This window comes from Camelus dromedarius, chromosome 15 (assembly GCF_036321535.1).
Source record: "Camelus dromedarius isolate mCamDro1 chromosome 15, mCamDro1.pat, whole genome shotgun sequence".
NCBI lineage: Eukaryota > Metazoa > Chordata > Mammalia > Artiodactyla > Camelidae > Camelus > Camelus dromedarius.
The window spans coordinates 60018378-60162556 of NC_087450.1; the positions used below are offsets into that span (position 1 = coordinate 60018378).

The window sequence follows — 144179 nt, forward strand, 5'->3', positions numbered from 1 at the left end:
GCTGGAAAGGCATGAAGTGAATTAACAGTTACCCCTGGGTGATACAATTACGAGTGATTTTTCTTCTCTTCATTTTGTTTTACTCTGTTTTTCATATATTTCCAAATGCATATTCCTTCTGGAATCATGGGGAAAAGTGTGGTTAAACTTCTTCTGATCTTTCAAATCCATCTCAGTGGCATCCGAATTGGACTTGCTATGTGGGTTTTCTGTGTAATTTCCCCTTCTTTTGCCCTGACTGGTAGGGCACGTACCGGCAGGGGCATGGCACTGGGGTGTGCAGCCCAAATGTGCTGGCTCTCCGCGGGCCGGCCACCGTGATCGCGGACCTGTGCTGCCCCTTGAGTCTCTCTCACTGTCTTCAAGCCCCTGGATCTGCCTCCTGCCCTGAGGGCTGGAGCCCAGCATTGGGCTTATCCAGGATGGGGAAAGGCAGTGAGCCCATATCCTTCCTGTAGAAGTGAGTACTTGTAACCAGAGGTCAAGTGCAAGGATGTGCCAGGGAGAAGGCTGCCTGTCCCGGGAAGACCAATCTGAGTCTGGAGGGCGTGAGGCGGTCACTGGAGCCAGGGATGCAGAGCCCTTGGCTCCGGGAGCCAGGAGAGGGATGATGGGGAAGAAGAGAGGCTGACGGTGGAAGCAGATGCCGGGCTGGCCTGGTGCATCCAGGGTGTCAAGGACTGAGTGGGTGACTCAGAACTGGGGCTCTTGGGCTGAGACACCCGCTGTTTGGATTGCTGATTGGGTCACACTGAGAACGGTGGTTCTAGGCCCTCCTGCTGCTGTCTGCAGCAACTCACTCCTTCTGAAGGAGCCGGGTTTGGGGCACTGGGTCCCCAGGATGCTGGCTTTCACTTTAGAACACAAGGAGTACTTTCCCCAGTGGCTCATCTCTGCCCCATCTTGCCGAGAAGGCTGTCTGAAATGTGTGTATTAATTATTGATAACCTTGTTGATTTTTAAAGTATACTTGCCTTGAGCAATGGTGGTTTGTAAAAGCATGCAATTACCTTAAACACACGCCGAGGAGAGACTTCACTACACTGACCCACTGAGAATGAAGGTAATCTACAAAAAATACTTTAATATGTTACAACACCTTACAATACAAGAGACCAACAGTCAACAGCATCACATACGGAGAAAAAATATATATATATATTTCCTTAAAACTGAGGCCTATAAACACTCAAGACAAAGCTTTAAAATCTTACAGTGAATTAAACAGTCCTTTCAACAGAGGGCAATGAATTATTGCCTAAAAGAGTCTCACTGAGAATTTGTCCGCTTGTTTCAGGACCATGATTCTCTCTATTAACCCAACAACCAGACTCCAAACTCCAGACAGTCACAGACTAGGAGCCTCCACTTCTGATGAGTCAGCCACACGATCTCACTCATCTTCCAACTTAAAACAGGCGACTTTCATGTCATTTACCACTAAATAACAGAGGCGAGTCTTACTTTTTAAACCATATGCTATCACTAATGTCTGATCTCTGTTAGGTTTCGTAAGACAAGATTTCATTCATATTATTACAGCCTAAACTAAGCAAGACTTGTTACTAAGTTGACCTTAACACTTAAGTCGATATACCTCGGTTAAATTGCCCTTTGTTTTTCTAATGAAACACAATCTATCTCATGAAGCTGACACTCATATTTAAAAACCAGGAAGAAAAAAAAAAAATAGCACAAAATGTTATGTAATCCGAACTTGAATTTTACTCTAATGCTAAAAGTTCCTATTTCAGCCCCTTCGGAAAAAATGAACATTGGAATATTTGAAACATTAAGGCTATGAAAATCCTGACAGTGCATAAGGAAGGGGGCAGTGGTGTAAAAACACCTGGAAAATGTATTTAAATAGCTTATTTTTCAAGTGCAGTTTATTATTTATATTCCCATTTGAGGAAAGAGAAACGCAATTTCCCTCAGATCGAGTGAAACTGACTTCAGCTCAGGGGATCTGGGCTTCAGATCCAGGCTTTGTTTCAGATCATAATGATTGGACACCTACTGTATGCCAGACAGCATCTCTGTGCTTTCCCATACGTGCCCTTTCTCTGTTGAAAAACTTTGCCGATCAGCAAAGTACACTCATTCTAAGTTAAAAAAAAGGAACCGCTTTATGTTTATACTGATTATATTAAGGTCATCATTACTTAGATATGCTCAAGAACCCGCAAGGGAAAAATGTATTCCAATTCTTTTTCTTTTCTTTCTTAAAAACATAAAATAAAATGAAAAATACATGGCAATCATTCTTTTGCAGACAGGACACAATTCAGCTGAATTAATGTGACTTAAAATTTGAAGTAGGAATATCTTTTCTGAGGGAAAAAAAGAGGGAAAAACCAAACTTTCAAAGTCACCACGTCTCAAAAATAGATTTTGAAGCAGAATTTCTGCTGGGGGCTCAGCGGAATCAGGCAACATTCAAACGCCACCTAGTGACCAATGCTGGAATGGCAGCGGGATTAAAAATTCTCGAGTGAAAAATCATCCATGATTTTGCTTTTTTAAAACCAGGACAGAGAATTATTATTTTTCTAAGCAATGGGATGCTATCTAGGTTACATAAATAAGCTTCAAGTGATATTTCCACAAGGGAAGGATTTTGTTCCTTGACCCAGTTCAAGGGGCATTTTCCGTCCAGCTTTATCTTCCTGCGAGAACAGGCAGGCACTGGATCCTCCCACACTGGCCGCGATTACAGGCGTGTCTCAGGCGATTCAGAGTTAGCTGAGGAATGCTATAGTGTGCCACGGCTTCATTTACAGAAAAATCCAGGCACATTCTACACTTTTCATCACGCTCTTTCCTCCACGTGTACCCCGTGCTTTTACAAAACAGCTCATGCCAACCCAGTAAGCTGCCCCTTTTCGGGGGCAGGGGGACAACCACCTATGTGAATAAGCTCGCAAGTTGTTGCTGGACAGATTCAGCAGACTCGCAGCACAGTCCAAGCCCTGACCCCGTGGCCGCTTCATCATGAAACCTTGTTTTCGCTAAGAATCTCGGAAGAGAAAGGGGGCAGTAGAGATCACTCACATTCCTGGAGAAACCTGCAAGGGCCGGGGCCCTGCAGAGCACGGGCAGGCGGGCTGTCTCCTCCTGGGTGCTTACTGAAGACGGGTAAGATTATCATCTCTCATTCCTTGAAACATCCATGGACTATTTCTAAACTTCTGGGTAAAAAGTCCAAGATTGCAGCCATGTAAAGGCAGCTCCCAACAAGCAGAAGTCATTGGGGGAGAAAATTTGCACTTTTTCCAGATGTGCAAATAACTGACTATCAGAAGAGACTGGGCAAATGACTTCAAAATGGAAATACAGTAGTCCCAGTAAACACGACTCAAATGTTAAGCTCTGAATAAGCTGATTAACGAAGTCAGTGGGCTTGCACGACCTCGGATTTCAATCATCCAAGTTATTTACGGGTTCAGTCACCACAGGCAACCAGATTCCACGTGCAACTGAAAATTGGATTTGGGGTCCCTGAGCAACGTTGGTGGGAGTGTGGGGTCCCAGGGGGTCCCCACAGAAGAGCTGGGCTTCACCAGTCCAGCTTCAGGTCCGCCTTGCTCCACACGTATTTCCCGCCTCGCTTCAGAAACATCTTCTCATCAAAGCCACTGAATTTGATGGCTTCTTCTACGCCAACATCCAGGATGGACTTGGAAGGATCCTTCCGCCCGTTTCTACAGTTCAGGAAGCGCATCTAGGAATTCATGACAGAAGGTGTGATATTTCTGTGTAATTTATCCTGTAAAACTCAGTTTTGGGGACTAACACAAAATGATTTTTTTTTTTTAGTAGAGGTGCTGGGGATTGAACCCAGGACCTCATACATCTTAAGCATGCACCCTGACACTGAGCTGTACCCTCCCTGCTCAGAATGAGTTTTGATATTCCAGTCATTTCAGCAAATGTTTCCCGTGACCTGTGCACCATCTCTAGTGAGGATGCTGAATTCTGTGGACGTTCTCTCTGTACTCATCCAGCTGCCGTCACCGACATAAACACATCAGGCCAGGGAAGTGCATGACAAACACAATTATTCACTCATCACAGGACGTGAATGTCCCTCCACTGGGGGCCGGGGGTGGGTAATCAGGTGAGGCTTTGGAACAATGTTGACATTCGAATTATATTCTGAAATTTTCAGCTGGAGAGAAGGGTATTGTAAAAGCCCAGAAGCATGTAATACCATGGTGTGTCTGGGCGACTGCAGGCAGACGATAATGCTGGGGTGAAAACTGTGTGCACGAATATGTAAGTGCAAATATTAATGAAAGCTTCTTTTAAGAAAGAGAGTGATAAGAAAAGAGCTACAGAGGCAGAGAGGCTCCCCATCACGAAGCGTCCCACATGCCCTGCTAAGGGCCTTGGTTTTTATCCTAAATTATGCATCTTACAGGTGGGAACCAGGTGCCCACACTCCCTATGCCCTACCATGGCACAGAACATTCTGTAGTCATACCTCTTGACTCAAAATGTTCTTAAATTGCCAAAAGTAAATTTTCTTCCCACTGTACTTACTCCAGCTGTACAGAGACCAGAGCGTTTGTGGAGGGACAGTGGTCAAAACCCCCAACCAGTCATGATGCTCCAAAAATGAATTCCCTTTGACTCTTCCTCTCTACCTTGCACCCACAAACTGAACATTCGTGTTATCACCTTTTCCCACATACTCCCTAAAGAAAGTTCATATTGGAAAAAATAAAATAAAATGATGGTGAAGCATCACTGATTAACTTGAAAATAGTAAAATAGCAAAAGTCACAATAAGCATTTCTTGAAACACCAAATCTTGTGTAAATACGGAGAAGCCAATGTTCTCGTTGGAGCTCGTTTCTTAAAAACAGGTCTTTGAATGGAATTATTTGTCCTGTGCTAGAAATATTGGCAAAGATTTATGAATTTGGACCAAAAAAAAGAAAAAGAAGAAAAAGTGACAGGGCAAAGGAGAAGTGATTGTGTTTCAGTTTTGAGAATGGCTGATTATCTTTGCCTTTGGAAGGCAGTGAGACAGAGACATATCAGTGGCTTTTGGAGAGGAACTGTAACCTCTTCTCTGCAAAGCCAAGAGTTATCTGTCAGAGGACCAGCTGGCAGCATCTGAGGTGTTAAAGGCAGTAATGTGAAGTGTGGCATGCCCTTGCCGCAGAGAGCCCTGGACGCCCCGTGACCAGAGAACCCAGCCAAAGATGGCAGAACAGAGGAGTCTGCCTTGCGTGATGTCGCCTCCATGTGACATCCATGCATCCATAGCCACATGGGAGACACCATCAAGTGTGTGTGCGTGTTGAGGGGGCAGTGCAAACACAGGACCGAGTCCAAGCCAATACCAGCCCAAACACTTAGCTCAGAGCTTGACACGGTAAAGTCCCCATGATATTAATGCTGCTCAGTGACAATACAAATATGAAATGCCGGCTCGGAAGAACGAGTCCGGGCTGAATGGTTATGCTCATTAGAACTCAACACTGGCATTGCTGCTTGGTCATTTTTTAAGGGACCATTTTATAATTCATGAGAAATACTCACATATTCATCCAGGATAAGGTAGGAATCTCTCATCTGCAAAGGAGAAATTATACACAAATTTAGCATCAGGCGTAATTTTCAGGGTGTATGCTCAGCAGCCTGTCTGACAACGTTTGGGTTTGATTACTTCTGGATTCAACGCTTCTCCTCCTGAGTGTCCCTGGGTGTGTCCCTTACAAGCTGAGCCACCTGCCAGCGCCCCATCCCTGCCTCACACACATCTCCAGGCGATCTGTTTGTGTCTATTCAGATTCTCACAGATCCGAGCAGGCTGGATTCTGCCCCATGCTGGACGGGGGACTCCAGAAGCATCTCTGACAATGAAATCCTCCGGCTGATTTCCCCATTTCCTCCAGCCCGGTCCCTCACTGTTCAATATCCCCAGTGTCCGCCTCACCTCCGATGCCCACCTTGTTCAATGCACAAAGCAGAACTCCTTTAATGCTGCTACCTCAGAGCTTGCCTGAGGATTTTAATATTGTGTTACCTGTAACTAATTATGCCTTTTACAGAGGGCGTACCTACACATCTATAGGAGGATATTCCTTCACTGCCTAACCCTATTCTGCCAAAGTTTTTCTGTAAAGGACCACATGGTAAATATTTTCAGCCTTGCTGTCCCTGTGGTCTCCATAGCAACGAACAGCCCCTGCAGGCGTCGCCACTGCAGACAGCACTTGGAGAGCGGGTGTGGCTGTGTTCCACTGACACTTTCCTGATGGGCCTTGAAAATTGCATTTTGTATAATTTTCATTGGTCACAAATGCCACTCTTGTTTTGATTTTCTTTCCCCAATCATTCTTGGCTTGCATTCTGGATTTGTCCCACTGTCTGGAGTTTGCTAACTCTTGTGCACGGCTAGGTCGGGACTTTGCTTTCGAACATCTGAAGGTGGCCCGGTGGCATCAGCGTCACCTGGCAGCTTGTTAAAATGTTGAATAATGGGTCCACCTCAGACCTGCTGGTTGGTTTGCAAACTCAGGAGTTCCCTGGGTGAAATCTGAAACCAGCCTCTCATACGTGGAGGGCAAGGAGAGACAGATAAAGAGGCAGCCACTCCACATGGGCAGGTGGTGGGGTTAACAAGCCAGGGAACTTCCAGACAGGGCTTGTCTTCGGTGGCCTGCAAGACAAGGGGATCTCAGCCCCCTGCCAGAGTCTTAAAAGCTTACAGAGAAGCCTTAAATGGGTTCAGTTACATGTACCGTCCAGGTGGCCTCAACCACACACGCTCTCAAGGGTGCATCTCTGGAACAGCTCCCAGTGTGGGAGCGGGGCAGGAGGTACGTGCCAAGGACAGTGGAGGAGCGAGGAGCCTCCAGTCGCCTGGGTTCAACTCTGGTCCATCCTCATCAGATAATTTCTCCTCCCACTGTGCCGAGTCAAAATCTGCATTTTAACAAGCGTCCTGGGGGTTTGTCTGTACAACGAAGTTGGAAATGAACTGACTAGTATGTTTCCCAAGCTTTGGGGTCATCCAGATCCTCGTTTGCCCCCTGCTGGGCTCTAAGTGGGGTCACTGACCCTGCCTCTGATGGGGATGAGGTCAGCTCACTTGCCTCTGGTTGGTGAGGTCAGCTAACACTACGGCTCAGCCTCAGTCTTTCTAAAATGGGGGTAATGACGTCTGGCTCAACAAGTAGCAACACTTATTATGATTTCTATTTTCTTTGATTTCACATTAATTATATAATTGAGACAAATTTTAAGAAGTCAAATTTGATAGTGCATCGATACAAGAATTCTCCTCTGTCCTTTCTCCTCTTTTCCAGAGCTGCCCTGCCTCCGATTCAGAGATGCTCTGGTCAACATTACTCAGAAGTTCTAAAGTATAAAGAATGAATCTTTGTTCTGCAGTTCCTACTAGGATGTGAGCATGTGAGGGAGAGATTTTGCTGCACGTGGGTTCTTTGGCGGAAGATGGGAAAAGCTTTTGATTTTTAAATGCTTTAAAAAATGATAATACAATTTATCTTAGAAAAATGTAAAGTCCAAACAGTTATCAAGGTAAACAGAAATTACCGGTTCTCCCAGTACCCCAGGATGACCCTGGGATGTGTACTTACTTGCACACTAGGAGTAAAGGTCATGACCAGAAAGCGGCACATTGTAACCGACTACTGTACTTCAATTTAAAAAAAAAGGTTAAATGAATTCTGCCTACTGTTCTTCATTTGCGCCTAATAGATCATGGGGATTTAGCCTTCTCCCTAACAGCCTTTGGAATATGCTGTTTGGTCAGGATGACATTCCGTGCTGTGAACACGAGTTTACCTGTTCTCTGGACGATAAATACCAGGAGACTTTTTACTACCATCCTTAACACTGCAGGAAGGAAGCTTTGAACAAGAAATTCTTTTTTTTTTTCCTTAGCTTCTCAGAACACACCAATTATTTACCCTGCCTCTGGAAACACCTGGAAGCTCCCCAGTGTAGACATGCTCTGGTGAACATCGTTTGATCTACGTAATATATACATTTGGACCAGCAGGACTGACCCAACTCTTCACATTAGAAACCTAAAGATCCCTGAAACGTTGCTTCTGCCTCCGCCCTGAGGCTCCCCCCAGCTCTCCAGAGCCCTCTGAAGTAAGTTCCCTCTTTGGAAACAATCTACTTTGTGATGGGGAACAACGCAACTTTGTTTCATACAACCTTCCGGTTAGACTCGGGCACCAGGCAGGGCACGTCTTTGTGGCGCTCCAGGAACCCTTCAAACTGTTCGTCGCTGATGACAAACCGCTCGGCTTCTCTCAGGGCGTCTTCTCCAGAATTCTCACCCTCAATCAGGAGGCACTGGAAGACCTGGAACACAAGTGTAGTGTTGGCTTCGTGAAGCACTTTCCATCAGTTTTTGCCCCAAATTTCACTTCCCCCGAACCAGGCTTCATCTTTCCAGAGCAAAAAAGATTCTCCCCTTTAAGGAACATGCTAGAAAGACGTTCCTCCAGGGAAACGAGATCGTGCCCCGAAATTTAGAGATATGATACTAGAAGCCCAAACATTCCTAAAATACACGTTTTTAAAAACTGGTCTAGATGGTGTTGATCCAGTCTGCGGAGCTATTTTTTCAGACTGCAAAACAATTGAAGGAAATATGAGCTATAAAAAGGCATCAAGAAAATAAATCAGTTTTCAGCCCTAAACCGAGAAATGAGTGTTTTCAAAATGTTGTGTCTACTGATTTTTGACACAAGCTTATTAAGGCTGTTAGAACATGTTTGTTTTTCAGGGAATAGGAAAGACAGCTTTCCAAAGCCATTAATAGCCTTTTCCAACACCCTTTTAAGTAAATCAGTTCATGTGTGTGTAAGACGCATTATTCCACCACAAGGGACACCCGCACCTGAACAGGACTCAGCCCCAGGCACTTGTCCAAGGTGACAGTAGGTGGCGCTGTTGAAGGTCAGAGCCGCACAGAGCCCAGGTAACGGTTTCCGTGCACGGAAGCATTTAATGCACACTGTGGTCGGCTTAGAAGTAATTTTAAGTGCCCCCTAAATATCGCCTTCTTTGCTCATTCTCTCCCCCACTCACCCCTTCTCTGCCCCCACCCCCTTTGTTGGCTCTGGCCACGTGGTAGTTTTCCCATTTGCTTTCGTGGCTGTCTTCCTCAGCAGGCTGTCTTGGGAGGGTACACCACTCATTTTGTACCCAAAGCACCCGTCCCCAGTCCAGGCAGAGGGGGAGGAGAGAAGCCTGGCAGGGGTGGGACTTCCGCGTGGGTCAGAATCCCACGCTCACTCCAGTGTCAGGCGGGGAAGACACACGTGGGCATCTTCCCTGGGGAGGGGTCCAGGATCCACCTGCTGGAACGGAGGGGCCTCTCGCGAAAAAACCCACGTCACCGGAGCGGGAAGGGGAGTAGGCGGGGCGGAGGGGTGTGGTGAGCGGGAGCGGCTGGGCGCAGCAAGCCTGAGTTGGTTGCTGCCCGCTTGCTGACGAATCCCGGCCTGCCGGGCGCTGGGGCACTGCTGACTGTGGACGCAGCCTGCAAGCCCGGAGCCTCCCGCAGCGGGGGCTGCCTCGCTGGGACCAGGTCCTGAAGCACGTGGGTGATGGCGCACCTGATCCAGCTTTACAGCAGCTTGCAGCCCACAGACCTCAGTGGTCGGAGGAGAACACTGTTCTCCAAACAGACAGCAGCTAATCCTCTCCCTCCTTTGTGTCTGGACAGGACTCTCTTCCCTACCTGTGGAAATTTTGTCCACCCGCCAGAGCACAGCCAAACGCCACCTCCTATGTGAAGTCTTCTTGGCGCTTTGGCAGAATTAAACCTGGCCTGTTTTGCCCTCCCACGGTATCCGAGCACACATAGCTTTATCTTACATGAGTTTTGCTTGCCTCTTTCCCTTGCTGGAATTGAAGTCTACATCTTCTCCTTACTTGCCTCTACTCTGGGGTTCAGGCACAGACTTTGCAGAGCCACGTAACGATCGCTGGGGCAGCTTGTTAAGACCCCATATTCACCCAAGCCTTCGCTCTAATCTGTTTCAGGACAGTGGGTGGGATGAAGCCTAAGGAGCTGTTTTTAAATAGTTCCCTGAATTGATTCTGAAGGACAGTCGAGGTGGAAGCCTTTAGTTTATAATTGTTTGCTAGAGGCTGCACATTGTAGATGCTGCAAAAACACCCTGGATTGGCTTACGTGTATTTGAACTCTGGACTTTTCAGTAGCTGATAAAGGGGCCAGTCCTAAAGCATGCATCTGGGTGAATGCATTTTGCTACAATTCGGAGATGTCCTTGCTCACAGTATCTTCTAGTGATTCAATGAAAAAAAAAAGAACTAACAATTTATGAAGAACATATATCCATTTATAAATAAGCCAAGATTTTTTGAGATGAAATCAGTCTTAGTATTTTAATGAGCATATCTGAGTTAGGCTTCCTATGAACATAACCTTCAGAGCATCTCCAAACACTTGGCGTATTTTTTTTTTTAATATTTACTTTCACAGTGTTCCAGAAGGGAATCAGTTCCAGTTTGCACAAGGGGTAGTTGAGGCAGAGAGAGTGTAAGTGGTTAAAATTTAGCAGAGCTGAAAGACTGACCAAGTGAGGCAGGAAGCCCCATAAAAAGACCAGCAGGACCCCCAAGCAGGGGTCCTGCTACTACTCTTCTGCCAGCACCATCCAGTTCCCTGGCCCAGAGGCTCTGTCTCACTTTTTGCCTCTGAAACAGCTTACTTAAACATAAAATTCTATTGATTCCCTGAGCTCACTCCTGATTGGTTCATTTCCTCCACTCCTGATTGGTTCATTTCCCTAACTTCTGATTGGTCCATTTGTAGTACTTCATTTGCATGGAGCTCACTCCTGATTGATTATTTCTGTCACTCCTGATTGGTCCACTTCCCTCACTCCTGATTGGTTGTTTCTCTCCCTCCTGATTGGTCCATTACTACAAAGCTTGTTCTTAATTAGTCAATTTTCCTTATACCTCATTTACATCTGATGTTGCAAAGTGTAAACTGGCAGCCTATAAAAGCCAGTGTAAACCGACAGACGGGGTCCAGAGGTTGGAGAGTTAACTCCTCTGGGCCTGCTGTTGCAATAAACCTGAGTTCTCCAACTCTCCATGTGCTGTTTGGTCTCTAGCCCAGATCCAGGTTGCTGTCACAACTGAGCTGTAACATTTTTCTGCAACACAAGGACCCACTTTCTTGACTGGCTCACTGTGTCCAGAGCTCTCTGTACCTTTAGTTTCACTCAAGCCAGTCTCTACTGAATGTTCTCTTAACTACAATCAGAAAAGAGACATGGTGCTTACCTTCCAGCGGACAGGGTTCAGTTCTCTAATTTGTTCCCTCATATCCTCGTCTACGTTGAATCTATTGATGACAGAATTTATCTTGAAGGCCACTCTGTAATCCCTACACCAGGTCCTCAATTTTTGGAGATTTTCCACGTGGTTCTTCTTTCCTTGACCACGGCCAATAAGGACATTGACTTGCTCGTCAAAGCTGTCACAGGAGATGGCGAGAATGTCCAAATATTCACCTGAGGGAAAACGACCACTTTAGGCTTTTCCGTCCTAGGATCCAGACATCAGGTCTTTAGGCCAGAGGATTAGGGACCACATAGGGACACATCATCATGTTTCTTCCTCGTGACATCTAACAGTATTTCAGAATGTTTGCAAATGTTCTTATTTGGGAGATTTAACATAGACTGTAGAGCTATGATGCGTCTTTAATAACTGGAGCATATGGCAACGCCAACCCTGAACTCCACTGTAGTGTGAAAATCGGTGGAAACTCACACCTGGCTGTCCACGTGTCGGCTCTGAGTAGACCTCCCACTTCCGGATTGTCTCCCCACCACTAACGCTGGTTTTCCCTACACACTTCCAAATTTGCTAACATGCACCACCTCTCCCATACAAGCATCTGAGCTTTTGACCCTCAGATACAGCAGTCCTCTGGCCCCCAGTCTTCACACCACACTGACAAGCGTGTGGACCCCATCTTGGAAGGAGAGTGGCGCCTGGGGACACAGCTGGCAAACCCAACTGATTATTCTCTGCTCACATTTCTCCCTGACCTCTCTTCTCTCTCTGAATATGGTTCCAAAGCTTCCTTTTAAACTTCTGAACCCCTCTTTGACTGAGTGACTCCCTTCCCAGATGGTTTGATGTTAACTAACTGCCTTCTGGTCTTCCTGTGAACCTTCATCCAATAGGATATGCTACCCACATCCACACCTGCCCTCTCTATCTTCCCACCTCCATTTCTTCACCATCTTCACCAGCAGAGATTTTCTGTGAACTTCCTCAACAGATCATAAATGCAACTCCCCTTTGAGTGATTTCAAGGCTCAAACAGCTCATACAAAGCAAGAACAGAACATTTTACTCTAAGAGTGAAGTAAGAAGTGTTTCCTAAAACAAGAGCAGTAATAATAGCTAACATTTTTCAAATACTTCCTAAATTCCAGGTACTGCTCTCAGGATATCAGCATTGACTATGTAAAACTTAGCTGTGAGTGCCCTCTGCAACCTTAGGATCAGTGGTTCATAACCTGGCTGTGCAGTGGAATCCCTTGGAGGACCCCACATTGGTCTGTCTACATGCCACGAGGTTCTGATGTAATTAGCCTGGGGTTCAGACCCAACACAGATATTTTATTTAAAGTTTCTCAGCCGTCAAATATGCAGCCAAAGACAAGAACAACTGTTTTAGTCCAAGCAATTAATTTATACACGAGACTACCAAATACACTTATTTCCATAAATATTTTAAAAATTCAACATGAGTAGCAAACAAACAATAAGGTTGGGGCTTGCAAAACTGTAAATTGTGTTCATCCGCCCCACTCGTGGTTCCACTAAACACTTGCTCCATTGATAGCGGACATACTTGTTTACCCAGAGCCCTACAGAACGAAACCAACCAAAACACCGTGCACAGCTTGCAAAGAGAAGAGAATAAGCACATTTGTCTTTCTGTCCCTCCTGATCCCCAGCAGGCCTGGCTGAAGGCCCAGGATGGAAGGAAAGAATGCACTGGACCACGGTAGCGGCCACAGTCCAGTGTCACACGAAGAGCTCACCGTAGTTCCTGAACCACCTCTCCCGGATCAGGCTCCCGTTGCTCACGATGCTCACACTGGGCAGCTGCAGCTCCTCTTTGCAGAATCTCACCAGCTTGCCGAGATACTCGCCCCGGTCGTGGATAAAGGGCTCTCCGCCCGAGAAGTTGATCTTCTCCATACCTGGGGCAGAAAGCACATGGATTTTCCTTCTCTTTTTCCACTTGGCCAACTTCCATTATTACTTTAAAGGCAACAGAGAATGAGACTAGGGAAAAATGGGGCTGGGAGGTGTCCCTGAGCTCCAAAGCCCTTGGTCTTTTGAGGTCTCGTCACCCTCTATCCTAGTTTCCCAGGGACGGTCCTGCTGTCCTGAGAACCACATCTCACCAGGCAGTCATCTCTAGCACCCTCTTTTACTCTCAGATGTTTCTACAGTGGGACGGTGATACATTACATCACCTCACTATTCATAAGCTAACCTGCGAGGAGGCAGCTTGTGTGACGATCATTATTATCAAATAAAAGCAGTGTCCCCTAAAAGTGTGCTTAAACAGGGGCAGGTAACTGAAGAAGGTGAAACAGTGTATCGGACAGTGGTGTAGCCAGTGATGAATCTGAGGGGCAGGTTTAGAGGGGATGGAAGAATGAGAGAATGGAAGGAACAGGATGTAGAGACATAGTTAAGAGCTTAGAAGGGTCAAATCGTTTGCAGATATCTTCTCCCATCCATCAGCTGTCTTTTCATTTTGTTGGTGGTTCCCTTTACTGTGCGAAAGCTTTTACACTTTTTAAAAGTGTCCACCAACAGGTGAATGGATAAAGAAGACACGGTATATATATAAATATATATTACAGAATACTATTCATTTATAAAAAATAATGAAATTTTGCCATTTGCAGCAACATGGATGGATTTGGAAGGTATTATGCTAAGTGAAATAAGTCAGACAGAGAAAGACAGATACTGTGTGTTATCACTTATGTATGGAATCTAAAAAAATACCACAAACTAGTGAATAAGCAAAAAAGAAGCAGACTCCCGCCACTTACAAACCAGAGGTTACCAGTGGGGGGAGGGAAGGGGGAAGGTGGGGGGAAAAGGTTTATAATGGGATTCTATGAAATCACATAGGTGAAACTTTTGAAAATTGAAAAGCATTAAAGAATTTAAAGAGTCTTTCATTCAATTAAAAAAAAACCTGCTATAATATGCATTTGTAACAAGTGTCATGTGATCACAAATGACACAGAGAGGGATTCATCCTGCATGAAAAGGACCAGGAATAATTCTAAAGAGCTTGGGAAGTTCACCAGTGGAGACTGGGGTGATGGGCATCCCAGGAGGAGAGAACAGTGCTGTTACAGGCTTGATGGCTCAGGTTTTGGGGGGTAACGGGCGTGACATGACGTGCCCACAGCATAGGACCCTTAAGTCACTGGGGCAGAGCGTGGCCGCACTGAGCCTGATGGCTGTGCTAATGAGTTTGGGCTTGGAAACCATGTGAGAGAATTAAGTGGGGGAGTTAAGGCTTCAAAAGCATATTTTAGTAAGGTAACGTGCTTTCAGTGGGGACACAGACAGTGAGATGAATGCAGCAGACCTGGTGAGACCCTGAGCTAGACCCCTGGCAACGGCGAGACGGATCAGTCCTTGGCTGAGCTCTTGTGGGTGACTGAGCAGACATAAGGGGGAGCAAAATAAGTCAGATCCAATCAAGGGCAAACATGCGATTTCATTGTAGGAAGTACAAGACGGGGCCAAACAAGTCTGCGTGTTAGAAGACAAGTGAGTGGTTCCCCGGGGAGGAAGGGCAGGGCCGGAAGTGAGCAGGCGCTCTGGGCACCCTGATGTTTTTTGTCTAGATCTCTGTGCTGTGCACCTGGGTGTGGTCCCTCTGTGAGATTCAGGATGTCTACAGGTCTCTCTCTGTGTGTTCTCTATCTTTTAAAAAGTTAAGCAAGTTGAGAAAAATCGGGCGATGTTGCTAGTTTAGGAGGGGCCCTAGGAAAGACAAGGGGAGAAGGAGGGACAGATGTGGAGTGGAAGATGCCACCTTAGAACTGAGGGTGCCCAGCTCTCTCTGAGACACCTGCGAGTTACTGATGAGGCGACATTCAGTGAGCAGGTCTTGCGAGCAAAGTCTTTCCCTTGTTTGAGTTGTGAATAGTTTGAGTGTCATAGTAAAAGCACGTAAATAATCCAAAATAAAAGACTCAAACATTGCGTTTCTTAAGCCAAAGCATTTGTATTTGTTTAAAACTTTCCTCATTAACTGTTGCTGGAAAATCCCAGCCCCTTAAAGCTTTGGACAGACCCAGCGCAACAGAACTTCCCCCGACCTGGCTCGTTCCACACGCAGGGCGGACAGACGCCCAGCAGGTGCAGGAGGATGGTTTTGCCCCACGGACCCGCCAGCCAGCCGGCTCTGCGGTTTAGGACGGTCCAGGCGCCCGTCCCCAAGCTCACCCTCCCGCCCTCCGGCAGGACAGCATCCTCACTGTGCCCGGGGAACGGCTGACGTTGCGGGGAAGCTCTCCAGCTGCGCGAGCCCCCGGCCCCTCCCCGCAGCCCGGCGCGCGGCGGCCCGGGGCGCTGGGGACTCACCCGCCTCCTTCAGCAGCAGCAGCCCGCGCTTGGCCTCCTCCAGGGGCAGCACGAAGGACGTCTTGGCCGTGTGGAAGCAGAAGCCGCACTTGTAGTTGCACTGCCGGGTGAAGTGGTAGTTGACGCTGGTGGGGGTGGCGGGCGGCTCGCCGTCCGCCTCGCCTCGCCCGCGGGCCTTCCCGGGCTCCCTCCGGGGCAGCGGCCGGGCGCCCCCGCCCCCCGCGCGCCGCAGCGCCGCCCGGAGCCAGAGCAGCAGGGGCCCCAGGCCGCTGCACAGGGAGCCCAGGGGCTGCACGAAGGCGCTCAGCGCTTTCAGGGCAAACGCGACGGGCGCGAGCGTCCACATGGTGGCCGGCGCCCTGAGGCTGCCGTGCGCCTCCCGCCTGCCTTTATAGGTGTCCCGGCGACCTGTCCCGGACGACGGGGACGACGGACACGCCTCCTGTGACTCACTCTCAGCTGAGTACAGTTTCGATTTTTCTCTTCTTAGAAATGAAAGTGGGAACAGGACCAAGGCTGAGGTTCAGCAGTGGGGCCGTCGGTCGTCGGCTTTCCTCTGCCTGCCGGCGCAGGCCGCAGCCATGCAGGTGGAGGGACTGCGCCTCATCCAGACCTCCACCGCAGGAAGCCCTGGGCCTGGCCGCGGCACAGCCACCTCTGAGCTGCTGTTACTCGCGCATCATATCCGTGATGCGGCTGCTACCTCGAGCCCTGAACACGGGGCCCTCGGGGGGAGTTTGTTAGGAAAGCGTGACTGACCCCGTGCAGGACCCCCGTTCCGACCACAGTCAGAGTGCACAGGATGTTTATACTTCAATAAAAAAAAATATGTAATATACAAAAAATGCATCGACGCATAATGACAGGATGCCTGCATCTTTCTTTAGTTATCCTTGTCTTAATTTATGCACTGGCAGTGTTAAAATTTAGGCATTTATATTTTCCTGCAGGTCTATGGATTTCTGTATCATTTTTAATAGACAAGAGGGAAAATCAGATACTTTTCTAAGATGATGCTTTTTTTTTTAAATTGCAGTAGGGTTGATTTACAATGCTGTGTTAGTTTCAGACACACAGCACAGCGATTCAGTTGTATGTATTTACATATCTGTTCTTTTTCAGATTCTTCTCCGTGATAGGTTATTACAAGACACTGAATATAGTTCCCTGTGTTATAGATTAGGACCTTGTTTGTGTACTGCATAAATGGTGGTTTGTATCTGCTGATCCCAAACTCTTAACTTACCCCACTCTTTCCCCTCTTTGGTAATCGTAAGTCTGTTTTCTAGGTCTGTGAGTCTATTTCTGTTTTGTAAATAAGTTTATTTTTATCTTTTTTATTTTTTATTTTTTATTGAAGTACAGTCAGTTACAATGTGTCAGTCTCTGGTGTACAGCATAAATGTCCCAGTCATGCATATGCATACATATATTCGTTTTCATATTTTTTTCATTAAAGGTTATTACAAGATATTGAACATAGTTCCCTATACTATACAGAAGAAACTTTTTAAAAATCATTTTTATATAGAGTGGCTAACATTTGTAAATCTCACACTCCCAAATTTATCCCTTCCTATTCCCTTTCCCTGACAATCTTAAGATTGTTTACTAAGTCTGCAAGTCTGTTTCTGTTTTGTAGATAAGTTCACAGTGTTCTTTTTTTTTCATTTTTATCCTTTTTTTAGATTCCACATATAAGTAGTATCATATATTCATCTTTCTCTGTCTGACTTTCTTCACTTAGTTGAATAATCTCTAGGTCCATCCATGTTGCTGCAAATGGCATTATTTCATTCTTTTGTATGGCTATATGTATATAATACCACATCTATCTATCTATATATAATACCACATCTTCTTTAGCCAGTCATCCATCAATGGACATTTAGGTTACTTCTATGTCTTGGCTGTTGTAAATAGTACTGCTGTGAACATTGGGGTGCGTGTGTCTTTTTGAATTGGAGTTTTCTCTGGATGTGTGCCCAGTCATAGGATTGCTGAATTGTATGGTAAGTCTATTTTAGTTTTTTAAGGAACCTCCATACTGTTCTCCATAGTGGCTGCACCAATTTACATCCCCACCAACAGTGTAGGAGGGTTCCCTTTTCTTCACACCCTCTGCAGCATTTATTGTTTGTTGACTTTTTGATGGTGGCCGTTCTGACTCACGTGAGGTGAAACCTCATTGTAGTTTTGATATGTATTTCTCTAATAACTCAAGTGCTTCCTCAGTGGTAAGAATTACTGTGGCTTTTTATTTATTTATTTTTAGAGTTTTCCTAGAAAGTGTTGCTGCATTCCATACTGAAATGCCCTCTCTCTTAGTCTCTTTAATCCGAATCGTGTTCGGTCTCGTGTGTCGTCTTAGGCTTCTGTGAGACTTGCAGGAAGTTGGAATAGCCCTAGTGGTTAACCTTATGGAACCACAGCTTAGCTCGTCACTTGCTAGCTGGGTGGCTGGGTAGGTTACTTCATTTCTCTGGATCTTCAATGCCTCATCTGTAAGTCCAAGTATCCCAGGGGATATTTGTGAAGACTGAAATTCTAATTAATGTGAAGCACTTAGAAACAGCGCCTGGAAAATCACTCCGGTGGGGTTAGCGGTTGTTATTGTACTGCTGTTATATTTTGAATGGAAACCAAGATAACTTTCATTTCACTAAGAAGGAAACTGAAAGCAAATTCAGCAAAACAGCAAGTGTCTGCTTAATGATTACCGGTTCTGCAATGATGGAGATGGTCCAAGTCCTTGACATCTTAGCCTAAAGCATTATTACAAACTGACCTCTGTCTGCCTCGATTAGGAAATACTTTTTGTGTGCTCGATCACATGTGAATGAAGAAATGAAGACCAAATCAGTTTCCATTTCAAAGAAAGTATCAGGTATGGCAGAGAGGGTGACCCTGCAGGCTTTTGAATCCAAACATTTTAAGAGTCTTGGCTGAATTGCCAATATTGTTTAATTTTGGGTAAATTTCTTTCCTGCCTGATTTTTTTTTTTTGCCTGTATTATTTATTTATTTATTATGTATGTATGTATGTATGTATGTATGTATTTAACCTGCTTGATCTTGTTATCACATCTCGGATATACAGGTATTAATGTCTAACTCACCCAGAGCATTTTAAGGATTAAACAACATGACATATATTCAGCACTGGAAGTAGTATGAGAAATATCTAGCAAATGTGCAGCATCGTGTGACAGGGACCGTGCTGTACTTTGCAGGCGTTAACTCATTTCACAGCTGGGGAAACATGTCACGTCACACAGGGAGTGAGGGTTTGAACTGGGACTTAAACACCTGCAATACTGCTCAGTAATTGATAATTGCTAATAATTATTTTATTGTTACATCCTCAGTCTGTTCTATCCAGGTCAGTTCTCATACTCATTCATTTGTTCATCCAACCATTTTACTCCTTCATTCATGCAGGGATTCTTTTTTTCCTTCCTTTCTTCTTTCCTTCAACAAAGATTTATTGAGAATGCCCCATGTATCAGATAAAATATGAATAAATATGAATCCAATTGAAATAAATAAGGCCAAGTCCCTTCTGGCAAAGATCTCACAAAAGTCAACAGTCACTTTGGTATCCTTTGAAAATGTGCGTATTCCTTCAAAACTTATTTTTCTCCACTCATCTAAGAATAAGGTTCAGCTGTGGTAGACTTTCTTCTTCAAAGTCCTGGCTGGCAAAGGTCAGGGAGGGATTTCTTCTTCCAACTGCTCAAGATCAGGGTAGGCTGGAGGGAGGTCAAGGCCACCTCCTTATAGGTTTCTGCTCCTTGGGAGCTGGCTGTCTCTAAAGGTATCCAGACACAACTGGGTGGCAGCCAAATGTCACCACCATTTTTATTTAGCCAGGGACTTTTTTGTCTGCCTGACTCACTTCATTTACTAGGATAATCTCTAGGTCCATCCACGTTGTTGTAATGCCATTATTTCATCCTTTTTATGGCTGAGTAATATTCCACTGTGTCTGTGTGTGTGTGTGTGTGTGTGTGTGTGTGTGTGTGTGTGTGTACACCATGTGGGCTGCAGCCCCCAAACCACTTGTTTGTTCTGTGTATCTGGGAATCTGCTTCTTTTCTGCTTTATTCACTAGTTTGTTGTATTTTTTAGATTCCACATATAAGTAATATTATAGTCTTTGTCATTCTCTGATCAGAGATTTCCTGTGAGCTTCCTCAACAGATCATAAATGCAACTCCCCTTTGAGTGATTTCAAGGCTCAAAAAGCTCGGACAAAGCAAGAACAGAACATTTTACGCTAAGAGTGAAGTTAGAAGTGTTTCCTAAAACAAGAGCAGTAATAATAGCTAACATTTTTCAGGTGCTTCCTAAATTCCATGTACTGCTCTCAGGATATTAGGATCGACTATGTAAAACTTAGCTGTGAGTGCCCTCCACAACCTTAGGATCAGTGGTTCATGACCTGGCTGCTCAGTGGAACCCCCTGGAGGACCCCACATTGGTCTGTCCACATGCCATGATGTAATTAGCCTGGGGTTCAGACCCAAAACAGAGATTTTATTTAAAGTTTCTCAGCAGCCAAATATGTAGCCAGAGACAAGAATGACTGTTTTAGTCCAAGCAATTAATTTACACATGAGGCTACCAAAATACACTTATTTCTGAAAAGTTTTAAAAACTCAACATGAATAGCAAATAGACAATAAGGTTGGGGCTTGCAAAACTGTAAACTGTGTTCATCTGCCCCACGCGTGGCTCCGCTAAGTACTCGCTCCATTGATAATGGGCAGAAGAACCTTGGCGTTAACGTGCTCTGTTATCCGCCTGGCCATACTTGTTTACCAGCGCCCTGCAGAACGAAACCCACCAAAACTCATGGTTTTGAAAGAGATTAAGATAAGCACACTTGTTTTTTCCTTCCTTCAGATCCCCAGCAGGTCTGGCCAAAGGCCCAGGATGGAAGGAAACAGCACAATAGACAGTGGTAGCGGCCACCGTCCGGTGTCACGCTAGGAGCTCCCCATGGTTCCTGGACCACCTCCCCTGGGTCAGGTTGCTCCTGTTTTCTAAAACCACCCTCTAGGTTTGTCCGCTTTTGAAGTCCCTATGGATGGAATCCCATGGTATCTGCTTTATTCTGTATAGCTGCTTTCACGCGATATGTGTAGATTTCTTTCCATTTTGTTGTGTTTAGCAGTACTTTCCATTTTCATAGCCATCTGGGAGTCCATTGGTTGAATATACCACAGTCCATTTGATCATCCTATTATGACGAGCATTTGGAGTATTTTGCTGTTCTGCTGTACCTTTTCTCGTCCATGCCTTTTGGTCAACATAAGTATGCATCTGCATGGGGTGTACACCCAGGAGTGGGATCAGTGGTCCATACAGTATACATATGTCCCCCTTTAATACTTCCAAAGAGTTGTCCAGAGTGCCAGACCAAGTTCCACTCCAGCCAGAACAATGTCAGCATTCCAATTGCTCCACGTGTTCTTCCTCACTCGGGATTGTCCCTGAAAGACTTTTGTTTTGTCTGGTTTAATTTTAGTCATCTCAGTGGGTGTGGAGTTGGTCTCTCTGTGGTTTTACTATCCAGTTTCCTGATGACTAATGATGTTAAGCACATTTTTTATATGTTTAATTAATAGCTATTTTGATTATCTCTTGGTGAAGTGCCTGTTTGAATCCCTTGCCCTCTTTTTTTTTTTACTGGATTTTCTGCATTTTTATTATCGATCTGTAGGAATTTATTGCATAGAGTGTACTTCCTTGGTTATATGAATCACAAATACCTTCTTTAACTTTTTGTCTGTCCTGTTCACTCATTTACTGGTTGTAACTTAATTCATTTCATGTGTGTAATTTCACTAAATTTACTAATTTATAAAGAGCTGTCACTGTGCGCATGTGTATTTAAATAAATAAAATGGAAGATCAAAGTACTTCTTAATAAGAGTTCCTTGAACATTTTATTTAATTTCCATGTGTGTATGTGTGTGTGTGTATTGGGTTGTGTTTCAGGAGTCTCGGCACCACCCACAAGGACTTGTAAGACTTGGGAGCAGTTTACGCTCACAGCCAGGGTTTGTTCCAGGGAGAGGATGCAGAGCAAGGACATCAGGGAAAAGAGGAACATCAAAGGAGTTTGGAGAGGTGGGCACAGACCTTTGACTCCGTCCCCATCTGGGGTTGCACTCTCTCTTTAGCAGTGCCCCCACCCCAGGACAGGTGTGAGATAGCTGGTCAGGGAAGCCTGCTTGCATCCCAGGCCTGCTGTTCTGTGGTGAGCTGGACACGTAGGCACATCCTGCTGTGACCAGTCACGGTCATTTAATCCCAGGACACCACCTGTCAATGCGGTGCCCATCATCAGTCATGATACCTGAGCAAAGCAATCCTGACAAGCTGGTGTGGCGTGTCCGATGCTCCAGGTGTATACATAGAACCACAGAAAGAAGGTTTTAAGGGCATATTTCTAGGATTTGGCCAGGTTCGGTTGTGACTCCAGGCTCCCGAGAGAGACGCCCGGATTGTAAGCACCTGCACCTGCTGTGTTAACTCTTCTCAAGGATCTACATAAACTATATCTCGTAGTGAGATCAGCTCCACAATACAATAGCAACCCCTTCAAATCACAAACCCACAAACGTGCCCAAAAGAGCTTTTATAAATGAGAAATAGAAGGCTTATATAGTAGAATGTTTATCTATTCCTTGATAAAACAGTTACTTATAAAACTTGTCCAGTACTTTTCAGACCCTTCATCAACTACCGCCCTGAAACTTGGATTATAGAATCTATAACTCTTTCCTGGGTTTATTTTATTAAGTCTTATTTTCCAAGTTCATTATTTATTTTGTGATGTTTGGATTTATTGATGTAGAATTGTATGTAATACTCTCTCCTTTAACTGTCCATTTTACTCTGTGGTTCTTTCCTCTCTTGCATTACTATTATGCTGATTTTATTTCCTTTTTTTTTAATCCAGTTTTACCTACTCTGAAGCACATCTACTTAAGCAAGTTTTCAAAAACCAATCTTTTCCAAAATAAATACTATTTTCTCATTTTATTGTTTATTAATAATTACGTTTATATTAGTTAATTCTCCCTTTCTGCTTTTTTTTTCCCTATGAGCAGAATGGCTAGAATATTTCATATTTCCCTATTTTTTACAGTATAGTTTTTTATTGTAGTGTAGTCAGTTTACAATGTGTCAATTTCTGGTGGACAGCATAATGTTTCAGTCATACATTATATATATACATGTATTCATTTTCAGGTTCTTTTTCAGTATAGGTTACTACTTATTTTTTCCTGTTTGAGGCTGTAAATTGAATTCTGACTGAAGAACCTGGCTTTTTATGTGAATAAAGCTGTGTTGTTCTTTCATTGAAAGACCTCTTTGGAATGTCTTTCCAGCTCCCAGCTTCTCTCCTCCACACCCACAAGCGCAGGTTACTACAGGCAAGTTTATTCAGTCTAAACATCGACCCCAGCTGGGACCACCAGAGTCTCTGTTTTAGGAAATTATAATTGGAACTAAAAACATGACAGACTTTTTTTTCCTTTATGAATGAAAATATTTTATCTTCAGTCTTCAACATAGTTAGGACTGACTGAGCCTCGATCTTGCACTGCCATGAATTTCACAGTCTCCTTGTAGTAAGGAAGGGAGTGAAAACAGAGAGGGAAACTTAAAGTAAAAGCAGCCGTAATGAGGGGGGGGGGGGCCATGGGAGAAAAGGTCAAGAAAGGCTCACGGGAGGATACAATACTGTCCCAAAGGACAAAAAGGAGCTTGCTTTTCTCCTATTATCTTTCGTGCCACACAGGTGACACCTCTGCTCCCTAGAAGGTCCAAATGTCAAATTGCTCATAAGGAATAAAAACGACCCTCTTCCCAATAAGCTTAAAAGATCTTAATCTCAGAATTACCCTTTCCCTGTTAACCCATACTTCAACCACATAGCTGTCACAGTTCATGGGTTTTCTTTAAGAATTAAAGCTAATCTCACACTCAATACACACTGATTAAATCATAAAGTTTATTTTCTTGCAGGGCATCTAATGTTTTCCATCTTCGTCTCAATTCTAAATTTTTTGGGTCTGCTTGACAATCATTTTCAAACATATCAATCAATGAGTAAAAACAAAATAAAACATCCAAATAATGTTGTAACTGCTGCTTGTACTCCTCGAAGGCGGCGATCCGTGTGACGCCCGCTGCTGAAAGCGGCGCTGTCAGGCCGTCCAGCTGCTGTCTCCTTGGACCTGCAGGCACCGCTTTTATTTGGCGTTTGTAAGGCAAAGGAGAGGTGCCAGTCTGGTGACACTTACCAGTTTGAGAGTCATTAAAAGGTGTGTGTGCGCGGTGGGGTGGGGTGGGGGGTAATCCCAAAAGAGGGAAAAGCACGTGCAAAGCCGAGTGAAAGCGATACAGCAGCTCCTGGGACTCGAGTCCGGGCGAGGGCGCAGCGCTGAGGTCGGGGAACGGCCGCCGGCTCTGCGGGACCCGCAAGTCAAGCCCAGGTGAGACGTCAGCGGTGCGCGAGGGCGATGGGGAGCCGGTGAGGGTGGTGGCGCAGGGGACACTCCGGTCTAGAAGGCAAAGGTCTCACGTACCGCCTCTGAGACACGCACACCATACACTGGACTTAAGCAACACCAAGGGAATTATTCAAACCGTGGCCCGGGGCCACCTGCCCGCTCCCCATCGCAGCGCGGGCCCAGGTCCCCATCCGAGCCACTCTGCCGCCGGGCGCCCGCGGGCGTCCCCTCCCGGCGGCGCGACCTCGCCGCGAGGAGGAGGCGGAGGCCGAGATCGGGCAGGGCGCCCGGGTCTGGAGCCCCGCCCACCGCCGTCGCTTCACTTTCGGTTCCCCGCGGCGCCGCCCACCGATCCCGGGGTTTCGTTTCCCGGCGCGCGGGGCGGGACCGGGAGGCGCCCATGGCCTTTGGCTGCCGCCCGCGCGCCCCGCTGCTGCTCGCGCGTCTCCTGGGACTGCGGCGCGGGGCCTGCGCTCGGGCCATGGCGCCGCCGCCGCGCTGCTTGGCGCTGGAGCTGCCCGGCTGCATCCTGGCTCACTTCGCCGTCGGCGTCGAGGCCCCGGGCGCGCGCCCCGACCCCCGTGTGGCCGCGCTCCTGGGCCCCCGGGGCCGCAGCTTCTCGCTGAGCGTGCCGGTGGCTCCGGGCGGGGACTGCGCGGCCCGGGTGCGCGCGGCCCGGCTGCACCAGCGCCTGCTGCACCAGCTGCGCCGCGGCCCCTTCCAGCTGTGCCAGCTGCTCAGGCTGCTGTGCTACCGCCCGGGCGGCGAGGCGGGCGACCTGCAGCACGGCTTCCTGCTCCACGACCCGCGCGACAGCCCCGACACCCGGCGCGCGCTGCTGGCGCTGCTGGACTCCTACCCCGAGGCCCCGCGCCCGCGCCTGGCCGAGTTCGTGGGCGACCCGCTCAGCCAAGTGTGGCGGCGCCCGTGGGAGCTGCGGGACGGCCAGGGGTGGCGGCAGGTGGGCCGCGAGCGCGTCGTGCCCGCGCCAGAGCCCGAGCTGCACCCGGTGGTGCCCGACCTGTCCAGCTCCGGGGTCTTCCCCCACCGGGAGGCCGCCCGCGCCGTTTTGGAGGCGGTAAGAGTCGTCCCCTTCCCAGCGCTCAGCATGGACCGCTCCCCCCACACCCAGATCAGAGAAGTGGGTACAGTGTGCTCTCGGGGGTTCTACCTGTCCTGACCTCTCTTGTCCCGTAGTTGCTTCACTCCCGTCCGCAAATCCGGCAGTGAGGGCGGCCGGAGTGCCAGCCGCTGGTTAGACACCGTGGCTCTTTCGGGATTCTTGCCCGCCAGGAACCCCCAGCCTGATGTGCGAAACCGACGTGCCAACAGGAGCAGTGGGGGGCCGGAGGTCCTGGCGGAGGGAGGGGGCCGCTGGGTGTGGGGGAAGACAGTGCCCTCTCTCGGAAGGAATGACCCCACCTGGGGAGGTCGGGATGTAGAGAGAAGAGCCTGAGTTTGGGGGTTTAAGAAACTTGAACTTAAGCAGTGCCTGCTACTTACTGTCTGTGACCCAGCCACTTAGCTGCTCTGCCTTTGTTTTGCTTCCTTTCTTCTGGAAAATACCTGTCCTGCAGCGTTAGGACCAGGAAACGTGACACACAGCAGGTGCTCAGTGAAGAACAGCTAAGATTCTTTCTGCCCGCAGCCCAGGCTGGTCCTGAGGCTGGGTTGTGGCTCTTGGATGAATTGTGTGGGATAGGATTTCTGAGTGGTTAAGATTACAAGACCTGGCTTTGAATCCAAACTCTGACATTTATTACCTGCGTCAAGTTCAGTAAGTTTCTTAAACATTCTTTGCCTCGGTTTCCTGAACCTATAGGTGGGGAAGATAGCTGCATGACTCTCACGGTGATCGTGAGCAGTGGCCAAGTTAATACTCTGAAAGCGCTTAGAACATTGCCTTGCGCAGCGCAAGCAAGTAAGAAAATCAATGCCGGGCCTCTCTGTAGAGATGCTGTGAGAGCACAGTGATGTCACACACGGTTAAGAACTTTGAATCCTCAGGAGCCCCTGCCCTGCTCACGTGGTAATGATGGGCAGTGCTTGGTGATGGCCAGTGCTTGGTGCTCTTCTGAGCCCCGAGTGCTTAGGAAAAGACAGGATGCGGACTGCCCTCTTTGGAGCCTGTGGTGTGGCTGATTTCCCACATTTGTGACACATGGCACCGGGCAGGTCCTGTGGCTCCACTGTCGCTGTGTGACACTGCTCCACATTTATGCATCTTTCCTGTCCTTCCTCATCTGGGGGAAGCTGGTCAGTGAAAGTTGAAGACTGGGTGATTCCGACAGTTACTGCCTTTTTGAGCCTCAGCTATGCAGTATATCATAAGGCGATTCAGCCCTTGTCAGGTTCAAAATACTATGTGTTCTGGCACGGTGCCAAACATAACACACCTGTTAGCATTGTGCAGTCTTGCTCCCAGCAATTAGACGTGGCTTCTGCCAAGGTCCCCGTTGCTTCACTGCTGATGCCTGGATGTTGTGTTACAGTGTACATCCTTCATTCCTGAAGCCCAAGCGGTGCTTGATCTGGTTGACCAGTGCCCAGAGCAGGTCCAGAAGGGAAGGTTCCCCATTATTGTCATTGAAGGACTGGATGCCACAGGTAAGAGAAGTGTACCTTTTAGTTATAGGCAATGCAGTTAACCAACCAGCTGCATGAATAGTAGACAGGTCTTGACAAACAAAACTGTATACAGGATTCAATCCATAAGCCTCCTATGAATCTCTAGTGTGTGCCAGGCGTGGAGGGAGGCTGGCCAGGAAGATGGATAATTTCTGTGTAAGGCCATGGAGAGATGGGGGAGCTCAGGTGCCCTGGGAACACAGGAAGGCACAGAGTGCATCCTCGGTGTGAGAGACGAGGGGACGGAGGCACCGCGGGGAGAGCTTGAAAGGGTGGGCACCTGGATTGTGTTTTCAGCAGATAGGAGCTGCTCAAGAGAGGAAGGCAGGAGAGACGCTCCAAAAGAAGAAACAGCAGGGTGAAGTTGGAGATTGGAACCACCTGGTGTGTCCAGGAACTACAGGCAATGCAGAGGCCCCTTGTGGAAGCAAAATGTGGAAGAACTAGGGAGAGGTGGGCAGGAGCCTTTGGAACTGCCAAACAAGCATCAAAATCCAGTGGACGTGCCCACATTTAGCCCAGAACACAACAGCAGGAGAAGGGTGGCTCTGAGGGCAGCAGGGAATACCCAAGGACAGGGCGGATCTTGGACAACAACAGTGTCATGTGTGTCAACGGAGGAGTGAGAATCTGGGGGCCAATACAAAGTCTCTCATTAGTTTGTAAACGAGATGACTGTTTTGTTTTTTCTCCCGAGCTTGCTAACACCCAACGGGGGAATCCTGAGTTCCTAAGGGTTGGCATCATTTTTTAAAGAGTCATATTTAATCTGCTCCTTCGGTTGACAGGTGGAAAGTATGTCTTTGCTCTTTCTGAGTGAATAGTAACTTTGGGGAGTGTTGTGTTGGCCATGGCTAAGATGTGCTCTACTTTGTATATGACCTGCAGGTAAAACCACGGTGACCCAGTCAGTTTCAGATTCACTCAAGGCTGTTCTCTTAAAGTCACCACCCTCTTGTATCAGCCAGTGGAGGAAAATTTTTGATGATGAACCAAATATCATTAGAAGAGCCTTTTACTCTTTGGGCAATTATATCGTGGCTTCTGAAATAGCTGAAGAATCTACCACATCGCCTGTGATTGTGGACAGGTGGGTATAAAGGTGCCTTCAATTTGGCATTTTCTTCCTAACATATGAGTATGATTGTATGTGTGTGCGTGTGTGTGTGTGCATATATATGTAAGGACACAGTGGTGTTTAAGTCAAACTGTATTATAATAGTAGGAATAATGTCTATGATTTGGCATTTGGCTAAGAGCATTACACATACTATACTAACATCTGGAACAATTATTGCTATGTGGACACTAAATTTACTGATGAGAATGTAGGTCTTAGAAAAGTCAAGTAACTTGTCACAATGGCAGAGCTGGACATAGCGTATTGGGGAGATTAATAAAAGTCTCTGCTTTGTAAGTCGAACTTTGAGTGCTTCGTTGGTTTAGTGGCTAATCCAGCAAACATTTATTGGGCATCTAACATTTGCCAAGGACTGCTCTCAATTTAGGGAATTTGACAGTAAATTCCCAGGGCTGGACAGTGCCCTGCTTTCATGGAGCAGACATTCTACTGAAGCAGAAGGGCATAATCAAAAACGTGGACACATAAGATGATATCAGAGGAAGACAAATACTGTGAGGAGGGGAGATCAAGGTCATGTGGCTGAGGATGGCTAACCCCACACTAGATAGGGTTTAGGAAGACCTGAGTGAGGAGGTACCGTTGGCCTGAGCTCTGAATGACCACAGAGAGACACACGTGAAGATTCTGGAGTAACAGCAATATGGGAGGGGGATCAGCAGGAGCAAAGCCTAGACATGGGAAGAAGTGAACATATTCCAGGACCTGATGTCAAAAGGCAACTGGTCACTTGCTCATGCCCAGTTGGAGGGTTGCTGGTCCCAGCTAGTCCTAACCCACTGGAGCTCCAACTGGACAACAGCTGACTCCAAGTTCCTGCAAAACAACCTGGGCAAACATCTTAAGACTCCTACATTGGAGTTATTTCCTATCTAGAGGTGGTGATGGGGTCTTGTCACTTCTTGTTTAGGCTATGTGATGCTTATAGAATACGCAAGTTTTTGTAAAAACAATTAAAGTGAGCTTGATGAGTGAGGCAGCTAAAGTCCATTATTTATTAAGCAAGTTACAGTTTAATGGATCGAACTGCCGACTACCCGTGGGTTCGTGTGTGGACTCCTGGGAGTGGGACTGCAGGGCGTCGGGCCCACGAGTGCTCACCCTGAGTGGGTGCTACAAAGAGTTTTCTAAAGTGGTCGAGACTGTTCCCAGCGCCCTCCCCGCGCAGCGGTGTTTGGGCGTCCCCTTCCACCCACATCCTCATCAACGTTTAGCTCCGCCAATTTTTCACTTCAACTCGTCTTGCTTTTCCTCTGTTCCCTGTGGGAAGGTCGGTCAGTTAAAAGCTAGTTGCTACACCTGGAAACAGAACTTCTAGCCCTGTCTTGAAATATCTTTCTGAAATATCCCATAGAGAGATACTCAGAGTGTTTGTCGGGAATAAAGTGTGTGGTGGTGAAAGGGATGGGGGGTGGAAGGAGCAAGAAGAAAATAGTAAACATTAGTTAGAAGGCCTGTGCTGTCATCTCAGCTTTAATGCTGGGGGCACTTTTAACTTTGGGGATGGCAAGGCAGTCATTTCAAAGCTGGCAAGTGGTACAGAATCTTAGAGGAAGGGGAGACACTGCCTTCCCTTGTGGGACTTCTTTACCTGTGGGATGTTTTCACCCTGCATTTGCCATATTGATATCTTTTTTTTGATACAGTCCCCTTTATTTCAAGGAAGAAAACCTAAACTTGTCCTGATAAAGTGTGACTTCATCAGGCACATTCCTTTTTTTTAAAATTTTTATTGACATATAGTTGATTTACAATGTTAGTTTCAGGTGTACAGCAAAGTGATTCAGTTATGCACATACAGACATATGTATATTTTCTCTTCAAATTCTTTTATTGTATGTTATCACAAGATATTGAATATTGTTCCCTGTGCTATCCAGTAGGTCCTTGTTGTTTATCTATTTTATAGACAGTCATGTGTATCTGTTAATCCCCAGCCCCTAATTTATCCGTCCCCGCCTTTTCCCCTTTGGTAACCATAGTTTGCTTTCTGTGTCCATGAGATTTTTTTTTTTCTAAAATGTCCAGAACCCCTGGAGCGGCACTGGCTTCTGCATGTAGGTGGACACTTAGCCTCTCCGTCCCCGTCCTGGTCTGTTAAATGGGGGGAGTCCTCATCCCTTCCCTGCTGCCCATCAAGACTTGTGATGAATGGCCCATTAGTTGGTGCAGGTGGGACTACTTTGAAAACAGCAAATGGCTATTAAAATATAAAGCCTTATTATTATGTAAGCTATGTATAATGTGTCAGCAAATTGCATTTGATTTGAACTAATGTGGTTTCCCTGATGGCAAGGAATGGAGACTTCAAAATAGTGAAGAGCCTGAAATTGATGGCCAGGGGGTATGATTATTTAAAATGAGCCCCGGTGTTGTCAGCGAGAGAACTCTGGCTTTGCAGAACAGGGCCCCCATTCTGCCCCGATTTTCCTTCTTTGTGCCTGTGAATTGCTTGCAATTTTGTTCTTTAAAGAGATAATACTGCATCACCTTGTCAGAACAGAAGAAAAGAGCGGTTATTTGTTGTCTGAGTGGGTTTTGCTCACGTTTAAAGATTTTAACGAAATCCATTTTAGACAACACCATCGTCTAGCTGAAAACATAAAGGAGACAGAGTAATTTTCGATGGTGACTGTGGTTAAGGCTGGCAACTTAATCTCACTCATTACCTTTCAAAGTCTATTCTTGCTGACGGTTCTTCTACGATAAAGGAGCCTTTTTACATTTAGATGATCACAGCCTCCGTATTCAGAGCTGAGCATTTAATTCAGTGAACATGTAGCGTGTGTAAAATTGCAGTTCTGTTGCCAAGAAAGAGATAGCCTGGACCCTGCAAGGATGTGCCCACCTGACAGAGAAGATGGAAGTACAAGTTTGTAAGTGGTTAGGAGTCCGGTAAGTGACCCACATGTGTGGCCCGAGGCGGAATTCAGGGAGCTCGCAGGTCCCGCGACCTGAGGATCTCAGAGCACGTTTGTGGGATGGAAAGGGGCTTTGAAGGATGAACAATGTTAGAATTGGTCGCCTCCCAGATTCACATGCGTTCTTTTCAGACCTGTTTGTACTTTGTTATCATAATTTTAGTTATAACCTGTGTCCAGTAAGAATTAAATTTTGTCTCATAATGACAGTGTGACACTTTTTTTTTTAAAACGCACTTGCTATTTTGCAACAATTATGGAAGGAAAACAAAGCTTTCAGGATTTTCATTTTCCAGATGAGGAATTTGAACCTAACCTTTGTCCACAAAGCAAGTAGGTGGCAGAAGGAAAAACAATACACGGCTTGGGTCACACTGTGGATTTATTTTGTAGATAAAGGACCAGTACGTCCTCTTCACTGTGGAAAGAAATTCAAATCTTAAAGGATTAAGAATTTAGGATTTTAAAATAGTGCAGACAGTAAATTGAAAACACAGATGTGGATGGAGCTTTGCGTATCTGTCTATATTGGGGTATTTATAATTGTTTTATAAATATTTGTTGTAGGTGATAGACCCTTAATACTGGATTGGAGTTTTGCATTTAGTCACTTAGAATTGGAATATGAGATGAACAGGGCAAAAGTATAATCAATTATGCCAAGTTATAAAATAATTCTGTCATTCATTCATATACCCAGAGAACATTATTTATTGTGCACTTATTATGTACCAGAAGCTAGTTTCAGGTTTTGGGATACAGAGATGACTCAAAAAGGAATTACCTAGTGGAGGAGACAAAGGAGAGGAACTTGTAAACAGGTAGCTCCAACTTACAGTGAATCCTTGCACAGAGCTGCTTGAGCATGAAGAGCACTGAGGCTTTTGGGGGCTTCATCTGAGGGGGGGGCGGGAAGGAAGAGGAGGCACTTTGCTGCCTGAGTCCCTCACTCCAGCTGCAGGAGAATGTGGAGACAGACCCCCCCCTGGAGGAGGGTGCCCGGGTCCACTCTGGGAAGATGTTCTGTTCTTAGACGCAGGCTGAACGTTTTCTGGCAGGTGGCCAAAAGCCCTCAGGCTTTTTGAGAAAGAGGGTAGATTTGACCTTCCTTGAGGGCTGTGATTTTCTTTCCTCTCCCTGAAATATCTTTAAGAACAGCCAGTTGAGCATGACCAGCTTTGCTCAGGAAGGACGTCCACAGATTCTCATAGATCGTGTGTGGGTTTATTTCCCTTCCTGATCGATACGGATGCAGTTAGATAGATGACTGGGGAGCCGGGAAGGACAGAGGCCTCCTAGCCAGGGTTCCCAGAACGTGGATTTCGTCAGCTAAGTCAGTGTTAAAACCAGGCAGGAACTGAATGCACCTGCAGATTTTCATCGGACCAAGACACGGTGCTAAATGCAAACGGACTACCGAACAAAGCTACCACCCCTGCCGTCCTGCTGACCTGAAACGAAACACCCTACAAGGCCAGGGCAGCACAGGAGCCTCCCCATACACGTGGTTCCCGCAGAATACGTGATGCTCTGGGAAGTGCCCACTGCATTCTTATTGTGGTTGCTTTTAACACTTTTAGATTTTATAAATGTTTTTAAAGATGTGATTTAGTTTTCTCTCTTTACTGTATACAGTTCTAGGCCAAGTGCAGCAGAGCCATCCCCAGTTTCCACCTCCTCAGCAGCTGATTTTCAGGTGTTCCCTTGACTTCCTCTGCAGACGGGGAGCTCACTACTCCTTTTTCCCACAGGTACTGGCACAGCACGGCCACCTATGCCATAGCCACCGAGGTGAGCGGGGGCCTCCAGCACCTGCCCCCCGCCCATCACCCGATATACCAGTGGCCCAGGGACTTGCTCAAGCCCGACCTGGTGCTGCTGCTCACGGTGAGCCCCGAGGAGAGGATGCAGAGGCTCGAGGGCCGGGGCATGGAGCGGACCAGAGAGGAGGCGGAACTGGAGACCAACAACGTATTTCGTCAAAAGTAGGTGTCCTGACACGCGATGTGGGGGGGCGGGTCCCCGGCCCTGGCGGTGACCCGGGATCCGCACTGACTTGAGTGGAGGAAATGGTGTGGTTCCCACTTTCCAAACCCCAGAGGCTGGATCCCCCAAGTTAGTCCCGCTCCGTCCGGCGGGACTGTTGCCTGGCACTGCAGCCTGCTTGTTCTACAGCCACGGGGCGCCTGACCAGGGATCAGACCACCGTCCAGCGCTGGCTGTGCCAGGAGCAGCGAGAACAGAGTGGGACCACGTGCCTTTCTGGGGCTTGGCTTCCCCGGTCATGGTAGAATGATCACAGGGACCGTCTGATGAGCTCACGGTGACCCTCACTCATTAGGGCTTCCTGTGTGGCAGGCCTTTGGCTTCCGATGCTCTGTAATCCTTGTCAGGACAATATTAACCATATTTTACAGTTTACAAAACGGAGGCTCAGAGGATGGAGGGACTTGTCTACGCTTGCATAGCTCCCGAGCAGTAACACTGGGATTAAAATCAAGAGCTTTCTGATTTTGAGGCAGTCCTTTCATTTTCCTTAGAAAACCACAAACACAGTAGCAGGAACGTCTGGGCTGCGTTACTGCTTCATGGCTGAGGATGAACCAGTTCTGTACGACTGGTTCAAAGAGGCAGAACAGAGTCGTTTATATAAATAAACAATGATTGCGCTTTATCATGACTTAATTCTGTTGTGACATAAATAAAAAGCAACTCAGCTGTGTGCAAAGAAACCATGTCAAGGAGTTTGCTGGTACTAATTCAATTAAACCGCACAGCAAGGAAGGCATTATTTCCGTCCCCTCACTTCACAGACGAGGAAACTGAGGCACAGAGGGGCTGGGAAAGAAATGCGTCAGGTTCTCGTAGCTGGGAAGTGGTCCAGCAGTGCTGTGGACCCAGACCATCGACTCCAGTCTCTTGTTTTAAGAGAATTACAGAAACTTCCAGTGCTTTGGTTATATGCTCAGCCCAGTCATCCCACACGCACCGAGGCTCCCTCACCCTGGAAGGAGGTGTAAAATTCCGGGAAAGTTTTAGATGACTCCTAAACAAAAATATCGTATGTGCTAAGGGCCTCTGGCTGGTCTGAAATCCCTCAGGGCACAGGCTCTGCGGAGATTCCTTAATCTCCTTGAGCCTCTGCTGTCTTCTCTGCCAAATGGGGACGGATGGTAGTGGTTCCCCTTGTAAGGTTACTCTGACCATGAAACGAAAATGTGCAGAACACTAACCCTTGGCAGACAGTAGGTGTTCAATAAAAGCTGGCTACTGCCCATTATGTTTAATTTATCATTTATTAACTAAATGTACCAGATGTCTCGCATGGGCAGAGCGAGTTGCGAAAGGGGCAGGGAGGTAAACCAGATGGGGACCTCGCTTCAAGCAGTTTCTGTGATGGAGGAAAACTACCTTTGCATGAAGAGCTGTGTTTGCAAACAGGCCAACTCTGTGCTCTCTGCCTGTCTGCAGGGTCGAGGTGTCCTACCAGCGGATGGAGAACCCTGGCTGCCACGTGGTTGACGCCAGCGCCTCAAGAGAGGAGGTCCTCCAGATGGTTTTACGCATAATCCGTAATCATTGTAGTGCGTTGTAGTTACGCCAGGCCGGGCGCCACATTTGACTAGACGGGGTGCTGTTTGATCCACCCACAACAGGTTCTGAAATTTTCCCAGGATTCAATTGCATAAGCGTGTTGTGTGGCAGAATATTGGAGACTAGACATTCCAATTTTACCTAAAACATTGTACTTGCTTCTGACCGATGGACCCGTTAAGACTGAGACTGGGCACCTTCCAGTGAGAGATGGTGACTGCTTTCTGCCAAGTACAACAAACGTTTTCTTGGAACATATTTTTAGCCACATCCCCATAAAACCCCTGCAGGGTTTATCTCCTCTAGAAAGTGTGAGGGAGACAGAAGCAACCAAGAAGACCCTCCAAGTCAGTGGAAGAGTGACCAGCCTCTCCCATGCCTGCGCCCGCTCACTGATGACACCTTGATGTGCCCGCAGTTGACTTCCTGCCAGTTTTGCCTCACTCGGTCTTTGTGAGCTCGGTCCCGCACCTTAGAGCCCAGTGCTCCCAAAGATTGCGTCTGCGTGTCCCAGCTGCTGGAAGACCCTCCCACTGGCCCATCTCATGGGGAGGGGGCACTTACCAAGAAGGCATCTGACTCGTGTTTGAGACCAGCAGTCCCTGAGAGGGTCCTCTTGGTCAGCGCTTCAAAGTCAAACACAGAGGAGGCCAACTCAGGGTGTTCCAATCACAGACACACCCACAGTCCTTGAATTCCGTTCTGATTATTTATACTTCTCTTCTTTCCTCTGAAAACATGGGTTTGGACAGAGCAAGTGTTTTGCACTAAAGGAGCTGCATGAATCGCAGCCAGTCCAGCAGTGTGCTTTTATTGATGTTTACATCTTGTTTGTCCTCAGTGTAGGGGCTGGGCTTCACCAATCAAAACTGAAGCCAAGAAGCTGACTGCAACGCTTGTTACCATGTTTTCACTGGACGGATTTCATTTCTCCGGCTAAGTAAGTGCACTGGTTCCCGGAAGGGGATTTCTTAGCGTCTTGCCATTGAAAGGCTTCTCATTACACGTGAAATCAGCACTGAGAGCTGCTGGGCTAGAAATAAAATAGCTGAGAAAAGAGAAAACTTAGTAGTTATTTGACCCTGGGTGAGTCACTTAACATTAATAGCCCATGTAACTTGATCTAAAAATTGATAATAATTCTTTGTCTTAAGGAGTTGGCTGAATCAGGTGATTACCTAAAATTCCTTCCAGTTCTAAGATAGATGAATCTGTAAATTATTTTAGGGGAATGTCTCGAGGAGACATTTCCCCCAGATAGTTAAATTTAAGGTGTTATCAGGTTTATCACATGGAATCTTACAATAAAGCTTAGTACTAACTAGATCATACTGTTTTTCAAAAGAACTATAGGTAATGCATACATAATATATCTATGCGTATAAATATGTCATTTGTCTCAGTTCAAAATATTTTTTAAATCTGATAAATCACGTTCAGTTTCTTTAAGATGTGATATCTAATTATGCTATTGGAGTTACTTACTTTGAACATTCTGGAAAGTTTATGCTGGCAGCCTAGAGACACAGACATTTAAGTCATGACCCTTGCAAATGAATAAACTAACTGTGATTTTCTAATCTACGCTACTGTCACAGTGTGTTGATTTCTCTGAAGAGGCTCCCCCTGTGTGGCTCTTGTATAGGAAATTATTTGTGGTTAAGGAAGTGAGAATGGTTGAATTTGCGGTCAAAGTGCTTTCAGAGAAGCAGGAGGGCATTTTTGTTTTGTTTTAAACATCATTTCAAGAAAGTGAAATCCCTTCCTCATTGCAGACATGAAAGAGAATTTTTTTTCTAATCCAGTAAGAAATCAGCCTTCATTCCCCTGGGCTCTTCCTACACTGACAGGTATAGAAGATGAGTGACTATGCGATAAGACAAGACCTGCCCAGAAACGGATGGCGCAGGATCGTGTGCTTGGCTTTGATTCATTCACAGTCCAGGACCACTTCTGTTCCTGTGATGGACCTTCAGTGTCCCTGGCGGTGGTTCTTCCTCTCCTCCACAGTAACAGAGCTTTGAGCTCAACCAGGGCTGCCGGGAATGACATTTCCAAGGCTCTCTTGTAGCTGGAGGGACCCAGTGGCCACTTACAGGCTCTTCAGGTTGTGTGTGAGCAGGAGTGATGTCAGGAGCGTCAGGGGGGAAGGGCGTCCCCCTCCCCCTTTAACCCTTCACGCTGCTTGGTGTTCAGTGGTGGTGGTGAGGCATTTTGGGACCAAGAGACTAGGGTGACACTGTGTAGGTGGAGAAGCAGCAGGATGAATGGAGACGACCTTCGCTTACGAAAGATAAGGACTAGGAATGAAAATGTCAGTGTTCCACTGGAGGACGTGTCCACCTGGGGAAACTGCCGTGACGCAGGCACAGCTGACACTCACAGCCTCAATTTCTTCCTTCCCCGTTTTCTTCTCCTCTTGGTGGCAGGTGTCTGGGTTTGTTTGTTTGTTTGTTTGTTTGTTTTCTACACCAATCTCCTTTTTCACTAACTCTTCTCTCCATTAAACTTCTCTCTTCTAGCAGCAATTGTAAAGCATCTTAAAGATGTTTCCACCCTGAGCTCTTTTTGGAATATATACCAAGGAAATGATCAGAGATACACATAGAAGTGTTTTATCATATCCGCATAGTGTACTTCGAGTAATTGGAATATATTTATATGCAGGCAGACCTTGCTGTGTTACCCTTCAGAGATACCATGTGTGTCTACAAACTGGAAGTTTGTGGCAACCCTACATTGAGCACGTGTGTTGGCGCCATTTTTCCAACATTTTCTCACTTCATGTCTCTGTGTCACATTTTGGTAAATCTCTCAATATTTCAAGCTTTTTCGTTGTTATGCTATTTGTTCTAATGTTCTGTGCTCAGTGACCTTTTGTGTTACCACTGTAACTGTTTCGGAGTGCCATGAGCCACACCCACGTAAGACAGTGAACTTAATCAGCTGATGTCCTGTGTGTTCTGACTGCTCCACCAACTAGCTGTTCCCCGTTTCTCTCCATCACCTTGGGCCTCCTGATTCCCGGAGACACCAGAATATTGAAATTAGGCTGATTAATAGCCCTACAGTGGCCTCTAAGTGTTCAAATTAAAGGAAGAGTCACATTATCTTCATTTTAAATCAAAAGCTAGACATGATTAAGCTTGGTGAGGAAGGCATGCCAAAAGGCTAGATGGGTTGAAAACTAGGCCTTTTGCACCAAACAGCCAAGTTATGAATGCAAAAACAAAGTTCTTGAAGGAGGTTAAAACTGCTGCTCCAGTGAACACACAAGTGATAAGAGAGTTAAACAGTCTTATTGCTGATGTGGAGGAAGTTTGGGCGGTTTGGATAGAAGATCAAAGCAGCCACCACATTTCTTTAAACCAAGGTGTCATCCAGAGCAAAGCCCCAGCTCTCTTCAATTCTGTGAAGGCTGAGAGAGGTGGGGAACCTGGAGAAGAAAAATGTGAAGCCGGCAGAGGTTGGGTCCCGAGGTTGAAGGAAGGAAGCCGTCTCCATGACATAAAAGTGCAGGTGAAGCATCAAGTGCTGATGCAGAAGCGGGGGCAAGTTCTCCAGATGATGCAGCTCAGATCATCCATGAAGGTGGCGACACTGAACAGCAGATTTTCAACGTAGATGAAACAGCCCTTTATTGGTAGAAGATGCCATCTAGGGCTGTCATATCATAGCTGGAGAGGAGACGTCAATGCCTGGCTCCAAAGCTTCACAGGACAGGCTGACTCTCTTGTTAGGAGCTAATGCATCTGATGACTTGAAGTCAAAGCCAATGCTCATTTACCATCTGAAAATCCTAGGGCCCTTTAGAAGGATGCTAAATCTATTCTGCTTGTGTTCTAGAAATGGGACGACAAAGCCTAGATGACAGAGAACCTGTGTACTGGGCATTTTAAGCCCACTGTTGAGACCTATTGCTCAGGAAGAAAATTCTTTCAAAATATTACTGCTCACTGGCAATAAACCTGATCATCCAAGATCTCTGATGTAGATGGACAATGAGATGAATGCTGTTGTCATGCCTGCTGCCACAGCTTCCACATACATACATATACACATATATACATACACATATATATATTCCTTTTCATATTCAGCAGTCCATGGATCAAGAAGTAATTTTGACTTCTAAGTCTTATTATTTAAGAAATATATTTTATAAGGTTATACTGCCATAGACAGTGATTCCTTTGATGGCTGTGGGCAAAGTCAACTGAAAACCTTGTGGAAAGACCTCACCATTCTCGATGCCGTTAAGAACGTTATTGAGTAAAGGGAAGTGGCAACATACCCACATTCACAGAAGTTTGGAAGCAGCTGATCTCAACCCTCATGGGTGACTTTGAGGGGGTTCAAGACTTCAGTGGAGGAAGTAACTGCACGTGTGGTGGAAACAGCAAGAAAACTAGAATTACAAGTGGAGCCTGAAGATGGGACTGAATTGCTGCATCTCACGGTGCAGCTTGAATGGATGAGGAGTTGCTTCTGATGGATGAGCCAAGAAAGTGCTGTTCTGAGATGTAGTCTCCTCCTGGCGAAGATGCTGTGAAGAGGGTTGAAATGATAAAGCGTTTGGAATGTGACATAAACTTAGCTGATACAGCAGCAGCAGCGTTTGAGAGGATGGACTCCCATTTTGAACGAAGTTCTGCTGTGAGTGTAACACTGTCAAACAGCGCTGCCTGCTGCAGAGATGTCCTCTGTGAAAGGAAGACTCAATCCCTGCAGCAGACTTCATTCTTGTCTCATTTTAAGAAACTTGCACTGCCTCCCAGCCTCCAGCAGCTACCACCCTGATCAGTCAGCAGCCATCAACAGACCCTCCACCAGCAAAAAGATTAGACTCACGGAAGGCCCAGGTGAGGGTGAGTGTTTCTATTTTTTAGCAATGAACTTCTTTTAAATTAAGGTCTGTATATTGTTTTTTCAGATATAATGCACACTCAAGAAACGACAATATAGCGTAAGCACACTTTTTATACCACTGGGAAACCGCAGACTTCACGTAACTGGCTTTATGGTGATATCTACTTCATTGAGGTGTTCTGGAACCGAACCCACAATATCTCTAAGGTGTGCCTGTGTGTATAACGTGTGCTTGTGTAGAACATGTCCTGATTAAACACATTAGGGTCAATCCTTTTAATGAAACGCTAAGCAGAATGCACCTAGGAAGGTGTAAATTACCAGAATCGCTTTTCTCTCAGCGATGGCCAGTGACTTAAATTTCAGCAAAAATGAAGACAAAGCAAAATGCACCCCCCCACTTTTAAATTGAAGTACAGTCAGTCTACAACGTTGTGTCAGTTTCCGGTGCACAGCACAGTGCTTCAGCCCCCTTGAACCACACACAAGGTTGGCGGACTGAGAACGCAAACTCCCCTTAGAACTGCAGGGCGGCTTTGGATGCTCAGACAGTCCAGAATGGTTTATGCCTTTGGTGGTCTTCATTTTCAAGCTGTTTTTCTTTAAATTCTGAACCCCGGAGCCAGACACTAAGCAATGCTTCATGTTGGCGTATATAACCACTAGCAAATTTATTTAATCTTCAGACTTCTGTAAATACAGCTTTGTTCATATACTGAATTTTCTTAGTATGAACAGGAAGAGGAGAAATGGGTGCCGGCCTTTTTTTTCTTCCCCCTTCACTTTAAAAGTGCGGCCATTTCATGAAATGCATTCAGCCTACAGCTGTAATGTTGTCCCTTTGTGTTGTTTATAAATAATCTGGTCTTTCTCATGAGCAGCATAACTGGTTAGTAGACATAAAAATATTCAGTCCTACCCGATTTAAAACTTAGTATAATTTGATCTTTTAACAGGCCCTTAAGGCAATGCATGCTCTTTTTTTAGAGAGAAGCTCAGGGTTTCAGATTCCTCAGCCTTCAAAGGTCCACGCTGGCTGGCCTCTCCCCAGGATGCCATCCGGGTGCCTGGGGCCAAAAGTGTCATTTAAGCATCCCTGGTGAGGAGGGGAGGAGGGTCTGCGGTCACATTGTCCTCTCTGGCTGGGCGTGGACTGCCCGCCTGCGTAGCCAATTCCAGGCTGTTTTTTGTGGACATTTCTGGCCAGCTTGGGTCTCCTTGGTGCTCGGATCTCTCGAGTTTTTGTCTTCCATCCAGCCCCGCCCACTGTCCTTTTCGAGGCCAGCCCCAGTACCACGTCCATCCCTGGGGTCCACACATTCTTAGGGCATGTTCAAGTGTCAGGGAACTGAGAACAGTCAAGAAAGCAGATGTCAAGACCTCCTTTCCCCATCATGCTGCCCAGGCACGTTTATTCTGGTGTGACCTGGCTCCAGGCTGGCTCAGAGTCACTCAAAATGCAGGGAGGGGTGCTGTCCTCCCCGTCTCTGAACTGCTGCTCTTGGTTCCAGGGCAAAGCTTAGGGACCGGAAATGGCGGGGCCCGTACCTCGCCATCTCACACTTCATTTTTTCCCCTAGGAAGCAAATAGAACCTTCCATCTGCCTACCAGTTTCTGAATTTCACAACAGTGTAATTTGGGGGTCTGTTTCCATCCATTTTTGCTGGATCCTTGGTGGGTCCTTTGAGTTTGGAAACTCAGGTCCTTGCACTGTTACGATTTTCTTGGGTTGTCTCCTGGATGAACTCTACTGCTCACTTTTTTCTTTTCTCTTTTTCTATGTTGTCTATTATTCCGATGTTGGACACATTAAACTGGTTTCCTAATTTCCTTATCTTTCCTCTCACATATTACTTTTTTGTTTTGTTTTGTGTTGTTTTTTATTGAAGTATAGTCGTTTTACAATATTGTGTTAATTTCTGGTATACAGCACAGTGATTCAGTTACAAATATATATCCTTTGTCACTTGCTGCATCATTCTTTTTCATTATAGGCTATTACAAGGTACTCAGTATAGTTCCCTGTGATACACAGTAGAACCTTGTTGTGTATCTTTTTTGTCTATTGTAGTTAGTATCTGCAAATCCTGAACTCCCAATTTATCTCCCCCCTCCCTCCACTGGTAACTGTAAGTTTGTTTTCTGTCTGTGAGTCTGGTTCTGTTTTGTAAATAATTTCATCTGTGCCATTTTTTTTAGATTCCACATATAAGCGATCTTATATGGTATTTTTCTTTTTCTTTCTGGCTTACTTCACTTAGTATGACAATCTCAGGCCCATCCATGTTGTTACAAATGGCATTATTTCACTTTTTAATGGCTGAGTAATATTCCATTTTGTGTATATGTGTGTGTGTATATATATATATATATATATATACACACACACACACACACACACACCACATCTTCTTTATCCGGTCATCTGTTGATGGACATTTAGGTTGCTTCCATGTCTTGGCTATTGTACATAGTGATGCTCTGAACATGGGGGTGCAGGTATATTTTTGGATTAGAGCTTTCCTCTGATATATGCCCAGGAATGGGATTGCTGGATCATATGGTAAATCTATTTTCAGTTTTTTAAGGAATCCCCATACTGTTTTCCATAGTGGCTGCATCAAACTACATTCCCACCAACAGTTAGGAGGGTTCCCTTTTCGCTACACCCTCTCCAGGATTTGTCATTTGTGGACGTTTTAATGATGGCCATTCTCACATACTACCTTTCTATTTATACCTTTACTACATTTTATAATATTTTTTCAACTTTGTGTTTAAACTCTTCTACTAAGATTTTCATTTCTGCTATCAAGTTTCTAAGCTTCTCTTTCTGCCTCCCTTTTTCTTTCCTCTTTTCTTTGTCTTGTTACCTACACATTTTTAAAAATAGTATCTTTGCTTTTTCCTGGGATGCAATATCTTCACTTATTTTTCTGAGACTTCAACAATGGCTTTGTTTAAAGTTCTTCTTGCAAAGTCTTCATTTTCTCTAAGGGGGATTTTTATTTGTTTCTTTTATTTGCACCTTCCAGGTAAGGTGCTGTCTTCAGATTCTGGTAACACTTAGCGGTGGCTTGTGATTGGTGTGAAAGATTAGAAACTCTGTGCGTAGCTTTTTAAAAATTTTCTTTTCTTAAAGCTTTTTTCTTGGGGGGAGGGGGTAATTAAGTATTTATTTATTTATACGAAGGTGCTGGGGATTGAACTCAGGACCTCATGTGTGCTAAGCACGTGCTCTACACTGAGCTACACCCTCCCTTCCTGTGTGTAGCTTTTGATCTTGCTGAGTGAAGCTCTGTTCTCCCGGATCATCGCTGTGGACCCCAGCCGACCTCCGTGATGATCCTCCCTGTACCTGGTTCACTCTTTGCAGCGCAGACCTTACTACAGGTCTTCCCTGGGGAGAACCTCTCACCCCTCCCAGCACCAAATGGCTGTGGCTGGATAGGCTAGCAGGCTGAATTCAACCAGCACAGTTATTTGACTTTACCTAAAAAACAAACAAAAAAAACCCCACAAAAGCCTCACAAATTTTTAGCACAATAATTTTTACACAGTTGAATGTGAGTGACATTGAAGTCACAGTCCCTCCAGCTGTGTCATAGCCCCCAGCACACTTGATTCCTCTTCAAACGTAAGAAGAGAAGACGCTCCCTGTAAGAGCTCACCGCCCAGGCAGAGAGGGGACATGCACACACACCATCATCTCCGGACTTTCTGTGGCTGGAGTAGGTGTTTACTTTGCCTGCGGTTTTGAGAAATGTTTCAAGGGGATGGAATCAGAAGATACTCACATAAAATACATGTCTACTATTACAATAGCCAAGAGATGGAAACAACCTAAATGTCCATTGACAGATGACTGGATAAAGAAGTTGTGGTATGTGTATGACACACACAATGGAATACTGCTCAGCCATAAAAAAGAATAAAATAATGCTATTTGTAGCAACATGGATGGACCTGGAGATTGTCATACTAAGTGAAGTAAGCCAGAAGGAGAAAGAAAAATTATTATATGACATCACTTATATGTGGAATCTAGAAAAATGACACAAATGAACTTATTTACAAAACAGAAACAGACTCACAGACATAGAAAACAAAACTGCAGTTACCAGGGAGGGACAGGGGTGGGGTGGAGGGATAAACTGGGAGTTTGGGATTTGGAGATACTATTATATGTAAAATTGATGGTAAGGTCCTACTGTACAGCACAGGAAACTGTACTCAATACCTTGTAATAGCCTATGAAGAAAAATAATATGAAAAGGTATATATATATATGGGTAAAGGTATATATATATATATATATATATATATATACACACATATGGATAACTGAATCACTATGCTATACACCAGAAATTAATGCAACATTATACACCGACTACACCTCAATAAAAAAATAAATGTGTCTAAATGTTAAACTGAATTGAAATGGACATTTCTTGCCAAAGCAATCTGTCTAGTAGCTCCCCTCGCTTAGCACTGTGTCCTTGTCCTGCTCAGTGACTGCCTGGACTCAAGAATTTTCATCAATGATCTGACTTTAACATTCTTGCGAGTATGAATTAAATACAGGACGTTAATTTGGACCTGCGTATTTCATCTGCAGGCCCTGATGCGTCTAAATCTACTTTGCAGGTTTTCATTGTTAATTTTGAAATTTTTTTTAACAAGTGAAATATTCAAGACATCTGTGTGGAGACCCTGTGCCACATGGCATTTGGCTTGATCCCAGGTTGCGGCTCAGTCATGCTAACTCTGTTTTTCTATTTTGTTTGATGAAGACTTGAATCAATTCCGTTTGGAGCAAATACATGATATTTCCACTAGAGGGCGGAGACGGGCTAATTTTAAACACTGAGGAGGGAGCTGTTCTTTCTGCCGAGATAATCGCCCCCCCCACACACACACAAACTGTGCCTGGATAAGCAACGGTGTTTCCTTTCATTTTTATTTAAATGTCTGCTCTAATGGGAGAACAAAGGACCATGTGGAACGTTTCTAGGTCAAAGGAGCGTCTTTAAAAGTGGCTAATTTCTTGCTTCAAGAATTCTAAATACAGCCCTGGGGTCAGAAACATTTTCAAAGAAAGACCTTGGTGATCAGAGAACTCCGTCTCTTTCCTTAATTGTTGTGGAAAATGAGGCCCAGAGAAAGTCCTGCCCTGCTCAGGGTCGGAGAATTTGCTAGTAGCACACACAAAAATAGAAACGTTGCCCAGTTCTTTCCCTGGGGCTCTTTATAATGCAATGGATGGGGTCAGCATTTCTATATTTAAGCACAGGTACACGTACGCATATGCTTTCCTCCCTCTGAGGTTTGTGATCTCAGCTCTGGCATTAAGACACATGGTGGGGCTGTCACGTGACCTGGTTTATTTGCTCTTAAATCCTCCCCGCCCCAGCTCCCAGAGTATGGCTAATGGACTCAGCAACATCCAAATCTTGTAATTACTGACCAATCACCGACACACCTTGGTTTACAAAACACATCATAAACCTTCCTGTGATGTCTCCAGCATTTTTATTAATGTGCACGACCTCAGTGGCTGTGTTTATTCCGCCATAGCTGAGGGTGTGTCCCGTTTCTTTAGAATAATAAGGCATTTGAGGGAGCTCTCAAATTTCACTTCTGGCTGAAGGTGGTCTGTAAGCTCTTACAAATGTGATCCATTCTGTGCTCATCTTCGAGGTAGGAAAGATTGTTTTCTGAGTCTTAACTGAAAAAAAAAAAAGCATACCTAAATCTTCTATTCTGAGATTGTTAAAAAAAGAAAAAAAAAAGCAATTAACCAATGTGTGCTCTTTGAAGCCATAAAAGAATATTTCTTTCAACATTTTCTGTAGTCAGAACTTTCACTAAGGAGTTTCCCCTCTGCCTCTGAATAATCTGACAGCAGTCCTGGTCTGTTTCCACCAGGAAAGCGCTTCGTCTAAAGTGAGTGTCAGGGTTAGTGTTAGGGAATGTGGGGATATATTTATAGGAACTGTCGTCATTCTGAGGAGGGAAGAATCAGACAAGGTACCCCTCCCCGCGGCCCCTGTAACATAGCTTGCTTCTGTTTGTGTAAACCGCTGCTTCCTGCAACAGTCGAGTGGAGACTTGCTGCACCTAAGCTGGAAGGTCCCAAATACCTGGAAGTGTTCCAAGTTTAAGAGACAATCAGATCCCAAGCTCGGGGCTCAGTCTTGGGAGGCGACTCCACTGGGCCAGCGCCAGTGTGAACAAAACCAGTCTGTTCTGATCCTCCGTGTGCGTGTCTTCTGTCGCTTTCCGCCAGGCTCATTCTTCTGTTACATTTCTATTTTTTCCTTCCAGTTTTATTGAGATGTAATTGACACACAGGCAATGTGGAGATATATTTACAAGAACTGTGGTCATTCTATCATTTTCCTCCAGTTTCATTGAGATGCAATTGACACACAGGGAATGTGGAGATATATTTACAAGAACTCTGGTCATTCTATCATTTTCCTCCAGTTTTATTGAGATGTACTTGATGCATAGCATGTATAAATGCAAGGTGTGCAGCATAACGATGTGACTTAATCCATCATGAAATGACTTCCACAGTAAGTTTAGTGAACATCCATCATCTCATATAGATACAAAGTTAAAGAAATAGAAAAACAATTTTTTCTTGTGATGAGAACTCTTAGGATTGACTCTCTTAACAACTTCCATCTCAAACATACAATGGTGTCGGTTCTGTTTATCATGTTGTGCATTACATCACTACTACTTATTTATCTTATACCTGGAAGTCTGTACTTTATGCTACCTTTATCCAGTTCCCCTCCCTCCAGCCCCTGTCTCTGGTAAGCGCAAATCTGATTGTGGCTATTCTTCTAATGGAAAAAATATATCTTCCTCTTGTATGTGCATAAATGCAAAATAAGGAATGAAAGTTCTCCTGGCTGTAAGCAGACATGTCATTCCCAACTGAGTGAGTGAGTTAGTTTCCCTATTTGCAAAACAAGACCGTCAGGCTGGGAGAGCACCCAGGGATCCTCCACTTACAGTGGCCATAGCTTCATAATCCTGTAATGAATGGAATTCACTTATAGCCCGAACTCCCTTACAATTTTTAGCAGGATCATAACACAGGGTGTGTTGTTTTTATATCATTTTGTTAATGTTTCAATAACTTGGGGTAATTATGGAGGGGCTATATAGTATGGTATCTTATGTGTTGATTCCTACAAAATCTTTAGGTAAATTAGTCTTTTGTAAAAGAAAAAAATAGCTTTAAATTCCTTAGGGGACTCTAGCGTGACGTAATGTGACTAAGGAGGGAGCACTCCTGGGCTGCTCCTCCCACACGGTGGAACCCCTAGCTTCCTCCCACCAACACTTAAAATAATCTCATCACTGGTGTTTCCGCCGACACTCTACTGCCCCCTAGAGTCTGCTCTTTGTGCAGCACCCAGCGTGATCCTGAAAAGTCACCTCCTGTTCGTCACACTCAGGGGTCTTCCTTCAAGGCTCTGGTTAGCGTTTGTCCCAAGAAAGGTCTTCCGCATTACTTGGTCTAAAATACCCTTCTTCATTCTCTTCCGTTTTGCGCTAATTCATGACTGTGTCCTCGTCTATATCCAGCATATTTACATCCACGTCAGTAACTGTGTGTCTGCCCGTAATTATACATTCACGTCCACGACTGCACATCCACGCTCATGACTGTGCATTCACATCCACGACCACATCTGAATCCGCATCCATGTCCACATCTCTAGCTGCATCTCTGCCTAGTGTGCATGTGTACCTGTGCTTCTGCACCGGAAGGTACTCCCCATGAAGGCAGGGGCTCTGTTTTTGCCGTGGCTTTAATCCCAGCATCTAGAACAGTGCCTGGCCTATAATAGACACAAAATAAATATATGTCAGACGGATGAACGAATCTCCCGCCTGTCGGCCCCGGACTGGGCTTTGGGGTTTGGCTTTTCTAGCTCTGTGGACAAGGTACTCAACTTCGATGTGACTTTATGTTCTCACTTCTCCATCCAGGATGCCATCATTTCTCTCAAAGATCTGGTGTGAGAATGAAATTAGATCCTGTACGAAAGAGGAGCCCCGGTTCTGGCCCAGAAAAGGCACCGAGGTAAGGTTGGCTCCCTTCTTCCTCCATCTGCCTTGCTGAGCACATCTTGACGTTCAGACGTCTCTGGGTTCAAAGGGAAACACACCCGTTAGTGTTCACCGCTGAGGCATTTTGAGCGTGGGCAAACTGAGGCTTCCCAGCTCCGGAAGATTATAGACATAAATGCTATTTTCCACGGGAAAGATCACCGAAACACAGAGCTGATTTGCCCACGAGTTTAAGTGTGGTGATGGCAAATAAATAAATAAATACATAAATAAGTAAATAAATACATTTTAAAGTCAAGAACAATGGCAGCTTATTATTTAATTTCATTCATAGACAAAAATTAAGAGTTAAGGTAACTTTTGTTACCTAAGTCACATAAGCTTAAGCATTTACTCTGTCACCCAACAGAAGAGATCGTATTTTATCAATGAAAAACCTTCAAGGCCTCCTTCCATTTGTATTTAAAGATCAAACACGTTTCCAAGAGAGAATTACCTCCCTTAGAAATAGAAGCCAATAGTCAATAATAATATTAGCCCCAAGCATCTGCTAAGAGTCTCACGTGCCGTGTTACACACGTTGTTCACATTCAGCCTATGAGTCAACTTCTCTTACAGTCTGAGGCCTGGTTTGAAGGTACACAACCAGGCGGAGGTCACAGGGCAAGCTAGCGGTGGAGCTGGAATCATGCTGTTTGTCTGGCCCAGGAGCTGCTGAGGACCCCCAGCCACTCTGCTTGGATGCCCAGGGGACAGCAAGCCAGTCCCAGTGACAGTTCAATCTAAGGATGTAAACAAATTGAGACCAAAAGTGAAAACTGAAACCCAAATATACCCAGGTTTGTGTAGCTTCCTCTTTACTGTTTACAAATGGTCCCTTTGTAAGTCATCTCCGGCCACCCTCTGAGGACTGGGTGAGACTTTGTATCACTTCACAGATGGGAGAGGGGACGTCGTATGACGTCCCCGACTGCCCCAGTTAATCAGGAGTAGAGACCGGAGCTCCACCTTCCAACTGTAGGTCTCCGTTCTTTCCACTTACCTACCTTTCTAGGAGGAAAGCTTCTGGTCCAGAGTTAGAGGCTTATTTGCACCTTTACAATTATCTTCTAAGCATCAGCGACTCTAATAGCGATTGTGAGTACACAGCTCTTAGAGAAACGCAGACACAATCCCTTCCAACTGGAGGAGAGAGACAGGTAGTAAACAGATAAACACACAAAATGTCAGTGCCATGGTGGTGTTAGTCCCACAGACAGAAGGAAAAGATTGGGAGAACCAGGTTGGGGAAAGGGTTGAGATTTTAAGTTGAGTGGAGCAGAGCTGCTCTGATAAAGAGATATTTGAGCACCTGAAGGAAGTGAGAAAGCCAGCCACGTGGGTATCAGGAGAGGTGGGTTCTAGGCAGACACAACTGCAGGTGCAAAGGCCCTGAGGTGATGGGAGGGTGGTTTTTTTTTTTTTTTTTTTTTTGACATATAGTCAGTTACAATGTGTCAATTTCTGGTGTGCAGCATAATGTTTCTGTCATACATGTACCTACATATATTCGTTTTCAGATTATTTTTCATTATGGGTTACTATAAGGTATTGAATATAGTTCCCTGTGCTCTACAGAAGAAATTTGGTTTTTATTTATTGTATATATAGTAGCTAATATTTGCAAATCTCAAACTCCCAGTTTGGGAGATTCTTGCTGAGCACAAGGAACAGGAAGGAGGGTACTGGGGCTGCATCAGCCAGGGTGCAGATCAGTCTACCACTCCAAGGGTCCTGTCTCCTACCAAGGAGGCTGAGGCCTGGCAAGTTCAGCAAATCCCGGGCTTTGGTGCTGACCAGCAAGCACGTGGAGGTGGCCGCACCCACGGCAGGCTGAGAAGGAGCCCTGGAGTAGCGGGCATCAGAAACAATTCAGGCAGCAATTATTCAGTCTCAGAAAAGTCTCTCTGGAAGGACCAGTTCTGTCCTGTAAACGTGAGGAGCATTCGCTGAGGTCAGGGCCCACGGGGGGCACGTCGGTTACTAGCATTTGAGGAACACTCATCAGGAAATGGCCATCCTTCTCCACAGACTAAAACCTTCCTGGCAGAGACCACACATTTTGATTGTATTTCCCAGAAGATCTCAGGTTCTCTGGGTCCATATGTATGAATTATCTTGAGTGCGGTCAGACATCGCCAAGTCACACGAGCCTCCCTAATTAACAGGGTTCGTAAGTGCTCACTGCGAGTCAGCGCTGCAGAACCAGCTTTTCCTCTGCCTGGCATTTGTGTAGCTCCCTTTACCACTGCGGACAGTCCGTTATTTTATTGTCACGACAAGACTGTGGAGAAGCTGAGTATGAGAGACAGCGTGTCTTTCTCTCTTTCTCCTTTCTTTCCTTCCTTCCTTCCCTCTTTGAGGAAATGGAATGTTAAACAGTGTTTGATATGATAGAAAGAGCTGGAATCCCAGCGACCCAGGCAGCCTCCTCTGTGTGGTCTGGTCAGACCCCTCCAGACAGGGACATCGGCACCAGGTCCACCTGCGCTGGCGTGGGGTGGGACAGCTGGGGGCCGTGTCTGGATCTGCAGACCCTCTGTGGGGTCCCGGTGCCTCCTGAGGACACGGTGGTGATGGAGGGAGAACTCAGAGACCAGGGTCCAGGCCGGGGAGAGTCATTAACCAGCTGCGGAAACTTGGGGAAATCAGTTTCCGTCTCTAGCCTGCCGCTGTCTCATCTGGAAAGGAGAGACGTTACGTTTCGTTGATTTAAGCGATATTCCTACGGCTCTCATCTCCTGCTGGCCCTGGTTCTGAGCACTGTACAAACGTTAGCTCGTTTAATGCTCCAGACCGCCCTCCGAGGTAGGTAAGACTGTCCCCATTGTACTGATCAGGAAACGAAGACACAGGAAGGTGAAGCAGCCTACTCAGGCCCAGGCCGGTGCTGGCAGAGCCAGCTGCAAGTCCAAGCAGGCGGGCTTTTACGCTCCCCACCCCCCTGCCTCCCAGGGCGAGGTGTGTAAGTTCCCTCCTCGCTCACGCATCTGATGAGTGTGATTTTAGGCGGTGAGATTTCAGCCTGTCTGGAACACTCCTGCTCTAATCCATTAAATCAAACTGCACGCGGGCATTTATAATCCTGCCCCCACTTGGGGCAGAGCCCCCAACAGAAGCAACCACTTGCGAGCTGGCCTGGATGCTGGCTTACACCCAGGGTGGAGAACGCACCTCTGTGTACACTGATACCCCAGTGATTCATGGTTTTAAACTCCTGGAAAACTGTAGGTGCTCACGTAGGTGGGGTGGCTGGTCCTGAGCCCCCCTCTCTTCTCAAGAGTTCACCTGCTCCCCTGAAGGTTCCAGTCACCTCTGCTTGGATGACCCCAAACTGTCATTAGGTGAAGTTAGGTTAAGAAGGGGCCACAAGCACCTCTTCTCACCTGCTCCCCCGTTTCCCACCCCCTCCCTGGAGGCTGGAACTTCCCACAGCCCCCCATACAGAGGTGGGGCCCCCTGTGCGTGACCCCGGAACCCACCCTGAGGCCGCTGGGATGGGGCTCCCCTCCAGCGCCTGGCTCATCACCGCTGGAGGGGCCCGTGGAAGCTCCTCTGGGGGACCTCTTGTGCCCTGAGCCATTGTCTTTCCTACGTGCTCTCAGCCTCTTTCCCCCCCAGCTCGGACTCGAGCTAAACCACCTCCTCATCTCTCTCTAACTCCATCTCGGGGGACTCAGGTCCACGGTCAGCGGCCCCTCTGTCCCTGGGGGCCCGGCTGCCTCGCCCCTGCGGTCGTGGCTCTCAGTCCTCGCTGTCCCCGACCTTCCTCCCCCGACGCGACCCTGTGTCTGTCTCCCACTCTCTGTCTGGTGTTTCCTGTCGGTGACCCTGACCCAGGGAGCTGCAGTCCTCCTGTCAGTTACGGGACCAACCTCCCGGAAAACGGCCTCACCCGTTGAGAGCTCTCATCAAGTCCCTTTTCTTCGTCCACGCATAAAAGAACTGTCCGTGCGTATGTCTTCTGGGTTTGGTTTGGTTTTGCTAAAACACAGGGGCACTTACAATGCATTTTTTTACACCTTGTTTTTCTGCTTAAAATTACATCTTGTAATTTTTTCACACGAGACCAGAAATATCTACTTCCTGCTTTCACGTCTGTATAGTGTTTTATTATATACACAGATCATAATTTATTTAACAGAGTCTTGACTGGCGGATGGTTGCTTCTGGTTATGAGCTATGACAACGGATGCTGCACATAAATGCCAGTGAGTTTGCACGTGTGCATATGTGCTTATGAATACATGTGTGTTTGCACACGTGTATACGTGTGTGAGTATGTGTGTATGACCTACATATGTTCGTGAGTCTCTTTGAGTATATTTGTAGAATAAATTTGTAGAATATTCATAGAATAAATACATGACAAAGTAACCCCTGAGGTGAGGAATACATTCATTTTATTCGTTTTTAATGTATTAAAATTGATTAATTTATCATCCAAAAAAGTTGCGTTGATTTAGTCATACCAAAACTGTTTCATATTCCCTTTTAAATTGTTGCATGTTGGGTGGGTAAACAATCCCATCACATCGTTTTAATTTGTATTTTTTAAATATGAGTGAGTATGAGGATCAGTTCATATTTCTAAGCCTTTTGTGTTTCTTTTTCTGTCTGTTTACGTGCGTCGGTGGGTGTTCTGTTGGGTCTTTGTCCTTTTAGGATTGACTCGTAAACTTTCTTTATGTATTTAGGCATCAGTCTTATGTCATATGCATTGTAAATATTTCCCCAGTTTTGTTTTATGCTACTTTTTTCCTGAAAATGTGTTCAACTTTTTATGTATTGAAATCTGTTCCTTAATGTCTTCTTTCTTTTTTCTTTTCTTTTCTTTTTTTTTTAAGACGTTATATATTTAGAGAAGTTTTTGGTTCCCAGCAAAATTGAGAGGAAGGTACAGAGGTTTCCCATATGGCCCCCCTGCCCCACCTCCAGCGCCCCCTTTATCAGCATCCTTCACCAGGTGGTCCATTTGTTACAACTGATGTACCTCCATCAACACATCATAATCACTCCAAGTCCGCGGTCTGCATCAGGCTCGCTCTTGGTGCTGCACACGCCATCGGCTTGGGCAGATGTACAATATGATGTACACACACCAGCGTAGTACCAGAAGGGATAGTTCCCCTGCCATAAAAATCCTCTGTACTCTGCCTACTCCTCTCCACACCTTCCACCCTAACCCCTGGCAAACACTGATCTTCTTACTGTCTCCACACGTTTGCCTTTTGCAGAACGCCATGTAGCTGGGCTCATACAGTGTGCAGTCTTTCCACACTGGCTCCTTTCACTTGGTAACATGCACTTCCGTTTCCTCCGTGTCTTTTCATGGCTTGCTAGCTCATTTCTTTTTAGTGCTGAGTAATATTTCATTGTCTGGATACACCACAGTGTATTTATCCGTTCACCTACTGAAGGACGTCTGGGTTGCTTCCAAGTTTTTGTGATGACTAAAGCCGCTATAAACATCTGTGCGCTTCCAATTTTCTTGTTTTGCTTTGAAAGTTTGTCTCAGTTCCAAGATAAATTAAAAAAAAAATTTAGATCCTAATTTTCTTCTAGGTTGTGATTTTACTTTTTGCCCTTATTCTTTAATCCATTTGAAATTAGTGTTAGAATAGGTATTAATGTGTTTCTTCAGCTGACTTTGGACTTATTTTGATGGCCAGGGTTACATTTTGCTCTTCTTTGAAGTCTATCTAAGATGGAACATAGTATATGGCATATTTATGGCACTAAGTACTCTACCTGTTAGCTGCCATGATACGTACTTGCTTTAATGAATATTTTGCCGTACCGCTAACATGTAGGGACCATTAATCTAGTAATAACAGCTACCAATTATGTGCTGGGTAGACTCTGCAAATTTTAACCATTTTAGATCCAACAACCTTGTAAGACCTGTTATACTGTCTCTACTTTATTGATAAGAGCATGGATGACCTCAAGATCACACATCTTCAGAGTGGCAACGCTGGGGCTTGAATACAAGTTGGTGTATCTTCAAAACACCAAGATTCCCCACATCCACTGCTGCTGCTCTCAGTGGCGAGAGGAGGTGAACGATGTGTGGAAATACGGAGTCACCTCTTTCCTGTCCACTAGCTGGAATTTACAGTTCTCACGGTTCAGTCTTCACATCAAATATTTTATTGAATTGGATTTAAACCTTTTTACCGGCTACTGAGCCCGATGAGGTAAGACTTAGTAAGTGCTGTGTGTTGGCTTCTGTCCCAGCGCAGCGGCTACAAGCACTTTGCAGTGATAATTTCCCCCTAATTGGTTGTCACTAATGCACTGCCATTCTGGAATTTGTCACTTACCGAAATGTGCCTTAGCAAATGGACCGTGCTCTCCACCTAAATGCACACTGACACACGCTAAAAGCAGCTCGGCGAGAGGCAAGCGGGATTAAGAAGAAGAAGATGACTTGCAGGATATGCTGGGTGGGCAGTAGGTGACCTAGTGGGTGGCCGCCTTCTGCGAGATCTCTTTTTGGACGAGGGAGTATGGCTGGAAGAACGGGGACTGGGGATCAGGAGACTGGTGGAGAGACGGGGCTGGGCCAAAGTCAGTGTGTGTCCCCAGGGTCGTCTTCCTTCCTCAGAGACCCGTTTTCTCAGAAGCAACATGGAGAGGCTTGCTTGGATCTGTCGTTTCAGCCTGTGCTCTGCGGTTACTTGGGGTCATTGTGAGTAAGAAACGGGAGGGAGCCAGGAGGGGTCTGAGTCCCCTGCGCCAGCTCAACCTCACAGCCTCCTGCTTTGCCCATTTTCACATCTTACGTTTCCATGGTGAACGACATGCCGACCTTCGGAAGGGAGGCTCCCGCAGGACGGCTCCAGTGACGACATTCTGAGATCTTACTCCCCGTATTCCATCTCCAGCAGCCCCCAGGGCGCGTGCTCCGATGAAGGTTAGCAGGGCAAGCACAACGCAGGCTGCACGTGTGGTTTCCCAGCAAATCCCACCAGCCAAGGTGAGACAGAGGTGCCAGGACAGTGGCACTAACGGGAAGCTGGTGGGCGTCACCCCAGTTGGTCTCGGCCCCCAGAGGAGCACGTGAACACACACTCGCTGGCTGCCAGCCCGTCCCCCCATGAAGGGAGTCAGTGTAGCAGAGGGTGGCTCGGGGCATCTGTGTCACCACGAAGAGCTGCCGGGCCTGGCAGGGCTGGGGACACGCGGAGGCCCAGCTGCCCCAGCTGACCGGCTCTGGGCAGTGCCGGCTGCAGCCAGGGGCAGCTTTCCTAGGCCAGGGAGACACCTGATTCTCAGAAGGGCAGGCCAGGGGCCTCGAGGAGAAGGCACACAAGACATTTCCAGGAATGGAGATGACAAGAAGCCTTCAGATGAGGAGGCACCTTTAGCCTGCTTTTGTTAAAAAAACAAACGATCAATGAACTTGTCTCTCTGTGTATCTCAGTCTCCCTGCCCCTGTCTCTCATCTATGTTCTACTGAGCTGTGACTTTCGGTACCGCAGGGACCTTACGGTTTCCACAACAGCCACAGTAAAATTGCATAAGAACAGTTGATGTCAGTGTGAATTCTCTTTGCCTGGGGGCCAGGCTGGAACCCACAAGCTTGAAAGAGTTGGACTTTGTAAGAGAAGCAGTTAGGGGAGAGAGAGAGGGCGAGAGAGAGAGAGAAAGAGAGGGAGAGAAATAGCGAAAGAACAAACGAATTCATAAAGATCCACAAGGGATCTCATTTCTGCCTTTTACGAGCTGGTGGGAAATTAGCCAATGACGTAACCAGTCTAAATGCCATTCTGCACATCTGTTAAAAGGGGATTTAGACTAACTTTAGGTCCCGAGGGCTAACAGTGACATCTACCTTCCAAACCTGCTTTGAGGATTATTAGAAGAGTGCTTGCCTCTCTAGTATTTCCAGAACGTGCCCTGCAGGTAGCAGCTCTAGCTGTGCACAGGTGCACACCAGTTCCAAGGGCGTTACTTGCCTGTGGTGTCGCTGTGACCACGACCGTACTGTGTTCTGTTCCCTCTGGGCAGGCGGAGCCCACCCCGCACATGCAGTGTTGTGTCCGCGTGTCATGCTTGTTGAAAAGGTCAAAGGAGACCAATACACAAATTTGGAGAAAAAGTTAAAAGAGCCACTTAAGTCTGAAAAGGTAGTTTTCTTCAGCTTCTTATCGCCGCTCACTTCCTTTTCCACCACATTTCCAGCCTTTCCAGGAAGCCCTTCCCAATCAAGCGGAAGTCAGAAGTACGCGAGGGCAACCCCAGAACGCGAGGGCAACCCCAGAACGCGAGGGCCACGCCGCCGCTCATTCCCTGCCTGGTTCCGGGCGCACCGCTCCACTTCCGGTCTGCACTGGCATTTCCTGTCCTGGAAAGCCGGCTTCCTGGACCTAATGGCTCTCCGTCCGTTCAGTCCTGGGTAAGTTCTATGATTCTCTTCTGTCCTCCTTCAGACCACCACGGTTCCTACACTAAAATGCAGAGGCCTGGTCTGGTAAGTCAGAGCACATGACGGATAAACGAAAAGAGGTCTTGGAAGCGGACACAGTTATCGGCTGGCCCCTCTCGGAACCGTCCTGAAGATGCAAGACCCCGTTTCCAAGCCCACTGCAATGCCCTCAGTGACAGTTTGTGTTTTCTGTGTTGCAAATTCTGCATTTCTAACTTTCCAGACCCTCTTTCCCCTGGGCAGTGTGACCAACCTAGCCTAGGAAAGTGGACTGGCTACCATTGTGGGGTCAAGAGAGACACCAAGCTCTGCTCACCATGGGCCAACTATGGCCACAAATAACGCTAAGTGTTTCTGAAGAAAATTCAATTTCACCTATCATATTCTCAGGATCCAAAGTTTAATTTTTTTTCTTTGAATATCCCTCCCGCCCTTTATAAAATTTAAAAAAATTAAATTGCAGTGAAATATACACAACAGTTTACCATCCTGATCATTTATAAAGTGTGGAGTGTCCAGTATGTTCACAGTGGTACGCAACCCATCTCCAGAACTCTTTTCATCTTGCAAAACTCAGACTGTGTCCCCATTAAACAGTGACATTGATTCCTTTCTCCCCTCGGCTCCTGGAAATCCTGATTCTACTTTCTGCCTTTATGCCGAGCCCACGTCCTGATCCGGGCGAGCGGAGGGGTGTCTGTGTGGGTCTCAGACACTGAACGGGATCAGTCGTGGCTGAGCCAGCATGCCTCTTCCTCCTGCTCCCCGGTGAGGCCTCCGTAGAGTCTTGGAGAGGTTCTTTGGCCAGAAACACCAGCCAGGGGTGAGAGCTTGGAGAGCATCTTCCCCAATCCTCTGCCCTAGACTCGTAGACTTGGGGCAGATCCCCTTGAATACGCGTGAAAGGCGGCCTGTAAAGGACAGAGTGACAGGATGACTCTCTGGATGACTCTTCTGGAGCCACGAAGAAGGAAAACCCACACTCACTTTTCCTAACAAGTGCCCGAGTGGGTCCAGACATGGGTACAGAGACCCGTTCATTCACTCATTCATTCACTCATTCATTCCCTTTGGGAGTTATTTTTAAGTGCTCACTGTGACAGGACCTAGAAATAAGTGACTAAAAACATAAAAGACACAGCCCTGACCCCAGGAGCTTGCAAGCGGGTAGGCAGAAAGGCCAATGCTTCCTTAGAAGCAGATGGAAGAGCGGGGTTTGTGCTGCCTTGAGACTCAGACCACGGAGCCAGGACTCTGTCCAGGAGGGGACGGGAAGACCCCTGGGCGGGGACAACTGAGTCTGAAGGAGCAGAGGCCTCAGGTGACGCAGCGCCCACACGGGGGAAGGATGCAGCCTGTGAGGAGGCCAAGAGAGCAGACGGGAGCCGGACTCGGGGAGCCTCTGGACACCGTGCACAGGAGCGCGTCCTCACCCCGGAAGGAGGACGTGAACGAGGGCTGGTGCCCGTGGATGAGCACTTCCCGCTGAGCACTAGGCGGCAGGGCAGTGATGCTCAGCACGGGCGGGCAGAGGCCCATCGCGGGTTGGAGGGGAGCCGGCGAGGGCGGGCCACACACACGCCCCACAGTGCAGACCGAGGGGGCTGACTACAGACACTCTAGACCAGGAAACCACACACACATACCCCGTGACTCCACGCCCTGTCCTCAGCTTTGAAATTTGGATGTGTAGAGCAAACACTGTATCAAAAACAAAGAATATTTTCTAGTTTATATTTTTAGTCGGAAGCCCTTTGGCTCCAAGCATTGGAGGAAATGAAGGGCCGTGAGGCCGTCACCCTCGTAGACCACGTGAAAATCTCATTAACTGAGAACACAAGGGACCAGACAAAACAGAGTTGGAATTAATTAGTCTGCAGTAAGTGAAGGCATTGCTGAGAAATATAAGACATCTTGTTGGCTCAGAAATCCCCATTCACTATATCACTCGATGGAATGTTTCAGATAAAATGATAAATGACAATGACGTTTCCTATATCTGGGGGCAAACGAGAGGTGGTTTGGGGAGCACATTGCGCGGTTCTCGGGTACCTGCATGAGAGTGAGCGGGTCCTGGCTGATCCGCGCACTTCCAGCCTGTATCCTGGTACCTGCCGGTGCTGTTCTTTGATAACTTTTTCCCTTCCCTGTGGCTCCTGGGCAATCCGCTGCCTAACCAGACGTCCCACATTTTGTTCTAAATTAACTGATTCTTGAAGATTCAGTGTTATTTTCTTTTTCACTCTAAGATCTTCCTTTCTTCCTTCAGCCTGGCTCGTACTCATCAGAAGAAGAGGCGTGGCTTCTTCACCGTGCGTTTTCAGGGACCTTCAGCTTTGTCCTCCATTTCCAACTCCGAGGCGCCCACGATGCTGGCCGCCTCGGCAGCCCCCGCAGCGCGGCTCACGGTGCATTTTGGTTGCCGTTTCGTGACTCAGTGTCGTGAGTTTCTCTCTTCGGACTGTCCTTCTAGAATCAGCAGGAAGGAGGGAGAAGGTGACCAAGGCAGAATGGAAGGTGGTTGAGCTTCTCTCTTTTTTTAAATCTACGCATGGAGTGAAGAAATCTGAGTAAGTGTGGAGGGTCAGGGCAAAGGCACTGAGGGAAGGAACAAGATTGGAGGTTTAAAGAAAGGGCAGAGGGTTGAAGCAACGGCCTTAAAGTGGTGGAGACAGGGAGGGATCAGAGTTCAGCTAGGAGGTGGGCGGGAGGGGTTCGGCTGGATGGGAAAGGTGTCCGCTGTGTCCCACTGTTGAAGATTTAGTAGGAAACGCCCCTCCCTCTCCAGCCCAGGGAAAAGCTGGGGAGGGTGTCCCACGGCAGAACACAGAGCCTGTTTTGAGAGCCACTAACCCAAAGCAAGAAAATAATAAAAAATTTAAATAATTTTAAATGTCCGAAAGAGGGTGCACGAGAAATTGATTCAATGATAAATTGTCCTGGATTTTAAAATAAGATAAAGAAATATCAGCCTGACACAATTTATTTTTTTCTGAGCAATGATTTTTTTGTTGTTGTTCCTTCTGTCCCGACAAAATGGAACAGAGGGGATGCCTTTCCCATCCAGCCGGATCCCTCCAGCATCCTCTCTCCCCCGCGTTTCTGCATCAGTGCGTGCGAACAGTCCCCAGGGGGGTTGCACTGTCTGCGCAGCAGCACCTGGGCGGCTCTGAGGTCCTCCACTCTGCAGAGTCCTCTGGGCTCCTTGAATATGAACAGGTTGTTTTCTGAACAAACCATTAGGAAACCTGGGTGGACAAGTTTACTTATGGGAAAAAGGGGCAGACCATTTATAATTAGGGAGTCTCCTGAGAAATCCAGAAATCTGGATGGATGGAGCAGAGAAACCTGCCCTCAGGAGGGAAGTGGGCTCCACACTTGGAAAACAGGCCAAGCTTGGCTGCGGGAAGCTCTCTGACAATGCCAAGGACACGGGCAAGAGGCAAGCTTCCTGCTACGTGCCAGATTCCGTAGGAGGAGCTTGTGTCTGTTAGCTGGTCTTAAAACCACGGCATAGATATGATCATCTTCACGTGGAACTGGAAATATCACGTCTCTCTGGGGTGATTTGCCAAAACACACACGGCCGGCAAAGGGTGCCACGTAATTCGAACCCAGCTGAGACAAGTTACGAAGGCAGCTCCTGTCCCACATGCCGGGACATGTCCGGTCATCCCGACCCTTCTCCTGGTCCACGTCATCCCTTCTAGGGACTATGTGGCCTGATTCCAATAAGAATAAGATTCAGATTGCTCAGCCTCATCACAGCCAGATCGTTGACTCCTCTTGCCTTTGTCACCTGGGATCTCATCTTGAGCTCTGTCTCCAGATTTCCCTGGCTTTGGGTTTGTGCTTTATCCTTTCCCTCAACTCTCTCTTATACCAGAGGACACATTTGCCTTCTTGGATCTGATGCTCTCTGACCGACTTCCATTAAGGTCTGAGCTCACCCTGGGGGCCTCTGGCTCCTACTGACCCAGCTTGGTCATGGGACCCAGCCTGTCACTGGACATCTTGACCCCCTGCACCTGCTCATCCTCCACCATCCAGGATTCTGTGGTGTCAATGGCAGGTGGGTGCGAAGTGGGATTCCTCCAGGAGACACCTAGAAGAGGGAGAAGGGAAACTCGGAGCCCCGAGGTGATGCGCTGGCCGTGGAGTGAGAGGAGAGGAGGTCTGTCACACAATCCCCCCTGGGTAGCCTTCAGAAGGGTCCTCACTCTTGCTGGGAAGGAGCCTGAGGCAGCTGGGCTGCAGATTCTGCCTTTACTGGCTGCTGGACCCAGTGTTCCACATGCTCACCCACTGTCCTAGTCAGAGGATGTCTGATATCTGACCTGCCCTTGTGGGCTGACTGTCCCGGCAGAGCCAGTGAGGTTATGAATGGCTCATGTCAAATCTGACCTCTGAATTGCTGACTTCCAGCTTTTGTCATGTGCTTTGTAGAAGCAGAGAAGACCAGCTATTTCAGACTATGCCAATAAAATTCCTCATGGATTGAAAGAACCACTGGCCTTTTTTGATTTACATCAACACACAATGCTGTTTGTCAAATGGGCTTGGAGGTTCTCCCTTTGAAATTCCAAGCTGTAAATAAGACAGGCATATTTGCCTAGGGGGTGCCCGCCTCCCTGCACCCATTTCGATAATGAGTCTAGTAAAATCAGTGAGGTGGAAACTGATGGCCTGAGAAGAGTGAGGAAGGGTTTGACTTAACCTTGGCATATGTTGGATCAGGGGCTCTGAGGTGGCGAGGTAGATAGAGGTGTTCTGATAGCTGTTTGTAACTAGCTGTTAAGTTACTCTTTTACGAAAAATACAGGGAGTACCCATGCTCTCTGTGGCTCCAAAGGGAAGAGCTGAATCTCATGTTTGTGCAGTGGAGGGTACACGTTTCAGCTCCCTGTAAGCTCCACTCAGCGATGGAGAGCTCTGTCTTGAAGTGAGTTACCTACCACTGGACGGTCACAGCACGAGTACATAATGGGCTGTTGTGTTTGGATAACAGGACCCCAAATGTCACTTTGAGATCCTATGACCATCTTCTAGACACATTCAACAGAAGCGAAGAGGACAAAAGGCAACGTGTGAGAAGGTATATTTCACTTTGTTTCCCCACAATTTTTATCAAGGAAAGCAGAACCACTCCGAGTAACAAGAAAACAAAATTAAAAATATATATATATAATGAATAAATTCATACCATAAATAAAAATGTAAAGTCTTCTATAATCTCATCACTGTCACATGACAACTTTTTCATTGCTCTGTATTCACAGAAAACATAATTTTCAGGGTTTGTGATTTTTGCACAGTTGTAATCATGGTGCATAGAAGGTTGAATAAAAATCAAGTGTTTTGAGCTTCTCTTCAAATGATTAGGACTAAAAACACTCTTTAGTTTTACTTCATGTGGGAATTAATACTACTAGATAGCATACTATTTATTAATAGATGTATATCAATCGTAGAATTTTGTACACACTCTTATGAATAAATAACTTGCTTATTTCCTGATGGCAATTCTTTTTGGTCTCATGTTACTTACTGCACATTTTTATAAACCAGGGGTCCATGGCCGGGCCTCAGGGGGACTGCAAACCATTAAATTACATATAAAATTTTGCGGGATTGTCGGTGTGCTGTTTTTTTCTCTGGAGGAAAGACTGGAGTGTTTTCATCAGTCTCTCAAAGGTATGGAGGACCCCTTAAGCACCACTGCATCTGGAAGGAAGTCCAAGCTTCTTGGTACCTTTTAGGAAGGACACCGTCCCCTCTCCCCCCGACCCCCCCCCCACACACACACCCTAAGAGCCTTGCTCATGCCTGCTTTTATTTCTCATCTCCACTCCCCTTCCTCTGGCACCTGGGGCTACTGCCTTGTCAAAATTCTCTGTCCCCACGGAAGGTTAGTATTTTCATTGGAGGCATGTTTCATGCCCTTTAAAAAACCTGCTGCCTCTGCCTCGCAGACGCTTCCTCTGCTGAGATGCCGTCCTCACCTTCCCCAGGTAGAGGGGTGGGTCTGCCTCGGCACCCCCAGAGGACCCGTTTGTGGGGCTCGGGTGGGTTCTGATCCTAGCGGGGCCACCCGGAATCTCCCACGGGGCGTTACGGGCTCCAGCTGCAGAATCAGTGTTGGCGGAAGAGAGAGCTGAGGTACCCAGACAGCCTGAGTGCCCAGGGCTTTCCCGGCGCGCGTAGGAAGCCAGCCAGGACGCACGTGGAAGCAAGGAGGCAGGGGGGAGGCGGCCGCCGGCCTCGCAGCCGCCGGGACCTGCCTGGGCCGAGCGGTGCTCCCTCCCGGGCCGAGCGGTGCTCCCTCCCGGGCGCAGGGCCGTGGACCGGCCGGGGCGGCGCTCGCCTGCAAGCGCGGAGGGCAGCTCTGCGCTCGAGCCCCGCAGAGACGCCCCGCCAAGGTGCCGGTGGCTGCAGAAGGGCCTTTCGGCCCAGCCGGGTGTTTCCTCCTCATCAGACACGTCGCACTGGGATGTGCCAGTGGCGGCCTTCAGTGGGCCTGGCTGCCAGATGCTTTGCGGCGTCAGAATCAGACAGGAGGGCATCGGCAACAAGCACCCAGGCCCAGCGCGGGGCTCCTCCTGGGCGCGCTCGGGCAGGCGGTGGTGCGTCGTGCTGCGGAGCACGGCCTCGTGGTGGCCGGGCTTTCGCTGGGTGTTCCGGGCGCTGTGCAGACGGTCCCTGCGGGCGCTGACTCCCCTTGTCCCCCGAGGCCCTTACCCCTGCGGTAGCTCCTCCAAGTTCACTCTCGGAGGGAGGAGAGGAGAAAGGCACTAGTGATGGGGCGCGTGCGTGAGCTTTGACCAGGCTGCTTAACCGCTCCGGGGGATCCTGAGAGGCTGGTGTCATCCTCAGCACGGTACCAAGCAGGAGACCAAGACCCAGAAACGTCAGTTTGTCCAGAGCTGCAGATCCGGAGGCGGGAGAGACCACACTTAAGTGCTGCGCCTCGTTCATCACAGATCAAAGCCCTTTCACAGTCTACGAAACTCTCTCACTTGCCTCACAAGCAACTGGGTTTTAATAACAGATGAGATGTATCGAGTCCTTACCGCGCACACTCACTGTGTGCCCCGCAGCCCCTCAGTAATCCCACCAGGGAGGACCTACAAGCCACTAATGCAGCGCCTGCTCTGCAGATGAGGGAGGAGCTCCCCGCAGCTGCATTAAGTCACTTGTTTAAGGCGCCAGCTGCCAGTGGTGGAGTCAGCATTTGAACTAGGGGACGGGTCCATCTTTATGTGCTATGCTGTGTAATCCCTATTTTTCCTTCGATTTTTGTCTCAAACCTTCTTGGTCTGGTCACAAGTTGCATCTTTACTGAAGAGTTGAAGCAATTGTCTAGCGTTTCTGACCTGCACCCTTAACAATTCATACAAAACTTTGGTCTGTTACTGAGGATAACATTCTTGCCAGGTGGAAAATGAAGCAGGATCCATTCTTTAAAAATGTGATGCTCCAGGGAGCCAGTCTCAAATCTGTCCTTGCAGTAATCTCTGCAGAACCCTGTTGATAAACCTTGTTCCTCTCATGCCTGTTGGAGACCCTGGTAGAATGGCATTCCAGGCTGGACTTGACCTCTCTCTTCACCGTTCCTCAAGTCAGACAGTGACAGCGGCGGCCAAAAGGAGCCTCATCTCATGTAATGTAGAAACAGAGACCCTCTGAAGGGCTCGCTGAGTTAATCGCAGGGTGTAAAAGCAGGGCTGGCTTCAGCTCCTGAAATCAGGCTGACAGACCTCAGGGGAGTTTTGACAGGACAGTCGGAAGCAGATACTTTCCTTCAACGGCCAGGGTGAATTTGGTGGAAACTTGCGTCAAGATAGCATGATCTCTCTTCCTGTCGTTCCCTCCTTCTTTTTTTCCTTCTATCCTCTCAAGGTGGTCTGTCTGCCAGCAGGAAGGTGAGGGGAACGGATGGTTTCTCTCGATCAGGTATTTCTGTGGACGCAGTCCCTCATTTACAGCCCGCTGCCTTCTGAGCAGGGCAGTGAGCAGTCCTACCGCCCACACCTGCAGACCTCACCTGTGCAGGAAGGACTGTGACGCCAGAATAGGAACTGTGTCCTGGGTTGGCAGAGATGTCACCAGTTGAGCTTTTAGTTTGGTGGCTGGACGACCTGAAGATCTGACTCATGATGGAAGCCTATGGTAATTTTATTTACTGTCCTTTAGTTTGGCCTTTCAATCATTGAAATACAGGAGCACAAGACTTCATTCCACCCTGGAAACCATTGCAACCCCTCCTCCCACCCATGCCCCTGCTCGCTCCCCTGACCTCACTCAGCATCGCTGGACCACACACGCAGACCCCCCCAGGGGCTGCCGGCCGGGTCCTCCCCACCCGCTCAGCCTGGTCTCCACCTGGGCTGGAGGATTCCCTCAGCAGCAATGGGACTCGTTCTCCAGTTTGAGCTGTTTGCCCACCAGAAGCGCACAGGTCTATGGGTAACCTGTGGATCGGTGACTTCGTGGGCAAGGGGGGGCACTGCTGAAGGTGTCACCCGGGTCACCAGGGGTGATGCAGCGGAAAATGAGTTGTGACCATCACCAGGGCAGGCATCCTCATGTCTCCCGTTCTTTCTTGGCAGAACCTCAAGTGCAGCTGACCGACTCACTTCGCTTCCTCCAGTTGCCTTCCTTCGCATCAACTTAAACCTGAGCGCATAACCTTTCTCCTCTCCTCAGGCACAGGGGTCCACCTAGGCTGCCTCCCGTGGCTCAGTGGGGTCAGGTCCTCCGTAACCAGCCGCATCTCCTTGCTCCAGCCAAGCTGCCCTGATGCCATCCCTGTATGTCTCACCCTGTTGGCAGCTGGACCCTCCGCTCCCTTCTGCCCTGAGGCGATGGTATGACAGCGGATGCATCCGAGGGCCCTCCCAGATGCTCTACTCCCCTGTAGGATGCGCCCCCTTGCCCTTCTCATTCTTCACGATGACACTAGACTCTTCCATCCTCCAAAACTCCTTGACCTTCTAACCCACAGCGCTTAACAAGACCAGTGGCCGCCATGATCATTTTCTGTCCTCAGAGTAATGCTGTGACGTAAGGATTATTATTATTCCTACTTTTTGGATGAGAACATTGAGCTCAAAATGGTTATGAGTTGCCTACTTTCACGAGTCAGTAATAATAAAAAATAACAAGCATTCATCAAGGGTCTACCACATGCCCTACGCTGAGCTCATTCTTCACTTTGTTCCTGAGAAAACCCACACAGTAGGCACTGTTTTAGCCCCATATTACAGATGAGAAAAGTGCGGCAAGAGGGAAGGCTAGGTGATCCCATAGCCGAGCCAGGATTTGAACCTTCGTGATAACAGTCTAGCTGCTCACCCTGCTTCGCAGTCCATTTAGCAGATATGCTAACACAGTTCAGTAACGGGCAGCTGTTGTCATTTAAAAAAATGCCGTAGGTATTGGGAAAAACTCTACCTTCTTCCCAATCTGGCCCCAAGGCTTGTATCTTTCTTGCAAGGAAATCTGTGTAGACACAAGTCAGAGGAGGCAGGGTCGAATTTACAGCATTTCTCAGTGTAATGCTTATTCTGCACAGGCGCATTCAGATCCAGAGTTGACTATACAACAGTTAAAATGGAAAAAAATACGATTTGTCACACGTTACGGTTGTTTAATTGCCCTGGTCCACACGCAAAGATGCCGCTAAAAACGCAGCTTCCTCTGCCCGTGTTTTGCATCTTGCTTCCCTGGTTCAGCTTTTTCTGCCCCTAAGTAGCTCTTACATACTTCAGTGCTTTAGAAATAGCTTTCTCCGAGCTAATGACATGAAAATAAGGAGTAATGTATACTCAATTGTACATAATAGGGTTGTAATTCCACGGAGGGATGCGTGAGTGCTTTGCTAATGTCATGAGAAATTCAGCACGGAATTCCAGGCTCCAGTTAACTTGCAGGATGGTTAGACTGGTTCGCCCAGTCTAACTGAGCTGACTGCCCTGCAGGAAGCTGTCCTCAGTAGGGTCCCTCGAGAGAGTGCAGCCGGTGGAGGAATAGTGGGGACAGTGGGGTCTACCAGTCCCCACGCGGCATCAGCACGTTCCGCTCCTGACACAGCCCTGCCTCCTGTTTCCTCCCATCCTGCCTGCGAAGAGCACCGCTCCAGGGACCTTCCCGGGGTGGAGTGCATTCAGCAGAGATTGACATCCCCCAATAATAATAACATGGGGTTATTTTTAATATGGGTCATTTGCCAAGATTTCTATTAGGGATAAGATATCATGAGTGAGGCATTCATGCCTCTGCAGAGCACCTTGCTCCAATTATTAAGAGCCTTCTTTTTCTGCCACAAGAGTATTCAGCAAATCCTAAGCGACTGTTTCATGAGCGATTCCGTGCTCCGCTGCAGCGGATATGTGGGTGGCCCCGTGGGCTAAGGGTACCTCAAAGCGAGCCCACTGTGAGTGTCCTGAGGGCAGGTTGGTCTGAGGCGGCAAGGCCAATGCTGCTGGACAGTGGGATGAAAATCATTGTCAGGAGGAGCCAGGAGACCAACCAGAGCTTACATGGAGCCTGGTGGGAGTCAGGAACGGAGCTGCAAGAACACAGAGCAAGGACAGGGCAGAGGTTTGGAACCAGGATGACTCGAGATGCCTTGACCGGCCAGGGAAAGTGGTTCAAGGCCAAGGATGAGGGTGGTGAACGAGCGTGCAGCTCTGCCTTGGGAGCACTTGGTACAAGGGGCCACGTGAAAGCCAGCAGTCAGAAAAAGCAGCGATCGAGAACAGTAATATTTTATATTTTATAAATGGCAACCTATTTTTCAATGCATGACTTCATGTAATTCTCAAAACCCAGTGACATCCAGGAATAGCACTCTTGGTCACATAACCTAGAGCAACATTTCTTAACCTGGGATCAAAAATCCCTTGGAGCTCCAGGTGGGCTTGAGGGCAGCACAATGCGGGTTAGGAGCCTGGTGTTTGAGGTAGGCTCAGGGGAGCCCTTCCTGGCTGTGTCTCTGAATGACCATGTGACAACAGGGATGGATGCTGGGACCCAGGGTCTTGCTCAAGGTCATGCAGTAGGTCCTGGCCGGGGCCTCTGAGTCTCTGTCCAGTGCTCCTTTGTGCCCAGCAGATTGCATGAAGCTGGTTGGCAACAGAGATCACCTTGGTCAGGAAACGAGGAGAAGCTAAGTGCTCTATAAAAAGCCTGGTGTCTCTGAAGGACGGTACTTCTCATTAAGATGATGTACAATGCGATTTTCATTCTAAAAAGCTGCCAGCTCCTGAATGATATTTGTAAAATGCTTGACCCTATGGGGATTCCTTTGGATATGCAGAAAAGGGTACCATAAATCGTCTTGTCTTATTTTTTAAGTGGAAGATGTGAATTATGTCCTCACAAGGTGCGCCAAATTAAGTTCACGGGAAGCTGTACTTCTACTAAAAATTGTGATGAAAGAAGGTAGTAGACTAACGAGGTGACTGTTCCTCTCTGCCCGCAGTTCCCTGCAGGAGGGAGACCCGGCTGGACCACTGGCTGAGGAAACTAATTTCAGGTGGTTTCTGAGTGGGACGTGCAGGTGCCTGTTGGCTGATGGGGTGTGTGCCCTGTGGGTGCAGAGGTTCCCGGACACGCCAGCACGTACCTTCTGACCTATCAGATCAGCACACCCATGTCTGTGATCCACCAAGGAACAAGCAAAGAGAACAAAGCACATCGGAAGCTAAGCGCTGGGTGTATGTCAGAACCACGCAAAGGCGGGAGCAAGGGAGAGGCAAAGCAGACAGGCCTGGGCTCCCTCCTGGGGCGCGGCCTTCACTGCACGCGGCGCGTCCAGTGGTCGTGGTGGAATTGGATGGCATCCCACGGGCTCAGGATCTGGGACAATCTGACCTTTGATGAGATGGGGCTCAGGTCTGTCTGGAACCTGCCCCCCTCCCCTTGCCCCCCTGCCCCATCAGAGCAGCCACTCCCACCCATGCACCCGGTCTGGTCGGTCCACTGCCAGACAACGTGGGCCCATGCGGCTGCTCACCAGGCCTTTCGGTCAGCCCCTCCTTGTGAACCGTGAGGACACTGAGGCCCCCGTGGGCCCCTGCCTGATGTCACCCAGCCTGGAGGTAATGGAGCTGGAATCCAAACTCAGGCTGACTGAATTCCAGATTCTGCTCTTTTCATGACATCATATTGCCTAAAATAATGGCTTGGTTTGGGCAAGTGACTTAACCTCTTTGGGTTTCTGTTATTTTTCCTGCAAATAATCCTTCTCTAACAGCGCATGATTCTCAGTTCTAAAAAGGGGCTTTTACTGTGTGAGCTGCGTCACAGCAAAGTGATGCGCCCAGAACCTTCTTATGAACTGTGCTCTAGAGGGGAGAGTGCACAGGCACACGTGCACACGCACACCACACACAGACCATACTCACACACCCCGTGCACACACCACAGACACACATACCATTCACACCCCCCACCATACACACCATACATGTACACACCATGCACCACACACACCACACACACATATATCCATACACACACACTATACACACACCATAAACACACACCATGTATACTATACATATACACACACCATACACACACACTCATACCCATCCACCACACATCATACACGCACACACACCACGCACACACAAACATGAAAGGAAGAGAAGGGGGCTGTTATGGATTAAGTGCCTTTTATGACCCCACGCCTTATATATCTTACCCCAGTGAACTGTTACAATGACGTTGAGAGGCACTGCATTGTATGTAAGAAGAAACTGAAACTAAGAAAGCCAAAATGACTTCCTCAAATGTGCACGGCCGGTGCCTGCCACCATGTGGGAAGACGGTGCCAGTCTGGCCGGCAGCCAAGGACCGACATCTGTTTCAACCGAGAGGAAGCGCCGGGCGCTGTGAGAGTCCTCGTCGGGGCCAGGTCTTGGAAGCAGCTGTTTCCAGGTGTTGTGGCCTCCCTTGGAGCGACCTCCGGGAGCTGCTGCTGGTGGAAGCCACCCTTGATAGTGAGTGGCAGGCAGCCACAGCAGGAAGAGCTGGTACCAGGAGCCGTCGTCTGTGAAACACTAAATAATTCCACCGGGAGCTGCCCCTTTCATGAACTTTCAGTGGAAATGTGCTCCTTACAGCCACCACTGGCCACAGCAGGGAGGCGATCAGGGTGGGTAGACCAGATGGCCCCAACGTCTTCCTCTTGTCAAGCCTTCAGCTTTGCTGGTGGGTGTTTCCCTCCCTGGGCGAGGTGACAGCTCACTGGTCCTTCTGTGTACTTTTCTCTGAGGAGCCAGGACACAAGATTCCTATTAATATACCTGGCAGGTCAGAATTAGAGCCAGGACACTCCGTGGGCAACTGTGCCAGCCAAGCACGATGCAAGGATGGAGGGTACTCGTGTCTGACAGCTGCGAAAGATGCACCCCCGTCAGTGAGCCTTTGGTGACTCAGGGCTCCTCTTCCTGCATCTAAAATGAGGGTCCGTGCGTCTAGCTCACAGGACTCTTGTGCGGATCGGCTGAAATGATGCACAAAGGGCACCTGAGGGAACATCAGTGAGGCTTCTGTTTCCTTGGCCCTGAGTCCTCTTCCCATCCATCCTTCTGCCTTTAGCTTGGCCCACTTTCTCTGATAAGCTCTTCTAGCCCCTTCTATCCCGTTTAGGTGCCTGAATATGTTAGGGATGCTTTTTGGCTGCAAGTTGATGGAAGAGACAAGAAAGAAGGGAATTAAGTTAGTTACGCAGTCAGTTCTGCTATAACAGGAGGCATCTCTCCCTAAAAGTCACCAAACTATGCAAAATCGGCAATCAACTAATCAGTTACAGGTTAAAGGTATCCAGGCGCCCAACACTCAAAGAAAGCTTTGTCAGCGACATGAAGAAGGATAAGAACCTTGTAAAGACAGCCATACAGCTCTGCCCTTACTGAATGGTGAAGGCTCGCATCAACACTGCAGGGAACGTGGCACTTGAGGTGGGGAAAGGCCTGAGGTTGTTGAGGAGTCGGCTTGTGAGTTGTGGTGACATGGAGGGAGGAGGGAGATGAGGAGCTGGAGGGAAAGTCCAGACGGTGGGTGTGGCTCGCGACGCACCTGGTGATCTGCGGCACCTGGGAGACGATGGAGGGGTGCATGTGTGTGCACGTGTGTGCGTGTGTGCACGCGAGTGTTCCTGGGCTCGGCTCAGCTGGGAGCAGTGCACTGCATTCGCCCGGTGTTTCCTGCAGGTGAAACCACACATCTGCGAACACAAGTCTGCCTTATTCCCGAACTGTTCCCTAATAGATCAGCCTCACTGCGCCTGCGGGCGCCGCCGCCTGGGGACCCGCGGGGCTGGCTCCGCACGCATCACGCAGCGTCCCCGCGGGCAGAGGGTCGATGGCAGTGCCACGCACAGCCCTATGTGTTAGTGTTGTGAGCGACTGCAGTTAACTTATCTCTGGTCAAGGGCTTTTATTATAGATTATTTAACCCCGTTTTAGCTTTGCTAACCCCTCAAAGTGGTGGACACCGTAAAAGCATCCCTGCAAAGCCCGTGGCTCGAGGCTGACGCGAATCCCGTGGGCACGGGTGAGCACGGAGGGGCCGACAGAGCTGCCGAATGTCCTGGTCAGGATTTGAGTTCTCTGTCCCTTAAAAACAGGCTAAAAGGGTGGCGATCTAATAAAATCTTAAAATAGTGAACACAAATTCTAACGTTATAAAAATTATCTGATACAGAGATTGAAGTCCGCTGTCGTTAACCGCGAACCTCACTTTTTGTGGGCCCAGAGCTCACGCCTTGACATGTTACCTAAGGAAAGTGCAGATCCATCCCAGCTGGGAAGACACCGAAGACTAAGAACGCAAACGCGAAGACGAGCAGGCGTGGATCTTCAGCCGTGCTGAAAGTTTACGTTAGTTAGTCCCATAATGTGCAAAATTCTACTGAACTCAATGCTAATTCTTTAGAAGTCTCTTCCAAGTTTTTTGTTTTTCCCCCTTAGGGGAAAAAGACGTAAAGCATATCAATTAATAAAATATTGTTAATATTTTGGATGAAAATGGCTGGAGCAACAGAGAAAATAATATGGTAGATACAAAATTGCATCCTTCGTCTTCAAGCGATTTGGGAAGACACATAAAAATGTTACGCAGGACTGGAAGGAGCCAATGTGAGGTTAAATGACTGAGTCTGGGGGTTTTGCTCCACAGCTGGGCACAGCTGTTTCTAACATGTCCAACCTTCTGGACCTTGCTAAGTTCAGTTTCAATTCTGAAATACACGAAGGACAACTTCTCTGTGATCTACTAAAGAAAGATGTATTAGAGAAGCTCTATTCTGAGCAGCAGGCGATTCTGTTAACAAAACGACAGTTTATGGGGAAAAAAATGATGTTAACGCAACCAGGGACGCTCTATCTAATTGTCAAGAACCAAAGGAAGCTGGCACACGTCATTCATTCACAGCATTATTCCTAGTAAGAGATACTTTAAAATGTTTGGCCATAAATATAAAGATATGGGACATAAATATAAAAATCTTTAGTACACACGATTATTGTTTACTGCAAAGTCCTTAAGAGTTAAATGTGAAATAGACTTATGAAAATTATTTGTTCAATTCAAGTCGTGCTTTGGGGGAGTATGTGATAAAAGCCAGTTGTCATCCAATGCTGCCAACCAGATTTTTTTTAATGAATAAATTGAAAATAACTAAACGAGTAATTCTAAGTCCATTCTTCAGTCCACAGGTAACTTCTAAACAATGAATGAGAAAGTAACTGCTTTTTGAGAGAAATGTACACTGCAGAGAGTGAGCAACTTGGAATTAGAATTCAAAAGTGATGCTACCATGATGTGATTTTATTTTCAAAATATACATCAACAGTGACAACAAAATAGTACATTATGTATACCAAATATAATATATGTGTAAAATCTGTAGATTATCAAAACTTAACAAAAATATAATTTTAAAAAATTTTCTAAAATGAGGTGTTGTCCCTTGGATAAAATTTTACAAATGGCATAAGTGTAAGCTCGAAAGAAAAACTGACATTCATAAAAAAGAAAATTGAGTACCTGAATTCTGACATCCACCATCACCACAAATCTCCAAACAACTGCTGAATGGAATTGGAACGTGGTGCCCAAATTTCAAAAGCACAACTAATGATTCATTTCTATTTGGATTTATGTACTCACGTGAAGTATATTTTTCAACCATGACAATAATTTAATATAAGAAATAAACTGAACTTAGAGGTTCATTGTCTCACAAAGTGTCAAACCAACATACAAAATAATAAATCATATTTAACCATATTTCTTTCATTGAACTACTCTTTCTGATAAAATATTTCTTATGAAAATACAAGTTATTTATTTTTAAATGAAAAATTAAAATTAATCCAAAACTTTGTTCATTTTTTCTTTCCTCATCCTATACTGTACACATCTTCAGAGGTCCGTGTATATGATGAATGAGGGCATAAATATCAGATTATTACTAAATGAGTAGGTGATTAGACAAAACAAAACCGGACAATGGTATTCTAGATAAGGAGTGAGAGTTGTCAGAAGACCATCGAGAGGAAAAAGGCGAGGGCACCCAGGAGGAGGCTTTCCAGGAGGAGGGCGGGGTGGAGGTGAGACCCTCAGGTCTGGGAAGAGGAGCAGGGACAAGATCGAAGGGGAGGTGGAGAAGAAGAATGACATCAAAAACAGGGACAGGGATTCAGGGATTCAGAGGAAGCGTGGTCATAGTAGGAACGCCCATCTGTGTTGGCTGCATCAGTTAGAATCACTGCACAGATGACCCGTTTCATAGATGACAACATTAACACACCAACAGTAAGGTGACTCACCTACTGTCATGAACCGTGTGCCATCTGCGTTGGGGCAAGTTTCTCCCGCACCTGCCTGACTCCCAGTTCCCCGGTATTTCTGCCCCTTCTTCCTGCTTTGGGGTGGAGGAGGTGCCCTACCCCGCCCTCCCACCAACCAGTGGCGTTTCAATTGTTTAGAGCTTTGAATTAGATTGTGGTATAGATCTACAAGTTAATTCAGCAATTAACTACATGTATTTAATTTTATTTCCTTGTGGAGGATGTAATCGCGAGGATAGCTATTTGGAAGAAAAAAAAATAACTCAAAAGCAAACAACTGCAAAAAAAAAAGTTCCTCAGCTCTGCGCACTGCCTTTTATGGGCCTTCTCAGATTTTCCCATCAAGGTGGCTTTGAATCAGTACCAGGCCTTCTTTCATGTGGATAACGACTTAAAGATGTGATGTTCAGGGCAACAATTCACACAGCTCATTTTCTCTCTCCCCCAGTTCGCGGAGGCAGGGGACATGGCAAGGGGTGACCACTGGGTGGCGCCGTTGGTCCACGGAGGGCCGCCCGCGGCTCCCCGGGGACCGGGCCCCCCTTAGCACAAAAGGCGGCGTTCCCAAGGTGTGCGCGGGGTTTCTGCACAGATTTACCGCCTCGGCGGCCTTCTCCTTTCCAGGCGCCTCCCCCACCCCTCCCCGCTGGAGGCCTTTTTCTGACCGCGGTCTCCGTTGAGCCCCCGGGCCAGGGTGGGTGGAAGGAGGCCTCCCGGCGAAACAGCCCGGGAGAACCGACTTCACGTGTCACCAGGGCGGCAGCCCTTACGACATCACTTAGAAGATTAAAAATAAATTGAAGCACATGCCACTCGAGAGGGAGCACACAAAGGACACCGCAGGATCGGACGCGTTAACGAGGAGCTGCTGGCTCGCGTCTGATTGGGGTGGACAGAGAGGGGTTTGCGGCTGGTCAGCGGCTGGTGTTTGCAAAACGATGCTTACACGTATTTTATTATTTGGATGAGGACGTGGGTCCCTCTCCCGGTTCTGTACGTTCTTTCCTGGCTTTGACTTGGGAAATATGAATACGGTAGCCCAGGGAGGGAGGCTGGCGCCCCACACCACGCTGGAGGCCGCCCCAAGAAGTAAAAGAGGAAGGAGGGGAGGACGGGGGGGGGGGGGCCCAGTTCCCGGGCCCAGATCAGTGGGGTCCGCAGACCCCACATCCGTCCCTGGGCCAGGCCAGCTTCATCATCCAGGACCATCTGTGCAGTGAGGCCGCCCACCCCTGGAGGGGCCTCAGTCTGCAGACTCACCTAAGAGCCATCCATCTCCCGCTGGCCTTTTGTTTCCAAGACCCCTCTCCAGCAGCCCGCCCCTCCCGACACTGAAATCCCAGCCTCCTGGCAGTCACTTCCTGGCTAATGGGGACTGAGCCCAATCATTCTCGTTTTTCATGCCTTGTCAGGAGGCCTGAATGCAGGGAGGGGGGCGGTGGGGGCAGCTCCGGAGGCGCGGAGCGAGGGCAGATGTCCTCATGAAAAATTTACAAGGAATAATCAGAGGCTCCCGCTTTCCCCCCTCTGGGCGAAGTCCCCCTGCAAGAAGATTGGAAAATGCCCCCGTCGTCCTGAAGAAAATCTGGCTCTGGGAGGCTGGTGCATGGCATCTGATGCACTTGGCCGTCCCTCTGAGACCGGGTTGCAAATGCAGTTCAGGGGAAATTGATGAAGTATCAGTTAATCTGAGGCTGACAGTTGAGAGAGGTCACAGCTGCGAGGGGCGGCCAGGGTCTCGCAGGGGACGAGGAAGAAGAGTTAAAGAGACAGAGAGAGCCCAGAGGGGAGGAGGCCCTCCGGTCCTCCACGTGGGCGCCTCTCAGACCTTTGCGAGCTGCTGGGGCTCGGACGGACCCTCCCCCACAACGAGCAGCTCAAATCCAGACGCTCACACGGCACCCTCCGCCCTCCACCAAAACCCAGACGCACAGCCCCATGTCCCTCTCTCCTTAGGAAGGAAGGAGGCAAGAGCTGCGGCTCCCAACTGAAACAGGCAGTGAGACCTCCTAATGCAAATTTCCGTTTTTAATTGGGGCTCTGAGTCATGTCTGCCGGCCCCGCACTTCCTGCTACAGGAAGGTTTGTCTAGGTAACTGGCGTGTCCGCAGATGGTGGGCCAGGCACCACTCAGAAGGAATTTTCTGGGAGTGGCATCGACTCTCTGGAAAGAGATAAGAGCAGATACAAGTCCGCGTTTGTCCGGCGTTGTTTTCCGTGTGAACCTCGAGGGCTGCGGGACCTGGTAACCCACCACTCAGGGTGCGGGCGTCTGAGGGCCTTCCAAACGACAGGGTGGCTTTTAGGGCCAGACTCACCAGTCACTGGGGTTTATGGGACATGAAACAGCAAGGGTTTGGGAATCCAACAGCCATGGGTTTGGACCCCGGCTCCCCGATGCTTTGAGAAAGGTTTCATCAATATCACTATTTGCTGGCAGAAAAATAGGGCAAGAGGTGATCATGGACTTCCTGTGGTTAAACGGCTAAGCAGATTTCAGAGCCGGGCTTATAGCCCAGGCTTTTCCCCCTTCTCCATAGACGGCTTTCTTTTTCTCACAAGAATGAACGTAGTAGCAGTCACGGTGACAGCAGCGGAGTGGCTGTCTCAGTGCCTGGGACGCGCAGGCTGTGCGCGCACGACACAGGCAGGAACGCCTTTGTCCCACACTGCAAACGTGGGAGGCGGACTCGATCCTGATCTTAGCGTCAGTATTATTATTATTAGCGTATCACCTCTTTTGAAAAGAAAGGGAAGTTGAGGTTTGGCAAGTGGACAGCACAATCCACTCCCTCTGTTTCTGTTTGGCTGGGAGCCCTCTCCTCTCCCTGGGGTGCGGTGGGCTGGGGTGGGGTTGTCCAGTGCCAGGGCTGCTGAGTCACACATCAGAAAGCAGATGAACACGAGTGATGGTAGCCCGATTGAAAAGAACACTGTTTTTAGTCAGTAAGAAAATGTATATTTGTTTAACAAGAATGCAAGTACTGAAAAAAAACAAAGATTTCTTGTAATCAGCTATCATGGAAAAGAATCTGAAAATATATGTATATGTATGTATGTGTATGTATACGTCTAACTGAGTCGGTTTACTGTACACCTGAGACTAACATTGTGAATCACTTCAATAAAAATAAAATTTAAAAAAATGCAATTATTTTTCTCTAAAATTACGTGGGGAAATTGTAAACCAAGAGAACAGCCTTCGTAGAAAGGAGACATTTTCTATGAAACAGGAAATCGTTCCACGTACCATAAGCATATTTCAAATGTGGGCCCCCCACTTTGAGGCGGGGGGCAGGGCTTGTCCTTCCTGTCTGCAGGGTGGCATCTCACGGGCCTGGGGACACCACCGTGCTGTGCACTGGACAGGAAGTGGTGATGTTGCGTCCATCACGGTCACACAAGATGTGTCGTTCTGAGACGCCCGGGTCAGAAGCACTCCCATGCCCACCTGCTAGCTCTGGGAGGCGCCTTCCTGGACGCACTCGGGCAGCCACGGAGCTGGTGGCAGGCCCCCACTGTCCCCTCTCTGGAGCCTTGCACCGCCTGCCTGAGGGCCAGTGTCTGAAACTGCTGTTCCTGGTGTTTGGCTGGTTTCCAGCAGAAAGGTAAGTCCAGTCACTCTGGCTCCATCTCGGCCAGAAATGGAAGCCTCATGAATTTTGATTTAACCAAACAGAATCTCGTGGAACCCCTTTTTATCATTTCCAGCCACACACACGGAACGAGGCAGACACACGGCTCACAAATGTGCCTCCCACACATACCCTTTTATAAGAGTTCCTTTTCACATGTAAAATACTTGCTATATATTAACTGCCTATTATTTGCCAAAGGGTAATTTAAATGGTTCTCAGCCTGGGAGGTTTTGCCCCTCAGACAGCATTTCAAAAAGTCAGGAGATGTTTTTGGTTGTCTCAGCTATGACATCCTTCAGGGCATAAGGTCCCCCCTCCACACACACCAAAGACATTTTTGTCCCAAACGTCAATGGTGCCCAGATTCAGAAACCCTCATATAGCTTCACCATAAGCAGGAAAGAGGAGCACCGCACAGAATGACTCAGAAGGAGCAGAACCAAGCCCAGCATTTCTGTGTCTTCCCTCCCAGGACACCGGACACCAGCCTGGCGTGCGGTGACACGGAGTTCAGTCTGGCTCTGGAGCTGGGTGGGTTTTCTTTCCTGACGTTCGGAAAGGCTGTTAACTCTTTCGGCCTCAGTTTCCAGGTCTGTAAGAGAAATGTCCGGACTCCGTAGATGGATTGACGTCAAGAGGGAGAGATGCTACGTGCCGGCTGACAAAAGATGGAGGAAGAAGGGAGAAACTGATTTAGGGAGGTCCTCTGTGCGGGGCCCCTGGGGGGCCCTCTGGGGGTTTGGTTGTCAATCCGTCCCTAAGGAGACAGGCCGGTCAGCTCCCTCCTCTCTGAGTCTCCCGGCCGGATCCCGGGGTGAGAGCCCCGTCTCACTAGCGGGGATGCCTGGGGGCAGACGGTGCAAATGATTAAACGGGATATTTCAGGGGGAGCCAACCGTCTTCAAAGCGCAGACGCCTCCCCTGCACCACCGCGGCCTCGCAGCACCCTTGCGTCCTTAGCTGCAGGAAGGAAAGAACCTGAAATGACATCTCAAGGCATGTTTCTGAATGTTTGTGCTGACATGCTGACATGCGTGGCTGTCAGTGTGTTGTACGCGTGTTTCTGGTCCTGTGATGAACACATCAGTGCAGCTACCGGGAGCGTGAGGCCTTCCTGGACTGGAAACTGAGCCTCCCACGGGTGTGAGCAGCGGCCTCCTGCTCCGGCCGAGGAGAGCCCCACGCACGGCGTCGCCGAGAGCATCACACGTGTCCCTGCCGGGCTTCCCAATGACCTCGTGTGCTCCCCTTGGTGTGTCTGAGGATGGAGAGGGAGCCGTCCCTGCACACTTTTGTCACGTGAGACGTGGCCTTTGGAGAGCCCCCTGAGCCTCACAGTTGCTCCCAGTAGCGGCACTGAAGAAGGAGGACGCAGAGGAGGTTCACAGCGGCACTGCCTTTCTTCAGCTGAGTGTGGTTTGGGGACAGGGCCATGCTGTGTGACCGCACCTGCTCCAGGCCGCCCACCTGCCTGCCTGCCTGCCGTGGTATTCCTAAAACGGTGCCTGTTCATGGTAGAAGGTGCTTTGGGTCGGTAAAAATGCGTTCAAACTTTGGGAACCTTACCTAGGTTTTAATTTTAGAGAACTCTTCAAAAAGGCGAAAAATTGGGAGCCCCCCCAGAGTGACTTCTAATGGCTTTAACTCAGTGTTAGCATCCCGTACACACGTAATGCCAGTGGTTCTCACAGTGTGGGCCCGGGACCAGCAGCTCCACCTGCGAACTGGTCAGACGTGCACACTCTCCGCCACATCCAGGCTGCTTTTCAGCATTGTAACTTCTCCCACAGTTTTAGCCTATAGGACACCTAGATTTCAGGTTTTGTTCTGCTTAATTTTTATAAGAATACAGACAGCAGTTCCAGGAGACACACAGAAGAAAGGCGGGGACTCTAATTATATTTCAAGGGGCTTGAAACTTACAACTTGGCATCCACCACTGTCAGGACCCAGGTGTCCTTCTGGTTTTCCCTAAATGAGAGCAATGATCAGTTAGCATTGTGTAAGAGATGAGCGCTTAAAACACACATAAAAGCCCTCATCTTGCGGATTTGTAAGTTGAGGCCGAGGGAGGTCCTCGGGGTTCTCCTGGATCCACAGGGAAAGCCAGTGACAGGAGAGCCCAGGTCTCTTGATCGCCCTCACAGAGCTGCTTTCTGTCACAGCCTCTCTCCTCTTCCTACCGCAATTTTTAACATTATTGAAATAGAGGGAATTAGACTCGAGGAATAGCGTCATACAGTATTTCCAGAGAAATCTCAGACCCTGAAGGTCAGTGTTTGCTGTACTTCAGTTTAGAGAGATGTGCCCATTTTCCACAATGGATACATTTGTCTGCTTTCCTTATTGAAGACCTAGTTATCGTCAAGCTTTCTGCAGTAACTGATAAGGAAAAGGCATGTGAAAGGAGTGTCTGTGTGTACGTGTATGACAGGCGTGATGCTGTTCACCAGCAACTGACACAGCGCGGTAAACTGACTGCACGTCAATCAAAAGAAGAAAGGAAAAAAAGGATGATCAGTAGATTTAAAAAAATGATTCTATACAGATGGTTTCTGTCTTAGCCCAGGTTCAACAGATACATAAACCGAGGCTGATGAAAACAGGCTTTGCAACTTTGTCGCAGGATGTCTCTGTAACTTTGTCGCAGAGCCACGAGGCTCCGACGGATGCCGCCTTGAGTCGAGGAGATTCTGGAACGGGAAAGGCAGGCATCTCAAGGTGGCAAGGACCACTTACCTGAGCTTAGGGGCTGCTTTCCTGCCCGAAGTCTGGTCCCTGGAAGGGAGTTCGGTCCAAGTCTCCTGGGGGCAGAGCTCTCGGAAGTGACAGGGCTTGTGATGATCACGACCTTACTCCCTTCATGGAACCAAATTTGTCATCATATTTGGTCTAATATGTGAGCCCTGAAACACGGATCTCCAGTGCCAGTCTTCTGAGAAGGACGGAAGCAGTGACATTTGGGTGCCTGGTAAGGAAAAGCCTGCGGGGAGCACTGTCACCAGGGGTCCGTGTTGGCGGGACGGATTCTGCTCTCTGACACAAGGCTGGACCTCTAAGGCAGAAATCAGAGGCTCCTGACTCCAAAGACATCTTTAAGGCAGTGAGCCCTTTTAAAAGAAAGATAAATAGCTTCAAAATATACTTTGCATGTGAATAAACTTGTCAAGCACATTAGCCTGCATTAGTAAGTTGGATTTGAGCATTTCCCATTGCAGGGAGTAAATTTTTAACATGTGTTCACAAGTGATAAGAGCTGTGCCTGTTCACTGATTTCTCCGTGTACATCAATTACAGGATAGTCGGGTGTCGCGTGGAGATCCGGGACAGAGCAAACGCAGTCCCACCGCCGGCTCATTTGCATGTCAATGCCAGACCAGGGCTCTTCAATTACTTGGCTCTTGTCTGAGCTCCCAGAACAAGTAAAAAAAAAAAAGACATATTTGTGGATCTAGAATTTCTTTTGTCCACTTGTGTCTGTATGTGTAGCTATGTGTATGTGTATATGTATGTATATGTATACTTTTAGCTCATATTAATATAATATGAGGTTCTGGAATTTTTTTGTCCTTTTACTGTGCATTTGATGCAGTAGTAGCTGTAATAGTGGTTTACCATTTGGATAAAAATGGACAAAATTGCTCATGAGGCTTCTGACAGAATGTCTTAAATTTTATTTATCAGTTCTGAAGGAAAATATCAGAACCATTTCAGCAGCACTGATGCTTTTTAAGCCAGATCTTCCATCCCTACTGCCTCACCCAATGAACTAACCCAAGAATAACCCCCAACCCATGCTGTTTTCTCATATTAATGCCCCAGGAAGAGAGACTCTATTTTTCAGCTGGACTGGTTGTCACTATTGAAATGTACTTGGTAGCAAGTGAGGAAACGGAACTGGCCTCTAATTGGACATGCATTTGCTGGCCGGCTGCAGGGGACAGCTGGGGTTTTGCTCTGCTCGCCACCCCTCCCTGTCTTTTCCTGGAAAGAGCGCCTCCTTCCTTTGAGGAACACGCCCTCCCCCTCTCCTCGGGTCACCCCTTGTTCTCTGTTCTGGCCCGAGTGGTAAACACGGGAATGACACAGGCCCCAGGGAGACAACCCCATGGATTTGCTACGTGGGCTCTGGGAGAAAGATGGGTCCCTGGTCCAGACCCCGGAGGCCGAGATGATGGAAACCTGCATCCTTCAGGGTTCCCGCATCACAGGGAGGGCAGAGGATGACGGTGTTTGTTACTGGGAAATTACGTCGGCCTGATGGAAGGATGGATGCTGAGAGAAACAGGGAGAGAACGCTGATGGTACCATAACTGGTGTCCACCTAGTCAGCCCCAGCCTTAAACTTCTCACTGAGTGTGAGGGGACAAACTTGGATTTTGGCTTGAGTGACTTTGAATTGTGTTGGGCACTAGGTACTGAGAGTGTGCAGAACAAGAGACCACCCTCCCGTATCACTGACCTTTGTGTATATAACATTTATGATACGATTATATTAAATCATTACTTCTAGCACATTATGGAAACCTCTGGGAACCTCTAAAAGGCATTGATGGTAACTCTCCCCCACACTTTCTTTCTCCTTCCTCCTTTTTTCTTTTTCATGTTGGGCACCAGAATATTGTTTTTGAATGTTAAAATTTAGGGTATTTAAAGACAGTGAAGAGACTGACTTGACTAGTGTACGAAACGAAGCAGTCTATTGACTCATCAATGTGAGACCTGTACAAGTGCACGCAGTAACACTTCGTGTTGTCAGCTGGCCTATTTCAAGCTGTCGCCAGACACCTGAGTCCCAGCCTGGCCCAGACGCTGCACCACCCACAAGTCCCGGGGGGGCTCATGCCCCAGGGAGGTGAAGAGTGCACGGGACCCGTCAGGGTGAGCCAGCTCACTAGCAGCCATCTTTAGCCCAGGAGCAGAGAAAACTGGGCTGGACAATGTGGAAGATTTTATTTTCCTTTCATTTGTTTAAGAAACACATATTTTTAAAGCAAGACTTACATATTTACCACTTGGAGTTTGTTGCTCTGCTAAGTTTAAAGCTGAGTGTTTTCACCTTGGATGAGGTAAAATACAGGCTTTTGCAAGCGCCTCCTCAACTGCGTTTCTGTTTAAACATAACGTTTTCCCTTTGCAGTCGCACTTGTTACATTCACACGGGTGCTGAGGGTGCTCACCAGGTTGTCTGTCTGTCAAACGGAACGACACTAAGTGTCTGTGCCTTCACTGTGCACAGCTTCTTTCTCAGTTACAGCGGGTGGGCCAGGGGGAGGCAGCTGTGAGCTACCTGGTGATTATCTGCATCCTTTGTAGTCAGGAGACGGATCCGTCCTTCCTTGATTTGTCGTTTGGGTGCTGGACTCACTTCTGTGAATGTCGGGCAGGACTCTGGCTGCACCCCAGGGTCTCAGGTGTCTAGGAAGGCAAGAGCCTTCTGTGCTTGGAGTGGATGTGAAGACCCTGGACCCCACATGCTCACAGGCAGAGCAGAAGGAGGCCTTCAGAGGAACTCGCTTCCCTCAGTGGGGGCCAGGCTGCTGAATCCCACCTACCGCAGTCATGATGGGGATCGTCGGGCCTGACAGCGGAGGGCTGTTCACAAGTCTTGTGCAGGGGAAGGGGATTTTTGGAAACCACCGAGCTCTTGGACAAATCCATCCATCTTTGAGAAGGGTGTGGGACTGCACCTGGCCTGCTTCCCAAGGCCTCATCAGCATCTCTGGGATAAGGGCATCGTCCCAGCCTGCAACCTGGCCTTTCAGGGCTGCCCTACTGTCAAGATACAGCCACTCCAGCAGGAGTCCAGGAATTAGAATAAAAGCTTGTTTTTTTTTTTTTTTTCCTTTTTCTGTAATCAATAAAACCAAATGCGTTCACAGCCACTGAAAAACTCTTATGGTGTTATTCAGTCAGCAGCATAAAATCCCCATAGCAGACCTGGAGCTGAGAAGGACCTTAAATTGCAATATTGTCCATGGCAATGCGGACAAGCCCCGCAGCGGAACCCGAGAGCCCGGCATCTTTCAAAACATGAAGACTTCACTGTGATGACACCATGTCTTCTCCAACTTCTCTCCCAGTCCAGTGCCATCCAGAGGGTCCTTTTCCTTCCCCAGAAGCTCCTCTCCATCTCCTTTGCTCTTTCCTCCTCTTTGCCTCCTTCCTGAGGGGCGGGGTCCCTCATCTCGGCCCTGGAGCCTCCTCCCATCCTTTCTTTTCGGCGATCCCATGCGAGACTGAAACTTTAATGGGCTGCAGTGCTGACACTTTCATGTCTGTTCCCACTTTGAACTCCAGACTCCCGTCTCCAGCTGCCTTCTTGACCCCTCGACAGCCCCTGGAGTCTCCAAGGTCACCATGCAGCCTATCCCCCCAGCCCCGCAAACCTGACAGTTAGTTACCTTAGAATTTCTCTCTTGTCACCATCATCTCCAGTCCAGAGCCAAGTTCTGCAAGTTCCACCATCAAGATGAATCCCACATTCAAAATGTACCTCCACCACCCCTGCTACCAGCATCCTTGTCAAAGCCACCATCGCCTCCTGCTTGGTGGCTGCAGTGCCGGGGTAACTGGTGTCCCTATTTTTATTTTGTTTCCACTCTTTCTCACTCCCGACTGTCTGGACCCCATTTTCCTGGACGTATAAGATAAAATAATCGCTTTTCAAATTCAAAGAACCATGAGACACCACTTTGATCCAAGCCCTCCAGAGGCTTCCTTGTAATTAGACTGAAAACAAAATGCTCCACTGTGGTCCGTGGACAGTCTGCCTCCTTGGCCACCCTCCGTCTCCCTCCTGGTCTCCTGCTCAGACTGCAGGACCCCTCTGTGGGCCAAGCTTGTTAGCATCCCAGGCCTTTAGAGGATGTGCTCCTGGCCCGACAAGGCCTGCATCTGCATTTCCTTCCAGCTCTCAGACCTGACGTGTCCATTGCCAAGAGGGCGCCCTTGACCTATGTGCCCGCCCCCACTTCCCGGGCGAGCGAATGCGGTCTCCCCTGCCGACCTGTAATGCTTCCGTTTCTTTATTTCACTTGTCAACATAAGAAATGATCTTCTTGCTTTATTTTTGTATCAGTTAACTACTTGTTCTCCCGCAGAAGTGCCAGATCTGTTCGCCCAGAATCCACGTCTGTCTTATTCACTGTGTGCCTTGGAGCCCTGCCTGCCACCAGGCTGGCTTTCACGCGCACGGGCTGATGAGCGAGCGAGGGGAGGGGATGAAGTTGTAGAGCTGGGTGATCTCTGAGCACCTGCGCAGCGCGCACAGCGCACACACGTGCACACACACACGCAGAGCTGTCATTTCTTCATTAAAATGAGAAGTTGTGTCTTCAGTTCGTTTCCTCCATTCACACTGCTGCTGCGACAGCATCTAGAGGGGTCCTTCATCCCGCAGGATCCACTGACAGATTGGAGGGGGCTTAGAGAAGAACACGGGATGTTGGGACCGAAGAGGTTGATTTATGAGCCAAATTACACATGCATCCAGCCTGCCTGGAGCGCTGAGAAGCCCAGGCGGGAGATTCTGTGTAAATTTTGGAAAATGCCCGGTTAGGACAGAGATGAATTATTCAGCTCTGTGCTTGGGTCTGTCATTAGAGGCAGAACAGAGCCTGGGCTGTAGGCTGGGGACTTGTCCCCCGGGGGCTGTCACGGCAGTCCTCGTATCCCTGGACAGGACATGGCACCAAGGAGAACATGAGGATCAGAGTGCGCTGCTCCCAGCACTTCCTAATGAGGCCAGGACTCTGCAAGTCTTTGAAAAAGAGGAAGAACATTTTGGAAAAGTGTCATCACTCTCTCTGTTCATTCTAATTCTTTAGCAATCAGCTGGCTCAAATTCAAATGTGTATGAAGCTCAAAGTCAGCACACACGGTCCCAAGTTTCGACTAAATGAAGTTTTTCAGGGGATGAAGTGTGAGTGGGTTTTTCTCTGCTTGTGACACACATGCACGGATGTGTGTCACTGCTGCTGTAACAAGTTACCACGGCCAGCAGCTCAACAACGCAGACTTGTTCCTTTAAATCCTAGGGTAGAAGCACAGCACGTCTCCCCGCGCTGAGACCAGTGGGTCGGCGGGACGATGTTCCTCTCCGGCTGGAGGTGAATGCTTTCCTTGCCTTTTCCAGCTGCTAGCGGCGTCCCGAGTTCCTTGTCTGGTGGGACATCTTCAAAGCCACCAAGGTCGATCTCGCTTGCCTCTTCAGTGGTCTCATTTCCCTCGAGTTCCTCTCTTTGCCTCCCTCCTCCCCTTTGAAGGACCTTTGTGATGACACCTGGCTCATTTGGGTAATTCAGGATGAATCTCCCCATTTTCAGGTCAGCTGATGAGCACCCTGGGGTCCAACTGCCACCACCCTTCTGCTAGGTCCCCTCTCACAGCATGATCGCAGGTTCTGAGAATTAGGACGTGGGCGTCTTTGGGCAGTGAATCTGCTGACCACGCACATTACAGGAGTCTGTGGAGATGGCGGGGTTAGGGGGACAGAGGCTGAAGGGGGTTCTTCTCCAAAGCCTGGCTCTTCCACCTTAAACCCACGTGGAGCGACACTCGTACATTTTTATTTGACACCCATGATGGAAGTACAAGACTGTAAATAATGAAGTTCTGGTTTTGTCAACATTCCAAATCTGCAAGGCGACATTTAAACCTTGGTGGGGTTTAACATTCTTCCAGCTCATGGTAGGAGGGTATATTACATAGCGAAAAGAAGATGGTGTGTTCCTGTGGCAACAATCAGCTTTCTGCATATTTTATTTTGTTCTTGAGTCCGTTTGTTTCGATGAGAGGAGTTTCTAATAACCCGTGTTTGATACGAATAGTGGAAGGGACAAATTCAACTTATCTTCTGCATTAAAGTTCTAATGCTCTCTCGCCAACTGTATAAAGCCATTTAGGCATTTTCCTGGAGTAATCGATGAAATGAAATCTAAAAAAAAAAAAAAAAAGAATTACGAAGATGTCTTTGTTCAGTTGCTGTAGGCAGATGACTTCTCTTACAGAAAAGAGAACATTCCTGGAAACAGATTTCATTAATTTCAAACAGCAAGTGCATGTATTTTTCAAAAGGGAAAAAAAAATAGCATTACTCACCCAAGCCAACAACACTGCTGCACTAGGTTATTCATAAAACAGTGAATCTAGTTATTCCAATGAGCAGCACAAAATCTAATATAAGGTAGTATTGCCACTTACGTTATAAAAGGGGGCGTGTGGTGTCATGTGTGGGAACTGTTTGAGGCTGTAAATGTAAAACATCTGTTTCCTTTAAAAAAAAAGCACTTTCAATGCATCTTAAGATTTCAGAAGAATAAAATGCAAAAATGGCTCGTATTTCAAGGTGAAAGTCCTCTGTTGACTAAAGATGCTTTCATTTTTATTGCAATTGAGGTTCTTGCTTTTTTTTTGCTTTTTTTTTTCTTTTTGGTAAACTTTTTTCCATCACAAGCTGATGCATGGATATATTTATAGCTCAGTTTCATTTAACCATGTTCATTTGTACTGATCTGTGACAGATTTATATGATCATAGATTCTCGGTGTCACTGTTGTATTATTTATATTTCTATAAATTAAGGCCATTATTATCAAAGATGGCCCCTGACAATAGCGTGCGGTAGTTGGAAATAGCATTTAATATTGCCTTCGTCCTGATGAATTCTCTGTAGATTGCATCCTGACGCGGGCTAAGAAATCATTGTCTTTGCTGAAGAAAGGGAGGTCTTGAGTAATAATAATAATAAGTCACTAATGAAAGGCAAAAAACTTCAGGACTATTTGTAGGCGCAGGTTTTTAATCTTCCTAATGATAGCGCTGACGAGACGTAGATGGGAGCGGTAACACAGGGCCGATCACACCGGCAGGCCGGGCTCCTCTCCCCGCGCTGCGTGCGATTAGCCTCCAGGACCGATCCACATCATGAGCTTTAAACCTCCCGCTCATCTCCGTGTTGGAGGGGACATCGCCACCAAACGGCTTGCAGGCAAGGGTTTTATGACAGACGAGGTAGCCGAGGCCCTTTCTCTCCCCAGCACCAATGACACAATCAAGCTTAATTGGTGACTTCAGCATGAAACAGTTGATTCCTGGCTGTAGGACACTGTGAGTTAATAATCATGTGCAGAGGATGGGCGTGAGAAAGACGAGGGGGAAACGGTGGCCTCAGACTGCCTGAAAGGTCCCTTTATAGAACCAGCCAGGTTGTTCAGCTACTTTTCTTTTAATTGAAGCAAAGTCGTTTTACAATGTTGCATTAGTTTCTGGTGCACAGCCTTGTGACTCAGTTATTCGTATATATTCCTTCCATATTCTTTTTCATTATAGGCCATGACAAGGTGCTGAATATACAGTCCCCTGTGCTGCACAGTAGGACCTGGCTGTTTGTCTGTTTTATATACAGTGGTTAGTGTCTTCTAGTCCCCAGCTCCCAGTTTATCCCTCCCCCGCCCCTCCCCCACCCCTCCCCTCCCCCTCCCCTCCCCCGCCCCTCCGCCACCCCTCCCCCCTCCCCTGCCCCCTCCCAGTAACCTCAGGTTTACTTTCTGCATTGGGGAACCTGTTTCTGTTAAGCACAGCTGCTTTTCTATCGTGAAGTTGAGGGGCTTACATGCAGTGAATTAAATTAATATAGGGTAAATTCAGATTGCTATAATATATACATTTGCCGTCTGTCTGGCACGCAGTAACATAATGAGCATTTATTACGTGCAAGTTAGGGTATTCGACTAAGTGGAAGAGTTAGACTCGCCAGCGTGGACTTGGAGCGGGTGTGCTGCTGGGCACTCACACAGTCGCACCCTAGGGCAGGGATCTCTCCGTGTTATCCGCGCTGGTTTTTCCTGTTCAGGCCAAGCTACCTGAGCAGCAGCTCACTAACAGTCGGCAGCGCTCTCTGGTATCAGTGCAGCAACCATCTCAACTCCAAAAACAAGGGGGGAAGAGCAGCTTTATGCATTTAGTGTGCAGTGGAGTACCGCAGACCATCACGTGAGTCTCAGCCCTGAGTGCCGTGCCCCACGTGGGTCCAGCTGCTCGGAGCTGATGAAGCCAAGGTGGTGCTGCCGCGGGTGCTGCTGGCTGAGTGGGGTGAGGTGAGGGGACGGGGAACCTCGGGGCGGTGACATCAGAGGCAACTGCGTCTCGTCCCAGTTCCACTGCCTGCGCCCTGTGGCCCGGGAACCCTATTTAGCTTCTCCAAGCCTCGCTCTCCTCATTAGTGGTGTGGGGGGCGGCGGTGGCCACTGGCGGAGGTCGAGGGGAGCACCCATGTGAGACCCCTCGTGCGGGCGCTCCCGCTCTCCGGAGACTCCCCTCCTCGCCCCGTGACACTGCACCTGGAGAAGCTCTTGGACTGTGCAACAAAGGGGAACTATTAGCTCACTGCAGAGGGGAGCAGCCAAGAGACAAGGGAGACTCTAGCGCCACCAGACCGTCGCCCGCATCTCACCCTCACCTGGTCTCAGACGTGGTCGCAGACTTTGTCTTCTCAGGGGTGTCATCCAGGGGTTCCCCAAGCTCAGAATGGAAAGCCTGATAGAAGGGGCAGTCTGAGCGATGTCTGCCTCTAAAGGGGTTAAGAGTCTCACTTAGGAATTAAGAGAGGAACTGGAATCCGTGTTGAGATGTTCTCATCGTGGAAATGTGGACTCGCCCACCGAGGCTGGGAACTGACTGAAATGGTGGTGGGAGGCGTGGAGAGCCTCTGGTGGTGCCCTCTGTTCTGGCCTCTCAACTGCAGGAACCTGTCTGCACTCAGCTGCTTCTGAACCACAGAGATGGCCGTTTCATTCAGATGAGCCTATGGCTGAAGTGTTAAAATGCCTTGGGAAATATTCCCTGCGGTTATTTCCCATCTTTAACTATAAAGTTTATTTTGCCTTATATTTGGCCCAATCTAAGAGTTCCCTCCTTATTTGGTTGTGGGTCACAATCTGTGAAGGTTTAACCCTCTAGGGGACACATTAGAATTTAGAAGCAGAAGTGAGCAGGAAAAGTGTAAAGATGTCGTGAACTTGCATTTAAGAATTAGCTTCAGAAAACTTAAAATACATCAAAAGTTAAAAGGTAACTTCTATGTATTATTTTAAGGGTCCCATTCTGCGGTATAGGCTGACCATTGTGTAACGTTTCTGCTTAAGAATTTATCCGTAAGAATAGCTGATGTGGAATTTGCATTGTAATTATCCTCGAGGCCTCACGGGTCCCTGCGGGTTAACTGGGAATGCACCAGTTAGCGGGGGCTTGGCGGCAAACCATCTGCTTGCACCTATCTTGCTTAAAAATGTGATCTTGCAAAAAACATGCACGATGTACTGTACCAGGCCACGGGGGAGGACAACCCGAGGTCCAGCCGAGGATGCCGGGGTGATCTGGGGGGACGGATCTGATCGTAGCACCCCCGCCGCACCACCTCGATTCTCTGTTTTAGACAGCTTCCAATCGCGTCCTCACCAGGCATCCTGCTCGCTTCAGAAGCAGGCTTTGGACCGGATCCTGGGCGTCCATGGTGCATATTTTAACTACTTCAGTTTTGCATGATTTCTTTTTATTTAATCATCAGTTTTCCTAAGAGTGGAGAGTCAAATAAGATACAAGAACTTTCCCCTTAGGAGAAAACGACCCCTTAGGCTCCTGAGATGTTTGCGTGAGGCGGGCCTTAGAGCTGAGCCCCTGCAGGGCACCCAGCCCCAGGGCGGATGCCGCACCACAGGATCACGGGGAGCCGTGGCGCCAGGATGTCACGTGTTGTGTGGGTGACCCTCCCCACTCACACCAGGCATCAGGTCCCCAGATTTCACTGGGATTTCAAAGCCACCTATGATCTGAAAAGTTTAAAAACCACTGATTCAAAACTTTGGACCTTTGGACACAGAGGCATTACGTGGATGCAGGACTGGGGTCTGTCACTGGCTTGTCACTGTGCTGTCATCCTGAGGACCTGTGCTCGATTGTCGGGAGGTGTAGCTGTCCCTGCTCTGTCCCTCCACGTCAGCTGGTTCTGTTGGGCAAATTCACTGAAAAGCCCCAGCCCTCATCTCCTTGCTCCGTAAGTGAAGGTAATAATGATGAACCCCCTTTAAAGGGCTGTTCTGGGGATCAAAAATAGAGTGTGTATGAAAGCCGACCACAACGAGCTTCTAATTCTCAAGGAAAGATTTGGGAATTATCTCGGTTTTCAGACCCCCTTTAGATATGAGGAAACCACGGTCAGAGGCTGCATAGCCAGACCCCTCGCCCTCTGACTTCTGACTCCGGGCATTCGCGGCAGCTCCCAGCTTCCCCTGATTACTAATTCACTTCTGCTTCCTGAGAGCTTCCCTTGCTCACTTCATTAGGGAGCAGAGGAAGGATGCTGGCACACGAACCCTCTTTAACATGTGTTTTTTCTCCTTATCTATTGACTCAACCCGCAGATAGCTCTGCCAGAAATGTCCAATGGCTCCTTTGTCTAAAGAAGATTTTATATTGATCTTAATCTAATTAGCTGGTTTGAACTATGGTTTGTGTCAGGATCCCTGTCTTGATCCAATTAGCTACTGTAGCTGAAGCAGCGTGGATCTGAAATCATAATTGCGGGTGTGCGGGAGCCTTTCCCGCTGGGGTCGGTGCGCTGGATAGAGACGTTTCTTAACACTGCAAACCACTGATGACTTAACTATGTCTGCTAAGTTGGCTCCCAGTTCTAGAAATGCCATTGGACTTGAAGCCAGAGGCACCCGTGGCCTCCCACCTGGCCCCCCACTCTCTAGCCGTGTGCCCTGAGGCTAGCCAATCTCTTTAAACCTCATTTTCCTTATCTGCAAAATAGGCCTGGTTCTGAGGACCAAGTGGCGAGAAAGCTGACGAGGTGGCTGCTACAGACGGAGCTCTAGCCTTGTGCCTGGCACGTGGTCAGCCGACCCTTCTTCTGACTCCTTTCCTCACTGGCATGTTCTCCTCCAGGTTTGGCTGGGAAAACAGACTTCTCCCCTCCCTCCTCCCCTCCCTCCCATCCTCCCCTGCCTTCTTCCTTCTTGCAGCTTTCAATCTCACACACCCTGAAACATACTCGCCAACCACGGGCAGCGACGGCCACACAGGGCTGGACTCCCAGTAACACGTATGAGGACCGTCGAGGTGGGTGAAGTTCCAGTCTGAGTGGAGTGAAAGCAAAGCCAGGGATTGTCTGGAGCCTGGACTTTGAAGAAACATTAGAAAACATAAAGCCAAACGTGGGTGAGCTGATGAATCAGACTCAGCAGCTCCAGCGTGAGCAGGACCCGTGGGGGTTGACGACGCAGCTCCGGGCCACTGGATCTCCCCGCACCTTCCCCACGGGCATCATTCTCCCCACGGAGAATTCTGGTGACTTGTAACTTGGCTGGCTGGACAACTATCCCTTATTCATTGTCATACACAGGGAGCATTTTACCTCAACTCATGTTCTTTCATCCTGCCCTACTGTTCTGGCCTCGGCCTAGAGCCTTGTGGTTAATTAATGGTGAGTGGTGACCTTTGAAATTCAGATCAGCCTTCCAGCATGTTGCCTCTATAGAGGCAGAGAAAGCTTTCTCTTTTTCTTTCTTTCTGCCTTTATTTTTATCTTTGCTGCTTTATCATCAGGTCTTGAAAAACAGCAGGTCGGCATTTATTTTCCAGCTTTGGTTTTGAACTGTGGTTTACTTTTCCAAGGAGCCCTGAAGGTTCTGTGTGTGTGTGTGTGTGTGTGTGTGTGTAGCTAGACCATGATGTTGTCCAACTGCAGGTTTTGAATTCTGGCAAGTTTGCTAACTGAGACTACATCTAGGAACTCATCATGGAAGCTCTCACATTGAGAGAGCCCCGTCTTCTCCTTCTGTGAATATAGGAAGCCGTTAATCATATGATTTTTAGGAAATACAAGTGTTACTGGTTAAGATCATAATTAGGGTAAACATTAGTATCACTTTCATTAACCACTCTTATCCTTACCCTAAGATTAAAAAAAAAAAAGAAAAGTTTGGTGTAGTTGAATTTATGAGATATAATCAGCTGCTAAAAACAAAATCAAAGACATACACATTGACATTTTAAAAACTGTTAAGCATTTTACACACTGACATCTAAATTCTTCAGAGCTAGAAAAGTTGTAGAACTAAAATCAAAAACAGGCAGAAAAAAAACACACAAACTAAAAGCACAGGTATTCCAACATGCAGACTTGTCTTCTTTTCAGTAAGCTGTGTTACTTCTATTATGCCCACATATTGTCTACATGACTCATATGACGTCTTCTAAAAAGCCTAATGTTAGTAGGGAGTGAAATTTTAGGAGGGAGGCACAGCTCACTTGCCTCAATGTACCTCCAATGCATTAGAAATCACCACCATTAGTACCTTTCTTTGCGTTAATGCCCTGTCTCCAGGGGGCCCCAGGTATACTAACACACTAGAACCCAAAAACCATCCAGTTACGTAGGAGACTGGATCAAGACGGGAGACAGTGCACATGGCCAACTCTCTCCCACTCTCCCACCCCAAACCTTTCAAAATAACAAAAACGTGGTATTTTAAAAATAGTAGATTAGTGCTAAAAAGTAAGAAAGAATGGTCTTTCATTTTGGATTGCCCGACAGTTTGAAGAACTCTACAAACTAAAAATCAGAGAGGGCTGGATTTATGGAGAAACAAGAGGCAGAAAACCACAGTCCAAAGCACACGGCATGTGACACTTAGCATGCCTTATTGCAAATGCTGTGATTACAAGTGCTCCGAGTGCTTCCGTGTAAGCTCCTGGTGTAGGCTGTGTGATCACTTCCCACTGTGCCCTCTCTCCATGTCTGAACCCCTTATCTGGTGCCTTAAGTAACGCAGTGCTCCAAACACATCTTCAATTTTTGCTCAAAGTTGCCCTGAGGACTAGCTCAGTCCTCTCTCCCTGGAAACTAACACACTGAGTTCCCCCCAGCTCATCCTAGGTCTACAAGGGTCTCCTCATAAGTCTGAACTTCCTACTCTTTACTTATCTGCCTTCTCCCTGGATTGGCTGCTGGAACTTTGGGCGTGAGATTTCCTTTGGAATCCGAGAGCTAATAAGGTGGGACAATACAGAGCGCCTGCCAGAGTGGGGTTAATCTCACCCCGAAACAGATATCAGTAAGCTTCTCTGTTCTGTGAACGAGCTGATATGTTCCTTTGAATTCATGATCCTCAGTTAATTTTGCAAAACGTGCTGCTGGTTTGTCCTTGGTCTATGCTTGTGTACACCGTGTGGCGAGGCTGGTAACACACTGGCCAGACAGAAGTCCACTGCTGCTCAGAGAACATTGGTCTGCTCTGCAAGCACAAAGGCTAGAAGTCCCAGGGATGGTTCCACATCAGTGCAGCCCCTCGTGGTCTCAGCCAGCTCCAAGTTCAAGCGCCCCCCTGCCTCGCACACGCCTGTGTAGCCAGCCCTGCCCACCTGTCCCGCGTTGCTGTGCTCAGGGCGCTTCACCCCAGCCCACCGTCTGGCCGTCATCCTAGATTCTTCTCTCTGCCATCATCCTCTCCTCAACCAGTCTCCACACGACTGGGGCTTGGCTGAACTCCTTCCCCTGTCTACCAGCACCCTAGGTCAGAGCACACTTCTCCAACCATTTGAAAGCCAGTTAATGGTTTCTCTGCCTGAAATCTGATTTGGGCAAGATGATTCTCCAGGACATTAGTCCCCCATCTCCTCGATCTGCTGGCTTTCTGAATAAAGTAGTTATTCCTTCCCCAAAACCTCATCCCTGATTTATTGGTCTGTCATGTGACATGCAGAACGAATCTGGACTCAGTAATATGCTCAGGGAAAATCCTTAACAAGTTCATCCACATGACGAAGGCCAGTAAGTCTGATTGAGCTTGAGTTACTCTATGGTTAATAAGCTAAAAAAAAAAAAAAAAAAAAAAAAAAGATAGGTAACAGACAAGAAGCTGGCCAGCCAGGAGAAAATACATGCTCCAACTCCTCACACACAAGATCATTTCCCAGGGAATGTGGGGGCTAGTGCAGACAGGATGCTGTCCCTTCCCACTGATGGATTCCTCCCATAGGCAATAAATAATCTTTGCCAGGCATCTCGATAATATTTGAAGCATGTGGCATGTCATTATGCATATTGCCACTGGTCTCCAAGTGCCGGGATGGAAAGCGATGTGTAATTCCATTAATCAGGGGTTTACTGGTGTCTGTGGTTTGGCGTCATTTATTATCTGAGCAGGGTTAGAACTGAGAAAAAGAAATCTTTCCCATAATCAAAAAGCACTGAATTGAAGGCCAAGCTGTGCGTTGAACTACACCAGGGACGGGATGGAAGAGCTGAGTGAAAGAATATCTATGATCTTTAGCTTAGGAATTGCCAGAGACCAGCATCAGTAACCCAGGTGACTGTATATAGAATTTATCAATAATAAAACACACATTCTGAATACTGAATGCATTAGATAGCAATCCTGCATTCACGATATGCTTTAAAGAGGCTTGCCTTGAAAGACTGGGGGATGTCCTGTAAATATTTAATGGAGATGCAAAGGGTAACCATGGAGCTGTATACCTGGCAGTTTCCTCTGCAGGGTCTGGCATGTCTTAAGTAGACAGGGTACCTCTACATTTACTCCCTCGCTGGACTCTCATAACAGCATAACAGTCTTCAGATACAGGCAGGGCATAGATTACGGGACTATGGATCCCTTTTCTCAGATTATAAAAATAAAACCCTAGCAGTGGTTATTTGCCAAACCTGCAGAGAGTGGGTGATGGAGTTGTGTTGGGAACCACGACATGTGTCTCTTCTCAGAGTACCTTTGCCGCCTCCGCAGGCTGCCTCCCACGAGGAGGAAGGTGCTCTCACGTACCTAGGGCAGCATGACGTCACAAAGGTCAGAGGTTTCTGAATTGTGGGGGATGCCCAGTGTATTGTGGGGAGTGAGAAGCTTCAGGAAGGGTCCTCTTCCCACTTCCACATGGAACCAACATGTCTCTGGCACCTCCAGGGATGGTCATTCTGGAGCCTTGGAGATGCCATCCTTGTTGGGGATGCAGGTTATGGACATCATGGGAGTCAGCTGTAGAGAGAGCGTCTCCTTCTAGGAGCCCAAGCATCCTCAGACACCAATTTAAGGGAATCAGAAGAAGCAACATGGCAGCCAGATGTGGGCAATGGTGCGGAGAAAGGCCACAGCCCCTAGACGCTAGATTATAACTATGACTATTTTCTCAAGAGTCTGATGCGGGAGAGATGTGTGGAAAGTGCCACCAGCCGGAGCTAGGTGGTACTAAGTCTCCTGTTTAAACCCATCAATCTCCTTTCATACCTGAGCATCACAAAAGAGCTCACCACCACCACCCACCCCTTCCAGGAACTGCTTTCTGATCCAGAGGGAGAGAACTAAGCAAGCTTCAGAGAGGCAATTCAAAAGGAAAATCTGATGATAGAAATATAAAAATAGATTAAATATATACTTGAACACAAGGAATCTCACAATGGTCAGGAAAACTAAGGGAAATATGGTATTAAAGGGTTGTATTTGTTCAAGAAGTAAGCCATTATGATTTTTTTGGGTGGAGGAAAACTTTATTTTACCTTTTACAATATGTAGCACAAAGTCTATTGATTCTGAAATTTTGATCTTCCCACTAGTAACTATTGGCAACAGACTAGAATTTTTGCTTTGCTTTGTTTTACACCCCTGATATGACTCCGTAAAACCTGAAGGTCCTTAGAGAGGACTGTTCTAGGAGACAGGCTGGGAGTGCCTGCAGTGCAGCAACATAAAGTTTGGTTAATCATTGTTGCTATGATTTTATTTGTGCTGATATGAAGTAAGGTTTTGGATCAAAAATAGACATGTACATGCATGTATATAAATATATACATATGTGTGTATGTTTATACACGCACAATATATAGTTTTATGTATAATTATATATATGCACATTAACACATACATGTATAAACTCACTTGGCTATATATTATACCTATATATATATTACATGTGTGATAAATATATGTTATACATTTGTTTTATTTGAGGAATATTTGTATTATGTTTTTTAAACTTAATATTTCTAATACTTTCCAAACACCATCAAAAAATTCCAAAACATTTGAATATATGCCATAACCAATTTATATGTTTTTACTTCTGTTGCCTTATTTCATGTGGATTTTTATGCATTCTTATTATTTCTACTATCTTATTTTCTGCTCTATATAGTACATATTGTTTGTGTTACTTTACCTTGTAATTGAGAAGATTTAAATGTCATTTAAATTACTATTAGGAGTTACATTTAAATTTCCTTCAAATTTAAGAAGTTATATTTCTGTTTTTAGTGAAATTCAAAATTAATTTCTATTTCAAATTCCTTAACAGTTAGATAAAGAATTGGGTATCCTCAGGATCCTTCTTCCTCTTATAAGTTCTACTAAAAGAGTTTGGTATTTTGAACTCATGTTACTGTTATTAGTTATTATTTTCATATATTTTATAAGAATAAATTCTCAAAAATTAGTTACTTCTGTAACAATTCCAAAATTCTTAGATTTATAGGTAACTATTTTCAGTGTTCATAAGAATTCTTATCGTTTTGCTTTTCCATTCCTAAGTCCTTAATTTGTGTATTTATCTTGTGACTAAAGCATGTCTTTAAGTAATTTTAAAGACTAGTAGAGTACTGTGTATGTGAGCACTGTGATAGCGTAACGTGTTTGTGTTTTCCTATCGCCTGGATATGTGATTTTCATTGTTCATAGTTAACCTGGATCTTAAAAGGTGAGAAGTTTGAACAGAGAGACCATCGAGGCAGAGGGAAGAATGTCTACAAAGTAAAAGAGGTGGTGAAGAATTGTTGTCTTGGGGACAATGGCAAGAGGCTGGCGTGAACAAATCCTTCCTGGGCACCCAGAAAGGAATGCTTTCACATGAGGACAGTGTTGTTTGTGGGGTTTTTCATGCAGGGTGAAAGGATTTGGACTTCAGCCTTTAAGTTTCCTTCCCTTTAATTTCTGAGTCATTTTATAATGTGTATTATATGTATGCTGTAGTAAATGCCTAATTAAGAAGAAGATAGATATATATGCACGTATTGGGTATGCATACTCAAAAATATTTTTAACAATAGTTAAATTTAAAAATTTTTAAAACACCATTGTAAATGCTGGCGGTCAGAAACAAGAATTCCATGACAAGCCTGTGAACTCCAGTGGCTCGCTGGACCATGAAATGGTCAGGGAGCAAGACCAGAGGCTGGGAGACACCCCAGGAGGGCTTTAGCGGAGAGTTACGGGTTCGCGTGATTTCCTTAGCAGGGGCTGACTTACAGCTGAGTCGGCCCTGTTGAAGCATTTCAAAGAGAGTCAAGTATTAACGCTGGAACACTGAAAAGAAACCCTTGGGCAGCCTTAAGCCGCCTCGTGGCTCCTGCAGAAGCCTGTTCCTCCCAGTGGCTGTCACACAAGCCGGAGTGCATCTTCCTACCACATTGCAGGGTGTCCTTGCGGAGGCTGCCCTCAGAGGAGATTCCGGAAGCCTGGTCCTGAGCAATGGCAATAAAAGTGAGCTGCAGCCCATGAGTTATGTGAAGTTCAAGGAAAGCCACATAAAAGGCCATATCAGGCCACAGACCAGCCTGGCTTGCTCAGAGCGACCTGCTCTGCTCTGGCCACCCCTGCCTTTTCCTGGTAAGGCCTCTGGGGGGCGCAGCTCCAGCTGTTTTTTCCGCGGCCACGAGGCTGAACTGACCCTCCTGCAGTGCCTTCTGCCCGGTGCCTGCAGAAGTCTCCTTGCAGGGGGCTCGGCCAGCCGCTGCTGGAATGTGGCCACCCCGTGCCCTGCCTGCTGCCCTGCTGGCAGTCACTGCTTTGGGATGATTTTAGCATCTCTTCCTGAGAGCTGAGTGCCGCTCCCCTGTGCTGCTGGCGGAGGCACAGATGGTCTCCGTGGAAGTTTTTAAAAAGACAGAATAAGTTGGACTACCTTTCTAGGAGTGCCACAACGAGACAGACTGGGGGACTTACGCAATAAAAACTGCGTTTCCTCATGGTTCTGGAGCCAGAAGTCCAGAATCAAGGTGTTGATGGGCCTGGTGTCCTCTGAGGCTCCTCTCCTTGGCCCGCACACAGCTGCGCTCCTCTTGTGACCTCACATGGTCTTCCTTCTGTGAGCGACAGTGTGTCCTAATCTCTTCTCCTTATAAGAATTACCTTTTTAAAGACCAAAGAAAGTTACATTGGGGGTTAGGACTTCAACATAGCACATGGGGACATAATCTAGCACCTATGAGTAGCCATTTAAAGCTTAAAGATATTCATAACATTTGACCAACCAAGCTTACTTCTGGAGTTTCACTCTATGGATAAACCTAAAATTTAGACAAGCTTTTAGGCACAAGGATGCTAATAAAAGTGTCATTCATTTATTATATTGGAAGATTCACTAGCAGTCTAGTGGAAGAACCCATCTCAAGAAAATAGTCAATTTTAGGAGTTCCAACCTTCAGAGAGGGAAGATGAGGTGGCAAGATGGGAAAAAGCATTGGGAGGAGCAGGCTGGGCGCTGAGACAACCATGGGGAGAGCAGATGGAGTTTTACCAGCCCTGTGAGTGCAGATTTTGAGTAAATAGAGAGCATCCTAGAGAAGTTATTTAGGAAGTCATGCTGTGCAATGTCCTATATAATTCTGTTGCCAAACTCGTAAGAAAGAAAGTCTTCCATAACAATCCATGTGATTCTTGAGGACTTTGGCCAATGTGCTCAGAGTCTTTTGTATGTGGCCATCAGCTGAAATTCATCATTGTGTGGCTCAGTCTTTTAAAGTTTACATTTCAAAGTTTTATTTTTATTTTTTATTGAAATATAGTCAATTTACAATGTTGTGCTCATTTCTGGTGTGCAGCAGAGTGATCGACTGTGGTGAAAGACATACCATGCTACTACTGATCAAAAGAAAGAGAGAGTAGCTGTATTAATTTCAGACAGGGCAGACTCCGAAGTGAGGAGTTATCAGGGATAAAGTTATCACACGATAGAAAAGAAGTCAATCCTTCATGAAGACATGACAACTCTTAACATGTATACACCCCAAACAGAGCAAATATTTGAGGCAAAAACTGATAGAACTTCAAGGGTAAATAGATGAATTTACTCGTAGTTGTAGATTTCAACATCCCTCTCTCAGAAATGGACAGATCCAGCAAACAGGATTTCTGTAAGAACACAGGTGAATTTAGCACCAACATCAATCAACTGGATATCATTGACATCTATAGACTATTGCATCCAACAGCAGAATATGCATATTTCTGAACCTCACATAGAATATTAACCAAAATAGACAAAATTCTGGATCTTGAAACACATCTTAACAGAATTAAGAGAATAGAAATCATACAATGTCTGCTCTCAGACCACAGTGAAATTAAACTAGAAATCAATAACAGAAATATAATGCTAAAATCCCCAAATGTACTGAGATTAAAGAACACATTTCTAAATAAAACATGGGTGAAAGGAGATATCTCAAGAGAAATTAAAATTAGTTTTTAACTAAATAAAAATAAAAACACAAATTATCAAAATTTGTGGGATGCAGTAAAAAGCAGGGCTTAGAGGGAAAATCTGTAGTATTGAATGCACATGTTAGAAAAGAAAGATCTAAAATCAATAATCTCAGTTCCTTAGAAAACTAGAAAGTAAAAGAACAAATTAAACCTCATGTAAGCAGAAGAAAGGTAATGAGAACAATTAAAGCACAAATCAATGAAATTAAAAACAGGAAATCAATAGAGAAAATAGCAAAACCAAAAGATGTTTCTTTGAAAAGGTCAATAAAATTGATAGGCCTCTAGCCAGGCTAACTAAGAAAAAAAGAGAGAAGACACAATTACTAATATCAGATATGAAAGAGGGGGCATCACCAAAGATCCCATAGCAATCAGAAGAAGAATGATGGAATAATATAAAAACTCTATGCCCATAAATTTGATAACATAAATGGAATGGATCAACTTCTTGAAAGATGCAATCTGCAAATCTCACACAGGAGTAAACAGATGATCCGAATATACCTATACCTATGAAATAAATTGTATCAGTAACCAATGAAGTTTCAAAACAGAAAACACCAGGTCCAGATAGGTTTACAAGTTAATTCTCCCAAATATGTAAGAAAGAAATTAAATCAATGCTCTGCCATCTCTTTAAGAAGGTAGAAGCAGAGGTAATACTTACTAATTTCTTCAATGAGGTCAGCATCACACTAGCAGCAAATCCAGACAAAGACATTACAAGAAAGAAAGTTATAGACCAGTACGTCCCATGTAGGTAGATGCAGAAATTCTTAACAAAAATTGGCACCAAATGCAAAGGCATAAAAAAATTGTACTCCCTGACAGTAGGATTCATCCCAGTTATACAAGGATGGTACAACATTTGAAAAACAGTTAATGTAATTCATCATGTCAACAGACAGAAAGAGAAGAATCACATGATGAAATCAATAAATGTACATAAAGCATTAAAAAAATCTAACACACAGTCATGATCAAAACTCAATACACTAAGAACAGAGGGGAACTTTCTCAACTTGCTAAAAACTATCTACAAAAAAAACTACAGAGAACATTATACTTAATGGTGAAAATCTCAAGCTTTCCCACTAAGATCAGGTACAAGGCAAGGGCGTCCCCTCTCACCACTCCTTTTAACATCATGCTGTGAATCCTACCTACAGCAATAGGCAAGAAAAGGAAATAAAAGGTGTACAGTTGGGAAGGAAACATAAAACTGTCTTTGTTCACAGATAATGTGATCGTCTATGTAGAAAATCTGAAAAAGTCTCCTACAACAAATAAGGGATTATAAGAAGGCTGCAGAATACAAAGTCAATATACAAATGTCAATTACTTTGCTATATAGCAACAACGAATAAGTGGAATTTGAAATTAAAAACATATCACCATTTACAGTACTACTCCTTAGTATTATGCCTAATACTAAGGCATAAAACATGTACAAGATCTATGTGATGAAGACTACAAAACTCTAATGAAATAAAATAGAAGTAAACAAATAGATATCCCATGTTCATGGATAGGAAGACTTAGCATTGCCTGTATATCAGTTCTTCTCGGCCAGTCCCAGTCAAAATCTCAAGAAGTTATTTTATGGGTATGAACAAACTAATTCTAAAGTTTAGATGGAGAGCCAGTAGACCCAGAATAACCAACACAGTGTTGAAGGAGAAGAACAAAGTTGGAGGACTGGCATTGCCTGACTTCAAGAAAAACAATAAAGCTACATGATCAAGACAGTGCAGCACTGGTGAAAGAAGAGACGAATAGATCAACGGGACGGAGCAGGGAACCCCAGAATCGACCTCCTTAAATAGTCAGCACATCTTTGGCAAAGAAGCAAAGGCAAAACAAAGGAGTGAAGATAGTCTCTTCAGCAAGGTGCTGTAACACCTGGAGATCCACGTGCAAAAAAGTAAACGTAGACACAGACATCACACCCTTTACAAAAATGAACTACAAATGAATCGTGGCTCCAAAACCTCACATTATAAAACCCTCAAATACCATATAGTATCACTTATGTGTGTAACCCCCCAAAAATGACAAAAATGAGCTTATTTACCAAAGAGAAACAGATTCACAGACCCAGTAAACAAACTTACGGTTACCAGAGGGGAAGGCGGGCATGGAGGGATGATGTTGGAGCCCAGGATTTGCAGATACACACTGCTATGCCTAAAACAGATGAACAGCAAGGTCCTACTGTGTAGCACAGGGAACCATATTCAATACCTTGGAACAGCTTATCATGAAAAAGAATATTAAAAGGAGTATATATATATAATAACTGAATCATTGTGCTGTGCATCAGAAATTAGCACAACTTTGTAAACTGACTATACTTCAATAAAAATAAATAGATAAAATATTTTAAAATAATAAAACCCTTAGAAGTTCATATCAGATAAAACCTCGATGACCTTGGGTATGGTTACGCTTTTTTAGATACAACTTACCAAAGACACAGTCTAGGAAAGAATTGACAAGTTGGACAATTAAAATCGAAAACGTCTGCTCTGTGAAAGACAATATCAAGAGAATTAGAAGACAAGCCACTTAGAAAACTGGGAGAAAATATTTGCAAAATACACATATGATAAGATATTTTTATCCCAAACATACAAAGAATCCTTAAAATTTGACCATAAGAAAGCCAAAAACCTCATTAAAAAATGGGACCAAGACCTTAACAGGCACCACACCAAAGAAAATATACAGATGGCAAACAAGCATGCCTCATGTCACACGTCCTCAGGGAAATTCAAATTAGAACATCAGTGAGATATCACTGCACACCTGTTAGAAAGGCCAAAACTCAGAGCAGCGACACCGCCAAGCAGTGATGAGGGCGTGGAGCAGCAGGAACACTCATTCATTGCGGTGGGAATGCAAAATGATGCAGCCACTTTAGAAGACAGCTTGGCCATTTCTTACAAAACTGAAAATACTTTTATTATCCTATCCAACAGCTGTGCTCCCTGGTACTTACTCAGAGGAGTGGAAAACTTATGTCCTCACAAAAAACTGCACATGGATGTTTAGAGCAGCTTCACTCATAATTGCCAAACTTGGAAGCAACCAAGATGTCCTTCAGTAGGTGAATGGATCAATAAATAATGGTGCATCCAGACAGTGGAATATTATTCAGCACTAAGAAGAAATAAGCTATTAAGCCATGAAAAAATACAGGGAAACCTTAGATGCATTTTTTTAAGTGAAAGAAGTCAAGTTGAAAAGGCAACATTCTGTATGATTCCAACTCTATGACACTCTGGAAAAGTCAAAAGAACAGAGACGATAAAAAGTTCAGTGATTGTTGAAATGCATTTCAAAAGATGAAAAGGCAGAGTACAGGGGATTTTTTAAAGCAGTGAAAATATTCTTTATGATATTGTAATGGTGGATATGTGCTGTTAGAAGCTTGCCAAGACCTACAGAGTGTACAACACCAAGAGTGAATAATAAGGTGGACTCCCGTTGTCTCAGCCCCGTCATCCACGAGCATGTGAGGCAGCTCCCGGCTCCCATGGCTCTTCCTGTGCTAGTCCTTATGGTTAAGTGTGCTTCTCCCACTAGCCTCACTAGTCTATGAGACAGTAGCATCCTTTCAACCCGAGATCAGGTAGAGTACCCTCCTGGGAGCTTTCCCTAGTCTCCCAGAGAGACGAATGTGAATGCTCTTTCTTTTTGCAGCATGCGTCACACAATACGGTGATTTCTTGGCTAATGTATCCGTCTGCCTTATGACACAATCTCCCTAAAGAGTGGGGCAGGGAATCTCGACCTTAGCAAGGAGGCTGACCTCTCTGGCATGCACTAGGATCTCAGCAGCGTCTGATGAAGACAGTGATACAACCAAAGGATATTTGGTCCTGGGTCTGCCATTATTTATTGGCTCTATGAATTCAGAAATCTTCAGAACATTCCTGAAATCTACTCTCTTCATTTGCAGAACAGAGATAACAACCATACCTTCATGTCTAGTTACTTTGAATATTAAGTTCATTGTTCTTTTTAAGAATGTTTTATAAATTATGTTTATTAATCATGCAATAACATTTTCAATGTTTCCTTTCTCAGCTGGGTTTGATAATTATATGATGCGAATGACACAGCCATGTCCCATGCAAATTTGTCCCAAATTACATGTGACATACTTATATTAAATAAGTAAATAAAATTTATTTATTGTGTATTGGAAATTTAAAAAACAAACAAGCAATAAAGGCTGACAGAGCCTAATGATTTTCCTTTTAAATGAATTTCCAGGCAGGATCTGTAAGAACGTGTCCACACGGCTGAAGGTCATTTTATCCCCTTGGAAATGTTAATAATATATTCCTCAGGAAGAAGCATGTCCTTAGATAAAGTGGTAAATGGTGCTTGAAAGCAAAAAGATCAAGAAAGTGCCAGGGCCAGGCAGCAATTATGATGTCTCTGCCCCACGTCAGCAGATGAGTCCTGATGTCTGCCAATCTTCTAAAAGCCAGGAGTTCTGTCCCTGCATCTAAAACTCTGTGCTCTTTGAACACAATAAATGTAGGAAAAGAAGCAAAAGTGTCAAAAAAAAAAAAAAAAAAAGAAAAGAAAAGAGAGAAAATCTATAGCTCGAAAAGAATACAAAAGCACACAGTTCTTCTGCTGTCATAATCTGGCCAGCAGGGTAAACAATTTGGATCCTCTAATCTCTCTGAAAGGTCTCATGATGAAGTATCTTTCTCTTTGTGTAGAAGTCACAATTCAAATCGTTTGGGACATGGGTGCACCTTACAATAACAGAGGTAATCATGCTGCACAAGCGGGGATCTGAAACATGCATCCGAGCTAAATTCAGTGAGAGAGTTCTCAAGTGAGGGAGGTGTGTTTTATTTGCTGAATGTTGAAAATAGAGCTTTGAACCGGATGATGAAAGGGTTTTATTTAGAACAGGGCAGAGTGGATACCACACAGTCGTCAAGGGAAATATGCTTGAAGATTATCCCTATGTTTGCCTCCAACTATTAGATTAAAACATAGTCATTACTAAAAGCGTTGGGATATATAGAATTTTTCAATGTAAAATTGCCTAATATGACGTACATCTGTCTATTAGATTTCTAGTCACCACCTAACGTTGGGCCAGCCTAACAAGGCAATCTCTGCCCCCACAGTCTCCCGCCCGTGAGCCTCTGGATGCTGGAAGGGGAAGAGAATCCAGGCTGAAGAATGAAGCCCGGGGAAGGCACTGTGTCTGGATCCCCTGCGCTGGGGTCTAGGACGGGGGTGAGTGGCAGAGCGAAGTTGCCATGGCAACCTGGTTTCTTATGCGTTACCGTGGAGTAACTGGGATTCAGACTTAATAGGATTTATAGGTGGAAACCATAGCCTCATATTAACCCCTCAGCACAACGTAGGTGAGGCAGGCACAGCCCTCCAGAAGCCTGAGCTTCAGGCATAAGCGCATCTCAAAACGAACCCTCCACGTTTGCCCCCCGGGATCGCCAGCAGGCGCGGGGCGGGCGTGCCCCTCCTCACGCCCAGCAGTGGCTGCCCTTCGCTGAGTACGTGCAAGCTCTTCACAGACCCGCCCCCGCCTCTCACAGGAACCCCCGAGGACACTGTTGAGGAAACTGAGTCCCAGAATAGAAGCAACTTACCCAAGGCCACAGGGGCTCAAAGCCAGCTCTCTTTTTCAGGACGTTGTGTTGCCTTGTCTCGCTGGTAAGACTTCCACCTCTGGGGATGTAACGAGAGGCCCAGGTCGGCTGCATCTCCGGGACCTCAGGGATGGGTTCATGTTCAGTAAAGCATCTGAGCTCTGCATGGCGGCAGAAAACACCTGCTCGTATTGGGGTGCCTTCCTCTGTTTTTCTGAAAACTGCCAGGACTGTGAATCCCTCAGCTTCACCTTTCTCATCTTGTCACATTTCATTCTGTGCACGAGCTCCTGGCGTCACTCCTGCGAACTTGCCCCTGGGGACCCCCCACACCCGGGACACAGAGCTGCCGCCTTCTCCAGGGGCCTCAGGGTCACTAGGCGGGAAGGAAGGGTGCGCCCTCCCGTGGCCCTGTCTCAGGCACGGACGCAGACCCATCCTCTCGCTCTGCTCCACAAATCTGGGATGCTACAATGATTAACAAAGCTGCACTTCATAGCTGGCTTTTAAAAATTAAAAAATAAAAAATGAAAAAGCAAAATCTGTCGAGCATGCTCTTTCCTTGAGGGTCTCCAGGGGCTGACATCTGACATCCTTCTTGGCTACCAGTCTGCGGCTTGGATTTCTTCCTCAGAACAGAGACCCCACTCCTGCCTTCACTCTTTCCCTGGCTCCAGGTCCCTCATCCACCTTCTCTCACATGTACCAGAGGAAGACAGGAAAATCGTTACAGACCAAAATAGAATCTCTGCAGTGATGTGTCTGTCCCCTCACTCCTACCCCTCAGGAAAGAGTGATCTGTACAATAATTGTTCTTTCTCTCTTCTTTTTTCTTCAGTTGCCTTCTATGCTTGGCTCAGTTACTTAAGATCTTTATATAACCAAAGGCCGTTAAAGTATTTTCCCAAATGAATGCTCAGTCCTCCCACTGAGATAAATTATGTTGTCACCCCTCACATGCAGACAGTGAAGCTGAAAAAATAGCTAACTTTAAAGTAATGTTCCCAGAGTTCTGTAACATGTGTATCTGCCTCGAAAAATTATATTAACATCTTAAAAAATGAACTCAAGGGAACCACCATAGGTTTTAGGGAAGGTTTTGAAAACGATGAGTTTATGTTCACCACATTTAAGAAATGCCACTTAGTGCTGGATTAGCTCTTACTTCGATACCGTAGTGCTCTGGGTACACTCCCAGTTTGCATCTGAGATATTTGAGGCCCAACAATATTAAATATATCCCCAGGCCATAATGTGGCCAATCTAGGTTCTAGAATCAGCTTCTTCTGACTCCCAGTCCACTGGTCTTGCCACTGTATGAAGTTGGTGAAGAGGCCATCAATTGCCAAGGAAATCTAGACATCAGAGAAGACAGAAGTGCAGTACCTTTTGGGGGTAATTAGGGGTGTGTGTGTGTGTGTGTGTGTATTTTTTAATGGAGGTCCTGGGGATCGAACACAGGACTTCTTGCATACTAAGCATGTGCGCTGCCACTGAGCTGTGCTCCCCCTCTGTAAGTGCAGTCATTTGAGGGTCTTCTGTTTCCCCAGTTATTAGTGGGGAGGTGGCTTCCCACCTAACCGCCCAGTGCTCCTGGGTGTTCTAGGTGTGTGGTGGTAAATGAATCAGAACCTTAGCGATCTTCAGGTCCCACCTTCAGCACATGCTGGGATGCAGGAGCCGCTGGGGGATGTGTCTGGTTCCTGGTGAGGGACCAGGTGTCCAGGGTGTGCTGAACGTGAGCATCTCCAAAGAGCAGCCTGGGGGGAGCAGAGAGCAGGCGAGCTGTTTCTTACTCTAAGAAACTCAGTGAATGTGGCACTGCTGGGGGACCGTGAGAAATGAGACTGAGAGGAGCCAAGGTCGTGACCAGAAAGAAACCGACAAACTCAGAATTTCGTGGGTAACGCAGAAAACTTGACCTTGTTGTAGAGATGAGGGAAAATGGAGAAGACTGAACCGGCTGCTCATCTGGGGCGTGACCTGGAGGGAGACTCAGGGTCCAGCTGCGCTGGTGGTCCGCAGCCGCAAGGGGACGAGGTTTTCCTGGGGCCCTGATTCTGCTGTCTGTGATACTGACCCACTGCACAGGTCTCCCCTTTAAAGCTTCTCACTGGGACTCCTTCATTTTCTGCCCTGGTTATGAACTGCCAAGGTTTTGGCAGACGTCATGAGGGCGGATTTGACTGATGCTCTGAATCACTGTCAGCGTGACTGGACTCTAGGCTGGTGGCCATTCTGTGGATTGACGGCCTCTGGGTGGGGCGCCTGGCCTGTCCTCAGGGCTGCGGCTGTGCTGGCACTCTCACAGGATGGAGAGCGCTGTGCGTCTGACGTCCTTCTGACGGGTCTGTGCTTGCGGTCCTGGAGGAAGGTCACAGCAGAGGGCCTGGCTCACCCCGTCAAGCTGTGCAGTAAGCAAGGTGAGTCCAAAGGCAGGAAAGTGACCAGCAAACCACTTGCTGCGCAGGCTCGGAGCAGAACAGACAGAAACCCAAGGGATGCGTCGGGTGAGTCACTCAGAGCCAAGTCCCAGCGCACTGTGTGCGGCGGTCACCGCCCCGGGATGCCCCACAGCATGGAACCACACTGGGTCTTGAACATCATGAGTTTTTATTCAGTGCATCATGTGTTATCCTTTTCCTTTTTAGCACAATGAGTGGATGAACAAAAGGCAGAGATTAACCTGCCTCAGTCCTCATTTATGAGAGAGTGAACTTGTGTTCTGGGTGTGACCTACCCTGCTGGCATCTTTGAGGGCTGCCAGCTGGCTTCACTGTGGTGCCCAGCCCAGGGTCTACAATGACACTGTGGCAAATGTGGGCAGGACGGGGGCTGCTACCAATTTGTGTACACCTGAAACTCATTATCTTGGAACAAACTTTCACTGAGCTGGGCTCTCTGGAAACAATCATTTGTCAAAGGAAATGTCACAAAACTCCCGCCTGCAATTCCCTTGTACTCTGAAGCATGTCAAGACAGTGGGGTTGACGACCAAGAATCAGGGGAAGACTCATTCACTATATGAATCAAGGGTCTCATGCTCTTAAAATGTGACTATGGAATCAAGTGAACTGGATGCCATAGTCCTGCCAATGAGCAGGGATTAACGTCCTGCCTGCGTTGGCAAGTGTAGGCTGTCACACCCACAAGCAGTCTTGAATCACTTTTGGTATTTGATCCAAAGGGTTTGTTTTTTTTTTTTTTTTTTTTTTTAGTATCCCTCCCTCCCCCAGTTTTTCAAACAAGCAGTGCTAATGTAGTTCCTATAAAATACATGCCTCATTCTCCTTATCCATTCAAATACAATGAAGTATTCAGCTATGAAAAAGAAAGAAAATCCTGCCATCTGATAAAACACAGGTGAAACTGAGAGGCATTATACTCAGTGAAATGGGCCAGAGAAAGAGAAATTACTGTACGTGTATATGTGGAATTCAGAAAAAGCTGAACTCAAAGAAACCGGGAGTGGAATGGTGGCTTCCAGGGGCTGGCAGGGAGGGTAGACGGGGAGATGTTGATCAAAGGGAACAAATGTAAGATTAATAAACTTTAAGGATCTAACTTACAGCTTGATGGCTACAGTTAACAATACTCCATTATATACTTGAAATTTGCGAAGACGGTAGACCTGTGTTCTTACCCTGCAAAAAATGTGATGTGAGGTGATGAATGTGTTAAGTAACTTGATTGTGGTAATCATTCCACAATGTACACATGTATCAAAGCATCACATTGTACACTTTCAACATATACAGTGTATTTGTCAGTTAGACCTCAGCAGAGTTGAAGAGGAAAAAAAGAAAATAACCTGAGAGTTACATCCTATTTAGCTTGCCTGTTGCCTGCATTGAAAAATCCCTCCACATTTTAACATGGATTTTTTAAATCCCTGTTTTACAATGAAGGAGAAGAACTAATGTTTTTGATCTACTGGTGTCGTACTGTGGATCTGGACCTTTGTGTGAGCCTTCTCTTTGAATCTACTTAGGATCTATTTTACAAACTTGGGCGCTGAGAGTGAGATCACACAATCAGTGAACCAGGGAACAAAACCAGACCTGTTTTTCTCTAGAGCCTATAACCCTCCTACTACAAAGCAACATTTCCTTTTAAAGAGAGTTGCGTATTGTTGAAACGACTATATTTTAAGGTGATATTAGCAAATTGGTCTTGATCTGACTGAAAAAAGCAGCCTCATTATTACATGCCCTCAGAAGCTCCTTATATAGGTCTAGCATCAGCTGCAGTCACACTTGCTGCTCATCTACAATACTCACCCCACCTTTCGTCCTTTGGTGATAGAGTCTGGAAGGGAGACTGGCTGTCCAGGACCTGAACTACCTCCTAAGTTCTCCTGTAGTTGGAGGCGGCTGTGAAACTCGATAGTGGCCACTGAAATGGGAGCCGCCGTGATGCGAGCAACTTCCGCGCTGGCTCCTAAAGAAAATGGATGTGTCCCCCACAGGCAGCAGGCGCTCTTTTGAATTACCTGGCACTTTCTTGGCAGTTGCTCTCCGTGTTTGATTGTGCTTCCCTCTAGGCCCAACTGACTGCCAATGAATAAGGAATTGAAAGGAGAGGGACCAGGAGCAGTGACAGTATCGTCCCTGGCAGTGCTAACAGCTCTGCGTCCAAGGTTTAATCGCGCCTCAAGCCATGAACTTATTTTGTACCTACTACGCACTAGGAACTTAACAGCTACCGGGGAAGATACAAACTGAATAGCACACAGATCTTTTCCTTAAGGAGTCTGTCTTCCCGTGAAGAGAGAGAGAGGAGGGAGGCGTGATAAATCCCGTATGACTGGTCACTGTGATTTCATGTAACGGACAAAGACAGGGCTATTTTCGCTCTTCCTGCTATTTAACAGTTGCATGACTGGGGAGAGCTGCGTAACTTTTCCAAACCTTGATTTTTCATGTATAAAATACAAATGTTAACAGTGCTTCCTTCCACAGGGTTATTGTAAGGATGAAATAAGATAATCCACAGAAAGGAGTTGGCGTAGTGCCCGACAGTGTCAGAGCACTTGAAAAATGCAAATCACTTCCCCTATCTTTGCTTCTCTCTATCCTTATGTCAGCTAAGGCTGTGACTTACACGAAGCCTACCAGACTTCCAGATGCCCCTCCCTCCACGTCCCCCCTTGACAATGAGTCATCAAACACCACACCTCTCAGAAATCCCCGGCTCCTTCATTCCACGGCACGTCTCACTCACATCTGCACCATCGGCTGGGAGTAGGCCTGCTTGCCTCTGAGCCCTGCCCTTCCCCAGTCCGCGCTTTCCAGGGCCACCAGACTGATCCTCACAACTGAAACCGGAGTGTTTCCTTCTTGGGCTTTGAAACATTCCACCGCTCTCCATCATGAGAGAATAATTTTCACATTCTGCATCTTGGTAAACGTGTCCTCAATCCAGTTGCTGCCTGCTTTCCTAGCTAGACACCCTGTTACTTTTGTCCACACATCCGGTGAGTACATAGCATCACTTGGACCTGATGAGCACGGACGGGCTCTTAACTTGACAACTCAGCACACAGAGCCTCCTCTGGACTCTCACAGGGCAGAGTTCGTGGCTTCTCGTTCTGCGATCGCGTACCCTGCCCGGGTACAACGCGGAAACAAACATTCTCTATATCTCTTGCCATTTAGATTGTGAATCTTTTGAGACGGGAGAAAAGGTTTGTTTGTCTGTGATTCTTCAGTGTCTGACTCATGCTTGGTACTCATTAGATGCTCAAGGCATGCTGAATGAGTGGAAAATGAGAAAATGAATTCTATATCAAATGTTATCATTAAAATTCCTAGGTCATCAACACCCCAATGCACTTAGGCAAACAGTCTAGTTTCACACTGAGACACACATTGACCACTGCCCCTGGTTCAGATTTTCCTTGGTTATAGAAACATCTTCACAGTCATCTGTTCTTTCATAAAGTTTCCCAAGCATGTGAGCTCCTTAACCTGATGTTACGTTTGTTTTCTCCGAAATCATGACCGTTGGTAACACGTACACACATCTTGGACAACACAGCTCATAGAATTCCCAGGCCCCTGTGTTTAGGCATCGTATTATGAAGTATATATGCTCTTTGACACACCCTTTTCAAGCACTTCCCTGCCTGTAACTAAATCACTAATTCAGAATCCATTCTATCTTTGATCTCTTTTAAGGTTCTAATCTAATCTCTTGGAAGAGCTGAAAAGAAAAATGGGCAGAGTGTTCCAGGAGATGACAAACAGCCTGGGTGCTAAGATGTTACTGCCAGAAAAAATGTCCAAACTGTTACCCACCCCTCCTTCCGGAGAGCGGGGAGGTAACCAAGCAGCCTGGGGTAGGTGGGATTTTGAGAGCAAACAAACAAAAATGATCAGATTTTCTAACAATATGTTCATAAATTATCACCTACTCTCTGAAGATGTTAAAAAGAAGATTATTTCCTGGTTAAGCCTCAATAGCCCAAGGTTTGTTTTTGATGACTTGGCAGTGGAAATGTGTCTAATTTTTAGAATATCTCAGGGAGTTGGTGCGAAAAGAGCCACATGGCTGTGTTCCAACAGTGCCTTCCTGCAGGGACCAGGGCTCGGCCGTTCCCATGATTAATGTGTCTAGCATGCTTTCGGGAACTCATTGGATCCTCTGTAATCCTTTTAATTTGATAAGATGTTTTAATTGAATCCCTAACGTTGCAACAATCTCCCCAGTTCAATATTCATCTTCTTGTCATCTGAGCTATGCCCATGGATGCCCAGACTCTGGTGACTCTGCATTATTACTCATGAAAATCACCTGTTACAGCCCAGCCATCTTTAGCTTATATCTGACACTGAGCCAGCTCTCCTTCCTAGCAAACAGTTTCCTATTACTGAGAGCTTTTAGTTAAAGGGTCAGGCCCACTGAAAGCTCAGGAGTCCTTTTGGAGTCCACTGTTCACATCATCCATCATTCTCAGAAAGATGATCGTCACTGACAGGTGCATCAGAGGAATGAGAATTACAGCCTGTCAACGTCCCTTGTCCAGACCAGTCAGTGGATGCAGGCACTTATTTGGAAGGATAATGAGGAGAGAGCACTTAGCTTGTGCAGACAAGTCCACAGAGCTGCTGTAAGATGATTATCCACTTTGGGTACATTAATGGTCAAAGACAGATACAGCCAATCCTCTTTCATCCAGCAGTTACTCACCTGGCCATCTGAACTGTCTGGAACACTGAGAAGAACCTTGGAAAGAGGAGGATCACCTCGTGAGACTCTGCACTATCTGAATCCATGCACTAATGCTTGTGCAACTTCCCTATAAGAGAACCCATTAGGCTGATACTGTTTACCTATTTGCTCTTACATTAAACGCCAAATTCTCAATTGTTCATTAGCTTTCTCAGCTAAGCTGTTGTAAGAAGACATGGATGCAGGTAGCAGTTTGCTAGAAGCAAGCGCGTTAATGAAATTAGAATAGACAGTGTATAACATGACGTTAACAGAGAAGATACAAACTCTCCCAAAAAAATAACAAAAGGCCACAAATACGTATGTCCAAATAAGGGAAAACAGGCGTACACATCTTAGCTTTGGTGCAATGTAGGCCAATGCACATATTTACCTTCATCTATCAAGAGATTAAATCAGTAAAAAATAAAGAAAAACATTAAACTATTAAACTATTAGCAATGATATTCTGACTTACAGAAGGAGCATACATAACACGTTACAAAATTTTCTGCAAAAAATGTTTTAATTTGAAAAATAATTTTGAGAATATAGAAAGATATTTTCTGTTTTTTGTAAAATTATATTATGAAAGTGTTCCTGTATTTGGAAATACTGAATAAATGAGGAAGTCTACTGAAAAAGTAAATGAATTCTCTCGACCTATGTAGCCAAAACATCAGTTTTGCTCCACTGGTGACACAATGAATGACATTTTGATCTTTGGGATAAGAACAGGAATATAGGAAGAGAAGTAACTGTATCTGGGTCCAACATTTGAAATACAATTAAGAATTGATACGGCAATATATTTGGAAATCTTGCTTTTGTGGGAAAGTCACATACGACAATTTTCATGTTGTTCTGGAGTTACAAAACCGCCCATCTAATTTCCTTTTTTTTTAAAAGTATAATCACAAAACAGAAATGGACTCACAGACGTAGAAAACAGACTTCTGGTTACCAGGGGGAAACGGGGAGGAGGGATAAACTGGGAGTTTGAGATTTGCAGATACGCACTACTATACATGAAAGATAAACAACGAGGTCCTACTGCGCAGCACAGGGAACTATGTTCAATATCTCGGGGTAACCGACAATTTCTGATGACACAGTGACAAAGGCGTCAAGAAGAGGTCCGACAGAAGAGAGGACCACCATGTTGAACACTCCACGGGCGTGAGGCTGCGGGGGTGGGGGGTGGGGCGGGGGCGGGTCTCAGGCTCAGGCTGCCTCACTGTGAGTCCTGGCTCTCCCACTCACAGGTACAACCTGGAGCAACTTCCTGTGCCCCACACCTGAGTCTCCACATGTGTAAACTGGGGTAGTAGTAACAGTTCAGAGTCCCCTGGGTTGTGATGTGATGTGAGTTGGCGCACATATAACACTTAGCGCGGGGCCTGAAGCCCCGTACACACTCGATAAGCATTAGTGCTTGGGCTCTTAAAATAACCCTATCAAGTAGGCGTTGCTTCTCTACTTGACAAAGGAAGAAATGGAGATGCAAAGAGATTTGAGACCTTTCCCAGGATTGCGATGCTAAGCGATGGGCTTTTACAGGGAGGGTCTGACAGAGCATCTGCATTATGCACATCTGGAGAAATGTTATCCTATCTCTGCCAAAGTTTGTTTCAAAGATATTTCTTACTCGGAAAGAAAAAGAAGGCCCCGAATCAAAGAGCATGTGCGGAAAAACCAATGGCATATTTTCACAAATGTTCCTCGGACGCCCACTTGTAAGAAGCCTGATGGCCAAGCTTCATATCCTGGCAGCTTTGTGTTGAGAGACTCAGAGGAGTCACTTGATACTTGGTTCAGAGCCTCGCTGTATTTGCTTAAATGTTTTAAAAGCTCCAAAATAATGGATTTGGTTGTCAGGCTAAACTGTTAGCAGACAGATGTTAAATCTGATCTTTTCTGGGCTCTGATTGCTTTCTAGATCTGAAGTTACAAATGCAAATGATTTCTGGGTCAGAGCTGGTAAGCTAAAGGCAAGGTAGCCTAGTGGCAAGGTAATAGGGGGAGGTGGGGCTTGTGGCTAACTGCGTAAGCCAGCAGTGGCATGGTCAAAGCCACATTGCTCTGGACAGGCTCAATCTTCAAGTGGTCCTACTGCAGCCCCTGGTCCAAAGGAATGACCCACAATGCTCCTTTTTGACTATATTGCACTCCTCACCTTCTCCCCGTCCTGAGGATGAGAAAAGTGCATTTGCTTTTCCCCAATTCTTTTTTTTACCATTTTTTATTGATGTATAATAATTTTACAATGTTGCTTCTCCCTAATTCTGTTTAGCAATAGATTCAGATTCAGCAAGCACTTGTTTAGCACCTGTGAGCCCCGAGGCCCTGGATTAGACCCCAAGAGCACTGCAAAGGTGGATCCAGCAACAGCAATAACAGGAACGCAAGAACCGCCCCTCGCCTGCGCACTTTAGTTCTGCATTCAGACGTGCTCAGAGATAACTGGATATTGCGCGGTAAGTACCATAATATCAGTAAATGGTGGTGAGGGAATTTATGCAGAACGTAAGTGCACTCTGAACCAAGAGCACTTGGAATTAGTATCTGCACTTAATCGACTCCAGGCTACGTTAGCTGGAGAGGGTCATTATAACTCAGAGAAGTATTAACGTGGAGGATTCAGAGTTGAAACTTGTGTGGCATCACACATCACAGCATGCTTCCCAAGCCTCTGCTCTTCCTGCCTCACTTTAGTATCAAATCCTTTCCATCCGCAGGGGCCAGCTCAGCCCTCCCCCGTAACGTGAAGTCTGCTCACCCCAGACTGTAGACTTTAGAGCTGGAGGAGGCATTGTGACGTCTTAAGCAAATTCCTCCTGTTCCGGGCGAGTGCGGCGAGGCCAGGGACAGAACGCTATTGCTCAGGATTCATTGGGGTGAACATTGGAACTCGCTTTCCTATCTCAGGGTTCTTTCCCCCTGTTTTCAACATTAAACCTCCTAAAAATGTCATTATCTGAGTTACTCACTGTGTTATTATACATGCTGCTTTTTGCTGTTTAAAACCTTTCATTGAAAAATGCTTTTTGCATCATCACGTGAACTCCCCGCTCATTCGAGCACCGAGGCCGTGGTCTGCGTCAGCTGTGCGTCTTTGCCCGGCCACCTGGCCTCCCCGCCTGCCTCGTGGGTGCTCCTAAGTCAGTTTTGGACCTTGAGGGTAACTTTGCATCTTCAATGATTTGAAGCAGCAATTCAAGGACATGTAGCCTCCAGATCAACACATGCACATGAGGTGACAAAGCCATTTCAGTCCTTGCCGGGAAACTGATGAGAAGTAAGGACCCAGAGGGGAGGGAGGGGATTAAACGTGGCACCCTGTGTAAAAACACTCCGTAAGTCACAGCTCATTGCATGAGTGTCCGTGGGTGTGACAAGGCTGAGATGGTTTTAAATGAGTGACAATTCTGAGTATCTCTTGGGCTCTTTCTTGTCTCATGTGAGGAGGGGAGGCCAGGGCTGGCAGACGATGCTATGGAAGATCTTTAAGAACAAAAGGAAGCCCTCCTCGCTGACCTAGTGACCTCTCAGGAGGAGGAGACCATGAAGATCAGCACCTGACAGCGATGCTGGTGGCTACGGCTCCAAGCCACCCAAACTGCACCCACTTCAGCTAGCCTGCAGCTGAGGAATCTGAGTTGATTCATTCAACACTCTGCCTTCTGGGGCCAGTCACATCCTCTGACCTTGAGTTCGACAGACTCAAGGCCGTGATGCTCTGCCAGGGCTAAGCTTTAGCGTGCACTCAGAGTGTTAGAGAGAGTGCGGTTGTGAAGGGAGCATTTACTTCTTTCTTTCCTGCCTCTCTGAATTTAAAAAGAAACGTTATTGGCCTAAGATTAGAGGCCTGATAATACGTTTTAGCTTAATTCTTCCACTTGTAAAAAAAAAAATATGGAAACAGTTTTCGTTGCCTGATGAAATGAAAGAGACAGACCCCAGATTAGTTACTACGGTGAGAAGTACCGCTCACAGAGGGAGCACTGAGGACCGTCACAGGAGATCTGTCGTACTTTCCTCACCAGCAAAGCCTCGGTCTGATCTCATGGGTACGGAGGAAAGGAAGGAGCTGGCCTGTGTGCACGCAGGGTGTACAGCCTAAGTCTGTCCCCAGCCAGGGTGCAGGCAGCACCCTGAGCTCCGCCACCTGACTCGTGGGAGAAGATACTCATCGCCTTGCCAGCACACAGTGGGAGGACAGCCTTCCTTCTTTAGCATCAACAGTGCTATTACCAGGTAGAAGTGGGCATTGGTTTCAAGACGCCAGTGCCCAGGCTCCACCCCTAGAACCTGACCTCATGTCTCCGGGGTGGGAACCCGGAATCGCCCAGACTGTCGCAGTTGCACCTGCTGGGCAGCCGAGGAGTGGAACCTAAGGCATCTCAACATTTCCTACCAGTAGGAGTCACCTCGTGATCGGTCCCTCATGCAGATTCTTATTCGTAGAACTGGGCACGTCTGCCTTTCCAGCAAGCGCCCAGTTGGTGCCAGAGCTGCTGGTCTGAGGTCCAGGCTGGGGGAAGTGAGGACCTACACGCTGCTCTGTGGGATCTGGACTTCTGCTGTGCACATTTGGATGGGGCGGTTCATGTCTCCCCACCTTGCCTTAGTGGGCACCCGCTGCGGAATAACATGCCTCTGGTTTCATTGTTTTATATAATGATTATGGAAGCATTTAAACAGGCTTGCTTCCATGGTTGGGGCACTTTAATTTGGTATTTCCAATGCTTTTGCTGATCATCGGAATCATCTGGGAGCCTTAAAAATCTGATGGGCCTTCTCCCCAACAGAGGTGGGTGGGCATGAGAGAAAGAAAATTCAGGTGGGTGGCTTGAAAGAGGAACTTTTAAGTTAAGATGACATGGTAATTCTGATGTCTTCACTCTGGAAGTTCATAAGCGTTTACAGAAGGTAATGGATGAAGCAAAATCATCATTTCTTCTTTCACTTTCAGTATGTGTTAAAATAAAGCATGCGGCCCTCGAGTACGAATGTAGAGACCCCTTATGAAAACTAACAATTTAACTCAGTGATTTGGTGGGAGGGGGGAGGGGGGCGCTCACTGCCATCTTTCCTTCACGATCTTTTCTTTAGTCCCTTAAAAGTAAAACTTTGTGCCTGAGGAGAAAGTAGCTTAAAGGATTCCTCTGAGGCCCAGTGCACTGTTCTTTGGGCTGATGTTTCAAAGAATAAACTTCAGGCCTTGAGAGAATGTGTTAATATAGCGAAAGAATCTCAGAGGGGAATTCTGAAAGTCTGTTTGTATGTAAGACACAGACTTCAGAAAAACACTTTCGTTTAGTCCTTTATTTAGTAAGCAGGATTTTCACAGCATTAAGTTTTTGTCTTCCTTTACGTTTGCTTTGTTAACCTGCTACTGAAGGCTTGGTGGTGCGTTTGTGGAGGGTGTTGACTGTGAGCACAGTGCGAAGAACCCGAAAGAAGAAAGAAGTCTGTGCGTTCATGTCCTGTAAGCAGGTGGCTCAGTGGTTTTGCACAAAACTGTTTAATCTAGAATCTGAATTAAAGTGGTAACGCAGGACCCACTCAGTCCCGACATCTGCCTCAAGTTGTGGGAACAGTGGAATCTTCAAATCTGAAGTTTAGAAACACAACCGAAAAATCAGGTAAGAAAGGCTGGGCTCACCTTGCGGAGCGACGAGCTTCACGTAGTGGTCACGTGTCTCCCGTCCATTGGCCTGGTGTGTGAAGTCAGGTCAGTCTCCTGACCTCCAGTTGAGTGACTCAGTCTGTCATCTGCAAATGGAGAGCCTACTTTCCTTTTTTTCCCTCGAGTTCTCCCCTTCCTGAGAAAAGGACAAGTAAGAATTCAGCACCTCAAAGAGGAAAGTGAAAACCAAAAGGGTAAGTTAGGAGTTGGGATCAACAGGGACACATGACTATGCATAAAATAAACAGCAAGGTCCTACTGCACAGCTCAGGGAACGATATGCAACATCTTGTAACAACCTCTAATGGAAAAGAACCTGAAAAAGAATCCGTGTATGTTTATGTGTAACCGAGTCCCTCTGCTGCACACCTGAAACTAACACAACACTCACTGTGAAACACCGAGACTTCAGTCAAAACCACCCAGACAAACACAGAAGCAAAAGGACCGCGGGGGACGGGGAGGCCGGCCCTCCCGCTGGAGGGTCCCCGGGCTGCTACACCTGTCCCCCCCGAGCCCTCGGGCCGTCCCCGCGGGAGGGCTGCCGGAGCCCAGGTGGTCACGGCCTTGGGCAGGTGAGCAGGAAACCTCCAAGTTACTCTCGCGGTGTTTCCCGGGGGAGGAGAACGTTCCTCTTCCCAAAGTCAGTCTGAGCCCCCACGAGGCTGCTTTTTAAGGGTGCCCCAGACACCCGTGCTCCCCAAGGCCTGTCCCCGGGAACCGAGGGCCGGCTCGGGTTCCCGCAAACGCAGACTCGCGTTCCTCTCCTATTTACACACTTATAACCGCCAGTCAGGGGGTGCGAGAGAGGAGGAGAGGGGTTCAGGTTAGTGGTCATCCGAGCATCTCCCTGTCTAGCCCCAGGCATCCCGTTCTGGCCATGGTATCTGAATTTCCTCCAGAGAACGGCTCTCACTCTCAGCGCTGCGTTTTGGAGAGGACTCAGGTGGAGCAGTCAGCGCGTCTCATTGCAGTGTCCACAGAGAGTGTTCAGGAGCAGGTGTGGAGCGCGTTCCGCCCGATGGCCTTCGTGCCCAGGGCCTGCGTTTGAAGGGGTGCGTGTTTGGCGGGGGGGGGGGCGGTGCTGGAGGAAGGGGCAGGTGGCCTGGAGCTGGCATCCGCCATCATGTCACCCGGCAGACCCTGAGAACAGAGACAACGAACGCGGGCTAGATCTGAGAGGAGAAGAGAAACTCGGCTATGGGGACGTTTTTGTCCTGAGCCCAACTGGCCCTGTGGCCAGCAAAGCCAGTGCACCCTGGACTTTTCAGTTACATCACGTTGAAGTAGCTAAACAGGAGGGGGCTCCCACGCCTCGGAGCTTATGAAAGCGAACGGAAACCCAGGCCACAGTCAGCACACTGGAATCCGAGACAGTGACACCACCACACAGACGGCCGCGACGCTTCCCCGGCGAGGCAGCCGCCTCCTTGCTCTGCTTCCGGGGCTTCTCTGTAAAAAGCCGTCAGTGGAGCGTTCCCGACCACTTTGGGCTTGGTGCTGCCCAGTTCTAACCTGGGACTGCCCAGACAACCTTGAGCCTTTTAATGTACCTCCCTTCGCCGTCTTACGGTGATGCGATCGTGCTGTGGCAAGTAGCAGCCACGCTTCTTCCTTCCGGGGGAGCCCAGGCTGTGTGATTAACCTCTTTCACTGCTGAGTGTGGCCGGAGGAACGCACAGGGAGCCGTGCTCGCCTCTCCCTTCCTTGATTCATGAAATCCTCCTCTTGAAACGCCCCCTCCCCCTCTGTCGGTCTGCCAGCCCGACCGCACTGGGGACTCCGAGGTCCTGCAGGAGGGCGACCACGTTGAAGGCTACCTGCCCACTAGTCCACTCTGGGCTTGGTGTGGGTGGGGAATAAATGTTTCTTGGGCTACACAACCCAACATTTGGGATTCCTTTAGTGACTTTTTAATAGGGACAGTGTTCCTTTTCTTTCTGTCATTTTCAACCAAAATTTAATGAACTGATGGTTTTGTACCTTTCCCTCTGCTTTTAAATAGCAGCACCAAAGGGGGAAACAAACATGAATGACCTGGTCCCCATTTGGCGACATGTGAAGTTTGCACATAGACTTTAATTTGACTTTTCAATGTGACCCACGGACTTCACACACCATATAAAGGAAGCAGGCAAAAGAATAAATGATGACATTATTTCCTGGCTTCAAAGAAAACATTCTGCATGCCAAGAAAATTTACTGGTTCATCTGTAATTTGAAGATTTAAAAAGTCAGCTCCTGCTTCCTTTGGTATATGCTGGAGTCACTACTATTTTTTAAGTGGTAATAAAAATAAAACTCTTCTTGATTCAATTATGTATCGTATTACTTTCTTCCATAACTTAAAAAATTTCCTCTTATTTTCATGCTAACATCTCTGGGATGTAGGTAACAGAACGCTAGCCTCATTTTACAGGTCGTGTAAATTCAGTCCCCCAAGGCAAGACATTTCTCCATGCTTATTCCACAATTCGGATCTGTTTCCTAATCTGTGGGCTTTCAGTTTTGCTGCTTATTTCTTAATGGTTTTGAATGATGCAACAATGCTAGCCCTTATATTTCTGTGGGCGAGAGATCAGAGGGCTGTTTGGGAGAGCTCTTAATGAGTCCGCAGGAGAAGCCTCCAGATAAATGTGTAAAGCAGCTAACGTTTCATGCCACTGGCAAAACCGCTGCAGAACCTGGAGGAGGCTTTCTGGTGGAAAACCTGTTCCTAAATTCTACTCAATGGAACTTTTAACTTCCTTCCACTCACCGTGCTAGAATTGTGAGAATTCAAAAACACACCGCGAATTTTTAAGATGTTTTTATTGAAAGATTCCCATGGAGATTTCTGCTGTGGAGTAAATGCCACACTTAGATCACTAAGACGTTTTACCACACACCCCACCCTGAGATATTTCTGGATTTATAGCAGTCTATTTCTTTGACTCACCACCTGTTTTTAAATGATTGAGTTTGTTCACACATGAGTGGACACAGTCTTATTAGAGCAAATATTTGCTTACTTTCTTCTGGACAGAACTATGTGCCTTTCCCTCCTAGGTCATCCCAAAAGGTTTTTTTCCCCAAGATTTTATCAAAATCGTAATTGTTAAAATACATAATTTTTTCAATTAGATTTTCTTTGTCTCATGTGTTAGCACAAAATTTAATTTACTAATAACTTGTTCTGTACCTACCTATGGCCAAGGAGTGAAGTGCCAGCGTAATTTGCTAATCTGTGGGTCAACAGTCATATCCGATCTTTTAACAATGCTTTTTAAGCAGTTTCATTGAGATATAATTGGCATATCATACAATCACCCCATTTAAAGTGTAATAGTTCTTTTTTAGTATTTTCACAGTCAATTTCAGACTTTTTTTTATTGATTTATAATCATTTTACAATGTTGTGTCAAATTCCAGCGTAGAGCACAATTTTTCAGTTATACATGAACATATATATATTCATTGTCACGTTTTTCTGTGACCTACCGTAAGATCTTGTGTATATCTCCCTGTGCTGTACAGTATAATCTTGTTTATCTATTCTACAGTTTTGAAATCCCGTCTATCCCTTCCCACCCTCCACCCCCTTGGCAACCACGAGTTTGGACTATTTTTATCACCTCAATAAGGGATCCAAAGATTTTTGCTCTAACCTTCCATTCCCTTACCCCAGTCATCCCCGCCCTGAGCAATCGCTGACCTACTCTCAGTTTCTCCAGACATTTCATATGAAGGGAATCGTGTAATAGGTGGTCTTTTATGGCGGGCTCATTTCACTTCCTGTAGTGTTTTCCAAGTTCATCCGTGGTACGGCATCTGCCGGTGCTGTATGCGCCTGACCTTCCGGCAATTCTGAGTCCTGCTGCTGTAAACAGGTGGGTGTGCAGTCTGTGTAGACACGTTTTCATTTCTCTTGGGTGCATAACTAGGTGTGAGATTTCTGAGTCATATGGTAACTCTATGTTTAACTATTTAGGGAAGGAGCTGCTGGACTGTTCTCCAGTGTGGTTGTCCCGCCTTGCGTTCCTGTCGGCAGTGTGTGGGGGTTCTGGTCTTTCCTCGTCCTCGTCAACACTTGTTATTATGTTTTTCGTTTTTTGGTTTTTTTTTTTTGTTTCTGTTGTTCAAGTGGATGTGAAGTGCTCTCTCATTCTGGATATGATTTACATTTACCTGATGGCCAATGACCTTGAACATCTTTTCATCTGCTTACTGACCATTTGTATAACTTCCTGGGAGAATTACTTACTGAGATCTTTCGTCCATTTTTTAATTGTGTTGTTTTTTTCTTATTGAGGTATAAATAGTTTTCTAAAAATACATTCTAGATAAAAGGACATTCTCAGGTATATAATTTGTGAATGTTTTCTCCCATTCTATGGGTTTTTTTTTTTTTTTTTTTTTTTTTTTTTACTTTCTAGGTAGTGTCCTTTGAAGGACAAATGTTGACGAAGTCCAATTTATCAATATTTTTCTCGTGTTACCTAGGCTTTTGGTGTCATATCTAAAAATTCATGCCAAATCCAAGGTCATGAAGATTTACCCCAATTCTTTTTGTTCCCTGAGAGTTTAACTCTTACATTTAACTCTTTGATTTGTTTTGAGTTAGATTTGTATGTAGTATAGAGTAAGGGTCCAAGCTCATTCTTCTGTAGCTGGCTGTCCAGTTGTCCCAGTTACCACTTGGCATCCTTGTCAAAAGTCAACAGGCCATAGATGTGTTGGTTTATTTCTGGACTCTCAATTCTATTCGACTGCTGTATATGTCTGTCTCCGTGTAAGTATAGCGCCGTCTTGGTTACTGTAGTAAGTTTTGTCTGTCTTAATTACCGGAGTAAATCTAAGTAAGTTTTGAGATCAATAAGTGTGAATTATCCAACTTTCTTCTTCTTTTTCAAGAATTTTTTTTAAGAGGCAGCTATTCTGGCCCTTGGAGGGTCCCACCCTTTTTCTCTCAGCTTCTGTAAGAGACATTAAATTATACACACGTGACTCTCCAAGCCACGGCCCTGCAGCTGTGGGCAGGGACAATGACAGGGTCCCACTGAGTGACCCGCTTTAAAAGCTGAGCACTTTTCAAATTGATGTTTTGTTTCTTGTTTTTTGTGTGTGTGCCTTTTTGGATCTACACCCAGGAGTGGAGCTGCTAGGACATATGGTAATTCTATTTTTACTTTTTTGAAAAATTTCCACTTTGTTTTCCTTCGTGGCTGCACCAGTTTACATCCTCACCAATTTTCACTGGCAAGGACTTGAGTCCCAGTTCCCTGTCACTCCATCGTGCTGGAACTGGGACTCCCTAGCAAGGTGTTAGATGGTCCTTCTTGCTGAAGAGATGGAGGGTTTTTGGAACATGTCAACCTTGCTGTATCTCAATTGTCACATTTGTTGTAACGATTAGATAAGATAATGCTTGAAAAAAGAGGTAAATGGTAAAAAGATCAAGCACACTCGTTCAGCGTACCCCTCACCGGCAACAGCACGCTGAGGATGGCCAAGTTTCCAGCGCACCCCTGGACCTCCTGCCTCTGTAATCAGCCTGGTGTCGGGCACCTCTCATCAGCGTCATGGACGGTTGGTGGCACGGGCTTAACACTGGGACCTGGCTTCCCTGTCTGTGTGGCGACTCGCTCAGTTTGCAGGTCAGACTGTTCAGTTCTGCCCATCTTCCCTCTAGTTCAGTCACCACTGGAAAACAGGAAGTCATTGCCCTCCTATGTGGGACCTGCTCTGAATGGGGATTGGGAGGGAGGGCGGGGAGAATGTGTGAGATTGCCCTCACCGATTTTGTCCCGGTTTCTCTCCTCAAGATGAAGACCCCTTTGCACTTTCTACTATTTGAATGGCTGCTGTTTTCCAGGCGATTCTGCTAATTTGGGGAGGGACTAAAGATGATGTCTTAAGATTTGACTCTTGCTTTCCAACAATTAACCATCTACATTGGAAGGCAGACTTGCACACAGTAAATAGGGTTTTTAAGCTGAATGAAGTGAAAGAAAAAAAGAGATACAGTAAGAGATCCATCAGGCAGAGGAAAGGAGTTAGTATCAGCGCTCAGGAAACTCTAACTCAGCTGTGGCTCCCAAAAGCTGTGCTGGAAAAGAGCGGCTGCGACAGCAGGTGGGTCGGGGGGCTGTGAAGGGCTTGGATGGCCTGCATACATCCAGGGAAAAGAGGTGGTCTCAGGGGTTTTCGAGCAAGTGAGGGACATGAGGCCGTCCTTACCTCCCAGATGAACTGTGGGAGCTGTGTGAGTGAGGGAATGGTGGGCCACGAGGGGTTGGAGTGGGCACAAATTAAAAAAAATTCCTACTTTGTCCCCAACTGGTTGATGGTTCCTTGCTTCCCTTTAGAGCATGGTTTCCCAGGCTTTAGTAGGAAAGCACTGAAGTGGATGACGACCAAGGTCCTTTCCATCAGTTCTCCTTCTCTTTCTGGTCTCCCCGAGTCTCTCACTGATGTGACGTGGTCGTTCCCCTTCATTGTTTAACACTGATCTTAAACACGTGCATCCTGGCTGTTAGATTTCTAAAATGCTGTGTCCAGGGCTACTGCCAAGCACATTTTCTTACGTTTAAGAGGTATTTGATATACTCAGGATGCTGGCGTTAAATGGTAAATATTTAAATGCAATCTTTTTTTAAGTTGCCCTGTTACATGTTAGCCGTTACCATAATTCATTAGCTCCACTGAGGGCCTCGATGGGTCAGCGGCAAGACAATACTTGGGGTGCACAACCTTGTCGGCACTGCAGATTAGAGGCAGACCAGCCATGGGAATGAGGATGTGGGTCACACAAACGTGGCTTCAGAGGGGACGACTGAGGACGGAGCAGAGAGGCTTATCAGAGGCTGGCAGCAGCACCCCTGCCCTAGGAAGGCTGCAGAGACAATATCAAGATTTCTAAGGAAACAGTTCAGTAATCATGGCAAAGCCAGAAATGGTGTTCTAAGCAAAGGCTTGATGTGAGATTGGCAGCTTGAAAAGAGCAAGGGATTTTTCCAATGGACAAAGTGAACAACGACCTTAATCACGACAAGAGGCACAGCTTGGGGAGGTAACAGCACACGGAGACTCGGCGCCCTCCAGTGCCAATGGGCGTGATGTACCGTCAAGTAATGGGGAAGGCGAAGGTGGTTCATAAAGAATGCCTATCGAAGATAAATTTATTATTGTCTTAATAACTGTGGTGAATCTCTGTTTCAGAGTTTATAGAACCGTCTTCATTTCCAATCCCCTGTAATCCTCCTACCCCAATTCATACCTGTCAAACTATAAATCTCAGTTTTCTGTTGGAACAGTGCAGCATGTGTGAGAGGCTAGGGGAAGTTTTGGGCGTGGAGTGAACTCAATGGATGGAAACACAACTTCAGGATAAAGGCAATGAATAATGGCTTTTGAAAATCAAATGATGTTAAAAATCAGGATGCAAAATTTGGGGTCCAAGTTTAAAAACACCCAATATGTGTGTTATAAGGAAGAAGGTACAGGGTAATGAGCAGGTGTCTCTTAATGGTAAATTGTTTCGTACACACACATGCATGTATGTGCATACAGTCTACATTCATTAAAAAGAGAGGAATTAGATTAAACCAGTAACCCGGAGTCACAGCACGTGGGTGGCCGTGTCTAGAACACTGCAAGGTCCCATGAACAGCTGAGGCCTACAGGCCATCTTTCCACTCCTAGCTCTTCTGTCGTTGAAGATAATTTCAGTGTCGGCTGAATAATCCAGCCAACAGGCCTAAGGGACAGCATGCATCACACTTCCCTGTTGTTTGCATGCCTCTTTTTTTTTAAATTAAAAAGGGGGCATCTTAGATAATATATTTTAACAACAGGGACATTGATTCCCACCCCCTACCCTTCTCAGGGCTCGTCCTTGTCATTTGCTCATGCCTGTGTCTTGTGACCTGAATAGCCGATTTCCGTGGAGCCTCTTTCCTAAGCAGCGGGAGGTGTCTGAGGTCACTGCCCTGCGGGCCCTGCCCCGGACGTGTGTTCAGGACTGTCTCCCAGAGGTGACGGTGGTTTCTGTGGGCTCCTCGTGACTGTCCCTTTCCCTGGTCTTCTTGTCAAGTTCTCTGTCACTTTTGGTATCACACCCAGCTCTTGGGCTCCACCAATGCTCACTGCATATTGTCTTCAACAATGTCCTGGGGCATGAATTACTCTGCCATCTAATCTGACTAAGCCTGGGCCCTTTTTGCAGAGGTTTTTTTTTGAGGGCAGTACTTGGGATTTGTTCTGAAAAATCCTCCTGGCTTTCTCCTTGGCTGGTTCTTTCTGGTAAGTTGGCTGGACTACCATTTAGCTCTTTGCTCTCTTGGGGTTGCTGGCTTCTTAATTACTTACCGCCAGAATCTCCATTGTTTTTGAGAAAGTCTTTGGGCTTGAACCACACCATATTCTGTCCTGAATAAAGGCAATTTCTTTGGGGAGAACTGACCTCCATGTTACGTTGGCCTGTATTTCTCTCTCCCCTTAAGCAAAGTCTCTGAGCCACTCCTCCAGAGCTGGGGACTGGAACAGTGGCCTGCTTCTCTTGGAATGCCATCCCAGCTCCGTAAGGTGATCTCTGGGTGGAGGTGATAGTCTGCGGTCTTCTTGACCCTGCTATGGGACCTCTACCCTAAGGGGAACTGGAGCAATGGCTATTGGATTAACAGGTTTTTGCACCTGGGGTGGGGCCTCTGTCCCATGGGGCTAGGGTGAGAGAGAGAGTCCCCAGCCTCTCTCCAGCCTCTACAGGTTAGCAGGAATGGGACGAGAAATGGTGCTCATCTTGTCTTTCAATACTGTAAGCTGCTTGCCTTTGTCTCCTCCAAAAACTGAAACATTTTCTGCATGAGACAACGACTTGCTGCTAACGATCTGTCAAGCAGGTGAACAAAAATGTCAGGCATAATTACGTTCACGGCTTCAGCCTTGGCATTTAAGTTAACCTGGAAAACACTCGCTTTCCCAAGAGGTCTTACCTAACCGGGACTAGGACTCAGCCGCGGCTCGCTGACAGGCTTTGTGGTACTCAGATTTCAGCCGGGAGTGTTACCTGACAACCGTGAACACATTGCTTTGCCCTGTGTCTGCGGGAGGGGGAAGCTTCACAGAGCCTGGCGTTTGTCAGGTGAATCTGCTAGCAGAGGAATCTCATTTCAGGTCGTGTTCACAGCGCCGTAGTTCCGTTTTCACAGCTTTTCATTACTATTCTACCTTCTGTTTCCATAGAGGCGAGTTTAAGGATTGTTTCTTCAAACTGAGAAAATCGATGTGCCCCCTCAATATAAGCAGTATCGGGAAAGTCGACAATTCTTTCATTCACTTATTTACAAATGGTTTATTGAGTCTTTACCACATGAAAGTCCATGTGCTGGGAGCTGGGGATCCAGTGGTGACCCAGTCCAGATCTGACCAGTACCCCAACGGAGCTTACAGTCTGGAGAGCAAAGTGGACATCAGTGAAAAATATCACACAGAAAACAGATCTTTCTGGAAATACAGAGACTATGAGGGTTTACTGGTTTGCCGTCTTCACACAAGACTGTTAGTTCCATCCACATCTTCTGTAGTAGCGTAGGGGGATTTCAGATGACCACTCTTGGTTGCTGCTGCTAAGCCTCGGATGCTGCATTAAATTGCATATGGTAATATATGTAAGGTGCACACAGGATGCCTGGCGTTTAGTAGGTGAGCCATAGGCATCAGTTTCCTTCCAAGTCCTGTTTTCTTTGCCGAAAGGGAAAGAAAAAATCTGATGTTCTAGCCGAGATATTGCTTATCTCTGGCTATTAAAATGCTGCCTTGTGTCCAGCCTTTCAACTTAGACTATTTCAGCTTTGCCAAGAAGAGGCCGATATGCAGTTTACATTTCTCACCATCTTGGAAATGCCGGATTGCTTCACTTTAATGGAATTAAGGCAGAAATCTTCTTGAGTCATGCTTTAAAAGATCCCCCAAACTGGAGTCTACACCTGAGGTTCAGTAGACTTATTTTATGGGGAGTCAGGAAGTCTTTACAAGAATTTAAAATTCTACACTGATATTATATCTACCTGTGTCTCTGTCTGTCTGTCCACCACCACCATCATCCTCGTCTGTCTATCATCTGTCTATCACTATGTGCGTGCGTATATCTACATCCATCTCTCTGTATGTCCTCATATCCTGATCGTTCAGGTAACCTGCATTTGTGTTCATGATCACACTGATGTCAAAGGATCACAGAAACTGCTCACCTCTAACTTCTAATGCATTTTTTCATCCAGAATCTATGGCTCTGTGAGCTTTTTCCACTTCTCTCTCCTTGCAACTATCTCCCTTTTATCTTGTTTTGTTAACTTTTTCTGTGTGATAATATTACTACTTTTTAGGAAAGACTGTGAGTGTGTGTGTGCGCACACTCTTGCCCGCATGCTTCCTGTGTGGATGTTAGTGAACACATGTTTGTTTGCTGGGGGGCTGTGAATGTCTTTGTTTTTTCTATGCTGGAGAAACACAACTTGGCGGGCCAAAGACCGGACAATCTAGACTTCGGGACATAAACTCTTAAGATTGTCTGACTCGGTTGGTAGAGCAAACATCACGCTGGCTCATTTTCTCCTAAATACCGTGGGCCATCTTTCTGAGCCTCGTTTATCAAGGGCAGATGTTAATCCTGAAGCTTCTCTTGCACAGAGGAGAGGATGAGGGTAGGAGAGGGGATGTGGGATGAGGGGAGAAATTTCCTCTGTTTTGGGGGCTGGTGGATCGTTAGGCAAGGCTCTAAGCCACAGAGATGCATGAGGGCATTCTTAAGAGCAGGGGGGCACTTTTGTCCAGCTGTTTGGACAGAGCTAAGAAGCCAATGCAAAAGGGACCTCCGGGGCTCTAGAGGAGGGCATAGCGACCATCACAATTGGCACATTCCATCAACCCAAAAGTTATGCATTCCCTTCGCAGTCAGTCCCCCTACCTTGACTCTGACCATTGCTGATCTTCTTTTTATCTCTACATATTAGTTTTTTTTCTTAGAATTTCACAGAAGTGCGTTCATACAGAACGAACTACTGCATATCTTTTTTCTCTTGTTCGGTATAATGGTTTTGATATTTGTTCACGTTGCTGTGGACATTAGTAATTCAATTCTTTTTATTGCTGAGTAATGTTCTATTGTATGATTACAATTTATCTACTCAACTGCTGATGAATGTTTGGGTTGTTTCCACATGTTTGTGATTATGAGAGAAGCTGGTATGATTTTTCCCATACAAATCCCGTGTGAACATGTTTTTATTTTGGGGGGATTTTTAGGTCATATGCTAGCTGTATATGAAATGTATATGAAATATGACACTGTCAAACTCTTTTCCAAAGTTGACCTACCATTTTGGAACCCCACCAGCTCTGTATGAGAATTCAAGTTGTTCTCTATCTTTGCCAATACTTGACATTGTTGTCATTTTCAGTTCCTTTTTTTCTTTTTAAATTTATTGATTATTAATTTAATGGAGTCATTCTAGTGGACGTCCAGGGATATTTTGCATTTCCCTGCAAGTTTCTACCAGTTGAGCAGGCCAGTGGGGGCTCCAAGTCATAATAATTTCAGGATGAAGAAAGGGCTGTTATCACTTTTTGTAATCAGAGGATGATGAAATGTGTGACATATGGAATACATAAAACAACGATTTTTCTCTTAAAAATCAAGACCAGGAACAATATGATGTGGAAAAGAGACTTCACAACCTCCTTGCCTTACTGCCAAGCACACGACTGAGGAGAAGCTGGAGCACTTTTGCCGAGAGAGAGCAACCGTGCACACTGTAAGGCTAACTCCACTCTTCCTGGTCTTGGGGTTGTGACACCAAAACTGGGGAAATTGCTATTCCTCTTGGTTGTTGCTGTCACTCTGGACTTAAACTGTGAGATTTTCCTGGACGGCGGTCCCCAGGGTGCTGGAATTATACACGTGCAGGCTCTGTAATTGCTATACTTCTCATTAAGCAAGAATTTATTAGCAGAGAGAGTTGAAGGGATTTTTGGCTCCCTCAGAAGTATATGTTTCTTGCCAGTATTTTGAGGGAAGACTCTTAGAGAATTATTAAACATTAATTGTTTGGATGTATTATTATTATTATTTTGTAGGATTTTAGTTTAAATGAAAACCAGATTCTGTCACCTCACTGTGTTTTTAGTTAGAGTAAATATGCATCCACTCTGCTCATCAATTCTTCTTTTTTTTTTTTTTTTTCATCCAACACTGGTGGGAACTAAATTCTTAGAAAACAATGTTTGGTATAGCATTGCAAGTCTGACTTGGGTTTAACGCACTGTAAGAAACCATTGTTCAAAATAAGAATCCTCAGTGACGCTTGCACTGTGAGGTTTCACACGCCAGGTTAGATAGAACCCAGATTTTGCTGCGCCCGCTCTTCTGATCTATATTCATGTGATCGGAAGCTTACCCCTCAATAGGTTTATATAATCAGCAACTGTGGGGTCTTGAGAGACAGTTCCATGCGAGCAGCATCACTTGCAGTCAGCCTCGTCCTTATCCTAATGAAATCTCACCATGGAGAAATGAGCTGGCTCTCTCTGAAACAGGACCCCGACTCTCCAGCAGCAAGCTCACTTTCCAGAGCCCAGCTCGGTCAAGGCTGCAACCTGGAGACCTAGGGTAACAATAGGCAGAGATTAGAGTGAGGAGGCGGGAGTGAGAACACTGAGTGAGCAGAACGGAAGCATGAGAAAGCATCTGAGTTTTCCACTATATTTTGAATAATCCTTTTGGCCTAAAGACAATTGGGTTAACAGGCAGGATGGTCCAGACCGGAACGGCAACAGGAATCAGGAAACCTGATGGATTTACAGGGAAGAATCAAAAGATCTGGGGATCTGTTTCTCTCTCTACTCCCCCTCTTCCCACTCCACCAGGCTCAGCTCCTAGCAAGCCTTGGACCCCTGGGCCCTGCTCTTTAGGAGACGGGGTTGGGGGGGGGTGTTCATTATCCTTGAGATACCAAGATACAGCACCAGTCCCTCCCTTCTTAGCTCTATGATTTAATTTCTCTGGGCCTTGCTTTCTTCACCAATAAAACAGATTATAATCACCAGTTGCTCTGACGATCAAATAGGAATGAATGCAAAAGTGCTTTTTAAACCATGGAACAAAGAACAAATATTAGTTACTAGAGAGAGACACCAGTCAAATGAATCTTCGTAGGTACTCTGCTCACTAGCTTATCTCACAGATATAGAGATCGAAACCCTAGAAATGAAACGCTTTGCCCAACCTCCTTCCTCATGAAGATTGTCTTCTCTCCTGTATTTTGGCCTGTCCCTTGTTACTCTGGATCCTCTTTGCAACCCAATTTCTGTAATTAATTTATCTCCTCCCATGACTTTTAAGTATCACCGAGTTACTGGTAATGCCAAACTCTACCACCACCACCAGCATCCTTCCTCTCGCCTCCTAGTTTCCGCAAACATCTTGGCAGAAGAGGGTGATGAGGCGGGACTAGGAAGTAGGCAGTCATGCTTACCAAGAAGGTGAGCTGCCCAAGCCGGAATGTTTCTGCAGCTCCACCTGGTGCCCACGCAGGGCCGTCAATCTCACTCCAGGGGCACTACCTCCAGACATCTCTTCCTGTGTAGTCAGTGACTGCCTACACTTGAGACGGTATCTAATGAAGGAGCTTAGACCCCCCTGCCCCCACCCACCTGAATCTGCAGAGTCAAACTCAAGAAATAGAACCTTTTATGAGAGTTAAAATATAATTATTTTCATATTAATGACAACCCTAGCAAAAGTTTTGCCAGTTGTAAAAGTAAAAGGTCCATCCTGAGCAGTCATTTTTAACTGAAAACTATTTTCCCATAACATGGCTGATTTCATATGAGCATGTTTTTTAAAACAGGCCTATGGAATCCTGAGGTCCATGAATATATTTCTGAAGGGTCTGAGAGAATTTCTTCTCTTTAAAATGATTATTTCCATTCAGATTTTAGAGACACTGTTAACGCATCTGGGACTGTTTACTTCAGAATTTAGAAATAACAAAAATATCTTGCCTTACTATTATTATTTTAATTTTTACAGTGTGGTCCAAGTCTCTCTTCCCCAGAGCATCAATCATAGATTGTAACTCTCCCCTGTGAAAACTCAGAACCCCTCTTTGATGAGTGGCAATTCCTTTGTAAACTGTAAAGGGCCCCATAAACATTTGGCGCAGGCAGAGCAAACCAGTTATTGAAGTTATGAGCCCCCAACACAAGTCTAAAATCTGGCTTGATTGCAGTGAGAATGTTCTGATTCATTTAATAGTTTGTGTAAGAAATGCCCTGTGATGTTATTTCCTTTAAATCTAATTCGATCAGATGCCAGGCCTCCATGGTGCTGAGATGAAGGGAACATAAAAGTGAGCCGTTATTGGGCTCCCATCATATAACTAGGCTTCCAGTACTGCCCAAGTCTTGGGTCTACACAAGGCAGATCATTCCGGAAGGCCCTTCTGGAACCCCCCCCCCAGGTGTCACTGAGATGCTCTTGGTCCGAGAGTCCTGGACCCTTGAGCCTGGAAGCTCTGGAAGTTCTGTGTGGCTTACAGCACTGGAATATTCATGGTGACCTACAGCCCCTGGCCTAGCCTGGCCTGACAGTCACGAGTGCCACTTTCCTTGGCATCTTCTCAGCGAGGGTGAGGGAGCCAACCGAGAAGCCTTCCTTCCATGGCAAAGCTCACCGATGGGCAGTCCTTCTGAGGCAAGACTGCAGCTCCTGCCAATCCCCCATGCTTTTAGCCCTCAAAGCCCTTCTTCTTTCCCCACCCTTTCTGAGATATGATGTGTATTCTCTTTAATCAGCTTCAAATCTTTGAAATTTAGAGGACTCATTTTAACATGTTTAATTTGATTAAATTCATTCAAACTCTGAACATGAAGCCTGCTAGGGTGAATTTTGGGGATGATTGGGGTTCTTCCACTTTATTTGCATTGCATAAGAACATGGCAGCCACCAGATTTTGGAAGAGTCTCTGATCTGTGGTCCATGGTGGTCACCATGGACATCTTGACCCAGGCCCCCTGGTTTCTTCCAATGAGGCAGCTCAGCTCTATGGATCTGTGGCTCTTGTACTGGGTTTGGGGCCAGGAACCCAGACCCAGCTACCTTCAGACTACCATTGTCCATGCCATCATGCCATCACTTTTCTGGGTTCTGAGGGTAGAGCCAGCCAGCTACAGGGCCGTGTGACTCACAGGATCCCACGTCTATCCTCCTTCTGAGATCTGGAGATCCTTCCTCTTTCTCTCATTCCCTTCGACAGATGTCATCTCTTTTCCTTTCCCCTGGTATAATTTGAGGCAATCTGCTTGGGATGGAGCTAAAAAATAAACAGTAAAAATAAACAGTAATTAATATTTAAGGCAATTCTCCTGCTAGGAAATTCTATAGAGTGCTAGAGAGCTCAGAGGTTTGTTTTCATGCTGGAAATGTGAGGGTCAAGGTTGAAAATGGATCTCAGCAAATGCACATGAGGTGGTCCATTCATTTCATCACTTAACAAACAGGTATTGGGTAAAAACGGGAAGGAGCACAATGCCATGGGAGGCAGGTAAGGGAACATCAGGTTGTCATGTGAGCCATGGTCTGCACAGTGGTAAAACCTGGACTCTGAACCGGTTGTCCTGGGTTAGAACCCTGGCTCAGCCGCCTTCCAGGTGTGTGTCCCACCACTTCCGGGTCAGGGTCGCAGAGCCCACTGGTGTAGGTGCCCGGCTCGTCGGAGTTCTCACATACATGAGTGCTCGTCTGCTACTGAGGGATCGAGACTTTGATTTTGTGACATATTTTCTCCCTCCTAGAAATGTATGAACAGACACTCTTTATATTCATGGTTTCATTATCATTATCTCATTAAACTTCTAAAACTTGTTCACTTTATGTTTCTAAATGCTCTTTCTCTAAAGCTGTTTGCAGAGGCCATCGAAGCTCATGGGTTTCTTCTTAGAGAAGAGAAGGAAGATCCAGGTGCTGAGTAACACATCTCTCCCCAGTTGTTGTTTCAGAAGTGACTTATGAGCAGGCCAGGCACGAGACGTGAAGCCCCCTCCTTTTCAGACATCACCATCTGATGAGGGGGTAGGGCGCACAGACACGGTGCAGTCCCCTCAGGTCAGCGCCCAGCGGCCAGATCCGACGTAGGACCCGGGAGCTTCCTTGAACATATGCTGTTCCCTGTCTGCACAGCATCCCCTGCTGCCCCAGCCCCAGCCCGGCTCCAGTCTGTACCATCCAGGCTAGAGTCCAGGTCAGGAAGACCCAGATTCTTGACAATGGCTGCTTCTCCCCATGTGTGTGTGTGTGTGTGTGTGTTTGTGTGTGTGTGTAGATCTTGCTTTTCTTGGCACCATGTGCTATGTGGACTATTTGCTTTATTGTAAAATACATGTCTGTTCTTCCTTGGTAATTCCATAACATGTTTGGAGGCAACTGGAGATGCCCTAAGACATCGTTCATTTGGGTGGAAAATAATCATCATTATGGCGACGATAGTAGCAATGAATTGAGCGCTGACTATGTGCCGGCTCAGGTCCAGACACTTTACAAACTCCTTTCCTAATCTCCGCTTCAGTCCTACAAGGAACCAATCTTACTGGCTTTTTTTTGTAGGTGAAGGGGTTGAGGGTCACGGAGATAAAGTAGTTTGTCCAAAGCCTTGTGGTTCTTCATTAGAGCCTCCTCAGTGAAATGTCTTCTGGCTTTGTCCTACTCTAACTGCTGCATTATTTTCCAGTTTTCGCTCCCTGTTCTATAAGAACTGGAATCAGAGAACATCTCTAACTGAAACACATACACAGTTATTGTCTAAAGTGAGATGCTTGAAAAAGTTGGGAGGAACTAGCGAAAGGACCCCTAACTTTGCATTGAACTCATTCTCACGTCTGTGGTCTTGGAAAGGCAGTTCCCAGGGCAGAGCTGCGTGAGGGCAGAGGGCAAGGTGCAGGTGAGCCTGCACCGTCTCCCTTCCTGCGGCACCCTGTCTCCTCCAGCTTGCCCTTATAAATTAGTCTTTTTAAAGTGTTACGTGTTCCCCACTCCCCGGATTTTGTCTTATCCCTCTCTGTACCCTCAACATACAATACAACACCTGCTGGCATATTACAGATATTAAAAGATCTTTGCTGACATTAAGGAAAAAACATGAGCTGAATATCACAAAATCTGTACTTTCTAATCAAAATGCTCCAGTATTTAGTGTGTCTTTAGAACATATCTGTTATCACTTAGTCTTGCTCCTTTAGCTAAATCGATTAAAATCCGTTCTGTTCTCCTACTGATTCAGAGTTTGGGTAATTTTCTGCTTCATCTATTTCATAGAATCCCTTTCGAGCAACTCCTGACAAAGCATCCACTGTGAAAAATGTCTTAAAATATACTTGGGTTACAAGGAGGAATTCCAGTTGCTGCTGCAATGTTATCTCAGTTCTTTGCCAGTGGGGTGCTCTCCACAAATGCATTTTTTGGCATCCTTGGAGGGTAGTCGAGGCTGGGTCTTCAACCTGGGCTTGTCAGTGCCGTGCTGGTGGCCCACCGCCAAGCCAGCAGTGGTTAGATTCACTGAGGACTCTCATGGTCCAGAGCCACCCGCTCTCCCAGACTCTGCCTCACTCGTCCTCCACCGTGCGTCCTTTGCCCTCCCCTCCCTGGACCACAGCATCTGACTCTGATTTTCTTTTTCTTCCTCACATAGTCAAAGTCTGATCATTCCTCAAGGTCCTAAGGTCTGATTCATAAGCCGTACATTTAGAGAATTTTCTCTGATTTCTCAGCTAAAATTTCTCTATCCTTGGAACATCCCCCGAATCAGTTTCCACTTCCATTATTGTGCTTTTAGGTGGAATTATGTGTGCACCTTTCTTAATTAGAATATAAACTGTGTACGAAGGAGGGCACCATGTCTAATTCTGACTCTTCTCCTCTCACTGTACCGCCTCCTCTTACACGTACAAGATGCTTAATGAACGATTTTGTAAGAATTAAGAACGTGTGTACTTTGGCTCCCTGCGGGGGTGGGGGGTACAGTGGAAAGAAGGTGCACCCAGATCCCCAGGAACTGGGCTCCAGTTTGACCATTCATAAGGAATCTTGGGCACACATACTTCAAAACTTCTTTTCTTCTTTTTGGTCAGTGAGAGTAAAAAAATGCCTGGGGGGAAACTAACTCAGCCTTTTAGCTGCTGCGTCGCTGCATGCAGGACTCAGGCTCGGGGAAGCTCCCTGCGGTCTCCCTTCTGCTCTTCTGTTTCCTTCCTGGTAACAACAACGCATCCTTGACTTTGACCGCTTTTTAAATTGTCCTTTTCTTCTGATCAGAGACAGTGTCTCTCCTGTGTTTCTTGAATCACTGGTACCTAGTAAGATATACACACACACATCCTACTTTATATTTATGTGTATATATATTTGTAAAAAGGTTGGTCTAGTGGATGGATGCACAGAAACTCTGATATCCTGTTAATTTCTGCCAGTGACGTTTGCTGCTGGGAAATGCTGGAAACTCCTTTTAAATCTTATTTTCCTCCCCCTGCAAAACAGAGCTCACAAAGTCTCCTCACTCCTTTAGACATCATATCCCTAATCAATATTTCCCAAAAGTGATTCCATAGAAGGAATCATGGGCACCAGTTAAAAAAAAAAAAAAAACGAGGAAGAAGAAGAAGAAAAAAGAAAAGATGCAAAGTCAATTAAGTCATCTGACCAATAAACTTATTATTTCGGACTTACATCTATTGATATTGAAGTTTAGAAGGCGCTCTTCGATATTTTGATCATCTCCCGGTATGTAGAAGTTCTTCTCATTTGAATACTTTCCTGAAAGTCTCCCTAAAATACAGAAATTTTCGATATGAAAATTCCAGGTATGGGGGATAACCTTGGCATCCTTCCTCCCTGATGGCCGGAAACTCCTTGTGTGATGACGAATGGAAACAAAGTCAGAGACTGGGTGTTGCCGTCCCTCAGATTCCGCTTCATGGGCCACTCCTTTCCAGTGCCGCTTTGGTACGGCGCAGGTGAAGGGCCCCAAGAGGTTCTGAAGGCTTGTAACGGAACTAGTGACTCTTTCAAAGATATTCCTTAAGATATATTCAAATCCTGCAAGAAATAATAAATGAGGGAATAATCAGGGACATTTATTTCTCAGGGTGTAACTGTAATGCTGCCTCTCCACACTCAAAATTTATGACGAGTGAGAATTTTTGGTGAGTGGAATGCATTATGCTAGGGAAAAAAATTAATGGCCATCTGTAAAAGTGGGGATGGCTGGCAAATCTGTTACGCGTGTTGTAATAAAAGTGGTTTATTGGGCTATCGTGGTCAGACAGAGGAGCCAAATGCTGCAGACTCCTCTGGGGAACATGCTTGGACTTAATTCTCTTTTCCCTGACACTGGTACCACCACTCTCTGAAGCACTGCTCTTCTGGCCCATTCCGAAGGATTTTTATAAAATGGGCTCTTTCTGGATTGCTGGGCTTGGACCAACAGGATCTGCTTTGGAGCCCCAGGATTCTAGCTGAAAACGAAAATTTGGCTCAGATAAACTCTAAGGTCCCTTGCAAACAGTGCTTCTAGGATACGAAATCCCTTCTCGTGAATAAAGTCTAAAAAAAAAATCTAGTCAGCCTGCACTCAGCGCCACTTCAGTATTGTGTAAGAACGATGTGCGCACCAGCTTTCAAAAACGTTACGTTCCGGAAAGTAAGGAAGTGCTCAGGGAACAAGGACCTGTGTGAAAAGGCACAGGAGTCAGCCTGAGGGAGAGGCCACTGGCCAAACAGGAGACAACAAGCATCAAAGACCCGGGAGCAATGGCAGAACAGCTGGCAGCACCCCTGGATAACATGAGCCCGCGCGGACGTGACTCAGTCAGCCGGGAAGGCGAAGCGCAAACCCTTCCAGTCTCCACGATGCTGGCTGTGCTCGCTTGGCTAAGGTGGTGTCTGCCAGGTTTCTTCCTGCCAAGGTACTATTTTTTTTTCCCCTGTGTTAAACATTGCTACCTTGGGTTGAGGCGCTTCTCATCAAAACCTCTCTGTTAGCACCTTCAGCGATGCCTTCCTGAGGAAGTTGTTACTGCGACGGTTGCCACAGAGCGACTCTAATCTTACCGTGTTTCTGCATTCCTAATTCGGCATCCTGTTGTAAGTCAGAGCCCCACCCGCCCCCTCCATTTGTTATTTATTTGTTTGTTTATATCAGTGTGGGCTCACAGGCTCCGGGCGGCGGTTATACGGAGATGCCTTACACTGTTCTTGCTGGTTTTCTGTATGTCTGGAATTATTTTAAAATCTAATGTTTACGAAAATAGTACACACGTCCACCAGCAAATTGGAGATGAGTCTTTGGCCTCAGCTGCTTTCTTGACTCAAACTGCCCCGGGCTGCCTTTGCTTTTGCAGTTGTCACCACCGTCTCCTCAGGACTCGGCAACCTGAGAGCCCAGGCTGGCCACCGGCACGGTAACAGAGCAGCACTTCTCGGCGATAGCCACATCTCCCCCAGAAGCCCGTCCTTTCAGAGTCGCCAGGGGAGCGCGAAGGAGTCTCGCGTGGTTGTCTCGCGTCCCGTCCTGCCCTCCACGTGGAGCAGTGGGGCTCTCTGCACCCCAGTGCACCCCTGGTGCGAAATGCACCCGAGTCGAGTTCCTTGCTTGTTTTCATGGGCTTGCTCTTGGTTCCAGCAGGCACCATCTGTCTCCTTAAGACGGACGCCCTTCATGCCCTTGTTCCTCTCCTGTTACCTGACCACAAGACAAGCCCTCTCGTACCCTCCATGTCTTGCTGAGATTTTACTACCCAGCTCTTCTCCTTCCATGCCCTCTTCTCCTGAAGCTCGCGCACAGGTTGCGGCAACGAGACGGAAATTAGAGGGCGCCCCGAGTGGTCCTCACCTCTCACCCAGCCCTGGGCCGGGGACCTGGCGTCGGCTATGTTCACTTAAACTCTCACTTGCCATAGCTTTTCTCATTGTTTTCTGCTTATAAATTCTTGGGAAACTCTCCTCAAATTCTCTACACTAGACTAGCTCGTGCGGCTCTGCATTCCGTTCTTCTGGGAGGGCAGCGGTTTATGCCTGTTGTCCCCCTTCACTCACAAAAACGTCTCTGTGCTGATGACGTATTTATTATCGGTCAGCCTGTCCACAGGGGCAAAGCTTGGATTCAACCATACACTGCTGCCTATTGTCGGTTTTTCCTCCAAACTTCAGACCAGCTGGGTAGGAAGATTATGATTTCAGACCATACTCAGGGTTGCTCCGTGTGTGTGTGTGTGTGTGTGTGTGTGTGTGTGTGTGTGTGTGTGTGTGTGTGTGTGTTTCTGGTGGGGTTGAGGGACCTCTATCCCCGTTTTGTTTTCATGGTTCTGCCTGAAGACAACCAACTAGGTAAGACACTGAGTGAAGGAGAAGGCGTGAAGAAAGGTGTCCATAGGTAGATTTCTCTATGGCCGGACTAGGGCTTGGGATTTTAGAGAAAACACGTGCGGGGGGATCGTGGAGAGAAGCACGTATCCAGCCTACACCTCTGCGCAGCCCCGCCCCGGTCAGGCGCCCTGCAGCCCGCGATGCCATGTGGCCGTGATTTGGGGAAAGGGTGGGGGATGTTAAGGCCCATGTGGAGAATCTAATTTAACACAGATGGAGATGCGTGCGGGGCCTAGGAGCAAACGCAGCCTTGGGGGAGCACAGAGGAAGGGCCACTGCAGCAACCAGAGGGCTGCCAACTCGCGGCCCTGAGATGGGGAGCCTTCGAGTGCGTCTCCCAGACACGTGTGATGTGGGAGATGTTTCAGTGTGGCTGTGAGAACCGGAGGGCGCAGGGCCTTGAGAGTCAAGCCAGGGACAGGGCTCCTCAGGGGCCGTGCTGTGCATGGAATGGACAGCACCGTCTGTCACCTGAAGGTTGAAATGGGACTGTAGGAGGACAGACACGTCTTCCTAGATGTCTCAACGTGTCCGCTTTCCCATTTACCTCTGAGGAGCCCGTTCCTGCACACCGGGACTCCTGGTGGGTGGTGGGCACCTGGGGGGGGACTTAGCCTGGGGGGGGGGCGCTGCGCCGGGGACGGGCGGGGCTGCAGCGGGGCTGGGACTCGGGGATTTCTCTCAGTTCAGAATGACAGAAAGTCAAGTTCAAGGTTACCCCAGGCACGGGGGAGCCTAATCCCTTCCAGCCGTGTAGCCCTGACCTGTTTCTGAGCCTTTTTTCCTCCTAACTCCTCGGGCACAGGGCCCTGGAGCAGGAATCAGCCCGGGCTTCTGATCTCAAGTCAGTGACTTATTCTGCAGCCTCAGAGGAGTCACTGACAGGAAGGGAAACTGACATTTCTGCGCACATACGGTGTGTTGGCCTCAGCCGTTCACATCCATCGTGCACCCACATGCATGTATGAACTGCCACCGTGTGGCAGGCGTTGAGCTGGGTGCTGGCTATACAGGCGTCAGCGCATCAGAAGTGGGATGCTTAGGACTCACTCTGTCCCCTGGGGAGGTGGCATTTACCTCCATCAGCCAGTTGAGGACAGTGGCACACAGACAGGGTAAGTATCTTGCCCGAAGTCACACAGGAATACGGTAGGCCAGAGACTGACGGACTGATCTCTCTGATTTAAAGCCTCAGTTTTCCCTCACTTACAAAAATATGATGGTTGACCTAGAATTGCTTCTATGAGCCTTCATATCTCTAAAATTCTACATTCCAGTTTTCTTCTTTTTTTAATTCTATGTAACAGCTTTTTATGATAGCGAGGCCAGTTGTTTATCCTTTCAACACCCAGATTCTCAGAAGCCATTGTACACCAGTTGTCCTGTTCGCTTTCCAACATACGATGTATCACTGGCAGGCCGAGACACAGTGGCAGGACGATTTCCACGCGATTAACCTTTTAAAGATACGTTGAGGACGGACCTCGTTCTGTAAGGTCAGAAAAATGGAAAGCGTTGTTCCTCATCTTGAAGGCGGGTCTCTAGGGACTTGGTAAAGGAATGAGGGGGATGAGAACCGCGTTCTCTCCAATATGTAGGTGATGGATGAGGCATTGTGTCTTGGGTGAGCCTTTGAAATGCTGCTGAGCACAACCAGGTAAAGCCCAGGTGACTGATGGGAGAGTTTCAAGCAAATCTCCTCGGATGTGATATGGGAACGTGTCATTGTGGGGAGTTGGCAGGGTGCAGTGATTCTGGGGTCTCTTTTGACTCACAAGCCATATCCATGAGGATCCAGATGGGACTTCTTTGGCCTGAATAGATTTGAAACACGTATCTTTAGAAGGAATGCGCATTTTTCTGCGCCCTGCAGCTTTTTTCTCCTCCTTATCGCCATATACCCAGCCACTCCGCCCCTGCGCTGACACTGGAGGGTCATCTGGAGGTGCCACCCCCCAGTGCGGCAGGAAGGGCCGGCGACAAGGTGGCAGGGTGGGAAGGACGCAGGCGGCCTTGGTCCCAGGCACACTTTGGTCCTCACTGGCTTGTGTTCTTGGTCCATTTAGCTAATATTCTGGACATAACTGGTTCCCTTCTGACAAATCGAGCAAGACATTTGCAGGCTATCTCCGAGATTTAGAAGTAAGAAATGATGGGAAAGAACCCAACTTATGAGTCACTCATAGTTGCTGCTCCTTAAATGACGGCTGTCGCTTCCCTCTTCACCTGTTTGTTTCCACACTTAGTGATCACGTAGCACCTGCTTCTTGACCGCACCTGCTTCAGGGGCTACAATGAGATGAAAGTGTTACTTGATTTTCAGGGAGTGAGGCAGTTCATCTCCTCACTCTGGTAACCGAGAACAGAGGGGCTGGCTGCAGGATCCCCCTGACTCCTCCACTCCCTCGGTTCTGTGGCCTCCACGGGAAGCGCCGCTTTCCCCTGTAATGAAGAGACATCTGGTTCACACCCTGCTCCCTGTCTGGATGGCACGTGCCTAACTAGCTCATTGTCTTCTGAGGCTCTTTGTCTGAGAGGGGCGGGCGGATCTGTTAATTCAGTGGCTTGTGCGGAACTTTCGTCACACAGTCAATTACAGGAGTCTTTGAACGGCATTGCTGAAAACGTGTTTGACTTAATCATTTCTGACAGCAGTGGGGATGGGGCTGCAAATCAGCATACTGCACACAGGAACGTCATTAGCGGACGGGTCTCAGGGCACCGATCTGCCCCTCTGTGTGTTCTCAGGGTGACTGTACTGATAAACGTCACCTCTTTATGACATACTCTGATCACCTCTACCAGCAGGTTAAAAATAATTGGCTATCTGATTTTTTGCCAGCCCAGGGAACTTCCTCTAATCCTTAACAACAGCAGGAACCACCACCACCAAACAGTGCAGAGGAAAGTAACGGATAAGAGTGAGGCTCTGGGGTCGGATCACCGGGTTCAAACACCAGGGGTACCACCTACTGGCCCTGTGACTGGAGCCAATGAATTGACCCCTCTGTGCCTCAGTTTTCTCATCTGTAAAAGAGTGTCGGTGAAAGAACACTAGGAGCCATCTTACCAGTGGGGGAGAATACACGTGAAGCGCCTGGTCCAGCGCCTGGCACACTGTAAGCCCTTAATAAAGGTGAGGAACTGCATTCATTACCGAGGGCGGGCACACCGCCCACTGCTCTGTCCACGTCAGTGCCAACGTGAGGCTCACCAGTGCTAAGTGCTTTTTCATGCCAAGCTCCACGTGCTTTACACGTAGTAACTCATTTTGCCCTTCAGCACATTTGATAAATAAAAATATTTTTGTTTCAAAATGGAGGAATCTGAGTGCTAACAGAAACTGGATGTAAACCCCCGTTTATGTGATGGGGCAAGTCTATGCCTGAGATCAGGGCTCTGAGAATACCGTAGCTCTTAAACTGCTGGCTTGTCATCATATTCTGGACCAGTGACCTTATAACTCAGACATTTGGCTGTTCTTCTGGAAATTAGGGTGCTGGAGAAAGGGGGACAAAGGGGAAAACTTCCTTTTCACTCTTGTACAACACAGAGACTGTTGACAGAAATAATCAACAGACAATCTGTAATAGGAATAGAAAAGAGTTTTGGAGAGAAGCAAGATGGCGGAGTAGAAGGACACCCGTGGCTCACGCCTTCCCCCAAATATACCAAAACTCACATCTATGGACCCCCTCAGCCAACCAGGGCACCTGCCGAACTCCGACAGAACATCGCTCTCTTTGAAAGACAAAGACGCCCAAAATCTGATAGGAGAAGAGGAAAAAAGAAAGAAAAAAAAGCAAAACAGAGCAGGACCGGTCCCGCAGGGAGGGAGCGGCAAAGGAGGACTGGCGCTCGTTCGCTGTGTCTCCCCCTTCAACAGAGAGGCCAGCGGGATGGAGGGGGAGCCTCTGGGGCTCAGATCTGCCCCGAGCACCCCTTGACCGACAGAACTGAGTTAAATGGGCACAGAGGGTCCCCAAGTCACCCAGCCCGAGACGCGGGCCAGCAGCTGGGAGCCAGGCCAGGCCACCCAAGCCGGGCAGAGGACGGGGGCAGATGCACTGAGGTGGCCCTGGGGGACTGCAGAGGGCTGCGTGCTGAGGCCAGGAGGGGATACAGAGCAGAGCAAACTTGGTCCCCCATAAATTGCAAAAAAAGCAAAGCAACACTGCCGGTGTGCCCTGGGGGGAGGGGCACCATAGCCTTTATCTTCTCAGACCTGCACCGCCATTACTGGCACTTCTCGCAAGAAGAGAGGCGGGCGCAGCCGCAGCCGCCATCTCCTCCTGCTGGGGGGGGGGGGGGGCTGGGGCCTGAAGCCACACCTGGGGGCTCCACGGCCTCCTGGGCAGGACTGAGACGTGTTTACAGCCCGAGACAGATAGGATCCTTCTGCCCTGATACCTCAGAGAACTTGTGCCACCAAGACAAACAAGGAGCTGAGATTTGGCATGGAGCAGAGGTGGGGCTGTGCCGCGGTCTTCCCCGAGCCCGCCTTCGGAGCGCCGACCAGAAGCGAAGTGGGCAGCTGCACAGAACAGCAGAGCTACCAGTGCTGGGAAAGGACTGGTGGTCACCCGCCGTCCTGGCAGGAATGCAGCACCTGACCACGGTGCTGGGAGGGGGTGAAATCCGCCCACCTGCCTTGCCTGAGCACAACATTTGAAGGGGAGTGACCCGCCTGCCCACAGGATAAGAGCTCAGCACCTGACCCAGTGTTGGGAGGGGGCGTGATCTGCTAGCCAACAGCCACTGGGAGCAGCACAGATGAGGGCGCCAACAGAGGGCCTCTGGAAACAGCAAGCTGAGTTTGCAAAACAGGGTGAAGACACAAAGACCTCTTGATAAAGTCATTAAGAGCACACCATCTTCAGGACAACTAGATAACTGATACTCCTTAAGCCACTGTACCAGAGAGATATGAGCAATATGAAGAAGCAGAGAAACCACTCCCAATTAAAAGATCAAGAGAAATCCCCTGAAAACACGATCAAGGAAATAGACATTGATGGCCTACTAGATCAAGATTTCAAAAAAGGAGTGATCAAAGTACTGAAGGAACTAAAAGAAATAGTGTTTAGAGATATAAAATATGTCAAAAATGAAACAGAAGCTATAAAGAAGGACCAAGTAGAATTAGCAAACTCATTTGCT

At 46.9% G+C, this 144179-nt stretch overlaps 2 protein-coding genes across 15 annotated transcripts; one reads left to right on the forward strand and one right to left on the reverse strand.

The window, feature by feature from the left end:
* Window positions 1-1064: 1064 nt before the first annotated feature.
* RSAD2 (radical S-adenosyl methionine domain containing 2) lies at window positions 1065-16064 on the reverse strand. Its single transcript, XM_031466510.2, has 6 exons — window positions 15694-16064; window positions 13107-13268; window positions 11326-11555; window positions 8209-8358; window positions 5554-5586; window positions 1065-3724 (listed from the first exon to the last, which is right to left on the reverse strand). Exons 1-6 carry the CDS (start codon window positions 16037-16039, stop codon window positions 3560-3562), a joined length of 1086 nt encoding a protein of 361 aa, XP_031322370.2. The 5' UTR covers window positions 16040-16064; the 3' UTR covers window positions 1065-3559.
* Window positions 16065-24612: 8548 nt separating this feature from the next.
* Window positions 24613-61580, forward strand: CMPK2 (cytidine/uridine monophosphate kinase 2). Of its 14 annotated transcripts, none has more exons than XR_010384299.1 (10): window positions 24613-25305; window positions 26720-26834; window positions 27744-27945; window positions 32669-32902; window positions 34389-35451; window positions 47401-48320; window positions 51665-51731; window positions 53455-54502; window positions 55711-55924; window positions 58224-61580. XR_010384299.1 is itself a non-coding variant. In XM_010997939.3 (5 exons), exons 1-5 carry the CDS (start codon window positions 24628-24630, stop codon window positions 34510-34512), a joined length of 1353 nt encoding a protein of 450 aa, XP_010996241.3. In that variant the 5' UTR covers window positions 24613-24627; the 3' UTR covers window positions 34513-36095. The 14 variants fall into 14 exon arrangements, 1 of the variants encoding a protein (XP_010996241.3); XR_010384305.1 differs by having other exon boundaries at window positions 47401-47494; XR_010384297.1 differs by adding an exon at window positions 38358-39587 and having other exon boundaries at window positions 47401-54502.
* The last annotated feature ends 82599 nt before the right edge of the window (window positions 61581-144179 follow it).

Coding starts and splice junctions, on each gene's coding strand:
- RSAD2 (XM_031466510.2), bottom strand. CDS start 16,039: ATGTGGACGCTCGCGCCCGTCGCGTTTGCCCTGAAAGCGCTGAGCGCC. Junction 5,587..8,208: donor TGCCCGAGTCTAACCGGAAG/GTTGTATGAAAC, acceptor TCTCCTTTGCAG/ATGAGAGATTCCTACCTTAT. Junction 3,725..5,553: donor ACCTTATCCTGGATGAATAT/GTGAGTATTTCT, acceptor ATGAATTCCTAG/ATGCGCTTCCTGAACTGTAG.
- CMPK2 (XM_010997939.3), top strand. CDS start 24,628: ATGGCCTTTGGCTGCCGCCCGCGCGCCCCGCTGCTGCTCGCGCGTCTC. Junction 26,835..27,743: donor TGAAGGACTGGATGCCACAG/GTAAGAGAAGTG, acceptor TATGACCTGCAG/GTAAAACCACGGTGACCCAG. Junction 32,903..34,388: donor AACAACGTATTTCGTCAAAA/GTAGGTGTCCTG, acceptor GCCTGTCTGCAG/GGTCGAGGTGTCCTACCAGC.